Source organism: Arachis hypogaea, chromosome 5 (assembly GCF_003086295.3).
Source record: "Arachis hypogaea cultivar Tifrunner chromosome 5, arahy.Tifrunner.gnm2.J5K5, whole genome shotgun sequence".
Lineage (NCBI taxonomy): Eukaryota > Viridiplantae > Streptophyta > Magnoliopsida > Fabales > Fabaceae > Arachis > Arachis hypogaea.
This window is the reverse complement of record NC_092040.1, coordinates 8,713,294-8,857,472: the sequence shown is the minus strand read 5'-3', so window position 1 is coordinate 8,857,472 and position 144,179 is coordinate 8,713,294. Positions and strand designations below refer to the sequence as shown.

At 33.6% G+C, this 144,179-nt stretch overlaps 7 protein-coding genes and 1 long non-coding RNA gene across 11 annotated transcripts in view; 6 read left to right on the top strand and 2 right to left on the bottom strand.

The window, feature by feature from the left end:
* LOC112803228 (uncharacterized) overlaps nt 1-1,911 on the top strand; it is a 2,464-nt gene extending 553 nt beyond the window's left edge. The window contains exons 1-2 of the long non-coding RNA XR_011881763.1: nt 1-280; nt 1,250-1,911. The exon at nt 1-280 is cut by the window's left edge and continues 553 nt beyond it. This is a non-coding gene — a long non-coding RNA (uncharacterized lncRNA). The remainder of the gene's footprint in view (nt 281-1,249) is intronic.
* Nucleotides 1,912-11,352: 9,441 nt separating this feature from the next.
* Nucleotides 11,353-13,107, top strand: LOC112800604 (peroxidase 10). Its single transcript, XM_025842941.3, has 4 exons — nt 11,353-11,635; nt 11,781-11,972; nt 12,055-12,217; nt 12,343-13,107. Exons 1-4 carry the CDS (start codon nt 11,420-11,422, stop codon nt 12,750-12,752), a joined length of 981 nt encoding a protein of 326 aa, XP_025698726.1. The 5' UTR covers nt 11,353-11,419; the 3' UTR covers nt 12,753-13,107.
* A 25,483-nt stretch (nt 13,108-38,590) lies between these two features.
* Nucleotides 38,591-43,357, top strand: LOC112800603 (CDPK-related kinase 5). Of its 3 annotated transcripts, XM_025842940.3 has the most exons (12): nt 38,660-39,489; nt 39,648-39,952; nt 40,113-40,243; nt 40,423-40,464; nt 40,632-40,740; nt 41,053-41,131; nt 41,218-41,514; nt 41,594-41,706; nt 41,995-42,102; nt 42,182-42,244; nt 42,343-42,510; nt 42,806-43,357. In XM_025842940.3, exons 3-12 carry the CDS (start codon nt 40,113-40,115, stop codon nt 42,941-42,943), a joined length of 1,248 nt encoding a protein of 415 aa, XP_025698725.1. In that variant the 5' UTR covers nt 38,660-39,489; nt 39,648-39,952; the 3' UTR covers nt 42,944-43,357. The 3 variants fall into 3 exon arrangements, with proteins under 3 accessions (XP_025698723.1, XP_025698724.1, XP_025698725.1); XM_025842938.3 differs by lacking the exon at nt 39,648-39,952 and having other exon boundaries at nt 38,591-39,489; XM_025842939.3 differs by lacking the exons at nt 39,648-39,952; nt 41,218-41,514 and having other exon boundaries at nt 38,591-39,489.
* Nucleotides 43,358-45,689: 2,332 nt separating this feature from the next.
* Nucleotides 45,690-48,485, top strand: LOC112800602 (uncharacterized). Of its 2 annotated transcripts, none has more exons than XM_025842937.3 (8): nt 45,690-46,012; nt 46,124-46,241; nt 46,707-46,768; nt 46,872-46,923; nt 47,014-47,119; nt 47,447-47,545; nt 47,630-47,753; nt 47,843-48,485. In XM_025842937.3, the coding sequence occupies exons 1-8, from the start codon at nt 45,796-45,798 to the stop codon at nt 48,271-48,273; spliced, it is 1,209 nt and encodes a 402-aa protein (XP_025698722.1). In that variant the 5' UTR covers nt 45,690-45,795; the 3' UTR covers nt 48,274-48,485. The 2 variants fall into 2 exon arrangements, with proteins under 2 accessions (XP_025698722.1, XP_025698721.1); XM_025842936.3 differs by having other exon boundaries at nt 46,851-46,923.
* Nucleotides 48,486-60,613: 12,128 nt separating this feature from the next.
* LOC112800600 (uncharacterized) lies at nt 60,614-72,877 on the top strand. The gene is made up of 24 exons (XM_025842933.3): nt 60,614-61,086; nt 62,453-62,562; nt 63,157-63,322; nt 63,426-63,526; nt 63,673-63,745; nt 63,840-63,975; nt 64,177-64,337; nt 64,497-64,621; nt 64,701-64,800; nt 65,480-65,576; nt 65,999-66,050; nt 66,186-66,287; nt 66,381-66,527; nt 66,670-66,832; nt 66,912-67,142; nt 67,732-67,898; nt 68,180-68,308; nt 68,575-68,692; nt 68,814-69,009; nt 69,166-69,277; nt 69,349-69,503; nt 70,063-71,479; nt 71,629-71,823; nt 72,053-72,877. The coding sequence occupies exons 1-24, from the start codon at nt 60,954-60,956 to the stop codon at nt 72,521-72,523; spliced, it is 4,857 nt and encodes a 1,618-aa protein (XP_025698718.1). The 5' UTR covers nt 60,614-60,953; the 3' UTR covers nt 72,524-72,877.
* Nucleotides 72,878-73,182: 305 nt separating this feature from the next.
* LOC112800601 (uncharacterized) lies at nt 73,183-77,452 on the bottom strand. Its single transcript, XM_025842935.3, has 11 exons — nt 77,009-77,452; nt 76,752-76,891; nt 76,304-76,396; nt 76,117-76,233; nt 75,557-75,976; nt 75,169-75,467; nt 74,993-75,092; nt 74,840-74,899; nt 74,633-74,716; nt 74,410-74,526; nt 73,183-73,762 (listed from the first exon to the last, which is right to left on the bottom strand). Exons 2-11 carry the CDS (start codon nt 76,815-76,817, stop codon nt 73,472-73,474), a joined length of 1,647 nt encoding a protein of 548 aa, XP_025698720.1. The 5' UTR covers nt 76,818-76,891; nt 77,009-77,452; the 3' UTR covers nt 73,183-73,471.
* A 7,023-nt stretch (nt 77,453-84,475) lies between these two features.
* LOC112800599 (uncharacterized) lies at nt 84,476-90,514 on the bottom strand. Its single transcript, XM_025842932.3, has 3 exons — nt 89,972-90,514; nt 87,293-89,129; nt 84,476-86,551 (listed from the first exon to the last, which is right to left on the bottom strand). The coding sequence occupies exons 1-3, from the start codon at nt 89,983-89,985 to the stop codon at nt 84,554-84,556; spliced, it is 3,849 nt and encodes a 1,282-aa protein (XP_025698717.1). The 5' UTR covers nt 89,986-90,514; the 3' UTR covers nt 84,476-84,553.
* An 11,085-nt stretch (nt 90,515-101,599) lies between these two features.
* On the top strand, nt 101,600-103,689 carry LOC112803227 (uncharacterized). Its single transcript, XM_025846737.3, has 2 exons — nt 101,600-102,212; nt 102,293-103,689. The coding sequence occupies exons 1-2, from the start codon at nt 101,600-101,602 to the stop codon at nt 103,687-103,689; spliced, it is 2,010 nt and encodes a 669-aa protein (XP_025702522.3).
* The last annotated feature ends 40,490 nt before the right edge of the window (nt 103,690-144,179 follow it).

Here is a 144,179-nt window from a genome sequence, read left to right as displayed (position 1 = left end):
ACCCCTTTGCCACACGTCGCGCATGCAGGTGGCTCCTGGGTGGCCCGTGACCCCTTATCTGTATTTCACCCACCGGATACCCTTATCTCTTTCACTCTCCAACACTCTCTCTTTCACTCTCAACTTTCCCTTTCTACTTACTCTCAACCCCACTCTTTCACCATTGTTGGACCACCATAGCTCAGGGGAAAAATAAAATAAAAATGCCAAAAAAAAGAAAACCAAGGAAGTAAATCAACCGGAGCTTCATATTGTTAATTATCTTGGAGATCCAAATCATGTAAGTTTTTTTTTAATAATTTTATTTAATGATAATAATAGTGATAATTTTAGATTTTATTAACAGTATATATTGTAATGACACTAAATAGAAATTAGAAATTAAACATATATGTATGTATTTTATTATTAGGTGGTTAGAAATAGAAATAAAAATAAGAATAAACCTTGTATGTATGTATGTATGGAGATGAATGTTTGTTTGTTTGTACCGGTAATGAAGATGAAGCCCTGGGTAATGTATATTATTTAAAAAAAAGAAAAAAGAAATGTTTAAAAAAATAGTACATGAAAGAAAAAAAAAGTAAAATCTGTACATATTAAATTGGAATAGGGAGATATTGATATATTGTTGTTGTTATTATCAGTATTAGTAATCGAATTTAATTAATTATTACGATTAATAATGAAAATTTTATTAGTTATTTTATTTATGATCGTTAATTATTATGATTAATAATAAAATTAGTATATATACTGTTTGAATAATAATAATAATAAAAAATTAGTATGTTGTTTGGTTTATATAAATAATAATAATAATAATAATAATAATAATAATAATAATAAAAAATTAGTATGCTATTTTTTTATATGAATAATAATAATAATAACAATAATAATAATCATAATAATAGAGAAATTAGTATGTATGTTGTTTGAATAATAATAATAATAATAATAATAATAATAATAATAATAATAATAATAAGAAATTAGTATGCTGTTTTTTTATATGAATAATAATAATAAAAACAATAATAATAATAATAATTAATAATAATAATAATAATACTAATAATAATAAAAGATTAGTATGCTGTTTTTTTATATGAATAATAATAATGGACATGTTTAAATTGCTATTATGCTGGGAATTAGTTTTAATGGACATGTTAAGCATAATTGTGTTTTTGAATAATATAGTTATATTATATTTGTTCTTATACTGGAAAATGTGGTATTGTAGGCTTTAAGGATGTTGATGTACGATCATTTACACCCGCCGGATCCATATAACCAAATTGTTGAGGCACAGTTACGCGAGACTGGATTTTATTATGTATCCCAAATTGGAGTTATTAAAGGCCAGTCAGCAATGATTAATGCTCTGATTGAGAGATGGCGGCCCGAGACTCATACTTTTCATTTTTCGGTTGGTGAGTGTGTCGTGACCTTGGAGGATGTGGCGGTAATTCTCGGTCTGCCAACAAATGGTCTTCCGGTTACAGGTCCGACCATGAGTAGCTTTGAGGCATTGGAAGCCGAGTGCTTGCACCAATTTGGAATTGCACCCAGCAAAAATGAATGTAGAGAGAGCTTTATAAAATTAACGTGGTTTAGGGGTGTGAGAGATCGTATAGTGTTGAATGATGATGTGCACATGCAGATGTATGTAAAGTGTCACATAATGTTGTTATTTGGGAAAGTTCTGTTTGCAGATAAGTCGGGTGCAGGGGTGCACTGAAAATTTTTACCGTTGCTCCGCAACTTCGGTGGGATCATACAGTTTAGTTGGGGTCCGCCACAACAGGAGGGGCTACATACATCAAAAGTAATAAATGCTTCACTATGTACTCAGTAAGAAGTCCTTCATTACAACTCAATTAATAAACATACTTTACTAGGTAAGATCGTTATAGTCTTATTTTTCGCTATTCCATCTACGTAAACAACAATTAAATATCATTCACAACAAAGAACTATTAATTAATAAAAAAATCAAACGCTATGCTCACAAATGCCTGGTCACATATCACATACATTATTCATCTGACTTATCGATCTGCTACTTCAGAGATTCACGTAGCTACCTAGGTTTACGCACCTGGATTCATATATTGCGAAAACTCCGGTGCGTGCATAGCCCCCAAATCCAACGACCGCATGAAAGAAGGCTCTTGAAACGGATGCGGGTTTGCTAGTGCATTTGCAACTTCCGCCACATCTGCGTTCATGGCGCCAACAGCTGCTTCTTCGTCCTCACCTGGACCGACGATCTCATAGTTACTTTCAAATTCATCTTCGCTTTCACTATTATAATCTTCCAATTCAATGTTACGGTCCGCTTCAGATTGCTCAAACTCAATATATAACTCGATGCACGATATTCGGTGGCGATTTTCCATGTACATTGAAAACATTTCCTGCATACTCGCTTCGTCCATCACATACTTGGTCTGAAATTGAACAAACCCGCCAAACACAGGTAAAGGATACCTGTACAAAATACACGATATTCTCCTACATCTTTGCGTGTCTATCTTCTCACAAATCACACCTTTCAACTCCTCAAATGACAATGTGAACGGAATAACAACATCTAATGGATTTTCACACACAAATTGAACTCCCTCATATGTTTGTAATAAGATCTGTCCGTAATAATAAATCTTCAATACAACTCTATCATCCATAACACTATCTATTCTCAGCCTCACAGAAATTTTTTTTACAAAAATGAAAGAGAAGAATCAGAGAAGAGAAGAGAGGAGAAGAGGATGAACATTAGCGGACGAGGAAGAAATAGGGCTTCTGTGATACCACCATCCGCTTTTTGTGTTGACTAAGGGCAAATCGGAGGAACCGACCGCTGCACACCCAAATCGGTGGGTCCGATTGGTACACCCCGATTAAAATAAAATTAGACCACCCACAAATCGGTGGCACCGATTTCATACCCAACATTCTCCCCTTCCTCAAATCGGTCCCACCGATTTCATCTCTCACTCACACAAATCGGTGGTACCGATTTCTCCTACTTCAAATCGGTGCCACCGATTTCTTCCCCCAAAATTCCAAAAACGCAACGCCGTCATAACAGTGTAAATCACCCATAATCATCATATACCAGCATAACTCACACCCCAATATCATATCTAAAAAAATCTGCCATTTTATCAATCTAATTACAGAATTTTTTAAATAAATAAAATAAATATTTTATTTACAAATATAGATAATTTGTAGTGTTTTTATAAATTTACATTCTATTACTTATCTCATTTACACCATAAATGAGATAAGACACGACATGTATAACATGGTTATCTTATTTACAATATAAACGAAATATACACATTATTTTTTTTACACTATAAACAAAATAAATAATAAATGAGGACATTTACAATGTAAACGAGATAAGAAAAAAAAATATGCAAATATTCGTATTCTTTAGAAACATTTCACTTCTTCTTCTCTAGTTTTCTTCCAAAAATTAAGAGAAAATGTATAGTGAATATGTGGTTGCAAGTGTATATCCCAATTGTCATTTGAGAAACAGTGACACTGAGAAATCTCATTTTGTTGTGCATTTGAAGAGTAAGTTCTTTGTTCGAGTTAAAGAGTTTGATATTGAGGAGCGTTGGTGCTAGCGGGAGTAACGAGGTTGGAAGAGTTGGATATATATTGTTAGCACCAATGAAAAATGGAGTTTTTCAGTTTCGTCTATTTTGATTCTATGGCGATGAGTATGTGTGCCTCATGTTTGACCTCTATAAGAGAATTATAATGGAACAAGTGATGGAACTTTATACGGAAGTTAGTGATATTGGTGGTGGTGAATCTGACCACTCGAATTTTGGCAAGATGACCCACCTCTTGTACTACCATTGATATATTATGCTAGTCCAGTAGAAGATATGGACTTGGATGGTGAAGAGTCTGATGAGGAGTATGTTGCCGATAGTAACAATAGTTATTCTTCTGAAGATGATGAGGAGGGGGAGTAGTTTGTACCAGAGACTCCAGTCGACACATCAGTTTGGTATCTTCTGCCTGTCCCGCAACCAATTCTGGCCTTATCAGCTGTACTCAGTCACTATCATACATTGAATCTGGACGCGATGCACGAGAAAACTCCATTTTATCTATATATGTATGACATGTGTCCACGCATGTACAGTTATATTCAGGGTTAACCAAAATCCTGAGGATTATTGTCATCATTGGCTGACTACAGAAGCTTATAGAGCTATGTATATACAATCTCTTAACCCAATTTTAGGGTAGGATCTTTAGAAAAAATCTCAATACAACAGGCCTCTTACACCCAAAATCAAAAGAAAGCCAGGTCTATTAACTAAAAAGAGAAAGAAAGATGTTGATAAAGAGCCCTCTGATAATAAGAAAGCCAAAACTTTCACCAAATTAAAAAGATAGTAGAAAGAATTTATTTGCATTTATTGTAGCACTAAAAGGCACATCAAAAGGAGTTGCTCCCATAAGAAGGTAGATAATATTGGCAGTGCCCTTCCTGTTGATGTAGTAGTTGTTGTTGCATCCTAAAAAGTTGCCAATGCTGGAGTTACTCTTGCTACAACTAATGCTATCACAGCTGCCTTCAACCTTGTGAAGTTTATGCTAATTTTGTTGATACTCCTCCTGAAAATGTTGATAAAGCACAATCTTCAGAGATTGAACTCACTCAGCCTACATATTTTCAACCAGAAATTCAGAACCATGTAATATTAACCTTGTTATTTGCATTTTTACATGTCTTGATATGCATAAGATGATACTCAACAATTTCACACATACAATTTATTTTTAGAAGTTTTCATCATATTCATCTCCACCTCCATTTTCACAGCAGGTGACAAGGGCTCCACCTCCATAGCAGCTGACAAGGCTTGAGAAGTTGCCACCTAAGAGAAAAATAACACCAAAAATATACCCAATGCAAAGAGCAAATTCTGGAACAGCTGCACACTTAGTCGAGTTTATGAAATTCGTTTCCACTTCAGGCTATAATCCACCAATGAAGAAACAGTTTATAACTTAGGATGTTGCTTGGAACATGTGTTTTCAATTTTTTGCATAAAGCCTTTTTAAACTGTTATTTTGAGACTATGTTATTAGGTGCTATGTTTTAATTTGGAAAAACTTAGTTATTATCAATGATACTCTAGACATCACTTTTGATGTATTATAGCAGTTAATACTGCTGCTGCTTGAATATTATGATTAACTACTATGACTTTTAGTTAATATGTTTGAAGTTTGTTTCAGTTTAATTATTTTGGTATATTACAGTTAATCTATTGCAGCGATTAATATATATAACCAATGAGTTAACATATTTTGTAATCTGCATATTTTATTTTTTATTTTAGAAACACAACTTTCACAATAGACACGGTTCATCATTTCATTGTAAATAAATATATCTCACTTTACATGTTATCTCATACTTTAATCACCACTTTCACCCCAATAAACCATAACCTAAACATACAACCCCAAACAGAACAATAATGATAGACAAAATAATATTTCACATTTTTAAAGTTCTAATTTTAGCTTCAGCTGCACTAATCATCCATCTCAGATTGATCTTCCAATGCTCTTCGTTGATTTGAATTTCATTTTTTTCAGCCATGCCATCATCTTCACTTACGTCTGAAATATATAAAAAAAACTTGAAAAAATTGTGAGGAAAAATAATACAGAATTAAGAATGGACATTCAACCAACTCACATTATAATTAAGGCGATAAAATAATTTTTCTGGTTTTGCGTTTGTACTAGACCAACGAAGAATGGGTCGTATCCCACAACCACACCATCATGAAACTTTCTCTCCTCTACCATGATGTGTGTACCTCACCTAGCTGCCATGTGAACGAGATATAGTAGAGCTTTGGGAAGCTTCACTACTTCTCCAACATCCTTCCTAACTCACCAAAAACAGATTCAATTTGGGAGATTTGAGACATTTTCTAGATTTTAAAGTTCAAATCCAACATTCCTGAAAAATTAAATTGATGCCTATAAGAATTTCGTCACGTCATATAATGGTTAAAAGTGCCAGGTGTCAATTAAACGTGACACATCAGTGCTCCGATGCTGGATAATTATGAAATGGTCAATTTGAGCTCCGCATTAAAATTTGAAGGAAAAATTTAGATTGATTTAAATTTTGAGGACTAAATTGAGTTTGAGGTCAAATTTCAGTAGCTTTTTGAATATTAACAAATAACAATATCATTTTTACATAAAAGCATCTTCATGAAAGTAACTACTAATAAATTAATAAAAAAAACCAAAATATGACCTCATAATCATTTTACATATATTTGTATAAAAACTATATGAAAAAAAAATTTATATGATTAATTAGTGTGGACTCAACCATCTTTTGTATTTTCTTAAAATATAAAAGATTATAAATAATAAACAAGCGAATAAAAAAATTTATATAATTGATTAGTGTCGACTTAACCATCTTTTTACATACATTTTGAGGTTTTTTTAAACCTCATCCCAATCTTAGTTGAGATTTAAATTTGGTGTAATTTGATTAAGAAAATGTTATTATCATTTGGTTTAGATCTCAGCTATTTTTTTTTTTTTGTCAATAAATTAGACAATCTCTAATTTTAGATATTCCAATAAATTAAACAACCTCCAAAGCATATTCCACTCAATCCTCCAATGCTATCCGAAGACTTGTTTTTAATCCATGTGCATAAATGCAAAATAATAGAATATTGGTTCTGATTTCTTTTTTTAATCTTTTAACCCCTTCATTGTTGAGATCCAATTTAAGAGAAATCCTCTCTATAAACGCCACTCTCTTATGCAGTCCAAGTAGGAAAATCAGAGACATTATTTTAATAATTTTAGTGTTGTCGTTTTGGAAAAGGAAGGTAAAGGCAATTGGTCCAATCCAAATTTGCTTCTTTCAGTTTCAATTGTAAATGCATATTAATTCAATCTTAATTTCCTCTGCCTAGTTAATTGAAGTTGATCAGTAACGTGGTAGTTTCCCACAAAATATCATGGCGCTATTATCTCATGGTTTGGTAGGTTGTATTATCATGATTGTACACGCATATTCCACCACATGACACATTCACAGAACTTATTCTAAATTTCTAATGCTATGCGCACTGTCGGTATATTTTTATTCTTTCTTTTTTTAAAATTCCTGCATGCAACTTATCCTCAAAGTGCAACTGCAACTAGCAAGGAAATATTAAATAAATAAACGTTGAAAGTAAATCATAGTATACCTTATTTCCTCAAGTGTGTTACTTAATTTTATATGGGTAGATCATATGTATACTTGACTTTTTTTAAAATATAGATAATATTTTATTCAATTACTTTGTATTTTATAAAAAATCATGGTACATAATTATATAGAAATAAAAATAATATTCTTATATTAAAATTAACTACTAATATATTTATGATAAATATATATATAATTTAATTTATTTTCAATTTGTATTTATATTTTATTATATATTTTATAATAATAACAAACTTTAATAACTGATTTTAATGTATATATAATATGCTCGATATAAAAATATATAAAATTTCAAAACAATAACTATTTTGAAATAAAGAGCATGGAATTTGCCCAATAACACCATCCTGCCACTTACAGCAATTGTTAATGCAGTTCGTTCTTGCCTCCCATTAAAAATGGGAATTTGTCTAAGAAGGATATTAGAGCGTTATTAAAATTTATAGTTTTTAGTCATTAATAGCTAAAGATAATGGTAAAGAAAATAATACTGATAATGTTTAAATATTTTTTAGTGTAATAAAATATGAAAATTATTTAGATAAAAATATTTAAAACGTCTTTTTTTAAAGATAGTTTTTATTAATTAAAATTTAATACATATAATTAATTAAATTATGTTATTTTTGTCAAAATTACATTAGACAAATTAATTTGACCGAAAAATTAGTAAACCAAACTTTTAACTGATCTAAATTAATATTCTATTTTATAAAAAATGACTACAATAACTTTATTATAAAAAATGATTAAAATATTTCTATTATATATATTTTAATTTTAAAAATTTTAAATTCTAACCTTAAAATGATAAAAAAATGTTAGAATTTAGAATTTTCAAAATATATATATATATATATATATAATAAGAGTATTTTAATCATTTTTTGTAATAAAAATATTGTAGTTATTTTTATAAAAAATATTAATTTAGATAAATTTAAAATATAATTTATTAATTTTTTGGTCAAATTAATTTATCTAATTTAATTTTAATAAAAATAACATAATTTAATCAATTATATATATTGAATTATTTTAAGGGCAAAAACGGAAATAAGCCAATGGAACAAGAAAATTACGTGAATCAGCCAAACTAAAAATTGCTTCACGAATCAGTCAAAGGACATTTCTATATAATTCAAACTCTATAAACACATAATTCGAACCTAGTTGGTTCGAACTTAATGTATACCCCTTTGTTCCACTCCCCTAGTAATTCGAACCGAGTTGATTCGAATTACTCTCAAATTGCATCAAATAGTAATTCGAACCAGGCTGGTTTGAATTACTAAGTTTTCGGCTATATAAGGAGTTCGAATGACTCTCATTCGAACAACTTCTCCATCTCCATACCCCACCCAAATCCCAGAGAAAATGACCCAGATTCCATCCGACAAAGACACGAACAGAAAACTATGCAGATGGGAGACGATCCGGCAAGGCTATATCGGTTGGACGGAGTCGCTCATATAGTCGGGGTGATCAACGACGAGGTTAGTGGATAGAACACTTCTTTGCGATCAGTTTATCCGAGTTAGTGGTTTTGCATGTGGTTTTAGTGGCAGTTTATGTTAGTAGTTTATCGTAGTGGTATTGCAAGTGGTTTTTTTTAGAGGTTTTGTATGTGGTTTTAGTTAGCGGTTTATATTAGTGGTTTTATGTGCGGTTTATGATAGTGTATTTGCATGTGGTTTTTGATAATGGAATAGCAACCGGTTTATGTTAGCAGTTTAACCTAGTGATTTTGTTGACGGTTCAGTTTAGTAGTTTTTATTAGTGGTTTACTATATGCCTACGTAAGCGGTTTGTTATATTGGTTTCATATGTATATTGTGTTATTGGCTTCGATAAGTGGTTTCTGTTATTACTTAATTTTTTTATTGGTTTTCTATGTCGATCTACTAATGTGGTCCATGTAATGCCCAGCCACAGAGATGCATCAGGAGCATGTGGCGGCAACAGGGCATGCAACTCGATGAGCGGTATGTGTCGTACTTGCAGATGGCGGGGTTATACCATCTCGAGGCTAAACGATAGATGGTTTCGGATAGATGAGCCCCTTCTCAGTGCCTTCATGGAGCGGTGGCGTCTTGAGACGCACACTTTCCATATGCCCTTCGGAGAGTGCACGATCACGCTTCAGGATGTGGCGTACCAATTGGGGTTAGCAGTGGATGGCCGTTATGTCAGCAGTTGCCTTACGGATTTCCATATATATATATATATATATATATATATATATATATCGAGGGTGGACGTCCTGCTTGGGTGTGGTTCGAGGAGTTGCTTGGAGTGATTCCTCCTCCGAGCCAGGTTTAGAAGTTCGCAGTAAACTGTAGCTGATTCCAGGAGACATTTGGAGAGTGCCCCAAGGGAGCCGATGAGGACACCGTTCGACGTTATGCTCGTGCCTATATCATGATGTTGTTGGGCACTCAGCTGTTTGCCGACAAGTCCGGCAACCGCATTTACATCAGATGGCTGCCGTACGTAGCTAGGCTTGAGGAGATGGGTTCCTATAGTTGGGAGTCTACAGCATTGGCATGGTTGTACCGGTGCATGTGCCGAGTGGCGAACCGACATGTGGTGAAGTTAGCGGGCCCACTTCAGCTGCTTCAGTCCTGGATTTTCTGGCGCTTTCCTAGGTTTAGGCCTGCTGGGTATGATACGTGCAGCTGGCCTTTGGCATCGAGGTAATCTACTATTATATTTCAAGTTAAATTAGCTAATGTTGTAGTACGCTTATGTTGTTTTACAATTCTGTCATATTTTTAGTTAAAAATAACACGGATGTCCGATGCAGGTGGTCAGGTTACAACCCTTCTGTTAGTGAGAAGGCTCCTAGAGTGCAGATGTGGAGACTGCAGATAGACATGTTACAGCCCAGGGATGTGAGTATACTTTCGGTTACCTTTTTTTATATAACTAGACTTTAAGATTGTGTATACGTATTTTGCTTGACAATGTTGTTACTTTTGTGCAGTTTATCTGGATGCTGTATAGCTCTCCCGAGGTACTGCATGTTATTTGGATGTCGATCTTAATGAGCCTCCCTTCGTGCCTCCTCCTGACTATTTCGCTTTGGGTGGTACCCCAGCTTCGGCACATACTGCTGGGTCACATTCAGTTGCCGGGCCGTCTTCATTCCAACTGTTACATGTCCAGCCTCGGACGCCTGCACAGGGAGCCCCGCAGGACGAGGAGGATGAGATCGAAGATGAAGAGCCCCTTATCCAGAGAGGTCAGAGGACACGAGTACCACGTCGTTGTTTCACAGGGTCGCACCTATTTAGATGATTTGCGTGCCATGTTGTATGTTACCTATCTTCGTCTATGTATTTATCAGTTGATGTATGTCTGTGTTACTTATTGCTTTATCGTCTATCATTTACTTTAAAAACATCTTTACTTTGAGTTTTGATATTATTTAATTTCCGTATCACGTATTAATTTAAATGGTAGATTTATTTATTGCCGTGTCCATTCAACACATTTCGTTTAAAAATCTGATAACAAAACACTTCCATTACTTAGGATCCCATGCTTAGTAATTCGAACCAGCCTGGTTCGAATTACTATTTGATGCAATTTGAGAGTAATTCGAACCAACTCGGTTCGAATTACTAGGGGAGTGGAACAAAGAGGTAATTCGAACCAACTAGGTTCGAATTATAATACATTGAGTTTGAACCAACTAGGTTCGAATTATGTGTTTATGGAGTTCGAACCAAGCTAGTTCGAATTATATAGAAATGTACTTTCACTAATTCGTGAAGAAATTTTCAGTTTGGCTTATTCACGTAATTTTCTTACTCCATTGGCTTATTTACGTTTTTTGCCCTTATTTTAATTACTTAAAAACTTATTTGAGTGGGTACCATAAAATATTTGAGAAAGAGCAGCAAGTTTTGACTAAAACCAAAACGGGAATTGGATAGTGGCTCTGCCACTCTCTGTAAAAGTTAATTAGCATGCATCATGCATGTACCTTGTCTTCTATAAATTGTTATTCATGTCACTCACACATCTTCTAACATATAACTCAGTTGTTATTACTTGATTGCTTATCTTATAACACGTTTTTTTGCTTTCATTATGGAATGTACTAATAATAAGCACCCTTTTGTTTTCTTGTTCTCGCTAGTGTTCCTCACTCCTTTAGTGTGCTCTCAACTTTACTATAATTTCTACGACTCAACTTGCCCAAACCTCACCAGAATCGTTAGATACAACGTTTTGTCAGCTATGAACAATGACACAAGGATTGCAGCTTCTCTCCTGCGCCTTCATTTCCATGATTGTTTCGTCAACGTAAATAGGCTTTCAAATTGTGTTATTTGCTTGGTTTTGGTCTTGTTCTATATATAACCCACATAAAACACAATCAAACTATAAAAAAAGATATGTTATTTACTAATAAGGTTGAATCTACATATGTTCATTTCTTCCTATATAGGGATGTGATGGATCTGTGTTGCTTGATACAACCAGCACTTTTACTGGGGAGAAAAATGCTCTGCCTAACAAGAATTCAGTGAGAGGATTTGAGGTGATTGACACAATCAAATCAGCATTAGAGAAGGCATGTCCAGCCACTGTGTCATGTGCTGATATACTAACTCTAGCTGCAAGAGAAGCTGTTTTTCTTGTAAGACTCTCTAATCTTATTAATTAATTACTACTCTATAAGCTACACCCATATTAAACATTTTTCCTTCAAATTTGGTAAGAGTAAAGGGCCATTTTGGGTTGTCCCTCTTGGTCGTAGAGATGGCACCACAGCAAGTGAGAGCGAGGCAAACAATTTGCCATCACCCTTTGATCCTCTTGAAAATATTACAGCCAAGTTCGTTGCCAAAGGTCTTGAATTGAAGGATGTAGCAGTGCTCCTAGGTTTGCTCGCTTCTTCATTCTTAATACATTAAAAATGTTAATCAGCCACTATATATTTGTATGTATATCACAACATATGTTTTATACAAGTGATGATTTGAATATTATGTAATGCATGCATGCAGGTGCACACACCTTTGGGTTTGCACAATGCTTTACATTCAAGGCAAGGCTATTCAACTTTGGTGGAAGTGGTAAATCGGATCCAACACTAGATGGTTCACTACTACAGAATCTACAGAACCTATGTCCAAACCAAGCTAGCTCTGACACAAACTTGGCACCCTTGGATCCTGTGACAACCAACACATTCGACAACATATATTACAGAAACCTGCTCAACAATTCAGGGCTGCTTCTATCAGACCAGGCTCTAATGGGTGACAACACCACTGCTTCATTGGTCAACATGTATAGCAAGTGGCCTCTTCTCTTCTTCAGAGACTTTGCTGTTTCTATGGAGAAAATGGGCCGCATCAGTGTGCTCACTGGACAACAGGGCCAAGTAAGGACTAATTGTAGATTTGTCAACTAAACAAAAACGTAAGAAAACAAAAACACTCTAAGTTTGGATTTGAATTAGTAGTGTCTCATCATTTGTGTGTTTTTTTTTTTTAAAAAACAAACACTTTAATTTGAAAGTGAGGCTTTGGTTAAGTGGTAATAGATTAAACCTTTAACTGTGTGTGTGAGTGCATAATATACGTAAGTTTGTGAGGCCTAGAATTAAGAGTTATTGTCCAATATATTTGGCCAAAAAAAAAACTTTTATTTGCAAAAGAAGAAATTAAAAGAAAGATCATCTTTGTAGATTTGTATGAAAGTGGAACAATATTGTATCATCAAGTAATAATGGCAATATTGCATAAATAATGTTTTAAGCCCTTCAATTCTTGATATGATTTTAAAAATCTTTGTTATGTGCTTGACTATTGTAGAAGAAGGGAATGTCTTATTTAGTTGATGATGTAATAATATTGTATTATGTACTAGAATATATTAAGATTAATTATTATTTATTAGAATTATTTAATATATTTAAATATTTATTATAGGGTATTATATTTTTATTATAAATTTAATTTTAATGTATTAATAGTGTAAAGCGTTTTATACAACATAATTAGATGTACGTGTAAAATTACTCTACACTGACAATATATTCAAATTAAATTCTTTTATTATATCAATTCCCTTAATACTTATAAATATATTTACATATTGTATCATTCGCAATGAACATACATTATTAATTTTGACCCCAAACAAAATTATAAAAGGAAGAGAATTGCATTCACAAAGTCCTAATTACTTATAGCTATTTCTTATATATAGAATTTTCTTCGGGCCGAGAGGAATCATCAAACACACTCATGATTTCATATTTTTTATTTTGGGATAACTATTTTTTCGTTCCTAAGGTTTAGAGTAGAAATTAAATTCGTTCCCAACTTTTTTTTATTATTAAAATTATCTTCAACGTTACAAAATGTTATAAAATTATCCTTTTCTATTTTAATTTTATTTTTTTAACCAAATTACCCTTAACAATTAATAAAAATAATAAAAATAATATTAAAAAACAAAAACAAAAACACCCCACCCCTACACCCCAGTGTCCCAACCTCATTTCCGATCTCTCTTCCCTCTTCCTTTCCCATCTCCTTCTTCCTACTCTCTTCGAATTTCCCCTTCTTCCCCTTCCCCCACTCAAAAAATTCTTATTCTTCTCTTCTTCAGCAACAGCAACAGCCAAATTCAACAAACAACAAATTCACAATAGCAAATTCAGCAGTCTCACCATGCAACCAATTCACGTTGGAGAGTGAAGTTTCATATTATACTTTTGCTGTCAGAAAAATCATCAGAGAATCTGCAATTGAGAGCTTAATGTATGTATATATCTATGTTTAGGAAGTAAAATAAAATGTACCGTAAATCCCAGCTGATAGTGCAGAATGAAATTGAGGTGGTTAAATAATTAAAATCAGAAACATAAAAGAAGAGATGTGAAAAGAAGAAAAACTAACTAGTGGTTCCGACGAAAGCGAACAAGAAGTAGAAGTCGAAGAGGACGAGGTTAGGGGAAGTCTTGGATTTGATAATAAAGTAGAGAAAGGCTATGTATGGAAAGAGGGAGAATGCGAACAGTTGGGAAGCAATGTCCGTTTTCTACTCTTTTTTAATTTTTATTTAAGGGTAAAATCGTCCAAAAAATGTTGTTTTTGGACAAAAGAACGATTTTATAATGTTTTATAATGTTGAGAATAATTTTAATAACAAAAAAAGGTCAGGGACGAATTTAATTTTTATCCCAAATTTTAGGGACGAAAAAAGTACTTAATCATTTTATTTATTTATTTATGTATTCAAAATAGTGATGATGGTGATTAGTCATATGAAGGAATATTGAAACTTTGATGAATATTGACAAGGAATTTAATGTACACTTGGCTGTTTGCTTTATGTTTTACAAGTTTCAAATACAAATTTTGAGTTATAAATGTAGTGTAGGAATATTTGGTTTGTGTTTGTTTGTTATGCTGTTTCGTTGTGGAAGAGGCAGGGACGGTAATAATATAAGCATGCGCATCAATAATATATAGTGGGGGCTCTTTCTTATGATGCTATAATTCTGAGGTTGCTATCAATGCGTTAACCACCATGTCCACTTCTTCATTCCTCTCATCTCATCACTCTCTCTTTGACTTTGCTTCCATTACTACTAATAATAAACATTTCTTTCTCTTTGGTTTTCTTAGTAACATCATTACCACAAAAGCATCTTTTTACACCCATCATTATTGTTTTAGCAGGTCAACTAATACATGTCTTCTATTTCAAATTCAATTAACCATTAAATAATAATAACAATAATATATATATATATATATATATATATATATATATATATATATAATGATAAAAATGATATCTTTACATACGTATATATCATATCATATAAGTTGAACTTCACTTATGATATCATCCAGCTAGCCCTAAATATTGATTACTTCTAACCTCCCTTCATTATCATACCCAAAAAAAATGAGCTTATTCAAATGGTAAACCTAGCACAATATTTTAGTAACGTTCGCAATAACGTTATATGGAAAATGAGTTATTTGAGTTTACTTATTTTACATGATAAGGGAGGTTAAGTGATTTTAAAAAATTATTCTTATTGTATGAATGATGATAAATCATATACTTATTATTTGGAAGTAAAAGAGTAAATTCTAGTATTGGTTCTCGTATTTTATACATCTCAGCAAAGTCGTAGAAAAAGAAAATTCTTTGCATTAGATTAATTGTGTGAATTAATGTAATAGTTGAAATGGGAACTAAGTTAGTTGTTATAATTAATTTAAAAATGAATATATTTTAACTAAAAGTCCACGTAACTTTATTATCAATTCTATTTGGGAGCTAATTTCAGGTAATATTAATGTTAGCCATTAGGGAATTAATATTATAATAGTCGATTTCAGTTAATACTATATAATAAGTTACTAAAATCTAACTAATTTTTTGTTTTGTTGAGTTTGATTTTAGATTAGTTTTGGGATGATCTTATTTTTAAGAGTTTTCAAATTTTTTTTTAATATTAGTGTTGGTTGCAATATTGATCGTGCAATGTTGGTTTTCAGACTTCCTCTTATTTAAAATGGATCTCAACTAACAATTGGGTCAAACGAAATAACAAACTCATTCATTGAAGTTATATTTTTATATCTTTTTACGATTATTTTTCACGTATAAGTTTATATATACAAGTCATTTTACCCTAATTTACCTTAATTTATCTTAAGTATTATTTAATTTAACTAACTTTTCAATCAACGTGTGAATATATAATTGCCTTTTATGAAAGAATATTGTTTTTGTTTTTGAATTTTTTCAACATTTTTGATCTACATTTTCTTCTATCTCTGCATTCTCTATGTTTTTCTTTATTTATTCTCTACGTTTTTGAAATTAAGCTCTAAAATCAGTTTTGAACAGTTATCTCGTTGTTGAAAATAATGAATAATTCAAGTTCAGATTGTCAATTGAACCAAAACGAAGTTGATTATTGTTTTGAATCCAATCAAGTGGCTGAGATGTGGTTCGATTCTAGTTAAATGTTTTCTTTAGTAGTTTAAGATTCTGTAGGTGAATAATATTGTTTTTATTTGTGAAAATTGTTGTTCATCGTTGATGGTTTGAATTAAATGTAATGTAAAAGTTCTGCATTAAAGAAAATATTTTTTTGTATTTGTAGCAAATTTCGGTGTAACACGAAGATGTTTGAGTGTATTGTTTAAGAATTTTTTGTGTATGTATGCTGATAAGTTATCCACAATTCAAAACTCTTCTTCTCCCTCTTCTCATCTTCTGTTGCTTCTTCTTCTTCTTCTTTTTCATCATCATCATCTTCTTTTTTTTTCTTATTCATATTTTTTTCTTGTTTTATCTTCTCAAGTTTCTTCTTATTTTACTCTCTTAATAAGAACAAAAAAAATCAAACAAAGAAGAAGAAGAAACACATAATGGTACAAAATTATTTGGAAGAGGATGAACTTACATTCATTCAATTAAAAGAAAGAAAGAAATAATGAAAAAAAGAAGAAAAAAATGCAGCATTAGAAAAAATATTTTTCTGTATTTGCAGCAAATTTGGGTGTAACCTGAAGATATTTGAGTGTAATACAAAGATATTTGAGTATATTATTTAAGAATTTTTGGTGTACGTGTGCTGATAACTTCTACATAATTCAAAATACTTTTTCTTCCTCTCCTCGTCTTCTTCTTTTTCTTCTTCTTTTTCATCATTATCACCATCTTTTTTTTCTTTTTTTCTTATTCATCTTTTTCTTTTTGTTTTACTTTCTCATGTTTCTTCTTGTTTTACTCTTTTAACAAGAATAAAAATAAAAAAAATCAAACAAAAAAGAAGAAGAAACATATAATGCTGCAAAATTACTTGGAAGATGATGAACTTATATTCATTCAACTAAAAAAAAGAAAGAAATAAGAAAAAAAAGAAGAAGAAGAAAAAAATACAACATTAGAGGAAATATTTTTCTGTATTTGTAGCAAATTTGGGTGCAACACAAAAATATTTTAGTGTATTGTTTAAGAATTTTCAGTGTATGTCTGCTGATAAGTTCTGCATAATTCAAAATTCTTCCCCTTTCTCCTCCTCATCTTCTGCTGTTTCTTCTTCTTCATATTCTTATTTCATTTTCTCATAATTCTTTTCGAATTCAGCTTCGCAACTTCCTTCATTTTTTGCGACAATTTTCAGAGATTTTGATCGTTGTTTGAATTTTGAGCGTTGCAATTTTGATTGAGGGAAAATAACCATTTGTATTATTCAAGAGTTAGGGAAGCGCGTGTTACACGTAATCTAAACTGTTGGTTATTTTTGTTGAGTTTGGACCGACTTGTATAAATTTGTATACCAAAAAGACTTGTATGTATAGCAAATCTCATATTTTTATCTCTTTTATTCTTCTTTTTAACACCACGGTTTCACTTCTCACTGCTGATTCTAATCACTAGCTGATTGTTTGTCGTCGTAGACTATTTTAAGTTTTAAATTTTAAATAATAATTTTAAATTTTAAATTTAAATCTTATAAAAATAAGGATTTAAAATATAATTTTATAATAAAAATTTGATTAATGTTGATTAATTACAAATTAAATTCTTATATTCTTTTAGTAATATAAGGGAGGAAAATACATGTTTAGAGAAAAATAAAAAAAGAAAATGTAATATAACATTATTGGTCTCTCTTTTAACTAGGGCTGGAAGTGAGCCGAGTTGAGTCGAGCTATACCAAACTCAAGTTCAGGTCACGAAAATTGAGCTTGGCTCACAGCTCGACTCATTAACGATCAAGCCTATTTTTTAAACTCAAGTTCATCTCACCGAAAACTCACGAGCTAACTCAAATAATAGGAACATAATCTATAATTCCATATCAATAAATTATAACTTATATATTTTAAAAAATTAATTTTATATATTGTGTATCTATTAATTATAAATTTTATTTTTATATGTCCTACATTAAAATTATATATAAAAAATAAATATAAAATTTTAAATAATTTAAAATATTAATTCATATATATAATATTAAAAATATAAATTAAATAAATATAAAATATGTGTATTAAAAATTTAATATATATATATATATATATATTTATGAATTAATAAACAGAATTTATTCAAATTTAAATTTGATTTATTTAATTTATGAGTTTAATTTTAAATTTAAGTTCAACTCTTTATCTTACGAATTCAGTTTATTAAAATATTAACTAATCAAATTCAACCTAACTGATGAAGTAGGAACTAGCAGTAGCTTGACTGAGTTTAAAATCTACTCTCAACAAAATTAAAGAGGGTTGTATTATACAATATACACTACATTTAATATTCATTGGGAAACTTTTAAAGCATTGTATCCACTAGACATTAGTTGCTTATCCATGACAAAACCCATTTTCTTAATCAGGTTGATTTCCTATTGGTCATTGGTGATGTGATAGGGAAGGAAAGTAGTCGCTTTTGTGTGTCCAACACGATGAATTAATTAGTGACGGTTGAAACAGAATTTCTGTTAATCGGTAATACTTCATCTTCAATCGAACCCTTATTGAAAGTATCCTCAAAAATTAAAATTATACGAATAAACTATTAAAATAATATTAAAAAATTTGTATTACTGACAGAAACAAATTTAAAAAAATATTAATTATAAATAAATTTTTAAAATATGATAAAAAATTAAATATAAATATATATTTTTAAAAATTAAAATTTGATATAAATTTTTGTAGTTATTATTAAAAAATAAAATTTTTTCATCCTTCAAATTTAGTAACTTTTTTGTCTAATGAATTAAAAAAATATTTGTCACTGACTATATTTTTTTAAAAAAATTAAAAAAAAATTAGAAATCAAATTTTACTTCGAATATTTTTGTGCATCTTCTAAATATTTATTTAGATATTGTCAAAAAATTTAGATCTAATGAATAAATCGTTTACTAAATATAAGTTTTTTTATTACTTACAAAAATATCACATTTATTAGTTTTTTTATCGTGTTTTTAAATTATTCTGATACTATTTTATCGACAATATCTTTTAAAAATTTGTTCGTCGTGAATTGAATTTTTCGGATGCCAAATTAATACTTCACCCAAATTAAAGCAAACATAATAATAATCCAAATTAAAGAGGGCATATCAACGAATGTGGCAACTGGGCAAAAATGATTAAGTGCCTAACAACAAAGCAACATTAGCTGATAATAATAATCACACAAGTGATGATGATGCATGCTCCAATACGTGTGCTATGTGCTACTTTTCTACTTTATATGTTATAGACATGGAGATAAATTAAGGTATGAGTAATAATATTGAATGTTGAAATTTTGAAATTGCTTAGGAACATTTATTTACATGGGGAGCTGAATTATGTTGATGGCGTGGTAAGTGGGTAACAAGAAACATACACAATGAATAATCTGGGAATGAATCTCTTCGTATGAAGTTTCAATTTGAAACAAAGATGGGAAAACGAAAGCATATATTAATAATAATGAAAGGAAGATACATAGGGGACCATTTAGGACTTATCCATCATTTGTATATTAATTCTTTTTCCAATAAATATTGTCTGTTAATTTTATATATCGTGAAATTGTGAAAGCGGGTCGGATGGATTCTTCTGTTTGTCATTTATATAAAAATGGTGATTCATTTCAAAGAATCTCAGAACCAGACGCCAAGAAAGGTAGAAATGCTATTGAAGGTAAGTTACTTCATAAAAAAAGGAGCCACTCAAATAAAGATGTCTAAATTTTTTTTTAAAATGACTTTTAGTAATTAAAATTTAATACATATAATCGATTAAATTGTGTTAGTTTTGTTAAAACTAGACTAAAAAAATTTATTTAACCAAAAAATAGTGAATCAAATCTTGAACTGGTATAAATTAATATTATTTTTTATAGAAAATAACTATAATATCCTATTACAAAAAATGAATAAAATATTTCTATTATATATATATAGATATATTGAGAATCTTAAATTCTAGTATTTTATTATTCTGTTGTCATAGGATTAGGGTTTAAAATTTTCAAAATTAATATATATATATATATATATAAAATAAGAGTATTTTAATTATTTTCTATAACAAAGATATTGTAGTCATTTTTTATAAAAAATAATATTAATTTAGACTAGTTCAAAATTTAATTCATTTATTTTTATTCAAATCAATTTATCTAATTTAATTTTAATAAAAATAACACGATTTAATTAATTATATGTGTTAAATTTTAATTATTAAAAAATATTTTAAAAAAAAACGTTTTAACTGTCTTTATTTAAATAACTCCCTTGAAAAAAGCGTTTATGACGTTTTTTAAATATTAAAATTAGTGTTATTGATAGTTCGAGTTGGTACCAGTTGTTAGGGACGGATTAAATTGGAAGAGTGTGGGGACAAGTTCTGAATTTTAAAACATTTTTTATGCAGTACGTAGTAATAAGATTTATTTTTTTATTATATAATTAAATTTGACCTATTATATTATTGAATTATTTTGTTGGATTTAATTTTATAAATATATAATGTATTAAATTAAATAAAATTATTTTATTAAAATTGTTTCAAAAAAATATTAGAGAATTAATATTTTTTATTAATATTAATTAATATTGTTACGGCCCGGCCCAGAATCAGCTTTGGGTCGACCCGACCCAAGCAACACCCGACCCGGACATGCGCCCCCCAACCGACCCGGACACGCGTCCTGTACGGTTCACACACGGCTGCAGGACAGCGTCCTTGGGAATATGGGCCTGTCCCATAAGGGGCCCACTACTGACATATATATAAGGGGAAGATTGGCTCTTCCCCCGAGGTACGTCACATCTTTTCAACCCTTTATTCTGCTCGCCTGCACATTGCTGACTTGAGCGTCGGAGTGTCTTTGCAGGTGGCACTCCCCTCTTCATCATCTCTCCACACCAAGTGCCCGGCTACTCGTCTACCCGTAAGCAGTGCGACCCAGGCCAAGGCGTTCTCACCCCTACATCTGTCCACCCGATCTGTTCGGAACCCGATTAACGAACAAATATTTTGGATTTATATTAATAAAATATTAGAATTTAAGAATTAAAATTTAATATTTAAGATTTAGAATATTGGTCAAAAATAATAAATTTTATTAGTTTTAGTATTATTTTTATTTTAATATTAAATTAAAAATGACTAATAAAACTATTAATACTATATTAATTATTTAATAAAAAATAGAAAATCAAATTAATTAAGTAACTCTAATCTTAATTAGTCCAAAGGTTCAAATCCAACCTGCTGATGCTACTTTTTTTTCTACTATTTTACCTTTTGTATTTTTTTAATTTATTCAATTGTTCTGTTTATTTAGTAATTATATTATGGTGTATTTTTTATTGTTTGATTCATGATTATTTGAAATAAAATTTTATTAATATTTTTTTTTACAATTGGTTTGCTGTGTATTTGATATTCATATTGTACTTTTAGATCTTTATGGAATTATAAATTGTAGTTTTATAACAATATTATTTACGTTAATAATTTTGTAATAATAAAAAAATATATCAAAAGAATATCATCATTAAAAACTAATCATATTTTATAATAATAAAATAATTATAAAATTTATTGATATATTATATATATTTTGGTAATAAATTTTTTTAGAATTGTCACTACTGGTTGATACTATTATATTAATTTATTAATAGGCATAGTTATTATTATTCTTTTTTATATGAATTAAAAATAAATAATAATATCAAATTTGAAATTAGCCAATATTATATCATATTAACATAAAAAAGTTATGAATTTAATTCTTAATGTTAACAATCATATATGAGAGATTAATTACTATTAACACTATGATGTTTATCAGTATGCCTAGTTTACACAACTTGTGTTATCAAGATTCGAGTTTTTTCTTCTTTTTTTTGGTTAGGCATAAATGAAAGTAGTTTAAACCTAAAATTTTATATATAAACTAACTACTAAACTATTTGCCGTTGCTTTAGTTGCTACATTGAAAATAGACAGAGAAACATATTTGTTATAATAATTTTCAAAATTTAAAAAAGCATGTATATATATATTGAGACACACTCACGCCAACCTCTTTTAACTTTATTTCTTACTTGGTTATTTTTTTGTTTGGCTTCCACCAAACTAGTGTTTATCATCATGTGGCAAAGAGAAAGTTAGCAAACACTACATAATGTAAGGCGATAAATACAAATTGCTAACTTCCTTTTTACTTTTTAGAAGTGTTTGACATATAGCGTTTTATTTGTTTTATTTAATAAATAAAGATTATCGAAGAGGGAGGCGGTGAGAGCATTGATTTGCCTCAAAAGGGAAAGCCATATAGGGCCTCCGTCCTCGACCCCTCTTCATTAATGATCCTTTCCTTCCTCTATCATCAAAACCCTCATCCATACTCCAACTCCATAGGAAGGTTTTAATATGTATTTTGTAAGAATAATTAATTTTTGGTGTATAAATAGTCGAATTAGTTTTTAAAAAATTATTTGTTTTTAAATTAATTTTTGAAATATTTTTTAATTAAATTTATTTTTTAAAAATTTTAAATTAGTCATATTATTCATTCCGTCATTTTTATTGTTAATGATGTTAGAGTTTGTTGATATGGTACGTTAAATAACATTATAACATTTATCTAGTAGTCCTAATTGACTATTAATATGATCAATTTATAAAATTAAATAAAATTAACTCCAAATTGAGAGATTCCAATGTCTTAAGTTTTTTCTTCAATTATTTTATAAATTTATTATGTTAATAGCCAATTAAGACTATTATGTGTGTATTATGGTGTTACTTAATGTATTGCATTAGCAAATTTTGACATCATTAATAAAAAAATAATAGAAGAACTAATGTGATTAATTTAAAATATTTAAAAAATAAATTTAATTAAAAAAATTTAAAAATCAATTTAAAAAATGAGTGATATTTTAAGAATAAATTAGACCATTTATTCATAATATGTTTGATTATATATATATAAATTCTTTAAAAAAAATTTTTAATTTATTTGTAATTAATATTTGGATGTCAATGAATTTCAGATAGAGGTAAATAAGAAAAATATAAGAGATTAAAAAAAATTAGTACTGAAATTACTCGTAAAATAATATTTTAGTTGATCAATAAAAATAACACTCTTCTAGTTATTTTTTATTGGTTGATGGATATATTCTAAGTTTGATAAAGACTTGATGAATCTTTATCTGTAAATTTTATTTTTTTTGTATTTTTTTTAATCGTCTCTCTATAGTATATAAAAATTAAAAAATTATCTTCACTAGTTATTAAAAATCCTACTCTAAAGAATTACCTCTGTTTTGATTGTATTTATATAAATTGTATCTTATAGTAAGTCGAATTAGATGAATTCGATTTATATCTTGACATCAATATATTAGTAAATCGAATTTAATAACTTCGAATTAGGTTCTTATTACGCAATAAATCAAAACAAGTAGTGTTAGATTTAAATTTCTCTAGTAAATCGGATCAGTGTAATTCGATTTATCCCTATTTCAGCTAAATCAAATCAATGCATTTCGTTTACATGAAGATACAGTAAATGGAATTAGATAATTTCGATTTATATATATCATTATAAAAATGATACATACATATGAAGATATAGTAAATGGAATTATATAATTTCGATTTATATATATCATTATAAAAATGATACATGCATATAATATTTTAGTTTTAGAACGTTGATGTAAAGTTGATGTAAAATTAGATGCCATTTCATTTATTGATGTGAATTACCTATTTTATATAAATAAAACATTTTCTTAAACTATATTTAATAAGACACCTTTATTATTATGTCAACATGGTACTTGTATTATGAAGTAATCTTTCTATTTTTTTTGGGTCTACGAATTTTGTTAAGTTTTAGACTATTATAATTCAAAAATTGGAATTGTATAGCGTGAAACGAGTAAAAAAATTATTTTATAGAATTTTAATTTCTATTGTACGTGATGGTGTAAAGTATGACTTCTTTGTGATAGGCAGTAACAAAGATTTGCAAGTTTTGTTTCATTGTCTTCGTCAGCTTCTCGAGATTAGAACTTATGAACTATTGGCCAAGTTTGGAGATGTGATATGTAATTCAGAATGATCGAACCGAAATCCTCAATCTTTAGCAATGCCTGGAGCCTTTAGTTTAATGTCTGTTAATGCCTCTTTATCTATGCCTGTCATTGCACTTGAGGTAGTTTTTGTGGCATCTTCGTCCTTCGTAGCTGATCTAAACTACAATGGTGATGGATAAATAGGGGATAATTGATCTTTCGGTCAGCTTGCTATTGCAATGGCCGGTACTCCTGTTATGATTTTGGTTTCTAGGGATGGTGGAGAACCAAATGGTGTGGAAGATGTTCTGCGAGATGATGATGATGATGTGGAGCCCGCCATGATTGATGTGATAGCGATGATGATCTAGGGAGGGGTATTCTAGTGGGGTTGGTAGAGCATCGAGTTCGGAAACTCAGCAATACCTCATGCACTTTTGGACTTTACACTTGGAAGCCATGACACAACAGGAGTTACCAGATGTAGCATCTGGATTTAGGGCCAGAGATACACAAGATACAGGAAGTCTAGTTGAGTTTCAAATTGGTCAGCAGTTTCAAGATAAAGAGGAAGCCGTCTTAAGCGTGAAGACTTATAGCATCTGTCGTGGAGTTGAGTTTAGAGTGCTGGAATATGATCATGTCAAGTATCATGAAAAGTGCAAGGAGTTTGAAAACGGTTGCGCATGGTTGATTCGGATCACTCTTCGCTAGCGGAAAGATATTTGGGAGATAAGGAGGTATAATGGACCTCATACATGTCTGGTCACGTCCATATCTAGTGATCACTAGATCCTTGATTATCATGTTATTTATGCTTTCATACTGTCTATGATAAGAACTGATGCGGCCGTATCGATCAAGGTACTGCAGAATACGACAAAGACACATTTTGGATTTAAACTGACTTACTGGAGGATTTGGTTGACTAAGCAAAAGGCCGTTGCGCAGATATATGGGAATTGAAAAGAGTCATACAATGAGTTATCACGATGGGTATTAGGTATGCAGATGATGATGCCTGACAGTGTTAACGATGAGCCCTATGCAAGTTGGTGGGATAGTAGATAGTCCTCAACTTATTTCCACCGTGTATCGAGGCCTTTACGCATTGTAAGCTATTGATTAGTATTGACAGTGTATGCAAATATGAGGGTACATTGATGGTTGTGATTGCTCAAGATGGGAATTCTAACATCATTCCCATCATAGTTATTAGAACCGAATTGGTAATCAATCCAGTCGTATGACCGGGTCACCGGATTACTGGTTCAACCGATGGGTCACTGATAAACCACTATTTTATGATTTATCTTGTGCTCAATTGAGTGGTTTTTATCAACTCTTTACCCACTTATTCATATGATTTTCATGTTTTATATTTTCCTTCCTATTTCTATGCTATGATTGAAAACATGCTTCTTTGGCTTTTATTTCCTTTTATTTAATCTTCTCTTATTACCATTAGATACCTTGATATGTGTGTTAAGTGATTTCATGAATTACAGGGCAGGAATGACTTAGAGGATGGAAAGAAAGCATGTAAAAGTAGAAGGAATACAAGAAGTTGAAGGAACTGCAAAGCTGTCAGCCTGACCCTCTCGCACTAAAACGATCATAACTTGAGCTATAGAGGTCCAAATGATGCGGTTCCACTTGCGTTGGAAAGCTAACGTCCGGGACTTCGATTTGATATATAATTTGCCATAGTGGCCGTACAGATAGGCGACGCGAACGCGCACTCTACGCGGACGTGTCGCATCTGCGAACTTCAATCTGCGCGGATGCATGGACGACACCTCCGCGTCACTTTGCCGCGACCTGTACGGACCAGATTTCACAATTAATGACTTCTGGGCTGTTTTTGACCCAGTTTTCAGCCTAGAGAACACAGATTGGAGGCTATAAAGTGGGGAATGCATCCATTCATAATGATGCTTTCATATTCATAATTTTAGTTTTAGATGTAGTTTTTAGAGAGAGAGAGGCTCTCTCCTCTCTCTTAGGATTTAGAATTAGGATTTTTAGAAATTAGGGATTTATCTCATCTTCATATCAGGTTTAATATTCCTTTATTTTGACTTCTCTTCTACTTTGAGAAACTTTAATGCTTTTATTTGTATTTGATTTATGTTGCCCAATTGGCTTATGCATATTGTCCATGTTAGATTTTATTGCTTTGAATGTATGTTATTATGTTATTTGGGATCTTTCAGATCTAAGATTCATATTTAGCTTTTTTATATTATTGGCTTTAATTGATTAACTGTAAGCTCTTGAGTTATCAACTATTCATGATTGATTGTTATGTCGGCTAATTAACTGGAATTCCACTAACTCTAGTCTTTCCTTAGGATTTGGCTAGGACTTGGGAAATCTAACCAATTAGTTCACTTAACTTTCCCTTGCTTACGCAAAGGTTAACTAAGTGGGATTAATTTTCATTCTCATAGGAGTAACTGGGATAGGACTTCCGAATTTTCATATCTTGCCAAGAGTTTATTTTATAGTCAATTATTTATTTTATTTGTCATTTAATTTACTTGTTCCTCACTTTCAAAACCCCAATTTACAAAACCCATAACCAATAATAAGAACATACCTCCCTACAATTTCTTGAGAAGATGACCCGAGGTTTGAATACTCGGTTATCAATTTTAAAAGGGTTTGTTACTTGTGACAACCAAAACGTTTGTAAGAAAGGTTGATTGCTTGGGTTAGCAACTATACTTACAACGAGAGTTTACTATAACTTCTAAACCGTCAATCTTCAGTTCTTCAAAATGGCGCCGTTGCCGGGGAATTGCAAACGTGTGCCTTATTATTGGTTATTGTAAATATTTTTCAAAAAAATTATTTTTCTTTTACTTATTTATTTGTTCCTTCTCTTCCCTCTTATTTCTGATAGCTACTATGAATTCTCACCCCTCTCGCTTTGAGTTTGGTTCTAATTTTGTTGCAAGGAATGGAAGCTATAACAGGAGTATGCATCAAGTTCTAAGCAATCAAAGATGGATGGAGCCACAAGGATCTGATCACCTCTTTGGGCAACAACATCATCCTAGATATCATGGACAAAGACCATTCTACAATGCATACCCAACTAATAGATTTGGTGGACCGACTTGTAGCTACCAACAAGCCCCACCCTATGCTCAAAGACCATCCTTTCAACACAACCTCAACCCACCACACTCACAAGCTTCTTTTCACCATCCACCACCATATGATCCATATCCACCCCAACGCCAATCCAACTACTCCCAAGAACCACCACACCCCTATGCACCATGTTCATATCCATCAAGCCAAGAATCACAGGTTCGCCTCGAAGAATCAGTAAAACAATTTAATGCAACCCTTCATCAACTGAAGCAAGCAATTAATCAATTATCTTCCAGACGTTCAGACACTCAACAGACCCCCATGGCTTCATGTGGAGAATCTAATGAAGAATGTATTATGAAGAAGACACAAGAAACTCCAGTGAACAGCATAGAGCATAACTTCGCACTGGAACAAGTAGAGGACGCTGTCATTGTAGAAGAAAAAGAGTTGGTTGAAGATTTAGGAGATGCTGAACCTCCATGGGAACACAGAGTCATGGAAAACTCCGTCAAGGATGTTACAATTGACGCTAAAGAGGATGTTGCACAGCCTCCAATGCAGATATCTTATGAAGAACTGGACGGAATAACCCAAGACGCAAGTTTCCTTGATGATGATAATCACAAGTCGAGTTCTCTTAGCAATGAACTTGCATCCGCAAGTGAATTCTTTGAGACAGAAGAATCTTCCCCAAGTGAATACGAAGATGATGCAGAGATCGACTTTTCTCAACCTCCAATTTATGACTCCAGTGACGAGGAAGATATCAGTGACTTTGATCAAGACATGGTTGAAGTGGAAGAAATTTGCCAAGAAGTGGAGGAATTCACAGAAGACTACAAGGGAGTAGAGCATGCAGAGCCACTAGAAACACCTATCCCAAGGCCAGTACCACCCAACACAGACTTCAAGTGGGTAAAATCCTTGGCTTTTATCTTCACTTTTCCACTTGAATATGGTTTACTTGAAACAGATGGCCAGCTTAGAGCTCTTTGCGGCTTTAAGAGAAAAAGGGAATTTACTCGCACTCAGAGTTGGTATGCAAGATTCAATAAGGTTTCACACTTCAACTTGAGGTGCAAGGATTGGTGTCAAGCTCAATTGAAAGGATCTCGAAAGTTGTTTGGTCACTGCAGTGAGAATTTAGACTACTCACCACCCGCCTGGAAAAATGCAGATCAAGACAAAGATGGGTGTAAAAGTAGCATTTGGGATCCTGGAATCTATTCCGACATTCAACACTCCGGGAGCCTTGAAGCCTTCTTGAACTCACCTAAGGGCTTTACGTACCTTGTTTGGGACCCTGGAGGATGCTGGCATTCCAAACACTGGTGGAGATTCCTGGATCAGTACAAGCATAAGCCACCATGACAAGGAGCTCGCCAAGTGTCCAACTTAAGGACTTTAACTAAAAGTGCTAGGTGGGAGACAACCCACCATGGTATGATCGTTCTTTTTTCAGTTTAAATTTTAGTCTGTTTTTGAATTTTTATTGAACCTGGAATCATGCATAGCATTCATATTAAGCATTGCATTCTGCATATTGCATAAAAAAATATTCGCACGTGACGCGTCCGCGTCGCAGGTGCATTAGGGAGAAAAGAAAAGTGAACAGAGAGTCACGCGAAAGCGTGGCTGGAGGCGTGCCTTTAGCACAGATTGATCCACGCGACCGCGTTGATGACGCGTCCGCATCATGAGGGAAAAATGCCTCCCACGCGTCTGCGTCACCCACGCGAACGCGTGCCCTGAAATCGACGTAAAAAGGGTGTATGGCCGAAAGTTGAGCTACAATTGGGCTGGACTTGTGCTAGAAGCACAAACCCTGCCATGCGTATGCGTGCCCCACGCGTCCGCGCCGTTTTCAAATTTAGGCCATCCACGCGATTGCGTCAACCACGCGACCGCGTCACCCTAGATTTTTGGCAAAAATACATTTAAACAGAGAGTTGTGCGTACGCGAGGCTACTCTCGCACCACTAGCACAAATCGAGTCACGCGTTCGCGTGCCCTACGCGTCCGCGTCACTTAAATTCATCACACCCCACGCGATCGCGTGCACCACGCGTCGACGTCCCCTGCGCCGCACAGCCTATCCATCCCAGCGCCAACTATCTTATCTTTTCTTAATCTTTTTCTTTCCCTTTTCTTAATTCTTTCTTCTTCCTTCTTTCCTTTCTTCTATTATCTCTATTCTTCACCTTATTCATTCTTTTTCTTCTTCTCTCTTTACTCTCTTTTTTCTCTTCTTCTCCCTTCCTTTTCTATATTTGCTGTTTTACATAGGTGTTACTATCTTTTTACTCATCTATTGCATATCTCCTGCATTCTTTTAGGTGCTTCTTAACTTGTTTACTATTTAGTTGACATGTCATGTGCTTCTCTTATTTTCTCACTTGCATGTTGTAGCTACCATGTAATTGAGACCTTCATTATTTGGCATTAACCCACCCAGACTTTATTTATATTCTTATTTTTATTTCTGGGTTACTTTTTCTTCTTTTTCCTCTTCTTTCAGGCTGGCCACCAAGAGGGAAAAAGACGAGTTTCTAATTGGAACTGTGAACAAGTTTACCACACAATCTTTGGAGAAAAGCATCAGTTGGTGCAACCTGTCCACCTGCCCATCTCAGTATGCACCGAGGATGGTGCAATCTTTAAGTGTGGGGAGGTCGATACCGATCTCCACGGGTTAGTTATTCTCTTCTCAACACCAATATTCTATTTTCTTTGTTTGTTCATTGTTGCATTGCATAATAGATTGCATGTGTAGTTGATTGTTTGCATTTAAGTACTACTTGGTTGAAAAATAATAAGTTTCTTTTAAAGACCCTATTTTTGAAAAATTTCACTAATTTAAATTTAAAAAAATTAATTAAAATTTTCTATGTGTTAAATTTGTTTGAAGTTATATTTAGAACATGATTTTTGAGCCAAAGAACACACAACTTGTGAGGTTTGAGCTTATTTACATGGTTACATTATTTAACCATAAATATTTTATTCTTGTGTGTTTTCTTCTCTATAACTACAATCTTTGCTTTGTTCCATTCTATATGTCCATTATTTAGTGTATTTACATGCTTGCATATGATTAAGGCCATTGTTTGATTCTAGCTCACCACTCCCAAATTAGCCTACCTTTTACATCACCCTTGTTAGCCCCCTTGAGCCTTTTAATCCCCTTTTGTTTTATAACCACATTACTAGCCTTAAGTAGAAAAACAAAATAAAAAAAATCCTAAGTTGAATCCTTGGTTAGCTTAAGATAGATATTGTGTAAAATTTAAGTGTGGGGAATTTTATGGGAACATGGATGATAGAAAAAGTAAGAAATTAAATTGAATAAGTTATTTGAAAATTTGGGAAGCATGCTCATGTGAAATCAAAATAATTAATTTACTATGTGCATTGATAGAAAAAAAATTTATTAAGTAATTGAATAAGGGGATACAAAAAAAATAATAATAAAAATAATATATATATATATATATATATATATATATATATATATATATATTACCTCAAATGCAAAATAAAAAGAATCAATGCACATGGAACAAAACTCAAAAACAAGTTGATACATGAGCGTGTAATACAAAAGTGGAAAAATTTTGGGTAGCTAGGTAAAGCATTTTCCGTTTTTATAAAGTGTGTATGTTAGGTGAGATCTTAGACTAATCAAGGATTCACTTTATTAGCTCACTTAGCCTTATACATATATCCTCACCTTTACCTTAGCCCCATTACAACCTTGAAAAGACCTCATGATGTTTGCATTGGTACATTAAATATTTATTGATTGGTTAGATGAAGAACAAAGTTTAGAAAGTATGATTAGAGAAGAATAGAGTGATTACCCTATACACTAGAGAGACTAGAGTGAGACATACACTACTAGTACGGGTTCAATGCTTGATTCTATGTTCCCTGCTTTCATGAGCTATCTTCTTACAAATTTACTTGTTTTCACTGTATGATTTGAATTAGTGGAATTTGAATTAATGTTGTCTTGGAGAACTTATTTACTTTTAACCAAGTAGGTAGAAACATTTTGCATGTAGTTGCATTCACATAGACAGGTTGCATTGCATACTCTCTATCATTCCTCTTCACTCCTTTATAGTTTCTCTTGAGCTTAGCATGAGGACATGCTAATGTTTAAGTGAGGGGAGGTTGATAAACCACTATTTTATTGTTTATCTTGTGCTCAATTGAGTGATTTTTATCAACTCTTTACTCACTTATTCATATGATTTGCATGTTTTATATTTTCCTTCCTGATTCTGTGCTATGAACATGTTTCTTTGGCTTTTATTTCCTTTTATTTAATCCTCTCTTATTACCATTAGATGCCTTGATATGTGTGTTAAGTGATTTCAGGAATTACAGGGCAGGAATGGCTTAGAGGATGGAAGGAAGCATGCAAAAGTGGAAGGAATACAAGAAGTTGAAGGAACTGCAAAGCTGTCAACCTGACCCTCTCGCACTAAAACGATCATAACTTGAGCTACAGAGGTCCAAATGATGCAGTTCTACTTGCGTTGGAAAGTTAACGTCCGAGGCTTCGATTTGATATATAATTCGCCATAGTGGCCGTATAGATAGGCGACGCGAACGTGCGCTCCATTCGAACGCGTTGCATCTACGAACTTTAATCCACGCGGACGCGTGGACGACGCCTCCGCGTCACTTTGCCGCGACCTGTATGGCCCAGATTTCACAATCAATAACTTCTGGACTGTTTTTGACCCTGTTTTCGGCCCAAAGAACACAGATTGGAGGCTATAAAGTGGGAGAATGCATCCATTCATAATGATGCTTTCATAATTCATAATTTTAGTTTTAGATGTAGTTTTTAGAGAGAGAGGCTCTCTCCTCTCTCTTAGGATTTAGGATTAGGATTTTTAGAAATTAGGGATTTATCTCATCTTCATATCAGGTTCAATATTCCTTTATTTTGACTTCTCTTCTACTTTGAGATACTTTAATGCTTTTATTTGTATTTGATTTATGTTGTCCAATTGGCTTATGAATATTGTCCATGTTAGATTTTATTGCTTTGAATGTATGTTATTTGAGGTATTTCAGATCCAAGATTTATATTTAGCTTTTTTTATATTATTGGCTTTAATTGATTAACTGGAAGCTCTTGAGTTATCAACTATTCATGATTGATTGTTATGTCGGCTAATTAACTGTAATTCCACTAACTATAGTCTTTCCTTAGGATTTGGCTAGGACTTGGGAAATCTAACCAATTAGTTCACTTGACTTTCCCTTGCTTACGCAAAGGTTAACTAAGTGGGATTAATTTCCATTCTCATAGGAGTAACTGGGATAGGACTTCCGAATTTTCATATCTTGCCAAGAGTTTATTTTATAGTCAATTATTTATTTTATTTGTCATTTAATTTACTTGTTCTTCACTTTCAAAACCCCAATTTACAAAATCCATAACCAATAATAAGAACATACCTTCCTGTAATTCCTTGAGAAGACGACCCGATGTTTGAATACTCGGTTATCAATTTTAAAAAGGTTTGTTACTTGTGACAACCAAAACGTTTGTAAGAAAGGTTGATTGCTTGGTTTAGTAACTATACTTACAACGAGAGTTTACTATAACTTCTAAACCGTCAATCTTCAGTTCTTCAGTCACTGATTCACCCGGTTAACCCGACCATAATTAAAAAATATAAAATTATATAAGAAAATTAAAATAATATCTTAAAATTTAAAATGCAAGTCTTTTAGTGGTAAAATCAGGAGTTGCTGATGATGCTTGTTCTTGAGATGGTGACGTTTCTAATGGTGTTTGAGATGAAGATATTTTTTAAATTTTAGCAAAAGAAATAAAATATTTTCAGCAACAAGAAATTTGGCTAATGATTTTTTAAGCAACACAACAACAACCACAAAGTACTCAATTCAAACGTTATCCAGGAACAAAATTCAAGTATTCAACTCAAACATTATCTAACAACAAAAAAATTATCCACAACAAAAAAATTATCCAGCAAGTATTCAACTCAAAGTCTCAAACATTATCCAACAATAAAAAAATTATCCAGCAAGTATTCAACTCTGTTATTCAGTAACAAAATTCAACTCAAACATTATCCAGTAACAAAAAATTTATCTCAGGTTTAGCAACAACTCTAAAGAATCAAATACAACCGTAGTAACTACTAGATTCAACAACAATTCTAACTAAAATTTACTCAGATTCAACAACTCTAAAAAACTAAATACAACAGCAACATTAAACCATATTCAATATAATTCTAACTCAAATTTTCTCAAGTTCAACAACTCTAAAACCAAATACAACAGCAATATTAACCAGATTCAATAACAATTCTAAGTTTCTAACTCAAATTTCTTCAAGTTCAACAGCTCTAAAACCAAATACAACAACAACATTAACCAGACTCAATAATAATTCTAAGTTTCTAAGTCAAATTTTCTCCAACTCAACAACTCTAAAACCAAATACAACAGCAACATCAACCAGACTCAATAATAATTCTAAGTTTCTAACTCAAATTTTCTCCAGTTCAACAACTCTAAAACCAAATACAATAGCAACAATCCCCAGATTCAACAACAATTCTAGTAAAAGAACAGATTAAAAAACTTGAAGGGAGCTCACCTGATTGACAGATTCCGACACCGCAACTGGCGCGACACAAGATGACGACGACCACCACCCGAGGGAGCAGTTGCTGCTTGACTAGTTCTGTCTGCTTCTGCCACCACCGAACCGAACGTAGGGGCACAAGACTGCGACAACGACCGAGGTGAGAGACTGAGAGAGTGACGAAGTGAGGCCGTGAGAGACTGAGAGCAACAACTATCGAGGTGAGGGGAGAGACGAGGTGAGGGTGAGGCCGTGAATGAGGAACTACCAAGAGAGAAGAAAGACGAGGTTGGGGGTTAGGGGGTTCCACTCAGACCCTCAAAGTCTCAAATTTGGCATTTGGCATTAGGGTTTCATTGAAAGTTGAAAGGGAAAGAAAGGGGCGTCTGAAACGACGTCGTTTCATGTATTAGGGAAAAAAAACATGACCTGGACCGGGTTAAATTAACCGACCGGGTCATCAGGTTATGAAAACCCATCGGGTCGAATTGGGTTTAACTGGATCCGATGCATAACTGGTTCAACGAGTGGCTCGGTCCGGCTAGGTGACCGAATTTTTGGTCAAACCGGTCAGGTCTGATAACTATATTCCCATTGCTTTCACACTTGTAGAGGGTGAGAATACTGAATCGTAGTCATTTTTCTTATCTCACCTTCGGCAGTATGTGACGCTTCAACTGGGTATTCTAGTCATATCAGATAGGCACAACAGAATCAAGGATGCACTGGAGGGTCCTAATGGTGGATGGCTTCCGCCTAGTGCTTACTGAGTATATTGTATCCGACATGTGGCGTGGCGGTAAATTTTGCCTTGAGTTTTAAGGACAAGGATGCAAGGAGTTTTTTAGTGAACGCTACTTACGCCGAGACAGAGATCGAGTTTGACTATTAGTTTGACATTCTCTGATTCAAAGACCCTGCAATGTGTGACTGAACTAATAGAAACGAGTATGAGAAGTGGACTCAACACCGTGATGGAGGTCGGAGGTTCAGACATATAACAACTAACATCTTCGAGTGCGTAAACTCCATCCTAAAAGGCATAAGGAACCTTCCAATTTGTTCGTTGGTGAAGCCCACTTATGAGAGGTTGGCCAAACTATTTGTTCGTAAAGGAAGAAAGGTAGAGGCACAACTGAAAACTGGACAACAGTTTAGTCAGCATCTGATGAAGACAATAGAAGCTAATTTAAAGGGATCTAGGTGTTTCATGGTGACTATGTATGATAGGGATAATTCTGAGTTTACTATAACCGATACTACTCTTATTGGTAACTTCTCACTTGGCTCTTACAAAGTGTTCCTGAGGGATCAGACATGTGATTGCAGATATTTTCAAACATTTCATTATCCGTGTCGCCATGCTTTGGTATGCTGTGCATACTCACATTTGAGTTGGACAACCTATGTCCATGAGGTATATCACCTGAACACGGTGTTCACTGTCTACCAGATGAGATTTACCTCTCCGATCTCAGAAGATTTTTGGCCACCATATAATGGTCCCAGCCTAAATCAATATTCTAAACTGACACTTTTTAACAAAAATTTAATTCTAAGTAAACTTCTACTCACTAACTATTCCAACATTTATAACATCCAAATTAAGAAAAAAAATATCTAAACACTATTCTGACCAACATTTATATTCATTATTCCAAGTAACATTTGTAGTTTTAAAATTTTAACAAACTACTAAATCACTACTCTAACTAACATTTATAACTTAAAAATTCTAACTACATGTTATAATAAAAAACTCTAAGCAACTTAACATTTTTAACATTTATAATCTATCGTAAAAAAATATTTTGGTTATATTTTTCTAATACAAGAAAAAAGATATAACTTAACAATAACATTAGAGTACTGTTAGACATACAAGTCTTTTTGGCATACAAAATTACGTTGTTCTTCTTTGTATTCCACCTTCCTCCTCCTCTTCCTCTTCCTTCTTCTTCTGTTTCTTCTTTGCGTTTCTCCTCCTTTTTCTTTGCATGTTTCATCTTCATCGTTGTTTTTTCATTACTGTTGTTGTTGTTGCATTTTTTTCCCTCTTCCTCTTTCTATTGATTTTGCAACATTATGTATTTTTTTCTTCTTTGTTTGATTTTTTTCTCCTAAGAAGAATTATGAGAATATGAAATAAGAAGACGAAGAAGAAGTAGCAGAAGATGAGGAGGAGGAAGAAGAAAAGTTTTGAATTATGCAGAACTTATTAGCATACATACATCGAAAATTCTTAAACAATGCACTCGAATATCTTCGTGTTATACCCTAATATTTTCGTATTACACCCAAATTTGCTGCAAATACAGAAAAATATTTTCTCTAATACTGTATTTTTTTCTTCTTCTTTTCCTTATTTCTTTCTTTCTTTTAGTTGAATGAATGTAAGTTCATCCTCTTCCAAGTAATTTTGTAGCATTATGTGCTTCTTCTTCTTCTTTGTTTGATTTTTTTGTTTTTATTCTTGTTAAAATAGTAAAACAAAAGAAACTTGAGAAGGTAAAATAAAAAGAAAAAGATGAATAAAAAAAAGAAGAAGATGATGGTAAATGATGATGAAAAAAAAGAAGAAACAATAGCAGAACATGAGGAGGAGGAATAGGAAGAGTTTTGAATTATGCAGAACTTATCAGCACACATACACTGATAATTCTTAAACAATACACTCGAATATTTTTGTGTTACACCCAAATTTGCTGCAAATACATAAAAATATTTTTTTTAATGCTGCATTTTTTTGCTTCTTCTTTTTTTCTTATTTCTTTCTTTCTTTTAGTTGAATAAATGTAGGTTCATCATCTTCTACGTAATTTTGCAACATTATGTGTTTCTTCTTATTTTTTATTTGATTTTTTGTTTGTTTTTATTGTTGTTAAAGAGTAAAACAAGAAAAAATCTGAGAAGATAAAACAAGGAAAAAAATGAATAACAAAGAAGAAGAAGAAGAAGAAGAAGATGATGATGATGAAAAAGAAGAAGAAGAAGCAACAGAAGATGAGGAGGAGGAAGAAGAAGAGTTTTGAATTATGCAGAACTTATTAGTACACATACACCGAAAATTCTTAAACAATACACTCAAATATCTTCGTTTTACACCAAAATATCTTCGTGTTACACCTAAATTTGCTACAAATATAGAAAAATATTTTTTTTAATGTAGGACTTTTACATTACCTTCAATTCAAACCATCAACGATAAAATATTATTCACCTATAGAATCATAAACTAGTAACAAAAAAATTAACTAGAATTGAACCACACCTCAGCCACTTGATTGGATTCAAAACAATAATCAATTTTGTTTTGGTTCAATTGACAATCTGAACTTGAATTATTTATTATTTTCAACAACGAGATAATTTATGATGGAGGAGAAGGAAGAGAAGGAAGAATGAGAAGAAATTCCAATGAAAAAGAAGGAGAAAGAGGAGGAGGAGGAGGTGGTGGTGTTAGGAGTTGGTGGTGGTGTTAGTGATGACAATAACAAAAAGAGAAAAATAACGAAGAACATGCAGTAACGACAAAAAGAAAAATATGCGTGCATAAATATAAATTACTTATATAGACTTGTATAAAAAATTGACTTGTATGTGAAGAATAATTGATAATGCTATTAACTTTCGAGTCATTTATCTCGTTAATTATTCTTGTAATTAAATTTAAGAATAAGACAATATTAAACATTTTAAAAATTTTTAAAATTGAAATAGAATGTTAAAATGTTAAAAACTAAAATAGAATTTGAATCAAAAATTAAAAGTGAAAATAATATTTTATTGTATTTTATTTTATACAATTAAAATTAAAACTTAGTATCTAAAATTTAAAATTTATTATTTATAATATAAAATATTAACTAAAATATTAATTAAAAATAATAAAATTTACTGGTAATATAATATTATTTATTAACAAATACTAAACGATATATTTTTACGTTATATTAAAATTTAGTAATTTCAATTTTTTAGTTTTAATAATATTTATTGTAAATTAATAAATTACGCGTATACAAAGTGAAATTCAAATATTTAATATTTATTTAAACAAATAATTAAACTAATTATTCGAAAAATCCATGTTAGTTTTTGGTAGTTCCAACTTAGTTTGTCTATGTATAAAACTATAAAAGTGATCTCATTAGAACGTAATAAAAAAGAGCCCCAGCAGAAGCTTTCCACGTAGAGAGTCTACTGTGCGATTTGCATAGACAATTCATGTGGACCACTGATGGGCCGGGTCCACACTCCACAGTCCACGGTCCACACTCCACACATCTTCCCTTTTCTTTCAAGTTTCAACGATTAATCACAAAAAAAAATTATTAATTAATTAATTACAGTAAACGAATTAAAATCCAAAAGAAGATCAATTAATTTAGCTGTTAGCTTAAGTCAGAAAACGAAACTATCGCCAGTTTCCATTTACAATAAGAAGCTCAGTAAGTAGTACACTACACAACTACACACTTTCTCTTTCTCTCTTCTCACTCAACCCAGTCCCCACCATTCTTTAAACCACTCTCACCTTCGTTCATCAACCAACCTAACCAACCTTAAATTCTCACAAAACCAAAAACCCTACCACTACACTCTCAACCCTCAACCTCCTCTATGTCATGAGGTTACAATTACATGCACTCCTTTAACTTCTTCCACCACCATTCTTTAATCCCGTTACACACAATTTTGTTTTTTTTTTGAGTTGGGGAAATTCGAATGGGTCTCTGCAATTCGAAACCCTACTCGAATCCCACCCGTTCTTCTCGAAATTTCGATCCTCATGGCAATTCTTCAACAGCTAATAATAATGATGGTGCTGGAGCTCATTCCAGCTCCGTTAATGGCGGAAACCCTAGCGCTGACGCACCCAACGACGGCGTTAAGAGATCCCCGTTCTTCCCATTCTACACTCCGAGTCCGGCACATTACTGGTTCTCCAAGAAGTCGCCGGCGGCGAGATCTCCGGCGACCTCCGACTCCACGCCCAGGCGGTTCTTCAAACGGCCGTTCCCGCCGCCATCTCCTGCGAAACACATAAGGGCGGTGCTCGCCCGGCGGCACGGTTCGGTGAAGCCTAACGAGGCCACCATACCGGAAGGTAGCGAGGCCGATGAGGTGGTTGCGCTGGATAAGAATTTCGGGTTTTCGAAGCATTTTGGAAACAAATTTGAGGTTGGAAGTGAAGTTGGAAGAGGGCATTTTGGGTACACCTGTGCTGCCAAGTTCAAAAAAGGGGAACTGAAGGGGCAGCAGGTGGCAGTGAAAGTCATCCCCAAAGCTAAGGTTTGTGAATTATATTAGCATTCATTTGATGAGATTCTTAGCTGTTAATTTCTCAGTAATTGCAGTTAGCTTCGTCTTTTTGAATGGTTTCTTAGATTAGCTTGGTTATGTTGTTAATTTTCTTAAAAAGGGTGTCTTTTGATGGATATTTGATGAAGGAAATCAATGGATCCTCATGAGAAGATCAACTATCAGAATATACATATTTACACATGAGAAGATCCATGTCAATTCTCAGTGGATAATTCGTTGGGAATGTTAATCAGTGTAGTTGTAGAGTTAATGACATGTGTTATGCTTGCCAATGGTGGTGATCATGCATTTCTCCATTTCCGTTAACATATGAAGTTTCTATCCGCGACGACTGATGTATAAGTTTATCCTGTCTAAAATCTCTAAACGTGGCACAATGTTGAGGCGGACATTATGGGATGTTCAAATTATCCAACAGTAATGCTGTGATGTAAGGAAAAAAGTCTTACCACTGGATGGGTTCCCCGAATTAGGCTAGCCTTGGTGAAAATGAAGCAAAGTCACATGGTTCATGTGGCATATGCAACATATATGTTATCTTTTTTGAAATTTATGTAAAATGTATTTTAATTTGTACGTTTTAACTGTAGATGACTACTGCCATTGCAATTGAGGATGTCCGAAGAGAAGTAAAAATATTGAGAGCTCTAACTGGGCACAAGAATCTTGTACAGTTCTACGATGCATATGAAGACCATGATAATGTCTATATAGTAATGGAGTAAGCTTTGATTACATTGCTTATGTAATTTGAATGCTATATTTCATTATTTGTGATCATTTTGCTTATAGTGTCAAGACTGTCTGTCCTTTTCTTCTAGATGATTAAGCAGAAAAACACTTTAATTTTTCTTCATGAATAACGTTTTTCCCCCTCTTAATCTGTTCTGCATCCTGCAGATTGTGTGAAGGAGGGGAGCTGTTAGACAGAATCCTATCAAGGTATCTGTCTTTCTTTCTTTCTTCTTCTTCTTCCTCTACGTGTGTGTAAATTCTTGTGAGTTTCCAATATTTGGTTTCTGATGATGGAAATTTGGTATACACAGAACTGAGTTGAAGAGACAAAAAACTGTGTTTCATGGCTAATAGATATCTCTCTATGTACACAGGGGTGGAAAATACACTGAGGAAGATGCAAAGGCTGTCTTGAGACAAATATTAAATGTTGTTGCGTTTTGCCACCTGCAGGGTGTTGTGCATCGTGATCTTAAACCTGAGGTAAAATTATATTCACAATTTCGGCAGTTGTTTTTCTTCTCTTGCATCAGAATATTGAGCCTAGGCCATGTTGCCCAATATATCTTTCGCGTTGGGAAAAAATGTTTGTTTCCATTTTATGTTAAACAAGATGGGTAGGAGACAGCAAATTGTAGGCTCTAGTGAAGGATTTTCTCATTAATTGATGTACTCCTATACTCTTGCATGACATATTTCTAATATTGTTATGATTTTGGTTCATGTGGTATGTGGATGTTATTTTCTTATTCTTATCAAGCATTATATTCTAAGGATTGCTAATTTTTGGATCAGAACTTTTTGTTCACATCTAAGGATGACAACTCGGAGCTAAAGGCCATAGACTTTGGGTTGTCAGATTTTGTTAAACCAGGTATATTTTGATTTCATTCATGCATGTTGCATGCCATTTACTATCTTGGAGTTGCTTTATATTTTACTTTTTTCTGTGCCTTTCAGATGAAAGGCTTAATGATATTGTTGGTAGTGCGTATTATGTGGCTCCTGAAGTTCTACATAGAGCTTACAGTACTGAGGCTGATATCTGGAGTATTGGAGTCATTGCATATATTTTATTATGTGGCAGCCGTCCCTTTTGGGCTCGAACTGAATCTGGTATCTTTCGTGCTGTATTGAAAGCTGATCCAAGTTTTGATGAACCTCCTTGGCCGTCTCTGTCAGCTGAGGCAAGGAATTTTGTTAAGCGACTATTAAATAAAGATCCACGGAAAAGAATGACTGCAGCACAAGCATTGAGTGAGAATCTCAGTAAATCACTGGAGGTTCCCATGATTTATTATATTTCTATTTTGTTGCTTACTATTGTATGTCACAGGTCATCCATGGATTAAAAGCAACAAGGATGTAAAAGTACCCCTGGATATTCTAATATTCAAGCTCATGAAAGCATATATGCGTTCCTCATCTCTACGAAAAGCAGCTTTAAGGGTGTGTATATGTATATGATAAAAATTTGTATTCATTTAATGTTTATATTCTTTTCGAATGAGTTGATTATCTTATCATGAAAATGCTCTTTGGAAGTATGAGCTAAAGACATGACAAGAAGTTTTATTTATGCATTTTCTTTCCAATATTGAAGGTGACTGAAGCATTGCACTTTTAGGTGCTTCTTTTCTTTGTTATGTAATGCTCTTTTTGCTTTCAACTGATCACACTATACATTAAGCTTCTCAATAACTAAGCAGAATATTATTGTGATGGGCACCAACACAGGCACTGTCCAAGACGTTAACTGTAGACGAGCTATTTTATTTAAAGGAGCAGTTTACTCTTTTGGAGCCAAACAAAAATGGAACCATTAGCCTGGAGAACATCAAAGCAGTTAGTGTTGTTTCAAATTCTTTTTATATACTTGGTTAAGATGATGGTGTTTGCCATCTCACAAATTTGACATGGTCAGGCCTTGGTGAAAAATGCAACAGATGCTATGAAGGAGTCACGCATTCCTGACTTCCTTGGATCAGTGAGTTTTATGATTTAACTGTAGAAATGCTTCCGTAAATTATTCAAATAGAATATGTACCAACAGTGCTTACTGATTAAAATGAATTTGGGTCGCAGCTTAATGCATTGCAATATAGGAGGATGGATTTTGATGAGTTTTGTGCAGCTACACTTAGTGTTCATCAACTTGAAGCACTTGACCGGTGGGAGCAACATGCACGGTGTGCCTATGAACTTTTTGAAAAGGATGGAAACAGGGCTATAGTCATTGAAGAGCTAGCTTCGGTATGTTTAATTTGACCACGATCATAGCTTATGCATACATGTCTTCATACAAACAATATGAACATGATGATTTTACATGTGACAATATTTACTGTGTCCGAAATATGCACTGTGACTTCGTTTTTTTCCCCCCTCCGATCATGATGTCATTCATGACTCAATGTCCATTTTTAAGTTTCCTCCTGAGTAGACATTGCACGAAACCAGTTGAAGTTGAAGTTTATGGGCTAACTATGACCTCGTTTTATAGTCATGTAAATGCATTTCTGATCATTGATTTTAAATATATTATCAGGAGCTTGGCCTTGGCCCATCTGTCCCTGTTCATGCTGTTCTTCATGATTGGATTCGGCACACTGATGGCAAGTTAAGCTTCCTTGGATTTGTGAAATTGCTGCATGGCCCATCTCGAAGTCTTGTAAAAGCTCAGTAGAAACATCGAAACACCTGAATCTCCACGGAATATCGAACGCTGCTGTCAACTAAAGTGATTAATCTGGCTAATTAAATACTAATTGATATCACGTTCATACCCCTATCAAGGGATTGCGTGTTACATTATGGCTCAGCATATATCATTAGTGTCTGGGGTTATCCAACCCTTGTACCCCCCCCCCCCTTTTCTCTCTTTCTTCTTTCCTCTTCTTCTCTCTTTATTTAATTAACACTAGGAGCAGGGTTGAAGGTGCTCCTATAGCATTTGTATTCCCCACTGTAAAGGTGTAGTGTGTTAAGTTGCAGGTGAGAAATATTACTGATTGTTATTAGAATGTCACAATATATTGTTGTACGTTGTAACAAGGACTAAGATTCACAATGAAGTGTATAAGCTACACTTGCTAGGTAACATTTTGCGTCGGCAGTTGGAGTTTTGTTATGCATTCAAATATTTTTATTAACTCCAAACTAAGGTAGTCCAAATCCAACAAAAATCATTCACGACGGTCATACATGCGCATGAAATCACACATCTTCCTTACGTTAAAAATAACATTAAAATTTTTGAATGTGACAGAAAATTTTTAGTTTTGATACAAGAAATTTTTTATTTTATATCAATTTCTCAAAATTCTGGATTTGAAGCTAAAGTTTATTTTTGCTTATTCTTCTTTATTATAATTTCTTCGTGTAGAATTTTTGTGTTTTTATGTATATAGTTATGTATTTTTTTTCAAAAATTTGTGTTTATTTTATTGTAAAAAAAAACATAAAATAAAAAAAGATTGCATAGTTCTTTCTTTTTTTGTTATACTCTTATTAGAGGATAAACAATAAATATTATGTGTGAGAAATAAAAAGAACTATGAAAACAAGAAGGGAGAGGAGGAGGAATTGTTTGAGAAAAAGCATAAAACGACATAGAAATTTTTTAACTGTGACATATAAAATAGAATGTTGCATTTTTTTTGCTTCTCCTTCTTACTTTTCGTCTTTCTTCTTTTTGTTGTGTGTAGAATTTGTGTTTTTATTTATAGAATTCTGCGTTTTTTCTTTAATTTTCTATGTTTATTGTCAAAAAAGTTAAACTAAAAAGATAAAATAAATAGTATAATTTCTTTTTTATTTGTTTGATTTTTTTGTTTTAATTTTTTAATTTTGACACTGAAATTTTTTAACTGTGACATATAAAATAGAATGTTGCATTTTTTTTGCTTCTCCTTCTTACTTTTCGTCTTTCTTCTTTTTGTTGTGTGTAGAATTTGTGTTTTTATTTATAGAATTCTGCGTTTTTTCTTTAATTTTCTATGTTTATTGTCAAAAAAGTTAAACTAAAAAGATAAAATAAATAGTATAATTTCTTTTTTATTTGTTTGATTTTTTTGTTTTAATTCTTCTTAAAAGATTGTTAACTGTGACATAAGAGATACTTAACTCTGACATCGAAATTTTAAACATGATGCAAGATAGAATGTTTTATTTTCTTTTTTTTTCTTATTCTTCTTCTTCTTTCTTTATTCTTCATGTAAAATTTATGTCTTTTTATTTATAAAGTTATGCATTTTTTTAAAAGTCTTTGTATTTATTGTCAAAAAGAATATATAAAAAATGCATAATTCCTTCTTTTTAACTTTTTTTTTCTTTGTTTGATTTGTTTCATTTTTTTACTTTATTTAAGTACTAAAACCAAACGACATCACTTAACCCTATGTCTAGCATGATAAATCAGAATTAGCTCAGCATTCTGTTCGTTAACTCAGCACCGAAAAAGGTCTAGGAACTAATATAGTGTCTGGAGTTGAATTTCATGGACTAATATAGTAAATTTTGAATCTAAAAATTTATAAGAATAAAAATCCTGAATCTCAGAGATCACCGTAGGAATTTATTTATGTCGCTCGGTTGTGATACTTCACTACATACTCTTGTATAAAACCATAAACCCATAATGGTGAGACTTAGGTCCCTGAAGGCTGAAGATTTAGACTTTAGACTAATTAGTCCGTAAAAAAAAAAAAGTACCAATTTGGTCAACCACGATAGCAAATGGTGGGCACATTCTATCAATTCATCGACTAAAACCTAACAGTTATGCTTATATGTACCGTTAATTATTCTGACGTGTTTATCTATGAAAGATAATCATGTAGATAACAACTTTTGGAGCGAAATTTCACTTGTTTTGATAAGATTTGTGATAAATAGAGAGCAGTTGATAAAAGATATATGAAAACTCAAAAGATAATAAATATTTCACTGTCCAAAACTACATCATTTTCTGCTCATGTGACAGTAACGAAACATACACCACTGTAAATAATAAAATACATGGACAATTCTATTTTGTTTCGTACTATTCATTGACAAAAGGACATACATGTCCACTATTTGTTATTTTAGAAGACTTAATTGGTACTTTTTTTTCAAAGACTAATTAATCCAAAATCTTTTTTCGGTAATCTAATTGTCACTTTACTCTATTTAAATTAATTTATGTAAAAATAACTCACATTGCCTATGGATGACAACATGGATGGAATAAAATAAAAATAAAAAGTCTCATTCGCATTTTTTTTTCCTGGGCTTGGTCTCATTTATTCTTAAAGCACCTAATAAATTCGAACAGAGAGGCCTTTTATTTGGTAAGGGGCCGAAGCCCAAAGAGAGAGTAAGCAAGGCACTAAAGGAGCCCAAGAAAAAAAAGTCAAAGCTCAGTTCTATAGTCAGCTATTTTTCAATATTTTTGAAAAATTCTCTTGACCAAAAAAAAAAAATTTTTGAAAAGTTCTGACCAAAAATACATTTTTCAAAAGTAATTTATACGCGGGCGTGCGAGCGTGTGATGACATGGATGCTGGTAGAGGAAAGCGCGCAGTGATTGTGATCTCTTCCGAAGAAGAAGAAGAAGATGATGATGATGAATATGAGGAAGACGCGGGCGACGGGGACGACGATTACACCGATCGCGATGACTCGTCCGAATCCGATGACACTGGCAATGGTCACAACGATGACGGCGACGATGATGAGTCCCTCTCCAACAAAGTCGTCGCCCTCCTTCGAGGTTTTGGGTTTTTAGGGTTTTCAGTTTTATTTATCTATTCATTAATCAACTTAAATGCTACACTATATAGTAAATAGTGTGTTAACTGATATCAGTTTTTCGATTTGGCAGAAGGAAATGACATAGAATCGTTGAAATTGAGAGAATGCAAAGCCTATTTGCGGAAACACGGCCTCAGGATATCTGGGACTAGAGCTGTTTGTGTTGCGAGGATACAGGAGCATTGGGGGTAACTCCTTTCTCCATTTCTTGCAACCCATTGTGTTGAATTTAATTATTTAAAGCAATTATGAGTAAATAAGCTTCGTGTTAGGGAATGGTTTCTTTAATTTATCAAGGTTTGAATGTGATATTAGGTTTAGGAGTTCAGGGTGGGTGGTGGAATGAGTTTTATGTGTGAGACATATAGCTGTAACAATTGGAAAATGTCTGTCGATTAAGGACATGTTAGACAGTGTATGAAGCAATTTGAGGGGAAAGGAAATTTTATATGAAATGGCAAAGCTATTGATGATTTTGTAGGTATCATCATTCCCTGTTTTTAAGTGGTTTCAAGTTACATTTGAGGGGCAAGAGTAATTTTAGTAAATATATTTCTTATAATTAATTATTTATAAGAATTAAGAATATACACCCTGAAGATTTTAGTGCAAATGAATTGTTCTCTTGGCAAGTGACGGTTTTGATATCTCAGGTTAAAAGATGGAAACGGATACAATCTCTACCCGAGATCATCCTTTATCATTAATTGCACTGGTATATTGTTCTTAGTGGCTCCCCCCCCCCCCCCCCCTTTTTTTTTTCTCTGACTTAATCTTAAAACTACCCAAATAAACAGTAATCTTCTCGATGTCTTTAGGTGATGTCTGCAAGGGAGATGTCGTTTTGTTCAGACAGAAGGTTTATGAGAAGTATTCTGTTTCTCTCATCATTTTCTATCTATGCCTGTTTTCCTTCCAACCGAAATATTCTTTCTCAAGCTGACTAACATATTTTCCCAGGTTTGATAAAAAGACTCGGAATGGAAGAGTTATAGGAAGCAGAACTGTTGCTGGGAGAGTTGTTAAGGAAAGCTACGGTGCAGCTAAACAACAACACACCTTTACTGTAAGACTCTAGCTTTACTGTCAATTAGATCATTGCGGGGGGAAGAAAGACAAAGTCGCCTGCAGTATATCTCTGGTCTTTTACAATGGATGGGAATTACTTCGTGATATGTATTCTATTGCAAAGATTTGTGTGTTCTATGTATCACAAGATTATTATGTAATAATATACTTGGTTTCATACCTACATATCATGATATAAATGTCTCCCCCAGATTTTGTGGATTAGTATAAAGAAGAACTCTTTTCACTTCAACAACTTCTACTTGTCTATGGTGGTGAGTTGGTGATTCATTGCTAAATCAAATTCTGCTTCTAATACTTTCAGGTTGAGGTGCTTTGGAGTAGTGGGTATAGGAAATTACCTCCACTTTTTCCTTTGCTTATAAAGGGCCGAAATCTCTATAAACTGAAAACATATAGACAGGTGAAAGGCAGCTTTGGATTTCTATTTTCCTTGCAATAATTAGGATGTTAATATTTCTTACTTTTATTGTTCTTCACCCTTCAGAGATGGAAAAATGAAGCCGATAGAGTTAAAGTGCTTTCTGAGAAGCACAGACGAGGTGAAGCTGCAAGGTCTGTGAGGGCAATGAGGCAAAAGAAGAAACACGGTTATGCAAATGTATCTAAAGGTACTTTTGGCGGAGGGGTTTGTTGTTCACTGTCTTCCTGTTTTTGACTTTATTGGTTATCAAATGATGACACTCGTAATAATTTTTAGGTATAAAGCGGCAGCATGAAACCCAGAATACAAAACCATCAAAAAAGAGAAGATCATCTGAACAAGACAAGCTTAGGGATGTTGGTGGCCATAGAAGAGCTCAAGAGGCTGCTTCATCAACTCATACAACACGAATGGAGAATGCAACTTCGAGGTTTACAAGGGGATGGCATACGTCTGCTGAATTTGAGAATTATCAAGTTCCAGTTCATCCATTTTATGCTGATTATCAACACCACTCATATCCATCCCAGAACAACTCTCAATACAGGAATAGGAATGGTCCAAGTGAATTCTTTTATAACGAGAGGGACCATATTCCATATATAACTGGATACCCATTTTTCAGGCCTCATGTAGGTCAATTCGCATCTAGATCACAGGTGCCTAACAATAGTCGTCTTGCTCGCACAAACCCTAGATATCTTTGAATTTAGAAAATGTTGGCAGGTGATCATCACAATTATCTCCAAGAACCATGTATCTCTGGAGAACATAAGAGTTGCAGGCAAAATCTTTCATTTTTTGGCTTTAAATATATAGGGAAATGTGGCATGTTACCTGCTGTACACACGACACAACAGGTGGTGGATATAAGAACTCATTACTTGGTTCCATAATCGAAACTAAAAAATTAGATCAAGTTTTGGCCTCCATTGGATAATAAGGCAAGACATAGATACACACAAATGGTATGAAAAAAAATGAAATAAAATCTCAACGTCATTATCACTGTCAATCCGTCGTAAGAAGTTAATTTATCTCCTCTCATATGAATGAAGTGTTCGTAAACTAAAGTGTGAGATGTTCCACATACCACAAAAATATCCAGTAAGAACCGAAGGACTAACCTGTCACGAAGGATTTGTAGTTGGTCAATGTATTATTGCATCTTTAAAGCAGAATTTAAATTCTTGACACTTGCTTAAGTAGGTTAGTAGACCAATCTAATTTGGTTAATTTTCTTTCTGTACTTGATATTTACTTGATTTTTATTATATGAGTAGTGCTAGGAAGCCAATGGTCTAAACGTACAATGTGTACAATGGGCTAAATCTTTGGTTTATGAATAAAACGAACATCACCTATACTATCCAGAATAACCATTTGGATACCAGGGATAATAAACATCTCATGTTATAAAAAGTTAATTTTGGGTTCACCAAAATTCAAACTCTTGACCTTCCAGATCTGGAACTCTAATACCATGTCCTGAAACCACTCATCCCAAAAGCATAACCTGATAGGATAATGTAACACTAATAATCATATCTCTAATACTATCTAAACCTTCATTGTACACATTGTACGCTTAGGTCATTGGCTCCCTATACTTTCTCTTATTATATTTTCACTTGACAGATTTTGGTATTATTATTTTTTAGGTTCCTAATGTAGATTTTTTTTTTATATTGGGCCACTAGGAGTGAATTTCCAAAGACCGACCAAAATTGTGTATTATAAATTGTTCTAGGTCTTTATAAAATATAAGTAATATTTTGTTTTTATGCAATTATAATAATTTTTTTACATCAGTATAAAATACCAACATAATTATTGTTCATATCCTGACCGAACACTAAAACCCAAGTTCAAATAAATCAAGAAGACCCAATCTAAAGATTGGCTTTTGCTACCAATCGATCCCTTTTTGAAGAGGTCGACTGAATACAGACTCCACTCCAAAGAAGTCGGGATCGAAAGATAGCTGGTAGATAACGCTTATTAAAATAAGTAACTGCTCCTAGAATCTCTCAACCCACTTCCAGGTAGGAGTGGCAAAGCGGGCCCGCCCCGCCTCGCCTAGGCCCGCCTCATAAACCGGGCGGACCGGCCCGCCCCGCCAACAAAAATGGATTCAAAATGCTAGCCCGTCTCGCTTTATGGCGGATTGGCGGGCTAGCGCACTTGACTCTTTTTTTTTTTTAAAATAAAATTAATTAAAATTAACAAAAAAATAATAATTAAAAAATAAAATACAAATAAAAAATAGTCAAATTATAATATAATTTTTTTACTATTTTTTTAATTTTTAACTTCAATAAAATTGTTCAAAATAATATTTGTCAATAAAATCTTCTTTATTTTAAAAAATAAGTCACATAATTTGAGCATATATACGAAATTGTAAAATAAAATAAATAAAGTTAATAACTAAAAGAAGAATAAAAACAAAAAATGAAAAAAAGTGTTTAAAATTCTATAATTATTAATTTTATAATAGTAACCACTCTTTTATTTAATAAAAATAAAAAAATAAAAAGTTTCGGCCCGGCGGACCGGCCTGCCCCGCCCCGCTAAAATCCGCCAATTCGGCGGTGCGGGTTTGGCGGATTTTTTTAATTTGGCGGGATCCAAATTCTAGCCCAACCCGCCTTTTTTAGCGGGTTTAGCGGATCGGCTCGGGGGGCTCGACCCGTTTTGCCACCCCTACTTCCAGGAGCCATATCTCAACTACCCTAAGATAAAGGGACGGTTATCCACCTTAAAAGGTGGAACTACTCCAACCGTGGTTATTGGTTCACCACTATAAATACACTGACATCCCTTAGGTATCTCTAAGTTCCAATATTCTTTAAACCTGCTAAACTCTTTGCTGACTTAGGCATCGGAGTGTCTTTGCAGGTACCACCACCCATTCCTCCATACGCACAAGTCGGGCGGCAGCTCCAGGACGCTAACCAAGTCGTAGGCCGCTCCATCTTGACGCTTGGGCCATCCTTATAAGTCCAGCCCATTAATCTCCGGCTACCCATCGTAATATTGACGCCGTTGCCGGGGACCCGAGAGATCGATCAGTGATGGCGGACGACTTGAACGAGGATGGAAACACAGCGTCTAATTCTGAGCAAGAGAATCAGAACGTTGGTAACGACGACAAAGCTATAGCCACTCACCAAGGATGACTAACTAGCACAGAGATGGCACCTCAGGGGTGAAGGACTCGAAGGGAAATTCATCCGAAGGACGCGACCAGGAAAGGAGGGATAACCCCATGCAACTGACTTCATGGGATTGTTCCACGGCCACCAAGGGCGCCTGGAGCAGTTGGAACAAGAGCTAGAATGACAACGAGAGGCAGAGAGAAATTTGAGGAACGAGATTGAGCGATGAAAGGAGCTTGAGGAAAAGCTCCTAAGACTAGAGTCCGCTCTCAAAGGTCGAAACTCTCGTAGTGACCGAGAAGACTCTCCCTTGGGAGGAGAAGATCCGTTCAGTGAGGACATAATGAGGGCAAAAGTTCCAAGGAGCTTCAAAAGCCTTGATATGGACCTCTACGATGGAACTACTGACCCAAAGCATCACTTAAGCAATTTTAAAAGTTGGATGTATCTAGCCGACGCTTCTGATGCTACTCGCTGTAAGGCTTTCCCAACAACCCTGACGAAAGCAGCGATGAAATGGTTCGATAGTCTCCCCCCAAGGTCGGTCACCAGCTTCGACGACCTCTTGCAGAAGTTCCTTATGCGATTCTCCATCCAGAAGGACAAAGTAAAGCACGCACCGAGTCTCTTGGGAGTAAAACAGGAGGTCGGAGAACCTTTGAGGGACTACATGGAAAGGTTCAACAAAGCGTGTTTGAAAATTCAAGACCTGCCCATGGAGGCAGTGATTTTGGGCCTAGTAAATGGATTCCGAGAAGGTCCCTTCTCCAAGTCCATCTCAAAAAAGCATCTAACCTCTCTGAGTGATGTACAAGAGAGAGCTGAGAAGTACATTAACATGAAGGAAAATGCCAGACTGCGAGAACCGAACTGGCAACTTGGGCACTCTCACTCATCAAAAGAGAAAGAGAGAGAACCCAGGAAGAAAGAGGAAGTCGGACCTGAAAGGCCCAGGAGATATCACTCCTATACTCCTCTACGTGTTTCCCTAGTTGATGTCTACAGGAAAATTTGTCATACTGAAAGACTACCTCCCCTTAGTCCCATCAAAAATAAAAGGGGGGAAGTTGTAGCGACGACTATGAGTACCATAAACTATATGGTTACTCAACAAATGATTGTTACGACCTAAAGAATGTGATAGAAAAGCTGGTCAGAGAAGGTAGGCTTGACAGATATGTCATGGAAAGGTCGGACCACCATGACAAGAGAAAGAGAGATGATGATGAACGAAGAGACCCACCACCACAGACCCCGAAAAGACACATACACATGATTTTATGAGGGTTTGCGGGAGGTGGTCTCACAAAATCATCTCACAAAAGGCATCTGAAGGAAGTCTACCAAGTTGGGGGCGAAGTCCCCGACCTCTCTACTATTTCTTTCACTAAAGAAGATGGGCAAGGCATAGTTTCCAGACATGATAATCCGGTGGTAATAACCATGATCCTTGTCAATGCCCATCTACATAGAACCCTGGTGGATCAGGAGAGCTCGGCCGATATGGGCTGGGGGATACACCAATGAAGCCACTAGGATTCATACCCCTACGTAGAACTTTTGGAAAAGAGAAAAAGTCTAAAACTCTGAGCATCGACTTCATAGTCGTCGATGTGGGTTCAGCCTACAATGCTCTAATAAGCAGAACAATCCTAAATCGGCTCAGAGCAGTGGTGTCTACCCTCCACCTTTTCATGAAATTCACAACACCAGAGAGAATTGCAACCATTAGGGGAGATCAGAAGCTGGCAAGAAAATGCTACAATGAAAGCCTGAACCTGAGAGGAAAGGGCAAGGAGGTGCACACAATTGAACTTAGAGGAGTCAGAGCAAAAGAAGAGTTGCGACCACAACCCAGGGGAAAAATCGAAGAGGTACAGGTCAGAGAAGAGGAAGGAAAAAATACCAACATAGGAGCCAACCTGAAAGAAGATTTGAAGTAGAAGCTTATAAGGCTCCTGCAAGAGAATTCCGACCTCTTTGCCTGGAAAGCCTCCGACATGCTAGGGATAGATTTCGAACTCATGTCGCATAAACTGTCAGTATATCCCGGGTCACGACTTGTTCAGCAAAGAAGACAGAAGCTCGGACCCAAACGGGCCAAAGTGGTGGAAGAACAAGTACAAGCCCTCATAGAAGTCGGCTTTATCAAAGAGGTCAGATATCCGGTGTTGCTAGCAAATGTGGTGCTGGTCAAAAAGCAAAATGGCAAGTGGAGGATGTGTGTCGATTACACTGACCTGAACAAGGCGTGTCCCAAAGACCTATATCCACTTCCAAACATTGATACCCTAGTAGACTCCAGCTCGGGGTATCAATACTTGTCGTTCATGGACGCATACTCGGGATATAATCAAATTCCGATGTATAAGCCAGATCAAGAAAAGACATCTTTCATCACCCCAAGGGCAAACTATTGCTATGTGGTCATACCTTTTTGGTTAAAAAATGCAGGAGTCACATATCAAAGGCTGCTGAATAAGGTGTTTGCACCTCATCTTCGGAGTCTAATGGAAGTCTTTGTAAACGACATGCTAGTGAAAACCAAGGATGATGCCAACCTCTTGGCTGATCTTTCGCAAGTCTTTAACACCATTAGAATGCATGGGATGAGGTTGAATCCCGCAAAGTGCACCTTCGCGGTGGAGGCAGGAAAATTTTTTGGATTTATGCTAACACAAAGGGGAATTGATGCCAACCCCAACAAGTGCAAAGCAATCCTAGAAATGAAAAACCCGACTTGCCTAAGAGAGGTCCAATAGTTAAATGGCCGACTTGCAGCTCTCTCCAGGTTTTTGGTAGTATCGGCGTTAAGATCCCTACCACTCTTTTCTCTACTAAGAAAATGATGCCAGCTCGAATGGACTCCTAAGTGCGAAGAAGCATTCCATGAATTTAAAAGGTTTTTAAGGTAACCTCCCATTCTGACTCAACCTAAAGTTGGGGAAGAACTCGTCCTGTATTTGTCTGTAGCCGACAAAGCTATAGCATCAGCTCTAATACGGGAAGACGAGGTCGGACAGCATCCTGTATACTTCATCAACAAAGTTCTACAAGGCCCTGAATTGAGGTACCAAAAACTTGAGAAGTTTGCATATGCCTTAATCATAGCCTCTCGAAGGTTACGGCCTTATTTTCAAGCACACACAATTAGAGTTCGAACGAACCAGCCCATGAAGCAAATCCTTCAGAAAACGGATATTGCGGGTAGAATGGTTCAATGGGCCATAGAACTATCCGAGTTCGACCTTAAGTACAAAACTCGGACAGCAATTAAAGCCCCATGCCTCACCGACTTTGTGGTAGAATATGTAGGAGATCAAGAGGAAGCCTCCACTGCATGGGAGTTATACGTGGATGGATCCTCCAACAAAGTCGGAAGTGGTGTAGGCATAATATTAGTCAACCAAGAAAGAGCTCAAGTAGAAGTCTCCCTCAAATTTGAATTTCTAGCTTCTAACAATCAGACAGAATATGAAGCCTTGATTGCAGGGTTAAAACTGGCTAAAGAAGTCGGTGCAACCAAATTAGTCGTGTTCAGGGACTCTCAGGTGGCGACCTCCCAGATAAATGGAGAATATCAGGCTAAAGACCCCCAATATGAAGAGGTACTTAGACAAAACCTCGGAGTCTCTTAGGTATTTTGCAGAGACCGAGGTCAGACACATAACTCGGGATCTCAACATCAGAGCAGACGTCCTCTCCAAACTAGCAAGTACCAAGCCAGGAGGGAATAATAGAAGCTTGATCCAAGAAACTCTCCAAGAACCCTCAGTTATAAAAATAGAGGGCAGACAAGACGTCCTTGAAGTATCTGAATCGGACCTTGGATGGATGAACCCACTAATCGAATACATGAGATTCGACATCCTACCCAAACGGGAAAAAGAGGCCAAGAAAATCCGAAGGGAAGCACATAACTACACCTTGGTGAAAAATATCATCTATACTATTGAAGTGCATCCCGACCTCAAGGACAACGGAAGTACTGGAGGAGGTCCACAATGGTATCTGTGGAAATCATCTCGAAGTAAGGTCTTTGGCTAGGAAAGTCATACGAGCTGGGATCTACTGGTCGACCTTACAGAAAGATGCCACCGAGTTCGTAAAGAAGTGTCAACCATGCCAAATGCATGCAAACTTCCACGTCGCTCCCCCCGAGGAGCTCATTAGCATAACTTCTCCATGCCTTTTTGCAAAATGGGGATTAGACCTATTGAGACCCTTTCCCTAAGCGCCTGAACAAGTAAAGTACCTAATAGTGGGAGTAGACTACTTGATGAAGTGGATAGAACCATTAGCCACCATTACAACCCAGAGAAGTCAGAAATTCCTCTACAAGAACATTATCACAAGGTATGGAGTTTTTCACTCCATTACTATTGATAATGGCACTCAATTCACCGACTCTACCTTTAGAAACCTCGTAACCAGTATGAAGATCAAGCATCAGTTCACCTTGGTAGAGCACCCACAAGCAAATGGGAAAGCTGAGGTAGCTAACAAGGTTATACTGGCCGGGTTGAAGAAAAGGTTACAACATGCAAAGGGAGCTTGGGCCGAAGAACTTCCTCAAGTATTATGGGCATATAGGACCACACCTCAATCTACCACAGGAGAAACACCCTTCTGACTTGCTTATGGCATAGAAGCCATGATATATACCAGTAGAAATCAATGGGCAAAGTCCAAGGGTGAACTTCTACGACGAGGTTGGCAACATACAGGGACACAAAGAAGAGCTCGAGCTACTCGCTGAAGTCCGAGAGCAAGCCCAGATAAGGAAAGCAGCGTTGAAGCAAAGGATGATGAACAGATACAACAAGAAAGTCCTTTCGTTAGCTTTAGAAAGGGGATTCCCCCGGCCCGGGATCTACTAGGAATCGCCTTGAGGCCTGGAGCAAGGCTTTTTTCAAATAAGCCTTCCAACTTAGGCCTGAAGCTTCACTCCGGACGACTTGGTCTTAAATCAGAAATGACATTGGAGTTACCAAGTCTGGGGATGGAAAGCTCGCTGCTAATTGGAAAGGGCCATACAAGATAAGCGAAGTCTTAGGAAATGGATACTACAAGGTAACTGACTTGAGCAGTACCGAGCTACCTAGGTCGTGGCATGCTTGTAATATGAAAAAGTACTATAGTTAAAAGCAAACTCCACTTCCTGGTGTACTCTTTTTCCTGACTTTATGGTTTTTTCCCAAAAAGAAGGATTTTCCTGAAGGGGGTTTTAACGAGGCATCAAAGTGGAGACTAAGGGGCAATAATTTTTAATCCCTTAGTAGCAAAAGAGTACCTTCATCAATAAATAAAGATCTTTTTCTACATCTCTTTGTAAATTCCATTAGTTAATATCATTTTTCTACAAAACGCACGAACTTAAGCTTGACAAAGCGTAAAATACCCATGACCAACCTAAGTGATTGTCAGGATGAAACGACGAGGTACAAGTCGGCGTAAAGAGATTATAAAAGCAGATCATGATAACTCAAAAATGTTACGACCAACAAGTCGAAAAACCGAGAAGAACTGAAATGCATCGCGAAAATAACCTAAGTTATGAACAATTCAAATAAAAAAATTTGAATTTATGAGGAATACGAAAAGGAGATAAAAAAATCCATCAAAAATCAAAGGTAGAAGCTTTTTCGAGTCCAAATAACTTAGACAAAACACAGCCTACCAAGATAAAAGGTTTTTTTTTTCCAAAAAGATCAAAGGGGTTTTTCTGTAAAAAACCTAACAGAAGAAAAGTTGCAGAAAGCATGCACACGCCAAATATATTTTAAAGTCCTTATCCAAAAAAAAAGGGCAAAAAGTTATGTGCATTTTTTGTTAACGGCCTAAAGAGGCCAGAAGACTCAAGAAACACCACCACAAGCAACAAAAATAATAAATTTGTTCAAAAAGGGGCCCACAAGCCGGGCCCCAAATAGCTCAAAGTCAATTAGTTAGAGGAAGGATTGGCATCACTAGTAGGAAGAGAGGTCGGATCCGGAGCAGAGGAGGACGGAGCAGTCTCTTCGGCAGCAGGGGTCGGAGCATCTAAAGACGTTGGCTGAGATCCCTCTTGTTGATCCTCATGAGGAGGAGATACTATAAGTCTTTGACCTCGGGTCTTCAGCTAAGAATCCGTCTCAGGTCGGGGAAGAGAAACAATAACCCCATTCACAACAATCTTATCAGGTTCAAGAGGGGAAAGATCCAGGTCAGGAGCAATAGCTCCGACTTGCTCTTTGAAAATTCTCCAGGCTTCCTCTGAACTCTCTGCCACGGAGTCCTCCAAATCCTGATAAGCCTCCCGACATTTTTCCAACTCCCATTGAAGATCAATATTTTCAATAAAGATGCTGACATAATTCTGCTCCGCCTTCTCCTTCAGGCCCTCTGCCATGGCATACTGGGCCATCAACTTCTTCTCCCTCTCCTGAAGTCGGGTCCGCTCCTCCTTCAGCCCTGCAACCTCCTCTTGAAGCCTCTTCTCTTCCTCTTGATAAAGGAAAACCCTCCCCTCCAACTCTTCAACCTTTTGGGTAGAACCCAAAGAGCAAAGGGGAGTCTTGTTCAAAATATCAAGAAGTTTTGTACATACCCAAACCATAATGTTAAGATGGTTTCAAACGAAAACATCGTCCATACTAATTTGAGTATGGGAAAATATGTGATCCTGAACGAATTTGGGACCATCAAAAGTGGAATTCCCAAAAGAAGAGGCAGACCCTGAGGTCTTGCGCTTTTTCTTCTCGAGTTCAGAGGGAAGTCGAACTGGGGGGATGGGAGGAGGAAGAAGAGAAGTAGAAGAGGAGGTTACCAAGATCGGATGAGAAGAGGTCCCAGAATCATGAAGGAGAAGAAGAGGAGCCCCAACAGCCCTTGCAGCGTCAGCACGGGCTCGGGCTTTCTTCTTAGCCTCTTGAACCTTCTGGTTAGCAGCGCTAGAGCCTTTCTTCACCATCTCTAAAAAGAAGAAAACATAAAATTAGTCTACAAGTCAGAAGACTACAAGTCGGAAGTTACCAAAATCAACAAAAAGAAAAAACGAAAGCTACCTAATTGGGTCCGCACGAAATTCGGAGATCCCAAAAGAAATTTCTTAGTGTCTAAGTTGGGGGCCCTTTTCCAGACATCTCGAAAAAACCCTACGATAGCCTTCTCTACCTTATCCAAATCTTTCAGGCCATATTTCTCTACTGGAGAGGCCTCTAGCCAATAAAGAGAAAATCGGGGGTTGGAGTTCTCATGAAGGAAAAAGGGATGGTAACCCTCTACAGTTTGGACTTTGAAAAAGAAATTCTTGAAATCATGAAAAGAATCGTCAAAGACAGAAAAAACTTTCCGACCTTGAATGGATCGGAAGGAAAACCACGGTTGCTTGTTATTCTGCCCACTAAAGGGCTTGGTCATATGAAACATGTAGAAAAAGATCTTTAAAGAGGTCGGAAAATCTAGCTCTCGACTGACAAGTTGATAAATTTTCATGAAACCCCAAGATTTGGGGTGAAACCGGGTGGGAGCAACTCGAAAATGATACAGCACACTTAGCTCAAAATCGGAGAAAGGTAAAAGAACCCCTAGGCGGGTGAAAAAGCAGTTGTACATAAAGAAAAAATGGGGATCAGAATCGGAAATCCTCCCAAAACAAACTCGGTATTCAGAACCCGGGGCCACCAATTCGTATTTTGGCTTGTCAGCCTCATCACTACAAATTCTATGGTGGGCACGAAGGACGGTAAGGTATTCAGTGTCTACTATGGGAGTTTCCTCTAAAACAGTATCTTCTACCCATTGCGAAAGGGGTTCAAGGGAAGACATATTTCCAATAAAAAGAAGTAGGTGAAAAAGCGACAAAGACCTACAAAAAAATGAAAAGGGATCAATACAGAGCCTCTAAAAAGATGAAACAGCCTATCTCAAACCAGAGAACAGAATCGCTAAGACCAACATACTAGCTAAAAGAAACTAAGAATCACAAACAACATGCAAACCTCCTCTACATACACAGAGCAAAATATCGACGTAAAGGATAGAAGAGAAGGAAGAAAAAGACTAACCTTTGTTGGTAAAAGCCAAGAGGAGCAGGGACAACAGCAACGCAGCAAGGAAGGCTAAAAAGCTCTTTTTTAGAAAAAGTAAGGATTACAGGTAAGAAGTTTTAGAAGACGAAAAGAAGATAGAGAAAAGAGAGGAAAAAATATTTATAAACACGCCAGGAGCATAAGGGTAAATCGAGGCAATCATTAAAGAAATGCACCGTTACCAATGTAACTGCCCCCACGTGTAAATACGAAGCCCCTAACGGACGCGACGTTTGATTAGACACGACTGTTGAGAAATTCAAAATCACATCGGTTCCCACATTGCATCGGCTACAAAAGAGAAGAGATTGGACTCGAATAGGGGCACTGTTCATACCCTAGCCCAACACTAAGGCTCAGGTCCAAATAAAACAAGAAGGCCCAATCCAAAGATTGGCCTTTGCTACCAACCAACCTCCTTTTGAAGAGGTCGGACCGAATACAGACTCCACTCCAAAGAAGTCAGGATCGAAGGATAGCTGGCAGATAACGCTTATTCAAATAAGTAACTTCCCCTAGAATCTCTCAACCCACTTTTAGGAGCCATATCTCAACTACCCTAAGATAAAGGGACGGTTATGCACCTTAAAAGATGGAACTACTCCAACGGTGGTTATTGGTTCACCACTATAAATACAGTGACATCCCTCAGGTATCTCTAAGTTCTAATATTCTCTAAACCTGCTAAACCCTTTGTTAACTTAGGCATCAGAGTGTCTTTACAGGTACCACCCCTATTCTTCCATACGTACAAGTCGGGCGGCAGCTTCAGGACGCTAACCAAGTCGTAGGCCACTCCATCTTTACACTTGGACCATCCTTACAAGTCTAGTCCATTAATCTCCGATTACCCATCATAACAATTATCATAACAGTATAAAATATTAAAATGATTAAACATTTTTGTATTTCATACAAAAATTCTTAATATAAGTAAAAAATTTATCCTCCCAATGTAATATCATAAATTAAAGAGAAGGTCAGCGTATGTTATTGCAAATTTAGTAGAATCATGCGCCTTTCTTTTCTTTCTTCCTTTTTCAGGTTTAGAGTGGAACTGTGTATCATACACATTTTCACTTCAAATTTAAAATTTTTTACAAGATACGAGAATAGGATATATATATATAAAATATAATTAATTTTATAATTATTTTTGAGTTTTTAATTAGATAAATATTTAAAATATTTTTTATTTTAATAATTAATAATATATATTATTTTTAAATTTATTTATATTTTTAAGAATAAAGTTCGACATACTGACATATAATGATATTTAGATGTGTTCAAGCGTGTCTAAAATTTTTTTTTATTTTTTATTAAGACACAGTTGGACACAAAAGACACGCTTGTCGGATAAATGTCTATGAGTGTGGTGTCTAAAATGTGTCCGACACGTGAAAGCGACAAAAAAAAGTGTCTGTACTTCCTAAGTGTTGTCTAATATGAATAATCTCAATATTAAAGAAACTTATTTAAGGGTTTGCTGCTTCATGCATAAGATAAGATTTGAATATTTGACACTTATTTAAATAATTAGTAAACTAACTATTAGACTAATTCAAATTAGTTACTCATGTAATTATTCTATTCTTAGTTAATTGAAACTGAATTTTTTTTTTTTTTTGGTCAAGTTACACCCTACTATAGGCACACTCTTAACTATTAAACCCAGTATACTCTCAAATTTTTTTGTCATAGCAAACTAAGATTTAATAAGTAAGCACTCTGGGAAAATTGGGCCAAAGGCGATACATTTTGTGAGGCCTGTGCTGACTGCTGGATCCAAATTTCAGCCCATAGGCATACAGGATCATATCAGCCCACTACTAGGGGCCAGTGTTGGACTGTTGGCGATGGTCATTCCTGCATCATTTCCTCTTCGTTCTTCCCATTTTTCAACCTTCTCCCCCGGTTTGAATTTGGAGTGGTTTTTGCTTCTGCTCTGCGATCTGCAATTCCTCGTTATTCCAATTCCATTTCAGTTACAGTAAAGATCGTTGTTCCGATTCCAAGCTCACGTAGCATCTGTACTGAACTTCGAGCAAGATCTGAATCCTCTTGATCCCGTTCCCTTATGGGAATCCGCAATTTAACGATGGAGTTGTATTAGATGTTCTGAGCTTGGCTTCCAAGAACCGAACCGGATCCATGGAGTGGACAACGTTGCAGCATCTGGATCTGCGCCATGTAGGGCGTGGCGTCAGGCCTCTGCAGCCTCATGCTGCCACCTTCCATCCTTACCAGGCGCTCGTCGCCGTCGCCATTGGAACCTACATCGTCGGTCAGTAACTACGCACCATCGCTCCCGCTCTCTCTTGTATTTTGCTTTTTTTTTTTTTAATTATGGAACCTTAGATAATTTTGTAATCGGATAAGTTCTATGTTGTTGGATCGTTGCTTGTTGAGCTGTGATTGAAGATGAAATTCGGTTCTTATTATGATTGTGGATCAGAAGTTACGAGGATGTGCGTGGCATAAGCTACTTATGCTCCTGAATTGATCTGTGTTCAAGCTATAGTGTAGTTGATTTTGTGCTTCAGCCTTGAACCGAACTGTACTTCCTAGCTTATAAATTTAAGTAAACCAAAACTAAGCCATGGTTCTTAGTTTTGATTGGTTCTTATTAGCTGATGAGTTGGTATGGCTTCGCCTATTCTTATCTGAAGCATTATCAATCATTCTTCTTGAAGCTTGTTTGGAGCTGGGGCAACTGATTATGATTACTTTAGAAATTTTTGCTTGAATTATATCCATAGTGGTGGATGATAATTCTACTCATCACTCTATTTAGAATACTAGGTCCTCACCTTGAGTTTTTGTGCCATGTAATTCTATTTATATCCCTTGACTCAGTTCCCCCAAAAGCATGATTCAAGCCTGCATGTCTCCAACTTGTCAATTTGGAGTCAACTATCAATCTTACTTCTGAAATCTAAGACTTAACATGGATTTTTATTCTCGTGATTTTTTTCATGGTTTAATGTTTTAATATAACCTCTCTCTTTTTTCCCAGTCCTATTTCAGATGTTGTTTTTCATTCTGTTAGGAGTATTTTCTTGTATGATATGAGATAGCAGCATCATTTGATCCATGTATGATCCTACTTAGTGGAAAAGGTTTTGTTGTTTTTTTTTTTTTTGTCATTTCATGCTGTTTTGGAGCATTTAATCCTTCCATTACATTAATCTCTCCCCAAGAATAAAGAAACAAATACATATGAAGCAATGCAACATATGCACAAGTTTAAGATTACGTTTGCTGTTTTAGATTTAGTGCTTCAGTTATGAATAAGCTGTGTCCAATTTGACTTCTCAAGCTAGCCTTTAAAGTCATTGTTCAGTGTTGAATTAAAAAACCTATCCAGAATTAGGCGGATGTGCCAGTAATTCGTAACTACTATGACAGAAGTGCTAGATTTATATTGCTAGATTTATTCATAAAGCTTTTGTGTTTGAAGGTGTGTACCAATAAAAACAATCTTTTATTATTGCATGGCATATGAGCCATCGATTTTTCCCAAGTTAATTCTTGTGAGTTGATTGTGTGGAGTAGTCTTACCTTTCTTGTGTGCTGTTTCCTTCCCCTGCTATTTTACATTCTTTTGGCGATTTTTCCCTTACTTATTTGTATGCTTTCCATATATGCAGAATTTGATGCATTAACAGGAAGCAAGATTTCTGCTCTTGACATTGGCGCACCTGTTGTCCGTATGTCTTATAGTCCTACAAGTGGGCACACTGTGATTGCAATCCTCCAGGTTGAGCCTAGTAAACTTTGCTTGGTTGCTTATGTGGATAAAGATAGGTGTAAACTGTAGGTTTCAAACTAGGTGGATGAATGGAGGAGTGCTTCAACCGTTATTTGTGATAAAAGATAAAAAGCACCTCCCAAGCTTCAGGAAAAAATTTACCACACAATTTTGTGGCAGCGACCATGTGGGACGAAGTGTTGGATGATATAAAGACTACAAAATAAATTTTAATCTTGCAGATATCAGGATATTGTATTGGACTAGTGAATATACTAAACAAGTTAGGATTAAGAATACATGCATTAAACAGAGTTTGGATACTGCTTTTTGTGTAAAAATGGTTGTCTCATCTTAGGTTATATGGAAAAGGCTTGTACATGTCCTATTAAAACAGATTATGCACAGGGTGGTTCAATAGCTAAAAGGTAGAACAAGACCGAGAAAAACGGGAAAGCTATATGGTTCACAGTGTCGTACTCTTTTATATGTTTGAGAGCAATTCTTTCTGAATATAGTGTCTCTGAATCCTGTTCTGTACTCTTTTGTATGTTGTGACTGTGAAGTTTCTTATACTTACAACTGTTGGGTTTTTATCTGTAGGATTGTACACTACGAACTTGTGATTTTGACCTAGAGCAAACATTTGTATTGCATTCACCAGAGAAAAAGACAGACCAAATTTCTTCTGATACAGAAGTCCATATGGCTTTAACCCCACTACAACCTGTTGTGTTTTTTGGCTTTCATAAACGAATGAGTGTGACAGGTTAGATGTCTGGTTTCTATCTCTGGAGATAGATATGTTGTTGTCAATAATTTGATACTTATGTAACAATTTTGTTGCTTTGTCTGTTTTTGCATAAATGAAGTTGTTGGAACTGTTGAAGGTGGCAAAGCACCCACAAAAATAAAGACAGATTTGAAGAAGCCTATTGTGAATATTGCCTGTCATCCTCGCCTCCCTGTTCTGGTAATATGTTTAATTATATATAGTTCTATTTTTCTGGAGGTTCATCTTATTTATATTTCTGCTGCAAGAAAGATATAGTTATGGGTCTTTCTTCTAGTGCTACTTCAAACATTTCCTTCTTGACTTAATTGCTTTTTTTGTTTTAGTATGTTGCTTATGCAGAAGGTCTGATTCGAGCATATAATATTCACACCTATGCCGTTCATTACACTCTACAACGTGAGATAATTTACCATGCTTCCTGTTCCTGCTGATGTGGTTTATATTTCTCTCATCATAACTTGAGTTTTATTACTTATTGTTTTCTCTCCAGTTGATAATACTATAAAGCTCAATGGAGCTGGTGCATTTGCATTTCATCCAACTCTCGAATGGATTTTTGTTGGTGATCGACGTGGTACACTTCTGGCATGGGATGTATCAACTGAGAGACCTAGTTTGATTGGAATGTGAGTGGCTGTAATTTACCTATGATTGATGTTTTCTCATTCTGTAATTGAGCAACCTAGGGTAATAGTTATGCTCTCTTTTGCATTTGTTTTTCATTTTTTTTTCCAGCCAGTTGTTGGCAATGTTTAACATGAGGCTTGTAGTTCCTGTTGCTCTTGTTCTTGACTTTGGATCTGTGCATTTTATTGTTGCTATTTCAGAACACAAGTTAGCTCACAGCCGATAACATCAGTTGCTTGGCTAGCCTTGTTGCGTTTACTTGTAACAGTAACGAGGGATGGGAATTTGCAAGTTTGGAAAACACGGGTTATAGTTAATCCTAACAGACCTCCTGTGCAGGCAAATTTTTTTGAGACTGCCGGTAGCTATCTTAACTCTTACTGACTGTACTCTGTATTTCCTCTGTTTTTGAAAGCTTGTGTTGCCTATATTAATTGTATTCGAAGTTTTCTGTTGCTTCACTATTCTGTTTTTCATTTCAGTAAATTTGGTTTCTAACAGATACTACTTTCTGATGCAGCAATTGAATCACTGGATATTCCTCGCATTCTTTCACAACAGGGTGGAGAAGCAGTGTATCCCTTACCACGGATTAAAACTTTAGAATTTCATCCAAAATCTAATTTAGCAGCACTAGTGTTTGCAGTTACGTGTGACCTTACACTTTTTATCTTTTGCTTGCAAGTAAATATAGTAAATATAAATTTGGTGTTCATTTTATCAGAACGTACCAAGTGGAGATCCTTCTAAAAGTAAGGCCACATCCAGTAGAGAAGGGAGAAAGCAACTTTTTGCAGTTTTGCAAAGTGCACGGGGATCGTCAGGTAATTGTTTTTATTTAGCTGGAATCACAGTTAATGTCCTTAGTATTTCAGAATGTTTGCTATTTGAATTTTGAAGAAATAAAAACTTCTACAATTTGTGTTTGGTATGTTTTCGACTATACTTCCACTTGTCATTATGATGCTTCATAATATTCACTGAGCTTTCATGTTTATTTTTTTTGTGGCATGTGATTTATCCCCCCCCCCCCCTTTTCTTCTTACCTTTCATAATATTCTATTTAATTTCCTTTTAGTGCACAATTTTATGTAATGTCTTCACAACAACAACAAATCATTAGCCCATTAGTTGAGGTTGACTATATGGATCAAACAATGCTATTGTGTCCAGTCACGGATCATGTCTGTACTTATTCTGATTCCTCCTAACTAGATGCTCGTTTGACCTTCTCTCAACATGTCCAAACCACCTAAGGCTGTGCAATTTCTTCAATTGCAAGGCTTAATTTAGTCATTTAAATTTCTATCATATATGTTTGTATCTATGTGTATATATACTCATTTGTGATGCACATATTTGTACTTATTTTATGAAGTTATTGTTGCATGCTGTGTGTTCTCTTTTGCTTCTATTAGAACCATGCATGTCATGTTTATTGAATATTTGCCTTTTCTCCGTCTATTCCTTTCCACATATGTTAATAGTAGAATTGCTATGCAGCATCTGTGTTAAAGGAAAAATTGGCAGCCTTGGGATCCTCTGGAGTTTTAGCTGATCATCAGCTTCAAGCTCAACTACAAGAACATCATCTGAAAGGGTGAGTTGGCATTTGAAATTAGGTAGATGAAAATAAGCCACCTGAACTATATAGAAAAATGGGGCTTGAATTCATTCGGTTAATTATATGATTTCACTCGAATGCCCCCAATGTTTTTGCTTTGATTTATGGTCATGAAGGTTGATTGGGTATATACTGAATAGCATATATCTGAAATTGTACTTGGTATCTGTTCCTGCTTGTTAGATTTTGTTGTGACAATTTGGTAATATTAGTATGTCACTATGCATATCATGCTGCTTCCAATGGGATTGAGTCCTAACTAACTAGTTCGAGTTTTGAAACCATTACAAATACTTTTGCAACTCAATATTGATTATTTTCTCCTGCCATTATATAGTACATGAAGCATGTGACATGTAATTATCTTATGCCGTCATTGACAATCTCACTCCTTCCAGCCATGGTCATCTTACGATATCAGACATTGCAAGGAAAGCTTTTCTTTACAGTGTATGTTACTTTCATATTTTTTTGTCTTTCTTATAAGCCTTAAGTCAGAAGGATTCAATTGCTTACCTGAATTCTGATCATGAAATTTGGTGGATGCTGTTGTATATGTTCCCTTACTCCACCTTGTCCTTGTAGCATTTCATGGAAGGCCATGCAAAAAGTACTCCAATATCTCGCTTGCCCTTGATCACTGTTTTAGATACCAAGCATCACCTGAAGGACATTCCAGTTGTCCAGGTATGATCCCTTTGGCGATCTGATTCTGGTACTTGATTGCTTTTCCTTACTTCTTTTGGGTTCATTCTACTGATACAATTTATGCACTGCCAGCCATTTCATTTGGAGCTAAATTTCTTTAGCAAAGCAAACCGAGTTCTTCATTATCCTGTCAGGGCTTTCTTTGTGGATGGACCAAATCTTGTGGCACATAATCTCTCATCTGGATCTGAGAGTATCTACAGGAAGCTCTATAATTCGGTAAGTGGAGAGTATAGTATATTTAACATGTATCTTGTCCCTGTAAGTTGTATAGATTTGTGTAGATACTATCATTCCTGTGTGTGTTGTAAGTGAGAAGGAATCCTGTATTCAACCTTCTAATGCTTATCCCCTTGTATAGATTCCTGGGAACGTGGAGTATTATGCAAAATACTTGGTTTACAGTAAAAAGCAACGCCTGTTTCTTATAGTTTACGAATTTAGTGGTGCTACAAATGAAGTTGTGCTGTACTGGGAAAATACTGTGGCAGAGACAGCAAATAGTAAAAGCAGCACAGTGAAAGGTACTTCCACATGTGGGATGTATTTCTTTTCTATTGCTGGTCATGCTTTATGTGACATAATAATTTGATTGTCTTGTAGGTCGAGATGCAGCATTTATTGGTCCCAATGAAAACCAATTTGCCATTCTCGATGATGACAAGACAGGGTTGGCATTGTATCTTCTACCAGGAGGGGCCTCGCAGGATCCTAAGGAAATTGAAAAAGCTTTCCAGGAAGACCAACCTGCAGAAACTAATGTTGGCTCAATTCGTGGTCCTACGCCATTTCTGTTTGAGACTGAAGTTGATCGGATCTTTTCTACTCCATTAGGTACTTGAGTACACTGTTTGTATGCATGGGATCTATTGACAATGATATTAATAAACATTTTACACAAATGAATTACCATTTAGGATATGAATTTTCACAAACTCCTTAATTGGACTAAAATTTCACAAAATCCATTATTTTAATAATTCCTTTTAAACTATTTGATTTTATCTGCTACAAGATCACCTTTTTGTCCCCCATTTGGGGCTCAACAAAAGGTCCGATTAAGGGTGTTCTCTTAGCTGAAACCTAAATGGATATTGGTGTGTCACATGTTCTTGTTTGTTAGGTCTTGAACGTTTACTGTCTGTCTCATCCTCTTCTGTTCATTCTTATCTTAATCAAATTTCTTTTTCTATAAAAGTAAATGTATTTAGTGTTAAAATAATTATATTTTGTCCTAATAATATTTAATCATATTTTGGCAGTTGAATTTATTAAATTATTATCTAGACAAAAATCATTAACCATAACTGTGTCTTAATATGGGGTCAATAGATCCCTTTATACCCATAAACACATTCATTATGCGCTTAGCAGTAGTTTATTGTTAGTTATAAAATACTGAAAATTGTCCTTTTGGTTGTAGATTCAACTTTAATGTTTGCTACTCATGGGAACCAGATTGGATTAGTAAAGCTCATACAAGGATACCGCCTTTCAACTTCAAATTCAACTTCTGATGGTCACTATATATCAACCAAGGGTGAGGGCAAAAAGTCAATCAAATTGAGAAGACATGAGATTGTACTGCAGGTACTGTTCAAAACCATGCTTATTTAATTAGGAACTACAAACTTAGAGCGTGCTCTGTTGTTATAACAGTGAAAACCTTTTTGTAATTTGCATAAAAAAAAATAAAGTTCTTTTGTATCACTCACAATGAGAATGCAACTTTTTAATCCTTGCCTTCCTTCATAAAAGTCCTCAGTTCTAGTATTATTTGTTTTCGAAAATACATATAAAAAAAAGTGTTATTAAAGGGCCCTGATTATGGTTCTGATTGGTAACAGATCATTTTTGTTCAAATTTGACAGGTGCACTGGCAAGAGACTCTTAGGGGACATGTTGCAGGAATTTTAACAACACATAGAGTTCTTATAGTTTCAGCAGCTCTCGATATACTTGCAGGCACTTCTACAAATTTTGACAAGGGACTTCCTTCAATATCCTTATAATTTGTTTCTTACTTTCTTTTATAAAGTTTAAAACTAACCATTTATTCACATTTAAATTAGCCCAGATAACATGAATGAGAAAGTGGAAAATAAACTGTACTCACTTGCACTCAAAGCCAGGAATTCTGTTGAAGATAATTTTCACTGTGTTCTTTATTTATACCTTTCCACTTTCTTCCTACTTGGCTGAGCAGACCTTAAATTGTACTTGTCATGTGGATTACCTTGCTTTTAAAGCCTTAACTGTTGCCCACTTTAGATCACTCTTATGGGTTGGACCTGCCCTTCTTTTTTCTACTGCCACTGCTATCAGTATACTTGGTTGGGATGGGAAAGCTAGGACTATCCTCTCAATTAGTATGCCTTATGCAGGTAACTGTTACTGCATGCTGGGATGTCATTGTAGCTTAGCCATCTGCTTTGGATGTTTTATTCTGTCAAAATATTGTAGGGTATTGTACTAATGATTTTTTTTTCTTTTGATTTCTCACAGTCTTGGTTGGTGCATTGAATGATCGATTGTTGCTTGCTAGCCCCACAGAAATAAATCCCAGACAGAAGAAGGGGGTTGAGATTAAAAGCTGTCTTGTTGGTCTTCTTGAGCCTCTTCTCATCGGATTTGCTACAATGCAGCAAACTTTTGAGCAGAAACTTGACTTGTCAGAAATACTATACCAAATAACGTCAAGGTTTCCTTCTCTACCACATATGTATTAGGACATCCTTAGGAAAAATCTAGCTTCTTTCTATATCTCATAAAGTTTTAGACATAAAGTTGTGTTTTTACATTTCTTTATCATGAAAGTTGGTAATGGCTAATACTGTAAATTATTATATGTATGAAGGTTTGACAGCCTGCGCATAACACCAAGGTCTCTCGACATCCTTTCCAGAGGTTCTCCAGTTTGTGGAGATTTGGCAGTGTCATTATCCCAATCAGGTCCACAGTTCACCCAGGTAATGATGAAATTCTTCTGTCCTGCCATTTTAGTTATGGCCTATCTAATCTTGTTGAGGTGCGACCTTAGGTGATGCGAGGTGTCTATGCTGTGAAAGCTCTAAAGTTTTCCACTGCTTTATCTGTTTTGAAAGATGAATTTCTGCGTTCGAGAGATTATCCACGATGTCCTCCTACATCGCATTTATTTCATCGGTTCAGGCAGTTGGGTTACGCATGTATCAGGTAGGTTGACTAGCAAATTTTATTGTACATATGATAGTCTCTTTATACCTCTTCAAACTAATAACCACTGAAAGTATGCTCCATTAGCTATTACTTTTCTTTCAATATTGCTTGTGTTTGGTTCTACTTCATTGTCCCAGTCAATAGTTAATTGCTGATGCATAAAAGTATATATTGCATCTCCTCAATAATTATATTTTCATAATTGTTTTTTATTCTTGTGTGAATTAATATAGCAAGAGTGTGAATGAACTAGAGCTGCCTAACATATAGGTTGATTAACTCATTATCATGTTACTACGAGCCAAAAGCCAATGATAGATAGATTTTAACAAATTTTATCATTATTTAATTATGCTAGACCTCATATAACCAATATGATAATTTAAAATAAAGGATTCATATGTCAAGAACTACTTATTCAAGCTGGAGCCCACAAACAATAAGACATTAACCCTAATATTCTAGCAGTGCCCATACTATTGATGGTACTTTAATTACATGGTAGTGTGATATAGAAATTTTTGCCCACACTTTTGTAATTTGAGATCTCTTGCAGGTTTGGTCAGTTTGATAGAGCAAAAGAAACCTTTGAAGTCATAGCTGATTACGAAAGTATGCTTGATCTGTTTATATGCCACCTGAATCCAAGTGCCATGAGGCGCCTTGCTCAGAAGTTGGAAGAAGAAGATCTTGATTCAGAATTGAGGCGATATTGTGAGAGGATTTTACGAGTTCGATCTACTGGATGGACACAAGGCATATTTGCTAACTTCGCCGCAGAAAGTATGGTTCCTAAAGGACCTGAATGGGGTGGTGGAAACTGGGAAATTAAAACCCCTACTACTGCAAAGGATATACCTCAGTGGGAGCTTGCTGCTGAGGTAACACCATATATGAAGACTGATGATGGTACAATTCCATCTATTATTGTAGATCATATTGGAGTGTATTTAGGCTCAATTAAAGGAAGAGGAAACATTGTAGAGGTAAGGGAAGATAGCTTGGTTAAATCCTTCATCCCAGCAGGTAATGATGTTAAAGCAAATGGTCTTGCATCCTCCATTGAATCCATGACTAACCAATTGAAGGGGGTTGAAAATTCCAAAGGTGATTCATTAATGGGTCTGGAAACCCTTAATAAACAGATTGCCAGTTCCTCTGCTGAACAGGCTAAAGCAGAAGAAGAATTTAAGAAATCCATGTATGGAGCTGCTGCTGATGGTAGCAGCAGTGACGAAGAAGGAGCATCAAAAACCAGAAAAATACGTGTTAGAATCCGAGACAAACCCATTTCCTCATCTACAGTGGATGTCAATAAGCTTAAAGAAGCCACTAGTAAATTTAAACTTGGTGACGGGTTAGCTCCGTCAAGGAGCAGGGCATCATTAAGTGGTGGGAGCCAGGAGTTTGGCCAGATTTCCTCCCTACAAGCTCCTGCCGGCATGGTTGCACCAGCCGGAACGGCTGCTTCTGTTTCAGCTGCTGGTGACCTGTTTGGTACCGATGCATTGACTCGGCCAGAACCAATTTCACAGCCAACTACGGGGGCCGTAGGTGGAGGACTTAAGGCAGGACCTATTCCAGAGGACTTCTTTCAGAATACCAGGGATTCCCTGCAGGTTGCTGCAACATTGGCTCCTGTTGGGACATATCTCTCCAAATTTATCCAAGGGAATGACAGCAGCAGGACTCCTAGCCAGGTTAATGCTTCTGGAGCTGATTTCAGCCGTCAAGGTGCTGTTCCCCCTCAAGCTGGTCAACAACCTGTTGTTCCAATTGAATCTATAGGACTTCCGGATGGTGGTGTCCCACCACAACCCTCAACTCAGGCTGCAGTTATGCCCCAATTGCAGCCACAGACATCAATTTCCACCCAACCTCTTGATCTTAGTGTACTTGGAGTACCAAATTCTGCTGATTCAGGAAAGCCTTCTCAAGCTAGTTCTCCACCTTCTACTGTACGACCTGGACAGGTATAAATATATACATGATAGCCATCCATATAGATGTTGAATGACCAACACTTTTAACTAGAGTAAAAACCATTTTAGTTCCAGTTTCCTATTTTTCAGCAAGTACGGTTTTCCATTATTTGTTTCCAATCTCATGACTCCCGTGTCAGGTTCCCCGAGGGGCTGCTGCTTCAGTATGCTTCAAGACTGGACTGGCTCACCTTGAGCTAAATCATCTCTCGGATGCGTTGTCTTGCTTTGATGAGGCTTTTCTTGCACTGGCTAAGGAACAATCCCGTGGAAGTGATATAAAAGCTCAGGCAACAATCTGTGCTCAATACAAGATAGCTGTCACTCTTCTTCAGGTACTGTCATCATGCCTCAAATCATAGAAACATAGATAGAATGAATGCATTTTGACCAAAATAACAAATTAGATAAATGAACTGTTTCCATAAGACATCATTACCATCGTGGTAGTTTTCCTTGACGTTGATGCTTGTTGTTTAATTAAGAAAGCAATGGGAGCAGTTTACCTCCTACCTTAACAATCATTTATTTGTCCACTTCAAATAGCTTTCTTCATGAATGCAGGAAATTGGACGTCTGCAAAGGGTCCATGGTCCTAGTGCAATCAGTGCAAAAGATGAGATGGCAAGACTTTCCCGCCATCTGGGCTCATTACCTCTTCTGGCTAAGCACAGAATAAATTGCATTCGAACTGCCATCAAACGAAACATGGAGGTGCAGAATTATGCATATTCCAAGCAAATGCTCGAACTGCTGTTCTCTAAAGCACCTCCAAGCAAACAGGATGAATTTAGGAGCCTGATCGACTTGTGTGTTCAGAGGGGCTTGACCAACAAGTCCATTGATCCATTGGAAGACCCTTCGCAATTCTGTTCTGCTACTCTAAGCAGGTTGTCGACCATTGGATATGATGTATGTGATTTATGTGGAGCCAAATTTTCAGCCGTGACTGCCCCTGGATGCATCATCTGTGGAATGGGAAGCATCAAAAGATCGGATGCAACTGCAGGACCAGTTCCTTCGCCATTTGGTTAACTAAGACGTGTGATTATAATTCTGTAAACATGTATCACTAGTAAAGCTGAAAGCTGTTGTAAAGAGAAGCAAAACTGGTTGGAAAAAGCTCGTAATCTGGGAAAACCACAGTTCTTCCATTTTGTATACTTCTTTAGTTGTGTGATTAGTTGTGGTTTCGGCTCCTGCCGCCTTTTCTTTTGGTTTAAACTTTTTTTTTCCCTTTCAATTTTGCGAATCATGATGTGTGATTGATTACGCATTTTCTGTAATTATGGAGAGTTGTCTCCAGTAATTCTAACATTCATTCTTCCTTGAGATAGAAAGTGTTATTGAGCGCGATTTTATCAGTAATATATTCATTCGGGTAAACAAGACATCATCTTTCATTCTTTTGTGCAGAATTTAATTCTTCTTTTAATGAAGTGTCGCTTAAAGAACAACTCTTTTTAGCGATATCGTTGAAAAGGGTCTTGGATTGACGGTGCGTGGTTGACCGTTCCCATCTGTGGTTGCCTTCGTCTATCGGTCTGTATGTAAAATGTTGCACTATTTACATTTATTCAAGTGAATCAGTGAGTTAACTATTAAATTGGTACGTCTATTTTGCTTTTAGACTCCTTAAAACGCATAATGAAATACCACAGCTCTTAAAAATGTAAACGGGATGAGAACGGTAGTTGAAAAGCAAACAGAAGGTGGCACTTGCCTACCTACACAAATGTTTTATTAGATTAATAACTAGAGTGATGCAAGCTCATACACCCTTAACGTTTAACCACACTTACGCTTATTACTCGAACTGCCTATAAAAGCATTACAACTAATCCCAACTGCAACATCCTAAAGGCCAAAAACCCTTTACTAAATAAATAAAAAATAAAAAGGTTACATGCTTTTGAATCTGTACTTTCTATGTGAACTATCCAATGTACAAAAATCCAGAAATGTTGGAAGAGTGAACAAGTGTTAATGGTGTAAAAGCAACCTGAAACGGAAGTCATAGGGCATGACTTGCACCGAATGTGTTCCCCTTCCGCCAAGGCATTCAATTGCTTCCTTTCTGAGTTCAAAGGGTAGTTGGAGGCACACCCAATCCACCAATGACGTCATGTCCTTTGCAAAGTCAAGTAAATACCAGTCCAGTAACTTTGGTATCATTAGCTTCTTTGTCTTGGTAATCCCAACTGACGCCTGCAAATAATCCCTCTTTGCTGCTTCTAACTCATTTTCTATCTCTGATGCTGTGTACACCCTCACCTTCACATCAAAATAACATACATTTTGTTCAATCAATTCACCCAGCCAAGCAAATATATTCAAAAGGAAAAGTGTTTGCCCCACACGTGACATCTTTGGTCTGAAGGTCATATCTTGTCAGACTAGTTGATCACATGCTAAGAGTAAGTCAGCCGGCCATTGCTTTAAAAGGAAATAAAAGATTTTTTCTTTTAACAATCCTAGTGTGAACTTTTTTTTTTTGTTGATATTGGAGTAGCAACGGTATTTTTTCAAAATGTGGGTTGATTGATGGGATGTTATTCTCAAATGTGGAATCGTTTAATTAGATAAACAAAAATCGGACCGGACCGAGGGATTTCTGTTAAAAAAAAATTAAAAAATTTGAAATATAGAAATCGGACCCTTCGATTTGTATATCTTTCACGCTTTTAAAAAATACCAAAAATTAAAATATTAAGATATATCACTACTTTTATTTCCATGTACAAAAAAAAAGAGCCATTATCGTATATAAAATATATATTAAAATATAAAATACATATTGAAAATAAATTAATCAATACATATTTTGTGTGTCTATGACGTGTTTTTACAACATGATCCAATAATGAAAGAAGATGCATAAAGTCATAACAGGATTGTGTTGTAAGCTGAGAGAAACATACCGCAGGGGAAGACCAGCTTCCACAGGAAAGTGCAAAGGTAACTAATGGCTCAGACCATTCCAACCCAAATATGCTTCGTGCTTGCATCTCATCATTCCTTGCAGCTTTTGGGCACGTCTGTCGCATTTACCAAATATCAGAATTCAAGTCATCATGCATTGTAATCTACAAAAGCATCACCAACAACATAGCATAGGAAAAAGAAACCAAAAACTATACTTACAAATTTGAGGTGATAAGGTAGTCTCAAGATGAAGTGCTCTATTGTGATTGCATTGAACAATTGGCCCCCAACTATTATTCTTGCCTAACATAATAACCATTTTATAATCTTAGTTAATTTCATCAAACCAATGCTTTAGTCTAATATGCTATAGAATACTGTTGGAAAAGTAAATGTAGGGAATATTTGATAGATCACTGTCTGTACCTTCTGCATTAGTGCTACAACCATTTCAGGGCTTTCAGGAATGCCATGCTCTAAATATGCCTACACAACATTCAAGCCAAAAAACATTATGCTGATTATCTTCAACATGTTACATAGGCTAAGATATTAATGATATCAAATTATATATCTTACATTCAGCATGCAGGAATTATATGTGTTTATCCAGAATGCAAGCTTCTCTTGATGAGTAAGACCCTTCAATTTCACAGAAGCAAGCTTCCCAAGTAGAAACCTGAACAAGTTTATTAGATTAGAAGAACATAACAACCAAGAAGAGCTAGTAAGTAGTAACCCTTTATATAAATTACTTTAATCTGTGGATCAGAAACACTGCATTTGTTGTTCGGTTGAGATCAACATTGGAGGCTTTAATCTCACACAGATTATTGTATGCACCAACATCTCTTCTTGTTTTGGAATCTGAACAGATACCATAAGGATCATTCAACTGTTCCTTTTCCCTGCCAATTCTCAAAAATATGCTACACAAACACTTGACGAGATCCTCTGAAACTCTGTTGGGTGTGCTATCAACTTCCGGTGCCTTATCGTCCGACCAACTTGAGGAACTCTGTGCTCTTTCTTGATCTACTAATCTCCACTCTAACTAAACACCCGGAAATCATTGAACAATCATCTCTCATAATACTCATTCAGTTATCCAGATAACAATTGAACAAAAATACTATTTAGTACCTGCAACTTTAAGTGATCCACACATTTCTCAGATGATTGCTGTTTCATTGGAGATTTCCTTACTGGAGTAATCACTTTAGCAGCCTTCTTTTCTGGAGATTGCTTGTTCTTCACAAGGCTATGAAACAACTTATTCTCCTTTCCTCTTCCCTCCTCCGAGACGGATGATAACGAATCTTGTTTCATATGAAATGGTTTTCCATTGGGACTAGCTGATGAATTAAGCTCACATTGGGACAAAGATTTTGACCTTTGATGTTTGGAATTGTTATCAATTTCGTCACTGGAATTTTCAGGATTCCTCTTAGAGGAACTGTAAACAGCTTCCTGATATAAACCTTGTCTGAAACTCACAACTTGTTCTTCTAATCGAACCACCTCCTCTTCTAATACTGCTACCTCAGCCACAAGCTCCAATGTCTATAAACAAAAGGACAAAACATTACTTGTAATTCATTTTCAATGCAACACTACAAACAATCTATGTATGTAAGAAACCATATTACATTGCTCAAATTTGTGTTCTAGTAAGGAAAAGATGAAGGAATGAATGGACTAACATATGGAGGGAGATAAGGAGGAAGGCGTGGAAGAGATCCCAAAGGTCTTGTGAAAGCTCTTTCTAATGCTCTATGCACATTCTCTTCATGTCTCAGCTTTCTCTTCAACTTATCAACCTGTCAAGTTTGAAAACATTAATTTACTGAATGTACTCAAAATTTATTTCACTAATAAATTATCACATACATCTTGTATCAAAGCCATTTTCCTTTCTCGATTCGATCGACGCCCATTTTTCTGTGCAGGCATTGCTTTGCTCCCTCTACTTTCCATCTTGTCCTGCTTTGCACATTCAGAGATAGAATCTTTGAAAAGCAGCAAAAAGAAAGAACTAGCCAGAGCCTCTGATATGTTTCTTATGACAAGTAAAAGAACCAAGCTTCCACTTTCCAGATTCGGATAATATTCAAAAGAGGAAGAGAAATTCTATCTGCCTACTACAGTTAAAGTAGTTTAAGCATTGAAATCAAAACTCTTTTGGGAGCTTTTAAGCTATGTAACCGTAAGAACAATGTTTTCTTGTAGTAACCTACAACCTCATATGACAATTTTCTTCTTAAGATCTTGCAGTAAGAGAACAACGAAAAGTAGAAGAAAAAGAATGTAGAGGAAGAATGTAATGAATGAAATGTACTTTGCGACCATCATTGAAAGAAGCTTTCATTGCCTGAAGAGTGGTGCGTGCTCTGTTGTTATTCATCTGCTATACGAATGCCACTTTTTCAGAAACCGAGAAAAAAAAAGAAAACAATGCAATCCTTATAGGCTATGGCACTGCAAAAAAAAAAAGGCCAAAAACATGTGAGAAAAAGAACGGGTTTTGTGTGTGTGAGTGATAAAAAGTAAAACTTGCAACTCAATAAACAATAATAGAAAGCAGCAGATACAAACCGAGAGACCCTTTTGGAGACAGAGTTACAGAGAAGCAAACTCAGAAAGATTCATTTTCATACAATTCATAAAGCGGGAAACTTGGAAGAAGGAGAAACAGACACAGCAATAACAAGTGCCAGCTTCTTCTGAGAGTATAATGAGCTTGGTTTATAGTATTTATATATATATATACACATATATATATATGAAATTTTAGATTCGTGTGAAATCTAATATTATAGGTACTTGTGGATCCACCACTAATAATATAGATTCTGTTCACCAAAAAATGCTTCTACAGGATAAGGGAGTGGACTGACATGGAAAATTCTTAAGCCTTATTTATATTTATTAAATATATTCTCTTTTTCGTCTTGCTGCTATTTTGCAAGGCTTATTATCTTTGTTTGATATAGAAGTTTTTCATATGAAATTATTAGTTTGCTACCCATATTTTAGAATGGACTCAAAGTGGAAGAAATAAAAGTTGTATTAGAAAGGAAACAAAAGATAAAGGGTGCACTTTGCATCATAGTGTGAAAGTGAGTGCCATAAACTGCTTATTCTCTTTGTGTCTGTTGCTAATATTGCTAATCGTTTTTCATTTTCTATGATCTAATGTTATTCACTATGATTTTAGAGTAGGCCAAGTGAAAAGTTATTAAAGATTAATGAGATTGAAAATGTATTCCATCAGGCACTGATAAAAGGAGAGAAAAATAAAAGCTAAAGAGATAAACATGAAACTTTTCCAATTGAAAACTTTGTGCAAACTTGCCTATTACAACTTTTGAATCATTGAGCATTATTGATCCTTTGAAAGAGAAATGAAGGGGAAGGATTTTTAGGTTTTTTACTCAACTTTATTTAAAGCAGAGGATATCTCACTATTTAATGAGTTCTAAATTCTAATCATTATGTTAACGACTAGTATTTAGCATAATTTGATTCATATAAGCAACTAAAATGAAGCAAAAATCAATAAGAAATCCCGCATGTTGCACATGTCAATTATATTAGTTATAAACTATATTAATAATTACTAATTCAAGCAGTCTAAGAAGTTTGCCATTGTAATACTTAATCATTTTCAAGTTTTTAATATTAAATATTTGTTAAAGAATAAATAAAATTCCAATAATAATAATAAGGGGAATGAGTGGAGGCATGTGATCACAACTAAAAAGCTTAATAGTGAAAGGTAGTGTCCTCAAGTAGCAGACAGACTCAAGAATAGTTTATTCACATAATAATCCATATTTATGGATCATAAAGCGGACCATTAATGAAGTTGATACATGTTTTCCATTTCCAAATTGATTCTATCTAAGATCTGATTCTATAGCTTATTCAAAGAGCATTAACTAGATGGTGGAAACTCAGGTGCAGTCGACTTCACGTAAAGTTGATAGTTGAGAGCTGTTAGGTGAAAATTTAGTCAAATCAGTTAAATTATCTAACGACTTTCAGTTATCAACTTCACATTAAGTCGACTACACTTGAGTTTTCACCTAACTAAATACATATTTAATTCTTAATTGTGAGCCAAACAGTGTGCAACTTTTTTCCCAACGTGATAAAGAATTTACTAACCAGTGTTATTCATTATGAATAGACTTTTATTAAAGACAATAATTAAGATATCTAGTTAACTATTAATTATTACTTTGATAAGAAAAAAAGAGATGCAATAACGTTGAACTATTTTAATAATAATTAGCTAGAAGTGAATCGAAGGAATTTATAAAACTAAATACAAATAATTGGAGACATAAGATTAAGATGCAAGCAAGTGTGGACTTGATTCTGCCAAGTTCAGAGATGGTACAATATTTTTATATTTTAATTAATTAGATTAGTACGTTAGATTCTGAACTACTATTAATACGACGGATTAACAATAATTGTCAAAGGATATCCCTGAAAATGTGTTCCATTTCAGTGTCTTTGCTTCTAAAAACGACACAAATTGGAAAGGACAGAAGAAAGAAGGGAAAGAGACCAATGTCATAGACTTGTTCCAATAATGGCAGTGAAAGAAAACAAACAACACACACCTTCACTCTCCATAGAACACACCCTATATATATTTAATCAATTAATTAAGAAATGAAAAGTTAAAAGTGCAAGTAAATAAGGTGGGGGCTTGATGCAGAGACATTCCCAATGCATTAGAGACAAATAATTATTTTGAGTTAAATGACAACTCTAATAATTACCATGCATGCGTGATTCATACGCCTTCATTCTCACTCTCATATATATATATATACTCCCTTTTTAATATAGTATTTTTAGTAAAGTGATAAATATTTTATATATGTTATAAAATTATTCATCTTAAAAATTTAATATAAATGATTATATTTATAAGAATTATTTTTGGATTTATTTTATCTTTGTATAGGCTTTTTTTTATTTATCTTATGTTATTTTTTCACTTTTGAAATTTGGATATAAAATTCTGATATCATATTATAAAATCACTAATTTTAAAAGTTAAAAAAAAATAACATAAATAATTATATCTATTACATGATAAATTAGTCCTTAAAAAAATACTAATAAAATCAAAAGACACTAACTTTAAATTAATCTCTATAATTATAATAAAAAATTTTAATTTTATTAGTATTTTTTTATTTAAAAATTAATTTATCTAAAATATAAATCTTCAATAATTTATTTATCACTTTATTATAGTATTTTATTTTGGAACTTTTTTAATATACTAAAATAAAAGTGATAGTACTATTAATATTAATTAATAGTAATAAGAATACATAATACCCAAGTCCCCAGGCTGTGTTTGTATATGTGTGAGTGTCATAATTATACCTACCCACACATGTTACTCTCTCTACATACTACTCGCTCATCATGCCACTTCCATATACATATACATCATTGTTTTTTCTTACTCATTTTCTCAATGTCATCCACTAATTAATACATGCACCATGTGTACAACTCGCTCGCATTTTTATTTTATTCTTTTCAAGCTTATCTTTTATTTAATTAAACATAGGAAAAACGGATGAATGATGAGGTTTAATTTTTAGTAATTGGAACAAATTAACATGACCCGGTAGTCTTTTATATATTTATATTTATTATAATATTTATTATAATGTAAATATATTTTTATAGGTTGATAAAATTTCTAGGTTCAGGCATACAATATTAGCGATATTATTGGTTCGATTTTGACAAAAAATTAATCGAATTAATCTATTCAGTTTTTACGAAATACCAATCAATTAGTTTGCTATCTGTACAACAACCGAACCGAATCAAAAGTAGTTTGATTCGGTTAGTTTTTTTATTTTTAAATCTTAACTAATAAAAAATTAATCTCAATAAAATAAAGTTCAAAACAATTAATAAACTGAAATAACATTACATTACATTCAAATTCAACACAATTTCAACTCATTCCAACAACTAAACATAAAATATTGCATTACTAAGCCACATCTTCGGTTCAGTTTGGTTTGGTTTAATTTTTGCTGAACCAACCAAAAACCAAACTGAACCAACCGGTTTAATTAAAAAAACAAAAAAAACCAATTTTTTCGATTTTCTATTCGGTTGTTAGAAATTTCGATTCGGTTTTGCAGTAAATTTCAGTTCGGTTCGATAACTTACACCCTTATAGAATATATAATATTATAAGGCATGTACATATATCGTGGTCTATCTAGAATATTTGAAGTTAAATATGAATGTGATGGTAGAGAGAGAGTAGAAGGGTATGCTTGGCTGTATATGTGTGTAGGGATTAACTATATTTCCTTTATTAGTATTAAGGACATTACCATTGGGTACCCATCTTCTTCTTCACTATCTAATTAACCTTTGAAAGTGAAATGTCTATCATTTCGTATTTCTTTACCCTTTTGTCGAGTACCCTTTGAAAAGCTTTTCAATTTATAGTTTTTTATTTTGGTTACATGAGTTTGTAAATTATACTTGTCATATTAATATTGTGTGTAAGATTAAGATTATGGACAATGAACTTTTGACGTTTTATAGATTATCTCTACCTTTGTCACATTAACATTTTGGTCAAATTTTCATTTTGTAAATTCTTCTAAGTTCTAATGTTACATCAACTATCATCAATTTTTTTAATTGCTTTTAGATTACCATTCAAATAATAGATATGAAATATAATTACTTGTATTGATACAAGAATATATAATTAGAGGTTTGTTCCAAAATATTTTTTTATTTGTTTTACATTTATAGAATATAAAAATTAAATACTAAACTATAAGAAATCCAGCAGATAGCGACGGACATTTAACAACGGTTTCTAGAAATCACTGCTAAATAGAATCTGGCAGAAGTTAGCGCGACGAATTTCGAAGAAACTACTAAAAGCGTAATATTTTACCGCAGTTTTGCTTTAACCGCCGCAAAATGACGACGGGACAAATATGTTTGATGAGCTTTTTGCAACGATTTTCTCTCAACCGCTACAATATAATTTTAACTTGAAATTTTTTATTTAAACATTGCCTTGTTACAGTATAGTTACAATGATTATACAACTTTAACAAAATAAGTAAAAATAGTGCTAAGACTAAAATCTTTTTTTAATAATATTTTTTACTTTTTGTTTTCAAATTAAAAGTTGTTTTTGAATATTAAAAAATGTTAGTCACGATAATGATAGATAATGTTTTATGTATTTATTGTATCGGTAAAAATAAATGTAATTTCTTATTGTTATATGTTTCTGGTTTCTAGAAAGAATATGCGAGAAATGCAGCTTTTGAATTGGTACGTAATGTGTAAGAAGAGAAAGATTGTCCAATGCAGAAGGAGGGTACAAAATAAAGTGGGGCACGCCAGCACCATAGAATTTTGTAGTAATAGCCTAATAGGTCATAGTTGTGATCGTAATCCATGGAAGTGAGTAGTGAAGCCATAAGCATAAAAGTAGAACCACGACATCTTTATTTTGTTGCCATCCATCAAAAGTGAAATGACACAGCTATTTGCACATGACACACACCTCTTTCATCCACTCATTTCTTTCACCCTACTTATCAAAATATCTCTCACAATTCACAAATATATATATATATATATATATATATATATATATATATATATATATATATATATATATATATATATATAGTTTGATTTAGTTACCTACCTAACTAAATGTAATTCAAAACAAAGAGCAAAGTAAGTTTCTTCTCTTCATAAAATATTTTTTTATTTTAATTCTTATAAATTTTTATTTTGGTTTTGGTTGAGTTAAATTTACAATGTCTTTATTTTAGCTTTGCTATTCCATTAAGTGTGATATGAAAAAAATAATAGAAATGTTTGAAAAACAATAAAAATTAGTCTAAAATTGCTTTATTTTTCATTCATTAATTATTTTTGAAATAAATACATAATATTAAATATAATAAGTATGTGATTTTAGAAGTTATATACATAAAATTATAAATGTTAAGTTAAATAAGATAATTTAATATTATTGTCTCTATAGTATTACTAAAAATTAATACTTAACGGAATAGACTAATGAGATGACAAAAATAAAAATATTTTAAATTTTATTTGACTAAAAGAAAAAATTTATAGAAATCAAAACAAGAAACAAAATTATTTAAGTTTCCTTTTACTCTTTAAAATGTCTTTATGTAAAAAGATCATAATTAAAAAGTTAGATAATTTGACATGGTATTTATTTTAATAAAAATATCTATGTAAAAATGATATTATGAATTATTAGATAATTAAACATGTTTGATTGAACTATACAATTTATAATATTATTTTCATATGAAGATATTTTCATAGAAGTATCTACCATTTAATATATTTGACAGCTTGATGTTAAAGCAAAAAGTGAAATTTTGGTAAAGAGTAAAAATTATTTTTTAATAAAAAATTCACCAATAAGAACTTATCATGTGCAATACATATATTCATTCCAATAAAACCTTTACTCCTCACTAATTTTATTTTTCAAAAAAAAATTCTCCTTAATATAACAAATATTCATATTATATTTATTACCCTTATATAAAGACATATTTGTATAAGAACTTGTAGAATCAAGTGATCGCTTTCTTTGCATAGTTGTGTTACCGAAATTGTTGGTTTCATGTCTTTTGCTTTGATTGGGTGATGGGCTAAGATCTTGGCCGACCCACTTGTAAATTTTGAGTTTTGAGTGACATCATTGATCTTTTCACATCTGGAACACAATAATGGTATCTGAAAAGCCCAAAATCATTCTTCATGTCACACGAACGATTCCGCTTTTTTTGTGGTACTGGCCCAGCCCAATTACTTTTTCTTTTCACTCAATTCTACTTTCCACTTATGTTGATGTTGAAATTAGTCCAGAAGATCCAATGAACATCAAGCTGTAAAGTATAACTTTTAAGTCTTGTTAACCAATAAATTTATATAAGCTTTTGTGAGAGGAAAAAATGACATGATATGATGATATTATAGGTTAATGGTCAAATTAGACCAATTTTTGAAATATTAGATAAATTATGGGTGATCTTTTAAGTTTTAAGAACTATTTTGATATAATGTCTTTGTGTGTAATAATATGTCAACAATAAAAACAAAAAAAATGTTTTTTTTTTCTTTGTGGCATATGATGGTAAAGCCAAGGAATCTGTTAGGACATATCACTTTAAAGGATCGTTTGTAGTACATAGTGACAGCAAGAGCAAGAGTCGTAATCTGTACGTGGTAGAATGATAAGATAATATTATGGACCACTTCTTTCCTAGTGATTCAATTACTGGTTACTGCAATGACCAATTGAATAGACCATAGATCTTGTGGTAACTCTACTACTACCTCATATTGTTTGGTACAACAGCAATCTTGTACAACTTTGCATCCTCATACCAATTTTTTTTTTAATTTAGTTTAAGGTGTGTATTAATAGTCAAAGTACTCAATAGTTAATAGTTGATGTGATTGGTTATGGCTCATAAAAGTTTCATTTTTCTTTGCTTTTCTCTTTTTGATTTTAAGTGTAATTATTTGGATATTGGCTTATAGTGTTATACATGTTTGTTTAGCATTGGCTTCCACTATGGCTTGCATGCCAAATATGCTATGGTGGATAACATATCACCAGGGAGATTAAGTAAAGGACAATAATATTTTTAACATGGAGCTGAACAGCAACTTCAGTCCAAAACATGCAGAAGCTGTTGGGAGGTTTCAGCTTTCATGTTTTTTGAGAGTCAATCCTGCCAAATCTCAATCAGAAAATCTACTTGGATTTTCACCATTCATTGACAGGGTATGCCGGTAAAGATCTATACTTGACATGTTCAAGTAGATTCTCCATATGGTCCATTTCCAAGTTTTATTCTCTGGAATTATAGGATTGCAGATACTGATTTTGTTAACATATTCACAAAATTGAGTGCCTTTTACACTGAGATGACAATGGATGTGCATGTGGGAGGCTATGAGAGATATATCAAATCCTTTATTTCTATTCATTTTTTCAACATAGACTAGGCAAGAAAGTGTGAAATAAAGGTTTTCAACTTTCTAGCCTTCTTGAGAATTTGTCATGAGGGTTTGAGGGCCCCTTACAAAGAAGCTGTCAAAATTATTTTCTGCAGGACTGGACTTCATGGAAGTAACATTTTTTGGACCTAACAAGTGAAATCCAGAAAAATGATCACCCCAAATATCATATCTATACTCATCTGCAAGCCCTTCTTCCTCTTGCGCTTGAACATCTTTTTGGTTGTGACGTTTGGATCCAGGAGCCCGAGACTGCAATGTAACAGCAGAATTTGACACCAAGGAGGACGGAGGCGACCCACCAACAACAGTAGTGGCATCACAAGTTGTCTGAACATGCATGCTAGTAGCAGCACAACTTGATGCTGAAGGTGGCGCATGAGGAGAAGACCTACTACTGCTGCAGTGTTTGAGGGGAGCCTCGGGCTTAGAAGATGGGGAAGAAGCTTGATTGTTTTCAGAATGTTGGGCAGCCACCTGTGTCATTGAACTACTAAGAGCCTCAACGGGTTGCACCAAGTTAGAAGACAATAGCCAGTTACATTTAGGTGCAGCAGAGGGGACTGGGGATAAGGGAGATGAGGGTGTAGAGTTCCCACTCTGACTACTTGAAACTTCAGACAGTGCTTGTAATTTGGCACCATGAGACTTCCTCTTCTTTCTTCGACCCTTTTCTTTACCAGTGTTAACCATGAGATATGCCAGTTGAGGTGCCTTGTTTGTGTCAGAGCCCTGGACTGTTGTGGATGACCATTTACCTTCATCTTGAGTTTCCAACAAACGACTAGTCTTCTTATTGTTTTCAGATGTCTGCATCAAGTTTTGCGACATTCCCAGCTCAGACGGATTGCCTTGATCATAAGAATATCCACCACATGAAGCTTCCACGAGATGGTTCATCTTCCCAGACATGGATAACTTACTCTTTCTCTGGTTATGATGAAGCAAAGATGTTCCCATAGCACTTTTTATGGTTGTCTGGACTAAGTTATCATCACCCTTGCAGAAGTCATCCAAGGAGTCCAATATAGCGGTTTGGGGAAATAGGAAACAAAATATCAGTAAAAGTAAGGACGCAACAAGAAGAATTCCGAGGTATTTTTTCACTCGCATCCAAAACATGGATTTCTTGCAGTTACTAAGCATATCATGAGAGATAGTTGCCTTAACGGGTATCAGAAAAATACCAGTAGCCAAGGCAAGTTCAAGATCTCGATGCACCATATCTGCAGAAAAATCAGTTTGGTATGATATCAAAAGTTTAGTTGACTCCCCAGGTTCAAGAGCAAACCCCTTACAAGAAGGAATATGAAAACCATCCAACCCACATTCTCTGCCAGAAACCCTGATTCTTATCACCTCCAATGGCAAGTCTCCTGTGTTCTTTGCATATAACTCTTTCACTAAAGGCTTTGAACAGACAGAAGCCATCTCTTTCATGTTAAGTAAATTATAAGGAAGTGATAAATTGAGTGGCTTGAGCATTTTAACATTGAAGTCTATGCTTTGGACATGGTCAGATCTCTCTAGCAAGGCTAGAGAATGCAAACCTCCAAATCCCCTTAAAGATATCCACTCAACACCTGAAAGATTGTTTCTTATCAATGCAGAACCACTCCAAGCACAGCGATTGGATGGATAAAAAATTATTGGCCCCAAAGATGCCCGGTCATATGGCTGCACATAAGCCTCTGTCAATGCACTCCCTGGTACTGAGAATCCATGCTTTGTTGGAGTAGCAGCACCTTTACCTAGAGCCAAATTACCAGATGAAGAGGGGTGAAATAAATCATCCAGAACCCTGCACTCATCAATGCTTTCCCCAGAGTTCAAGACAAGCTGCATCAAAACTGGATGTTTGCTAGGATTCTTAACATTTATCCACCTAGAGACATAACTTCCAACCTGAATCATCGGAAATAGCACCTCATGTTCTTCAAGCACAGACATGCTACCAGTGGTTCCTTGAGACTTCCAGTTTCCAAGAACAAGTTCATCAACAGCTGCTGTTTCCACAACCTTCGCATAAAAGTAGCAGCAAAATTAGGTTTTCATTATTTGAGGAAATATGTATAAATATTAAGGAGAACAAGCAACTTTAGTTCCAATTGCATATAAAATAAATTCCTCCAAAGTGCATATGATGATCATACTCGAATATGCAATAATTTGTGGAAAGACAACTAACAAATGAAGCAATGATTATGATGAAAGTTTCCATTTGTTTTTAACTCGTTTAAACAGGATTCCTCTAACAGATGTAATATAATGCTTTCAAAGTGATTTGTTCTTTTATCCTTCTGGTACAAGGCAGCAGAAGTAGCAAGGGAACTAAAATAACAAGACAAAAGAGAGGAGAGAGAACAGAGGAGAGGGGAGGGATATGGGACAAGTAGACTAGAAGTATAATTCAAACAATGGTAAAAGCACAATGCAGAGCTGCATCAAAACAGGCCTCTGTACTAACTGCTAAGCTGGAGCTGACTGTCATTATCATGTTCAGTATTTTAAATTTTAAGGTTTAATAACAATATCACAGAGGAAGAAGTATATATACCATATATATCCTATGCATAAGAAATACTTCCAAGGAACTTGCATATATCATTATCAGTTGATACAGCACATTACGTATTAAAAATTAAAAAGAATCCATCAGAATCAGCAGTCTAAATTTGAAGCTTTTTTTTATTTTTCCAAGAAAAGCATCAACCTTTGTTGTCAAATAACATATGGGCAGTGATGGCTGTGGCTACTTACCCCATCTTGTGGCAATTGCATGCTTCTGCCCACATAATATGCCTTCGCATTATCAGATTTGATAAGTTTAGAGTTGTCCTCTACTCCAACATATGACAGCCTTTGATGTTCAAAACAATGATATAGTATGTCCTCGCATGGAACCTCAATCAGGGGACTGGTTGAGTCATTTGTAAGAATAAGCAATTTGCAGTTCTCTTGCAAGTTGGAGAATTTAGGAGGCAAGACATTTAAATCTAAGCTCACCTGACTACAGTAAATAATACCAACTTGAGTAACAGTCCCAGGGAAGAGCAGTAAGCCTTCCATGTAATTGACGTGGAAAAGTTTCTCGTCAACAACTTCTAGGACTTTGATAAACCTTAAAGCATATGGGGCATAATTTTTTAGAGATATAGTGATGACATTATCACCACTATCACAAGTAGCTAGAACCTCAAGTGTAGCTGAAACAAATATACCTACAGTGTCAGAGGCAGCATTACTGTCCACTTCAGCTTCAATAGGAACTATAATAGTATCAGACTTGACTTGTGATGATCTCAGTAAATGCAAACAAAATGCACCCAAGATTTTCCCCTCAAACCCACTGGTAACATCCATTTCCATTAGTGTTGCAGAGCTATGCGGACCGATTTCCCAATTCCTATGGGGCCTGATTGCAACCATTGGTGAACCAATTTGGCTATTCTTCACACCCAGTCGATCCTTAATAGTTGGGAACAAAAGAGTATCAAAAGCCTCAAAATCATGTACATTACACATTGCTTCAGTTTCAACAGAACTATGCCCCAAAGAAACTGATATCCAAGCAGTTATCTCCTCCACATAAAGGGTTTCATCAAAGGGATTGAACAATGACAAATTCTTGCTGAACCCTCCACCAGGAGAAGTTTCCAGATCAGATAAGGGCTGAATGCCAAAGGGAGATTCAGTAGCATATCCTTTAGCTTCTACTATGAATCCACCAGAACTTGTCTGCAAAATCAGGTGAGCTAATGACAAACCTAGACATCTAGGGAAGAAAACAAAACAAATCAATGCTGATTCACCGGGTCTTAGTGAAACCTCACTGAAGTTGCAAGGGTAGAACTGTAGGTCAGTGCTGAATGGCTCATAGATGTGTAGTATGCTATCATTGCATGTATTAGCCAGTGTTAGGAAAGCTTCTGATGAAGAATATATATAATTTTGACCCCAGTCTAGCACAGTGGGTCCAATTCTTACATTAGGTGAGACAGAACCCTCAAAGGAACTTGATTTGGACATTTCAGAGTACTTTGACAAAAAATGTGTTGTCTTCTGCCTACATAAAGAGCCTCCACAAGAAGAAACATCGCTTCTGCCAGTTCTATGACCATCCTGGGCTTTAAGAGATGGTATTTCATTAACTCCCTCTCTGGAGTTCATAGAACAAGAAATAAACTTTCCATTAAATAACCTAAACACACCATAGTCAGATGACCAGCTACTGTTACTTGCCTGCCTGCTATCATGAGCCACCTCTATACAAAATGGACTATCATACGCACTACCAGATCCTCCTAAAGAAGTCTCTTTTATACTTCCCTCTTTATGAGAGGACCCCAATAACATTGAAGGAGAGCAGAATGAGCGGGAGTTTGGACACACATTTCGAAAACTGTTATCTAAACTAGAGTCACTACAAATGGTGTCTGAAGTATCCACTTTGCAACTTTTTGTTAAAGAAGCATAAGCATCAGAAGCTGGTGGATTTTGCATCCCATTGCTAGAGTGTCCATGTGTGTCAGGGTAAAAGAAGGTACATGCCAGAACCACATAACAAGTGAGCGTTGTGACCAGCTGCAACAATCCCCTAATGGAAACACAAACAAATGTAAGTCTTTTCTTCTTCTTTTTGCCACTTCTAACATAGGCTAATATGCAAAACACTTAAAACACAAAATGCCTCCACCAACCCAAAAAAAGAAAATGAAAGATATGTAAAAGCAGACAACATTTTTTTTTCTTCTGATAATTTCCTTTGGTTTTGTTTCAGTTAGCAGACAATAACAGTTACAATCATCTTCCCAAAGAAATGAAAATTACAACCAAATGCAATTACAGCTCACAGTAGCATAGCACTTATAAAGGAACAACTATTCTATTCTCTGCATGAGCTTCGTGTATCAAGCGTTAGATTAGTAGCAGGCAGCATATAATGCCAAAAACTAATAAATTAAATATATCAAACACAAATATAAACATAGGGAATAAAGAAGTACAGAAAAGGCATGAAGCAATAAATTAGAATTCAGGGTTGCATGCTACAAGTAGAAAATACAAGCAACCCTATCAGGACCGTTGAGTTAAGAGGATACAAAATTTACCATACTGGAACCAACCAATCATCTATATTTAAACATAAGATCAGCATCAGTTGGCGAAAAATAAAAAGCGCCGAAAGAGGGGTATCAATTGCTTAAAACAGAGCACTCTAGGTACCAGAAAGCACCAACTCAACTATTAAAGTAAGAAAAACCATCAGTGAATAGGTGGCACCAAAAATAGAATAAGGCAATAAGTAGACAAATAAACGAGAAGAGAAAAACAGAATCATGAGGTTCCAAAACGGGGAAAGTTTGGAAATTTATTGAAAATAGAAAGCAATGAGTGAGAAAGTAGGAGAAGAGATAGAGATAGAGATAGAGATAGTACCTGTGGGGGAACATGGAGAGTGTTGGAAGAAGATGAGTGAAATGAAGGAGATGATTAGGGTTTGGGAGTTGATGATGATGAAGGAGGAGGAGAGAGAATAGAAGACATAGAAGTGAATAGGAACAGTGCGCTTAGAAAGAAAGCAAGAAAGAAAGAAAGAAGAGGGAAGAAGAGAAAATGAAAGTGTGAGCTCTGAAAGGCAATTAAAAAATCATGAACACCCTCAAACCCCAGACACAACTCTCAATTTTGCAGACACCATAGTAGACTGTAAATTAAAAAACAAACCCCGAGGTTAAATTTCTTTTTTCTCTTTTCCTTTTTTGTTGACAAAGAAAAACAAAAGATGTTTATATAAAATATCATTTTTCATGGAAAACATAGAGAGTATATTTGATATTGTTGTTGAAAACTAAAAATTATTATTTTTCAATACAAATTTTCTCTTTTGTATCCTTAACAACGTGTTCGGCTGCTCGTTGGATGGGTGGTCGGTTGTATGGCTAGGTGTGAGTAACGGTGTGATGTTAAAAATTTGGATTTGGGTGTGAATTTAGCGAAGAGTGCGGTTATTATTGTCGATAAGTTGGCAGGTGCGGTCATTTGTTAAAATATTTTAATGTTAAAATAAATGTCTGTATAATGAGATAGTTAATTAGCGTAAAAAAATGACGTACTTAAAAGAGAAATAGGCATCTCCTCTCTTTATCTGTACTTATCGGATCTTTTCGTTTAGACCCGTATCTAGAAGTATCCATCAGCTGTCTTGACTTTCACTAAGAGATGGCATCACTTAAAATGCGTTGGTTAGCTCGGATGAATTGAAAATTTGTCGACTTTAAAAGTAAATCGAGTGGACTTCCAATATTTATTAGACTGGACCATAAAACAATGTAATTAATACAATTATATTAATTATATATAAAATTTTAATTATTAAATCACTCTTTCATATAAAATATACAAAATTTTGTTGAGGTATTGGAATGGAGATTGAGAGATTGAAACTCAGTATCATGTTTATTGGTCTAGAAATTGGTACTAAAATTTCAGTCTTTATCTCTAAAAGTTTAATATTTCAATACTTCCAAAAAGTGAAGACACAGGAGACTAAAATTTTTAGGATAGAGACTAAAACTTTAATAATATTTTATACCTAAAATATCCTCATTTCAATTAATTAATTCCAACTTTACTTTTTGTGCAAATTAAATTAGAATTTTATTCTTATTTTATTGGACTTTGTTAAGTAAATAATGATTTTTGTGAGCAATGTGACTTCACATATTTCTAGCGATTCACATGGCATTATCAAATGATACAAGTCTTGGATAAGAATCTATAATGCACTAGAACGACCTTGTTGACGATCCTTTACTCCGACAGCATCTAGGGTTTCTCGAACAATGTGATATCTCACACCGGGTAAATCCTTAACCTTTCTCCCTCTTACTAAGACTACAGAATATTCTTGTAAATTATGGCCAATACTGGGTATATAAGCAGTGATTTCAAATTCAGAGGTTAAGCGTACTCTGGCAACTTTACGTAAGGCAGAGTTTTGTTTTTTGGGAGTGATAGTGGAAAAGTTGACTTTTAGATGTGTCGATATCAACGATGACTCATTATTTTGATGAAAAATTTCTTCGGAGAGAAGAAGATTATGTAAACACTTAGACTCTAAAATTGACTCAATAAATTAAAAACAAACTACACCCTAAATTATCCACCTAAATCTTAATATTAGAATAATCATCCGTATATCTAGTAAATTGAACATTCAATATATCTATTATTCACATTGTTTAATATTTTTATTGTATACCTATACTTTTTCTATTTAATTTTTTGTCTTTTATTTTACACTAAATATAATACCGAGACTTATTTCCGTCTCTATTTCTCCATTTATATTTCTCTTCTAAATACTACTAAATGAATAAACATTTTTATAATCAAGTCCATAATCAAATTTTATTATTCTCTGATAAATATCATAATATAGATCAATTCTCATTTTATTTAGAGCGATAATCCATACACACATTTATCTGAATTTTGTTATGCTGGTGAGTCATTGAATTAAGTTGGTTAAATTTAATTACTAAAAAACTTAGCCATTTATGTCATTCAAAAATATATATTATAATAAAAATATATATTAAAAATAAATTAAAATATATATATATAATTGTTATTACTATTTTATACGTGTACACATAACATTTTTTGTTATTAACATAATCACTTAATTTTATTTTCTTCAAATTTGATTAATTATCTAATTTTAAATATTCAGAGATTATGAAAATGAAGATTATCAAAAAGGATTTTAAAGACGTTTGCTAATAATATGTTAAATAATTTTATTAATAAATTAATATTTTTTTATCAATAATCAGCCAATAAAGAACTTTAAAAAAATGTTGGCTGAAACAGATTTTTTACATTAGTAGCTTACTAATGTTATGATTTAAAAAAATATATATACTTCTAACATTTAATTTTATTTAATGTTGTCTTTAATATTTTTTATTTATATCATAATTATCTTTTGACTTTAACTCTATCTAAAATACAACAACAACAAAGTCTTGTCTCACTAGGTGGGATCACTTACACGGATCAAACGATACTATTGAACTCTATTATATATCATATCTACAGAGAGACTACTTACAAGTAGATTTCGTTTATCTCATCCACCCTCCTGACCGAGTACTTTGTCGGTCTTTTTTCCACATGTCCAAATTACTTGAGATGCAATTCTATTATCTTTTTTACAATAAGTGCTACTCCAACTCTCTCTCTTATATATTCATTCCTTATTTTATCCAATCGTATATGACCACTCATCTATCTCAACATCTTCATCTCTGTCACACTTAACTTATGCTCATACTCTCCTTTAGCCGCCCAACACTTTGTACCATAAAGCATAGCCGGTCTTATAGCCGGTCTTATGAGTACTTTTAAAACTAATTTAAAAATGTATGGACTTAAGGATGATTTCTAATGTAATCCTATACCAATAGAAAATTTTTCTATCACACCACCTTGAGTCTTCACACTAGTTGTAGTCACATCATACATGTCTTTAATTGCATGAATATATGTGATCTTTACTCTCTTTTTTTCTAAAACTTTCCATAAGGCCTCTCTTGGCACCCTATCGTACGCTTTTTCCAAATCAATAAACATCATATGTAGATCCTTTTTATTACTACAATACCTCTCCATCATCCTTGTTATCCCCCAGTATAAAACTAAATTGATTCTCTGTTAACTCCATATAAAAAATATTAAGGATAAAATTTATAATGTATAGAGATAGTTTTAAAACAAATAAAAAATATTAAAAACAAAATTAAATGAATCAAGAACATCACAAATAAAATTAAATGAAATTAAATTTTACAAATATCTAGAACAAATCACAAATATTTAAGACAAAAACATACTTCATCCTTAAAATAATTATAAATTATACCTTGTACTTACTTTTGTTAAATTATAAAATATTTCCTTTTTAATTATATTTCATTTAAACCTCCATCTTCTACTCTCCTTCATCAACTAATCGGAAATATTTTATTTGACCCGAATTTGATTTAGTATTGTATTTTATCTGACTTATTTTAAAAATTTGAGTCTAATTCTAAATTAACCTGAAATAAAATGGGTTAAACTTGATCGAGTCAATTCGAAACATAACTTAAATCCGAATTCGACAAAATATACTTTAATTCCGCATCAAATTTTAAGTCGGATAAAAAAATATTGTATACTCCTGAAACCCAACCTGAATATTGCACATTCTTGCTTCCGTTCCGTGTATCCCCTCTTGTTCCTTTTTTCCACTTACATAATTTTCCAAACTCCCATGAAGGCAAAGAGAGACAATTTTTTAGTTGATGGAAGCTCAACAAACCACAACAGGTTCTTAACCTATGAGGGAATCTCCCTACATTTTTTTAACATTTTTTTAAATTTATTTTTTTATTTTTTCACTGTTTGGAATTACAATCAACAACTTTTTCAAGAGCAGTCTCAATTAATTGTTATCTCACTAGCTTCATATCCAGTATATTCTTGCAACAAAGATTTCTTTGATCTCCAAATTTATTCTCCGGATGCATTTTGGTCTCGACTAATTGAAATAAGGTCAAAAATAAAATAATGAAAAAAATGGGATGAATTACAATTTCTTTTAATAGAGCATGGGATATTTCCTAAATATTTAGGATCAGCTTTGATAGGTTTATAAACAATTTTTTTATTTTTATTTTATAAAAAGTTGTAACATTAATATTTAGTATAATTTTTAAAATTAACTTATGACCTTTTAAACAGTTATTTAAAATATTTATAGAAAAGTTAAAAAAATATTTTTTTATAATAAAAATTTTTATCACTCATTTTTTAAAATAAATATTTTTGTGACTAAAAAACTATACAAAATAACTAAATAATAAATTATTTATAATATAAATTCTTATATTTTAAAGTTATCTCTTAAAAAAAACTTAATTAAATTATTTATCTAAATTTACCCTTAATAGAACATTACAAGTAATCTCTTCTAAAAAAGATTACCGAAACCTTGCCTTAAAATATCTTAAATTTGGTGAAATATACAATTCCAAAGTGAAATTAATCACAAGCAATATGAAGCAAGAAGGTTTCAAATGAAATCTATAACAAAAGTTAGAAATATTTTTAGGGATGTACAAAATTTAATATTTAAAATTTTGATATGATCCGCACTAAAAATTTAATATCACATTTTTTTAGGTTTAAATCAAATATTAGCTATATCTGATTAAAATAATAAATAATATATCTAAAAATTAAAAATTTTAGAAATAAAAAATAAAACAAAATATTTTTTCTCTTTTTTACACCTATTTACTTCTAAAATACTATCAAACAATATGTTCTTAAATAATAAAAATAATACAACTAAATTATATATAAATAATAATATATAGAAATATCAACAATAATTAACTCAAAAACAACAATAATAATTTTAGAAAATTGATAATAATAATAATAAACAATCAGCCAATAAAATAGTTAATGGCTTTAATAATAAATCAGACAATTAATAACAATCAATTAAATAACTCAAAAAATAATTAAACAAAAAAAATATAATTCATGCATATTAAATAACTGATTTTGAAATTTGAAGATAAAATATTAAATGATAAAATACAAACATAATTTATGTATATTATCTATAGTAAGTCAGATTTTAGCAATACGATGGATTGGAATTCCCACAAGACGACCTTTACAATAGTTGAAACACTATAAGAAAAATGCTTAATACCTAATTTACCATAGATTTGGCTATAAATTTATAACCCTAAAATATTATTATTAGAATTGATGTTCCGACGTTAACGTCGACGGTAATATTTAGAGGAAAAAAATTACGGCGCTCTCATTACCGTCGGATTGACCGGCGGATAAATCTAACGGTAACATTATTTAGTGAAATGTTGCATTTTGGACATACGCAAAGCGTTACCGTCGAATTTTTTCGACGGTAATCATACCCTAAATGAAAGCGCGAACCGTCATCTCCCCCATTTCGAATCTCTCTCTCTCTCTCTCTCTCTCTCTCTCTCTCTCTCTCTCTCTCTCTCTCTCAAACACACACACACACATCACCGCCTCCACCTCCGTTCTCTGCCTCCTCTCGCCGCCGCCGCTCCATCGTTCTCGGCGAGCCAGAACCTCTAATCCGTTGCGGACTGCATACAACGCTCCATGTTTATTTGGAGAAGCAAAACCTCCACCGCGAGCCATGCCTCCATCATCGCGACGTCCGTCGCTCGCTCTATCATTCAATTAATTTTTTAACACCATTTTAATCAACACCGTATAATTTTAATTATACATGGGTTGCTTTTTTGCTCAAATTTTGCTGATATTTTAATAATTTATTCTCATTTTTCTTACATATGCTTTTAGTAGAAGTTGGTTTAGTTGTGAATTGTAATTGATTGTCTTAATAAATTTATTTTGTTGAAAAAACATTATTAACTAATAGACTGTTAAAAATAATTAAATGTCTATTTGTTTTACAATGTGCTCTTTTTTTGGTTAAATGTGCTTAAGTTCATACTCACCGTTACAATTTGCTTTTTTCTATAAATATGTATATAAATTTTAGACATGCTTCGACTTATTTTTTCTATTTGATTTGTTCTGTTTTGAACTCTTTTATCTTTTTCACTTCTGATCTATTACAATTTAAAATGCTAATATAGTGAGGACATGCTCTTATTATTTAATTCATAAGTATTGTATGCTATCTCATTCCAACTCATATTCTTTTATTCACTTTATACCAATCTATATGTCAAAGATATACCTTATTGGGTTTATAGAAATGGTTGCATTTAGGTTGCGTTTGTTTTCGAGAACATGATAGGACAAGACACTGAGATCAGGACATGATAAGACACTGATAGACAGAGACACAAAATTTTGTGTTCTTGTATTCTGTTTGGTGATAAACTAAAACAAATTATGAAAATCTAATTTATTCTCATTTTTTTTCATTCAAAAAATTTGAGATGAAAAATATAATTATGAAAAATTAACAAAAATAATGAAAGAAAAAATAAAAAATAAGTTATGTCCCTTGCTAGTGTCTTCGTGTCCTTCCTGTCAGGATGGACACAAAATACACTAATTCAGTGTCTCTAGACACATTGTTTCTGTTCATGTCTCCTCTGCCAAACACAATTTTGTGTCTCTGTGTCCCTGTCTTAGTGTCCTATCTCTATAAACAAACGCAGCCTTATTTACCAGTTATTTTTTTAGTTTTCAAACAAGTATACCAAATCTGGTCGTCAATTCTATTGTGTTTTTTGTGTTTTTGCACGCGAAGTATTCAATGATATGATTTTTCGTATTGGTATTATTATAATTTATTGTTCATTTGCTGTTCTGAATTTCTATTAATTAGTATGTTATTTACAAACATGATGACTGGTAGAAATGTTTCGAATCAAGCTGCTAGTCGTGGTCGTAGCTGTGGTCGGGGTAGAGGAGGGTTTTTTCCGGTATTCCCGGAACTACTAGATCCTCTCCCTCTACTCTGACCACTTTGATGACGTCACAGATTGCGGATTTAGCGGACCAACCGTTCATAATGGTCCATGACCCTAACTACGTGCCTCCATCTTCGGCGACGACACCGCCTTCTACCGTTCAATAGCCCGCTGCCATGGCAACACCACCTCCAACAACGGAAGCCGCGGCCTTAGAGTCTTCTCATGGAAGTGAGGCAACTGATGCCCCTCCACCACCTCCCATCGTACGGTTGACCATTTGGCCTGATGGCGGCATGAGGTAAGTATCACTTTGAGTCTTATATATTTTCTAATTATTGTTATTGCTAAAAAGTGCCTGAAAATTGATTCCACTTTAGTGGGTTTAGGTTTATTTGATTGTCTGTTTACTGATTATGGTTATTACTAAAAGTTTCTGGAAATTAATAATTCCTTTTTAGTGAATTTAGGTTTATTTGGTTGTCTAATTATGATTATTGCTGAAAGTTTCTGAAAATTAATTCCTATTTAGTGGATTTAGGTTTATTTGGTTGCCTGATTATGGAATTCCTATTTACTAATTATGGATATTGTTGAAAGTTCTTTAAAATTGTTTTCTATTTAGTGAATTTAGGTTTATTTGGTTGCTAATTATTGGAGGTGTGACCAGACCCAGATGCACGTCCCTGGCATCGACTCTACTGCTGGTAGCACTGCTGCTAGTGACACATGGACATCATTGCCTTCTGCACAGCCGACTCAGGGCCACAAGACTGACAATGACGAGGACTACCTGGACCTTTAGTTATTTCTGTTTTGTTTTTATTGTTTCATTGTATTTATTTGATATATTTGACTTTTAATTTATTTGAATATTGTATTATTTATTTTAAATAATAGGTTTTCAATATTTATGAATTGAACATTAATTGTGTAAAAAATAAATTAAAATTGACCATTTATTTTATTTTTTAAAATTAATATTACCGTCAGATTTACCGTAAGAATAATCTGACGATAATAGTACTCGAAATAACATTTTTTGGTGTCAATAATACCGTTGAAAAAATTTACCGATAATCAATTGGTTTTTTGAACTGGTAATTCCTGTTGGACGAAAAATTCTGATAATAAACATTTATCAACAGAATTTATACTGTCTAATTATATCCAACGGTAATTAACTTATCATTGGATTTTTTTATTTTTTCGATAATAAACAGTATTCAACATTTTTTTTTGTAACGAAATTAACCATCGAAGAAAGTCAAGAAAAACATAAATCAAGTTCAGTTTTCTACTTCCAGTACTACACTTTGATAAAAAAAAAAGAAAAAAGTTAAGCATTCAGTTTTCAGTAGAGACAACCAATCATCTCAAACTCTCAACTACAAAACATATACAGGTGCAGTAGTATCCAAAACTACATAACGAATGACCCAAGGCTTCACTATAAATTTTTTTAAGTTTTAATTTTGTTATAAAATCTCAAGAATTTTGTTCAATAGCAATTCACCACAATGTTCCAGCTTCTTTCAAATTATAATAAGCTAATTCCATTGATAACACCCAACATAATTTTTCAAGAAGTTAAACAAAGAAATCATTAAAATAAATAAGATGACAATACCGAAAGAAATGAAATTTAATCACTTATCTGTACTCTCTAAAAAAGTCGAGTTTTTCACTACCGATCTAAAAAAAAATTAAAATAAATAAAATAAAAATTCAATACCTCGTACCTGACGGTATAAATTGATAATGGCTCCAAGTTGTTTTGGCAATATGATAAAGCTCAGGATTCATGCAATCAAGGATATTTTTTTTTCTCTGTCTATCCATTACATAATCAAAAACTCAACACAGGAATATAAACAAATAAAAGGAAAAAAAATCAAAACCAACAACAAAATCCAAATTGATTCAATCCAAATAATCATCGTCTTCATCATCACTGTTATTATTATAATCCTCTTGATCACACCCACAATAACAAAACTAAAGAAAAGAAAAATCACATTTTAGATCAATTTTGGTAAAATTTCATTACCTCGAAGCCTACACCATCTCGAAACAACAAACAAAAATCATAATAATAAACACAAAATCATCAAAATTATTCAAAGTTAAAATTATAAACAAAATTTCAAACACATAAATATTAAAACAGAATTAAAAAATCTAATAAATCAAAATAGAATTAAAAAATCTAACTCTAAACTAATAAATAAACTAAATCTAAAAAAAAAAAAAAGAGGAGGACAACATACCGGAGAGAACAAGAAGACAGCTCCGGCAATGTTGGCAAAACAAACAACAAAATAGTGGTGGCGGTGACCAACCGACGGGATTACATTGTTCTATTTTTTTAAATAAATTAAAAAAATAATAGGAAGAAGGAGAAAAACAACATACCTAAAGGGAGGAAGGAGGCAACTCCGGCATAGAAAGCAGCGACGACAATGGTGCAGCAGTGGCAAGAGCGACCAACGCGACGCAAATAGTCCATCACACAGTCTTTGAACGTTGTTGGTGATGATCGACGCTGATGGAGGGACTGTCGGAGGTGGCTTGTGAGAGAGAAAGAGTGGGGGAGGGGGGAAGGTTAGAGCGAGGGAAAATAGTTCAAAAATGAGGAGGAGAGGGTTCGCAGTTTGAATTTAGGACAAGATTACTGTTTAATTTACTGGTGGATAAATTCGACGATAATGCTTTGCGAATAACCAAAACGCAGCGTTGCACTAATTCGGATAAATCTGCCGGTAAATCCGACGGTAATGATCACACCATTTTTTTCTCCAATTATTATCGGCGAATTTACCGTCGAAAAATCGAATCTAACGGTAATCTTTTATCCGACGAATTTATTGTTAAATTTACTGGTAAATTCGCTGCTAACGTCCAATACTAAATCCGATAGTATTCAGCATTTTTCTTGTAATGTAATCTGAATATAATAAATTAATATATTTATATATTAAATATATATTTTTTTAAATAAATCTTTTTTTATTATATTAAACGATTAACTGCTAAAAGATAGACCGATTTGATTGATTAATAAATTGTTTGACCGATTTTTAAAATATTTTATCGATTCATAACTAACCAATTTTTACTTGTGTCAATCCTTTAAATGGCTTACATTTAACTATTATTGATAGTACAATATAAATGGATGATAAATTGATATCGGTTGTAAATATAATTTTCTAACGGATGAAATTTATCAACTTTTACCTCGTAAATTCTTACTTTACAAAAAAATCTATTTATATGTTTTCAAAGTTGTTGGAAAAAAGGTATTTTTGAGTTCTACTAGTTGAATAATAATAAATTTGCAATGTTGATTATAAATCTGTTGTAAACACATTATTAAATCTTTTTCTCAAAATAATTGTTATTACCGTTAAGTTATTATTGAGTATAAGAATTGTCTCATATGAACATATCTATGCTCAATAAACTTTGATTAACACTAAATTCTATAAATAATGTTGTTTACTTATTAAATGTACAATAACCGCAATTTAATTTCTCGTTGAGCAAGTGGAAACTGAGTCAATACTTATATTTATTTATTAGAGTCAAGATTTTAATTTAACAGGAAATGATCAAAGCCATGCACGGAAAGGAGCCGTGAGAGGGACGTTGGTTGTTGACTTGTAAATTTAATTAATATTTACTAATTGTATTACACAAGATGGTAGGAAGTGATGTCACGGGCCTCTCATTTTCATGGCTTAACATAATTTATAGTTTTAGTACCACCACACGAACCTACCTACCAGCAGAAAATCAAAAACAAAAAATATATTCACTCCAATATCGTCATGTTCCGAAGAATTATACATTTGATGTACCAAGTTGCTTTTGTTTAACTAACTAAACTTTAATTTATTATTAACTTTTTCTTGTTCACCGGAAAAGAAATTAGATTATTACATGCTAAGTAAATTAAAGGTTGTTCTAAAATATAAATTATCTTAATTTATTATTTCTTTTGTTCAACAGACTCTACATATAATCCACTCATGCATAATGTGAAAATAATGCTTATCTATTGGTGGCTCATTAATTTAAATATGGAAAATATTTTGGTGTATTGGGTGAAAATAGAGTAACTATGTGTATTACATACAAATGGACGTGTCAGATAAAGGATCCAACACGCAGCTCCACAACACGTGGGGGGCGTGGAAGCTAGGTGGCATGCTGTGGTTGAGTCACGTATGCAGCACGCAGGGGGCGTGCTTAGTCAGCACGCAAGGGGCGTGCTGACGTGGCAGAACGTGGTTGGGCAGGAGTAGCATCACGCGGGAGGCGTGCTGACGTGTCGAAGAGTGATTGGTCCACGTATGCACCACGTGGGGGGCGTGTTGATTCAGTACGCAGGAGCGTTCTAACACGTGTCAAAGCGTGATTGGTTGAGGCAGGCAGCACGTGGGGGCGTGTTAAGTGCAGCGGTCTATATAAGGTAGAGCTTGAAAGTGTTTTCCATACTGAGTGAGTTCTGAGTGTGTTGTGAGGATTCTTTGAGGCTGTTGTTGGTGTAATGGAGGGCACCGCAAATTTGGTGGTGTATCCTGACGGTGAGATAATACGTAATACTCATGAGGGAGTGAGGTTTGTGTCCCAGAATCCGTTTTCGTTTGTGGTTCCATGCATGATGACGTTAATGGAGCTGCAGAACGGCTTATGTCAAAGCATGGAGAATGGTACGTTAATGAGAGTGAGCAGAATTCTGTATCGGAATCCGGTTGTGGTTTTTGGTGGTCTAATACAGTTTGACACCATTCCGATCACGGATGAAGCGAGTATGCAGAATATGTTTCAAATTCACCGGCAGACTTATACGAGACACCCACAGATTAAGTTGTACATTAAGTTTAAAGCTGTAGAGGCAGTAGCGGTCCAAAATGATATAGATGTAAATGATGATATAGCTGCAGTGTACGAAGGAATGAATAGTGACAGCGAAGAGAACTTCGAAGCCACTTATGAAACCGGCGACGAAGATGAGGATGGTGATGTGGGAGTTGAGGCAGCAGCAGAGAATGTAGTGGTGCATCCGTCGAGTAGTCAACCGATGGGCGTTCCACCTTTTATGCGTGAGTTGGATCTCGACGCCATGCATGCCCCCGAGTTTCCGGAATATGCTAACATAGGTACGTGTTGACTAAATAAGAAGTTTTTGTTAGTTTATACCTTGGACTGTGCAATAAACGATGATTTCGGCTTTCTATAGGAATTGCTGATCCTGAGGACGGAGAGTTCCGAATTGGAATGGAATACAGTTCTAGAAAGTCGGTCGTCGCAGCAATTAGAAGTTTCACTATATCTAGAGGAGTTGACTATGATGTGTATGAGTCTGAGCCACATACGTTCTATACAAAATGCAAGATGTACGGGCGTGGATGTGACTGGCTTATCCGAGCCAGCTTGATACGGAAAAAAGGTTGTTGGGAGATATGCAGATACAACGGTAGGCACACGTGCATGATCGGAATGATTTCACAAGATCATTCCAAGTTGGACTCGGATACAGTTGCTGAGGCTATAAGGCCATTAGTCGAGACGGACCCGTCCATGAAGGTGAAATCTATAATTGTGGAAGTCCATTCAAGGTTCAACTATACCATCAGTTACCGAAAGGCTTGGTTGGCAAAGCAGACGTCCGTTGCCAAAGTTTTCGGCGATTGGGAGGAATCTTACCAAGCATTGCCATGGTGGCTCTCGGTCATGGTGGAGAAGATTCCTGGTTCAGTTGTCCAAATAGAAACACGACTACTGTACAATGGAAATGAGGAGGCACAAGGTGTAAAAATACTTCATCGTGTATTTTGGAGTTTCAATCCATGCATTAGGGCTTTCAGGCATTGCAAGCCCCTGGTTCAGGTTGACGGCACACACCTATACGGAAAATACAAAGGTACACTTCTAGTCGCTGTTGCACAGGATGGGAACCAGAACATTGTGCCTATCGCCTTTGCCTTGGTGGAAGGTGAGACAGTTGATGCGTGGCACTTCTTTCTCAGAAATCTGCGAACGTATGTTGTTAGAAAAGACGGTGTGGGTATGATCTCAGACCGACATGAGTCAATACGGGCAGCAGTTAATCGTTCCGGTGGAGACTGGCAACCTCCAAGAGCATGGTGGATGTTTTGTATAAGACACATCGGCAGTAACTTCTTAAGGGCATTCAAAGTCCCTCACTTGCAGAAGCTTGTTGTCAACATAGGGTATTCAAGAACGGTGGAGGAGTACAATATTAACTATAAGAGGTTGGAAGAGCGAGGCGAAGCATATGCTAGGTGGTGCGATGCCATCGGACTCAGACATTGGGTATTGGCATTCGATGAGGGACATCAATGGGGACATATGACAACGAACCTTGTCGAGTGCATTAACTCAGTGTTGAAGGGTGCCCGTAATCTACCTATGTTGGCGCTGGTCCGAGTGACATATTATAGGTTAAATGAACTCTTTACGCGGAAGAGTGCCGAGACTCATGAACGCAAGCGTGCTGGATTTACGTACTCTGCATTTGCGCAACAGCGGATAGAAGCAAGTATGCAACAGGATGGGAATATAGTGTGCACCGCTTTGATAGACGAAATGAGGTGTTTGAGGTGCGCAAAATGACTACTGAAAAGGTGTTAGTTGTTGATCTTGCACGACGGACGTGTGTCTGTGAGCACTTTCAGGTTGAATGAATACCATGTCGCCATGTTATTGCTTGCTGTGCTAACCAGCGTCTCGATTGGCAGTTGTATGTGCATGATGTGTACAAGATGACGGAAGTTCGTAAAGTATATAGATTTGAGTTCACACCGTTAGGAGATCCCGAGACATGGCCTGCTTATGAGGGACCCACATTGGTGGCTAATCCCGCGCTGAGGCGAACATCTAAAGGCAGGCCCAAACTGACCCGATACTTGAATGAAATGGACTCACATGACATGCGTGGTCCTCGGATATGCCATCTCTGTGGTGCTCAGGGTCATAGTCGGAGTAGGTGTCCGCAGCGTGCTGGACCGAGTGGTGCTGGTTCATAGTTTAATATGTTCATGTTTGTACTTTTTAATTTTTATTTCGTCAGTTGATGCTTTTGAAATCAGACCTGTTTGTATTTTTCAAATGAAGTCAATCCATTGATATTTTAATGTCTGCTTAATATTGTCATTAACTGATTTCCTTAAGTTAATATACAAAATACAAGAACTACGGGTTACATAAGTTAACAAACCAAATATTAAACACGAATTACATTAACTTAACTCTGAAAATAAAATTTAGATAACATAAACCGAAGCTCACTTCTTTCCAGCTAAGTACTTCAATCCCTTGCCCAAAATGCCCAAACTGAACCGCGATGGAGTATACCTATCAGGTGAATTTCGCTCCGTCCGTAGGTCATATGGGTGACCTCAAACCGAGTCATCCACCCCCGGATCTCCCGAACCACCTGCTTCTGTAGGAGCAGCCGACCCACATGCATCTGTCGGAGTGGCAGACCCGCCTACCTCTGCTGGAGCAGATGATCTGGGGTTGAACGTGTCAACAACTCTGTATGCCCGCTGACGCTGCATAAAACCACTATCACATGACGCACTCCCTGACGTGTGGTCAGAAGTACGTCCCAGCAAACCATGAGCCATATCTACTGATGCCCTATGTAGATCAGCTGACACTGACAGTGAAGGAATACCACTAAAATCTAACCAGCCACCCAAACCAGCCTCTCCGCCGTTGGAGAACTCAAACCAATCTGTACCGGAAGGAATGGTAAGTATGGGATCATGATGCTGGCCAGACTGACCGTGGTCACTGTGCTGAGAATGTTGAGAGTAGTGGCTGCCCTAAGAGTGATGGCTACCATGACTGTAGGCCGGTGGCTGTGGTATATAATAAGAAATCGGCTCAAACACTGCATGCTGTGGGGTAGGTGGCTGTGGATGATGAGGAACATACCCCGTCAATCTCAACAGATGTCCGTAGGAGCGTACATACCAATCCCGATACTCCACCGTCGGGAGAAAATCCCAGGTCGGAAGGGGGTGCCGATCCCGTAATCGACTGTGTCGCCTGTTGGCCCACTCCTCTATCCATGGCCCATGCATAACTGTCCAGTCATGAAGCTGCACTCCGCGTAGAACGATGCAATGCTGATCAAGTGAAATATCCCTTGCAACCCGCGGAGGAGGTTGTGCATATCCAAACTGACCTCCAACTATAAGTATGGATCTGCTTGAAATCGCGAAGCAATGGTAGATATTTCGCATGGGCATATGCGGTCGACTTGTCCGTGAATAGGGTCGACCCTAACAAACAGAACATATGACATCTGACGTATCTCCTGATGGACTCCTCAGTGTCCAACGGTTCTGCGTCTCTGATACGTCGAACCCAACCCAGCTTTATATAGGACTTCGCATTATGACTGACTGATGGCTCACGACCGAATATCGCTATGCCCTGACTTTGAACGAACTCGCTACTACTGTCTGTCCATCCACTGCCAGCCTCTCCATCAATGGGTAGGCCAAATATATGAGCGACATCCTTTAATGTCACTGTAACCTCACCGATCGGCAATACAAAGGTGTGAGTTTCAGGCCTCTACCTTTCAACCAGAGTAGCTAATATGGGGTGAAATCTTCTTATGACTCTAATTCTAGAGACGTGGTAGAAACCCGTGGCATGTAAGTAGTTCTCCACCATCGAATTTCACGTCTGTGGCGGATTCAGTTTACGCACCAACAAAATCAACAAAGATATATGTTACTTTAATTAAATAATAATCCTTATAAATATTATAATAAACATTCACATATTTATGCGATAACAATATTTAATAATATTTATCTTTTACGTATTATTTAATAATCTTTATTTATAATTTTATTTATTTTTTTAATTTCTTAATAACAATATAATATAATATACTATTTTATACATTTTATATATTTAAGTTATTATAATATTTACTTACTCATATATATACGCAACATATATTTTTACAAAGTCAAAATACTTTTTTTTATTCTTCAACATATTCATAATAACAAAAATTATAACAAATTATACATATTATTATTATTATTATTAACGTTTACTTTATAAAAACTATTGTTATATTCTTAAACTCTTTATAAAATATACAAAATAATATTCTCATTACAAAATATACATGCATAAAAAAATAAAAATATATAAAAAATAAAATAAACTTTATTCTAAATACAACAAAAAAAAATTTATCCACTTACATAAATAGGATGATTCAAATAGTTGATAATATGTTCTCCAGGCACCAAATAATTACGTAACATTTTTTTTAATCCTTTAAACTAATATTATTTTTCTTTCACCGTATAAATTTAACTCACCACTATTCACTACTATTCATTATACTCTCACTACACTCTCCTCACTAATATTACCTACAGACTAACCCACTTCATTCTTTCCTTCTCCTCACTATGCTTCAGCTCAAAGACCATGAATGAAGAAGGAGAGAGTCCAACGCATGCATATATATATCAAGGAGCATCACTGGCGCTGGTTCCCGGGATGGGGGCTGTCCCCTGCATGCAGGTAGGCCTGCAACACGCCCCCTGCGTGGTGCAGACATCGGGACTCGGCGCAGCTTCACAGACCTCCATGTACCACGCCCCCCGCGTGGTGAGTCACCACGCTCCTGGCGTGCTGCCACCTTGCTCTCCAGCTCACTCACCACGCCTCCGGCGTGCTTCAATCTTGCTCTCCAGCTCACTCACCACGCCCCTAACGTGCTGCCACCTGGCTCTTCCTCTCAGCCACCACGCCCAGGCGTGCTGCTATCTGGCTATCCGCTCAGCCTCCACGCCTTCGGCGTGTTGAACGTGACCTCCACCCATCCGCAATTATCCTCTTTGGTCAATATTCGGCCAATACACCAACACTGCCTCCATAAAGAAAATAATTTCCGTTTATTGGTCTTGTCTGAGTTTTTTTTTCCTAGATGGGATCCTATTTTTGTAATGAATGAAAAGGTATATATGTATAAAAAATAAATTGAGGTATGGCATTGTAATATTTACATATAGATAAAGAATTTGGATTTTTTATTTAAATAAATTAAAAAATATTTTATTTACTAAAATAAATAATTTTAAAATTATTACGGAAATACATCACCTAATTTTATTTTATTTCATTGACAGTGACGAGATAATTATGAATTTATCTCGTATCAGTGAGTTAAAATCATCTATCTCCTTTATTATTTTGAAACGGTTCATCTTTTCTATGATTTCAAATCGTCTATCTTCTCTATTATTTTTAAAAGGTTCCATTTTTAAAAATTTAGTCCAATTTAAATTATTAATATTTTTATTATTTTAAAAATTATATTTATATTTACAAATACACATATCTCGTTTACAGTATAAACGAAATAATTATAGATGTATCTCATTTATACTGTGACGAGATATGTGTATTTTTTTAAATTTTATATATCTTATTTACACGGTAAACAAGATACATTCATAATTAATTATGTCATTTACACTGTAAACGAAACAAGACTATGTGACGTATTTCTGTAATAATTTTTAAAATTATTTATTTTAGTAAATAAAACATTTTTTAAATTTATTTAAATAAAAAATCCTAAAGAATTTAGCTAACAAATTTTAAGAAATTTTTTATTAATTTTATAGTGTATATTAATATTTTTGTTTACTGTATATATCTATCAGTTATTATTTTTCCCTTTTTTTTACTTTATTTTTTTAAAATAAATGGATGAAATTACTTTTTAGAATACAAAAAATTTATTTGATAGAGTAGAAAAGAATGCCACCGAAATTTAAAGGTACATGTTTATTCTTTTAAAGTGAAACGTTTGTACAAATATCAACTAAATTTATCTCATCTTAAAATTTACTTAACAGGGCATGATAAAATTAAAATGGTGAAAACTCAGGTAAGTCGATTTCATGTGAAGTTGATATTTGAGAATTGTTAGATAAAAATTTAATCAAATTAATGAAATTATCTAACAGCTCTTAGATATCAACTTCACGTGAAATCGACTACATATGAATTTCTACAAATTAAAATTCAACTCAGTATGAATTGAACGTGGTTTGTGGTGTTCAATTTTCATTCATTCATACAAGTACGCTGCCTGCGCACGCCAAACTATCTCGGGTCAAACCGTTACTATTAATTAATTAAGCATTTAAAGAATGAAATGACTGCAAGTTAAGTTAATATCAATTTAGCGTATCAACAATTAATCAACTACAAATCTAAAAAAATTAGTGAATTAGCCATTAAACTAATTTAAATTATTAAAAAAAAACTAAATACTATAAATTGCAAATCAATCCGGCAAATAAAAGACGTTGCTTCAAAATGAAGTTGAGAATTAAATGGCAAATTAATATATTATTGACTCCAAACAAATTGGCGGCGGCTGCCACCATCTAATTCCAACCTTCCATGATATTCAACCTTGCCTTCTCCATAGATCAATATCAAATTATCAATGTATGTGTTCAATTTGACTCTCTCCTCCACACTAGCCATTGGATTTTTGCAACAAAAGGACCACCTGCTTAAAACATTGCAACCATGTGGCAGGTCATGTGGGCTCCTAAAATACGTTAATGGAGAGGGACAAATGGGTGTGACCACCTCCATCTCCTATTATGGGAAGGAAATTTCGTAACACTAAAAATATAATTATTTATATATTTTTTTATTAATTTAAAATTTTAAAATAAGTGATATATATCATAGCATAACATTAAAATTTTTATAATAAAAAATATAAAATTCGATCTTTATTATTTCTTTAAAAAAAAGAAAATAACATTTTTAGGAAAAACTACCAAAAGTACTCATGAAATTTACGAACACTGACAAAAGTACTCATAAACTAAGGAAATTAACGCTGTATCCATGAAAGATGGGTTCCATATGACAAAAGTATCCAAATCCTAATTTTTTAATAAAATTCCTAAACTACCCCACCCTAATTCCATTCTACCGTCACTCCCTCTCTTCTCTTATTCTCCTTTCCTCACTTATCCCTAAAAAACCCTCACAGAGTCACAGAAACTCTTCTCCTACCTCCTCATTACCGTCCGCCACCCACCTACTCCATTACCGCCCATCTCTTTTCCTCTCACTGCTTATCCCTCACACTATTAAGGTGACTACAACACCTTCATCGCACACCTATGACCCAACCTGAGGAGAATGCTGTCGTGGCGCGTCTGTTGTAGTCGAGGAGAACGTCGTCATGGTGTATCTGACCCAGCTGAGGAGAACACCGTCGTCGCACACCTGAGAAGAGCGAGGGGGTCGTGGTACTCTTGCATGCAGAAAGCAGGTTCGGTAAAGAGAAATCAGAGAAGAAAGGGAGGCGGCACTGTGGATGGAGGTTCTGCCATTGACGATGTTACAGTCGGCCGGCGAAGAAAAAGGTATTTCTTTTTTTAAATATTTTATTTTATTTTTCTTCTTTTCAGAAATTGATTTGGTTACTACTAAAATGATACTGTTCTTTTTTTTTTAAATCTGTTTCTATTTTTTATGAAGGCTGATATTGATTTATAGAAGATCCAGTTGATGACTACTTCTATTTCTGATTTTTGGTGAAATAAATTTCAAATTTGATGAATCGATTTGTTATTTTTTATGGTTGATGGATTTTTCTATTTCTAGTTTTGCTAAAGTGAATTGAAATTGGATGAATGGATTTGAAAATTTTTATGTTTTGAGTATTTTTTGGTGTTTGATTAATTTGGTTTGGGTATGGATTATAAACTTATGAGTGAATCGGTTGAGGTCCGATCTTCTACCACCACCACCACTACCATTAATTTTGGTTTGGTTTGTTGTAAGAGTAGTTTTGGACTCCATGGCAAGAGTTGGTGCAAATTGAATTATGAAAGGTTGAAAAAGTGAGTTGAGGTTGAGTGTAGGGTAGTTTAGGAATTTTATTAAAAAATCAACAAAAAATTATGATTTGGATACTTTTATCATACGGAACCCATCTTTTATAGGTACAACGTTAATTTCCTTAGTTTATAGATACTTTTGTCAGCGTTTGTAAATTTCATGGTACTTTTAATAGTTTTTCCTAAAAATAAATATGCTACATATATAACGATTTCATAACTTATACAAATATATCATAGAAAATGTTACTTATCATTAAAAATAGAAAGAGTGATAAGACGATATTTTTTTGTATATACACCTTTTTTTTATACATTATATTATTATTTTATTAATAAATATATTTTAAGTTACATGAATAAATAAAGGATATATCAATTTTATTTAATTATATTTTTTAAATAGTTACATTTCAGTCTTATATTTATTCTATATAAATCGTTACAAAATGTAAAATTTTATATGAAAATTGGCTTTAATTATAAATCACTACAGAATATAAAAATTTATGTAAAAATTAATTGTCATCATAAACTCCTATAAAATATAAAAATTTATATAAAAATGGACTACTATCATAAATTACTGCTAAAGAATGTAGTAATTTAAATATTTTTGTTTTTTTTTTCTCTATCTACTATAGATGTTGGGTACAGATTTGATGAGTAAATCACGTTTGTAGCACTAAAACACCAAAAAATTATTTGGCTGATTGGTGAGCGTTTTTAATGAGGAACTCTTAGATTTTGTATTTTTTTAATTTAATAATAAATATTTTTCTGAATCTAACTTGATGTGATTAGCTACTTAACGTTTTATGCAGCTTTTGTGCTAATGAGATAACTTTATAAATATTAATTTTTTGATGGTTATTGTTATTAGATCTAAAATATTTTTTTTTGGTATTATATCAAAAAAATAAAAGATTAAATGTTTAAATTAATTTAAAATTGATGAAAAATTTTGTAGGCAAAGTATATTTTATATATATTATTTTGCACAAGCGGCAGAGATCGCTGAATATCAGAAAAGAAAAGAGGGCATCAGGTCAGAGTAGGGGAAGAATAATAGTAAAATTGATATAGTGTGTAATATTGTTGGGCAGGATTGGATAGCTTTTTTGTCTCTATTTTTGTCACCAACGTGCACTACCCCTCCTCACCAGCATAGTCCTTCACCTCTGATGATGGTGTCTCTAAAGTCTGCGGCCGCGTTAGCTCTAACTCTATCTTAACAGACTAAGTTACTTCGAAAGTAGCAATAAGCTCTGCTAACACTGGAAAGATGAACAGAGGCCCCTCTGGTTTTAGCGCATCAATTCTCTCCCCCTATCCATTCAATCATCTGGAGTATTGAATTTTTCAAACCACCTCACCCGTTTCCTTTTTAAGCTCAATTTCTCATTTATGTGTTGAATTGTCTCCGTTAAATTTTGAAAAAGATAATATTAAATATGTATGTATGTATGTGTATAATGTACCTTTCTCCTTACATTATTTAAAAAAAATTATTAGGCATATATGAGTATGATTCATTGCTCGTAGCATCCTTTCTTCTGTGAAAAAACTCTTTATGACAACATTAAGATCATCTTTAATTATCTCTCTGAAGTGTTGGTAAAATCTATCAGTGAATCCGTCACCACCTGGGACTGAGAATGCATTGACAGAAAATATTGCTTTTTTATTTATTCCATTGTGACTCTTCTAGTAAGTCTTCGATTTGTTTCTTTATCCATCTTAGCCTCCAAGTCCTCTAGTTCGATCGTGGCTGGTCTGGAGTTTGAAGATGTGAACAAATTTTGGAAGTACTCAATAGCAATCTAAGTTATACGCTCGGTGTCTGATCTGAAATTTCCATCACTATCTTGCAGCCTATAAATTTTATTTTTTTCAGTTCTGGGTTTGAGTCTTGGCATAAAAAAATTTGGTATTTTAGTCACTCCATTTCAACCGTTGAATTCTAAATTTTTCACTCCAATATCTCTCCTCTTTTAAATAGGCCTCAGATAACTCCTCTTCTAATTGAAGAATTTTTCTTTTGTCCGCTCTTATACCTTTGAGTTTCTCTTGTTCTACTTGAATTCTCAATTCTAAAATTTTCTTTTGAGAGTTGCTAGAACTGGATTTTCGACATTCCACTAGTTCATGTCTATATCTCTTCAACTTTGAAAAGAATTTGAATATTGGAGAGCCTTCAAATTGTGAATGTCATGCTTCTTCCACGATATGTCGAATCTCCTCACTATCACACCACCTTTCTTGGAATCAAAACCTTCTCTTAGTTTTATTGCCATTAATAATAGAGGACAGTGGTTAGATCTAGAGTCTTCTAGGTGAAGAATTGATGCTCTCGAGTAATTTGATCAAAATTGGAAAGAAGAGAGGCATCTGTCTATCCTTTCTAGAATGAGATTCTCCTCATATTGTCGATTTCTCCAAGTAAACTTCCTTCCTTTATATCCCAAATCCACTAACTCCTATCATTAATAAAATTGTTAAAAGCCTCAATTGATGCAATTGATTTCGTGCATCCTCCTTCCTTTTCATGATAAGTGGATATGCCATTAAAATTTTTTATCACGAGAAAGTAAGGGCTTGCTGACCTCTTAATATCCAGGATTCTTTGATACTGATCTAAGCAAATGCTCTCATCACAGTGTAAATGAACTACCATTACTTTCCATCATTTTTGATTGGCAATGTCTAACCAATCAAAATAGATGAAAAATTCATCATTGAACCGCCACAGAAATTTCTCTATCTTCCTTTCAAGCCAGTGCCAAGCCCCCAGAAACTCATCTTTGATTGATAATAAAACAAAATTTTATGGTTTATTTTGTATTGAATTTGGTAAATTTTATCAATTTTTTTTACATTTATTCACTAAAATAGCATGGTTTTGCAATTCTCCCTAATTTGTGCTTAAGGATGAAAACATATTTTTTAGGCCTTAAAATTGCTAAATTTAACTCACTTTAATTCCATTCGATGCCTTGATATATTTGTTGAGTTATTTCAGGTTTATAAGGCAAGGATTGGATTGAAGAAGTGAAGAAAAAGCATGCAAAGTGGAGAATTCATGAAGAAATAAAGGAATTGCTAAGCTGTCAATCCTGACCTCTTCATATTAAATCGATAATAACTTGAGTTACAGATGTCTAAATGAGGCGGTTCCAATTGCGTTGGAAAGCTAATATTTGGAGCTTCAAAATCTCATGCATTTAGGCACCCACGCGTACGCGTGACAGGATCAGCGTGCTTCACTAAAGACAATACGTGACCAGCAATTTTTGAAGCATTTTGGGCCCAATCCAACCCGTTTCTGATGCTATTGAACCAAGGATTGAAGGGGGAACGAATCAAGTAGTCATAATTTGGAGCAAGTAGTCATAATTTAGTTTTAGCCATGTTTTAGGTTAGTTTTCTAGAGAGATAAGCTCTCTCTTCTCTCTAGTATTAGGGTAGATTAGATTAAATTCCTCTTAGGTTTAGATTTTATTTGTTACTTTGATTTAGTTTTCTTGCAATTTCTTATTCTTACATCTTTGTTCTTTTAGTTTCATTTGCTATTTTCTTTATTTTGTCACTTTCATGTTTATGAACTCTTGTTAGATCTTGATTTGCATTTAATGCAATTTGATATTTTATGTTTTTTGATGCTTGTTTGAGTTGTTATTATTATTTTCTTGCAATTGATAGTTTAGATTTTGTTATTATTGTAATTTTACCATGCTTTCCTTTTATATCTTCCAAGTGTTTGATAAAATGCTTGGTTGGATTTTAGAGTAGATTTTTATACTCTTGTCTTGTGATTGAGGACTTTGGTCCCTTGATATCATTGATGTCCAGTTTCATTGGTGTTTTAGGATTGTTAATTGATTTTAGGATCAATAATGTCCACTTGACTTAACCCTCCGATGTTAGAGAAAAACTAAGTGGAATTAACTCTTTGTAATTACCATGTTGTGGTCAATGATACAAGATAGAAAACCTTGACTCTTAATCCTTACTATGAGTGTCTTTTAGCATTTATAGTTCCTTAGTTGTTTGTTTTAATTTCTTATTCATCATCTCAAAAATCCCAAAAGAAATCCCATAACCAATAATATTCACACTTCCCTACAATTTCTTGAGAGACGACCCGAGGTTTAAATACTCTCGGTTTTTATTAGGTTTGACTTAAGTGACAAACAAATTAAACTTTGATTGAGGGTTATTTGTTGGTTTAGAACTATACTTCAACGGAATTATTTTGTGAAAATTTCTAACCAACAATTTCTCTCTATTAAGTTTTTGGCGCCGTTGCTGGGGAACTTGCAAATGTGCGCTTGTTATTGGTTATTGTATATATATATTGATATTGTGAATAGCTTGATTTTTGGTTTGTTTGTTAGTTCTTACTAGTTTTAGGAGTTGTTTTCTTTGTTTCTTACTAGCTTTAATTTTTATTCTCTTTTTTTACTGTGAATTCTCACCACTTTAGCTATGAGTTTGGTTCTAACTATGTTGTAGGAAGTGAGAATTTCAATGAGGATATGCATTAAGGATGGAACAATCAAAGGTGAGAGGAGCCTCAAACTTATGGACAACCTTCATGGCAACAACCTCCTCCAATGTACTATGAGTAAGAACCATTCCATCATGCATACCAATCTAATGGTTATGGTGGACCTCCTTGTGGTTATCAACCACAACCACCACATGCTTATGAACCCCCTCCTCAACATAGCCCTCAACCACCATACTCACAAGCCTCATACCACCAAACACCTTCATATGATCCTAACCCATATCTATCATACCAACAACCTTATGACCCATATGAACCATACATAGAACCACCTCAATTCCAACACAGTTACTCCCAAAAATCACCTCCATATACAACATCTTCATACCCTTATCAAGATGAACCACCTTCCTATTATGAACCTTTTCTCTTACATAGTGAACCCTCTTATTCACCACAAACACCAATGGATAACCCTCTCATTTCATATCTCAAAGAGCTAAGGGAATGTTGCACCATTGTTCAAGAGCGACTTGAAGCTCTAAGGAGGCAAGATAAAATCATGGCTACCTCAACTAAGGTAGTAAGAAACTTGGCCTCACAATGCTTAGATACTCAAAGCACTCCCATGGTCACATGTGGAGAATCAAATGAAGAGTGGAGTATGAAAGAGAGATTAGAAACTCTGGTAAAGAATGAGTAATGGAACTTTGTATTGGAACAATTGGAGGAAACCGTAATTGTTGAAGAGGAATAAGTGGTTGAAGACTTAGGAGATATTGAAAGTCCATGGGAACCAAAAGTTGTAGAGCCCTCTAAAGTTGAAGAGGTTGATCAAGAGATGGATTCAATCATTGATGAGTTTCTATCTATATTAACTAATTACCTCAATGATTTTGTTGAATCCTCTCCCGTTGGACATGAAATAGAAGTCAAAGAAGAAGGTGTACAACCTCCAATACCCTTGGTAAATGATGAAGAAGAAATTGGATTGAAAGAAAGCTACCAAGAGGTGGAGGTAAATCAAGGAGAGCACAAAGGAGTGGAGCTTGAAAGATCATTAGAAACACCTCTCCTCAAGCCATCACCATCTATTCTTTCACTCAAGTGGGTAAATCTCTTACCCTAAGCTTTACTTTTCCCCTTTAATATGGTTTGCTTGAGACGGATGGTCAACCTGGAGCTCTTTATAGCCTTAAGAGCAAAAGAAAGATGGTTAGTAGTTGGAAACACCATTCTAGGTTCATTATGGTTTGCATGTTTAAGGTCTAAATACAAATATTGGTGTAGAGCTAGATTGCATGGGTCTAGAAAATTGTTTAGATGCTTGAGTGAGAATTTGAATTGCTTGCCACCCAATTGAAATTTTGATGATCAATTAGAAGATGGGTGCAAAAATAAGGTTTGGAATCTCGGTGGATATTGGATATGCAAGCATTGGTAGGAATTCAAGGATGAATACAAGCACAAGCCACATTGATAAGGACCTCATCCATTGTCCAACTTAACAACAATAAATAAAAGTGGTAGGTGGGAGACACCCCACCATGATAAACTCTTTTCATTTTTCTCTTTTGTATATATTGATAAATGAGTTTTATTTCATGTTTAGTTTGGTTGGTTGAATTTATTTCATAGTTTAGTATGTTTAATAAGGTTTGGTGGTGTTTATATGACTGTTTGGGTGTTTGGAATGCTTTGTTTGGTGCTAGAACTTGAAAAATTTTGAAAAACAAAGCACCCTGTCATGCGTACACGTGACCCCAAGATTTTGAGCGTGCCAGGATCGTGCATGGACTATTCCATTGCACGGTTCAAACAGAGAGTTGTGCGCATAGTGTGTGGAAATTGTGCATCTAGCACAATTTCTTCCCACGCGTACGCATGACCCACGCTTACGCATCACCCCCTATTTTCCCTATCATGCATACGCCTGCTAGACGCGCACGCGTCGCACCTCATTCTCCCAACCCATGCTTACGCGTGACCCACGCGTACGCATGGGTACCCCTGTTCACACACACTTCTTTTCTTTTCTTATTTATATTTCTTTTCTTCTTCTCTTTTCTCTTCTTTTCTTTCTTTCTTCCAACCATCATCTACAGCCACCATTTACCATCCACCATAATTTTCTTTGGTTGGTTAGTTAGTTAGTTTGTTGGTTAGCTAGTTAGTTAGTTAGTTTAATTTTCTATTTTAGGTGATAAGTGTTGAATTATTGTTTTGATTTGTAATTTTGTTGTTATTGCTACTGATTACTGATAGGATGCTATTTTAGCATCATTGTTATTAATATTCATTGAGTCATTGTTGGATTTCTTTATTAAAGACACAATTTGTTACTTGGTATTCAATTATTCATGCTTAATTTTGTGCCTACCAAGTACTTATGACATTGCCTTCAAAACTTTCTAAATCTTTTGAATTTCATGATTTGATCACCATGTGATTTGAATTTTTTACCTTGACTAGGCAATTTCTTGATGTTGGATGTTGTACATTTATCTTAATACATTGTGTTTCTTGATCATATGCATCCATAGGTTATGCTTATGCCTTAATGACATATTGACCCTTAATTGTTTAACTATGTGCTCTACACATACTTGAAACTAGTTATTTTGGCATAATTCTTCAATTGTGAAATCGGATTGTAAGCTCACTCATGTCAATTAGGTGATGAAAATAAACATCAATGTGTGTCATTATTTGATGTGTGAGCTCTATATTTCATTTGATTCATTGAATTCTCTTGCACATCAACCAACGTCCATTCATCATCCATTTCACATTTGCCTAATTCTTGCTTGAATGCTTTCATGCTCTTTACTACTTGTTTGTTTATTTTAACCTACAAGTTGTCTTCAAAATATTTCAAGCACACTAGAATGAGTGAAGTGCATACTTCTTTTGTGTAATTATAACATAGCTTTCTATGCTAGTATGTGTTCTAAACCGCATGCAACTTAGAACTCACACACTATTTTTTCTTAATGTCACACACTTAGTCACTCACTTTATTTTAGTGATTCTTACCTCCTTCCAACAATATATGCTTCCTTATTTTTGCATTTACTTGTCTTATTATCCTGCATTTTATCTTTCAGGATAATTCACCATAAGCAAAAATGGAAGCAGAAGAAAGAACATGCAGCAACCGATTAACTCACCAGCTGAAGGTGGCAATCCGAAAAGTCGTCGTACCCCATTACTCATCTTTGAATGCATTGAGGACGGTGCAAACTTTTAAGTGTGGGGAGGTCGTCTGACCGATCGGCAATTTTTGGGTGACAAATTCCAATCCTAATACTTTCACATTTCATTTATTTTTCTTCTATTACTAGGTCTTTTAGAATTTTTAGTTGCATTTTTTTAGTTTTCATATATATAATAAGTTTAGTCAAAATAACGAAATTATCCAAGAAAACTCTTTTTTTTATAGGGCATTGATATCCTAATTGATTTGAGTTGAAATATTTTTCATGAAAATTGCTTGAATTATATATTGTGGAACATGATTTTTGTGCTAAGAACACATAAGCATGTGAGTTTTGAGCCTAATTGTGTGGTTACATCATATTAACCATTATTTTTATTCTTGTGTGTATTATTCTCTTTCTATGATTGTAATCTTTGATTTGTTTGATTCTTTATATCCATTATTTTGTGTATGAATGCATCTATATGATTGAAACCTTTATTTCATTAGAATCACTTATCCAAATGGCTTTACCCTTTTATCCACCTTTTGTTAACCAATTTTGAGCCTATTTTAATCCCTTTTATTCTTAATTTTAGCACATCACTACCCCTAAGTAAAAAACAATAAATGTCCTTAATTTGGATCTTTGATTAGCTTAGACTAGTGAGAGTGTGTATCATTTAAGTGTGGAGAAATTTGGAGACATTAGTAGAGATAAAAGTACATTTTATATTTTTATTGAAGATCTTGAAAATTGGGTACATACTCATGCATTAATTGTTTAAACCATATACATTGATACTGTTGTATATATTTTATTTGGAAAAAAAAGTAAAAGAAAAATAAAAGAAAAAAAGAAAAAAAGTAATAAAAAGGGGACAAAATGTCCCAAAGAAAAGTCATAATAACAATGCATATGTGTTGTGATTAAAAAGAGAATGCATGAGTGTGTAAAAAAATGAATAATGGGTAGTTAGGTTTGTATTTGAATTGTATAGGTTGTTATATATGTTAGGGGAGAGTTTAAGTTAATCAAAGATTCAAATTTCAAACTCATTTGACCATATACATCCTTACCCTTACCCTAACCCCATTACAACCTTTGAAAAGTCCTCATGATATTTGTATGCATGCATTGAATAGTTGTTGATTGTTAGAAGAAGAACAAATCTTAGAAAGCATGATTAGATGAGAATTGAGTGAATCAACCCTATACACTTGAGTGACTAGAGCGTATACACATCCGGTGAGGGGTCCGATTGGTCAATTCAATGTTTCCACCGATTATTATTTCTTATCTTGCAAGTTTATAATTCTTTTCAATAAGTCAATTCAATTGTGGATTTGATTGGATTGTGATTGCTTTAGTCCTCATGTTCATATATGTATTCTTGGAATTTGATTTATATTGACCAAGTAATTGCATGCATTTAGATAGATTGCATTTAGATAGTTCACATTAAATAAATATTCATACTCGCTTTCTTGTTTTTCTTGAGTTTAGCATGAGGACATGCTATTATTTAAGTGTAGAGAGGTTGATAAATCACAATTTTATGGTTTATTTTGTATTGAATTTGGTAGATTTTATCAACTTTTTCCACATTTATTCACTAAAATAGTATGATTTTGTAACTCTTCCTAATTTGTGCTTAAGAGTGAAAATATGCTTTTTAGGCTCTAAAATTACTAAATTTAATTTACTTTAATTTCATTCGATACCTTGATATGTTTGTTAAGTGATTTTAGGTTTATAAGGTAAGGATTGAAATGAAGAATAGGAGAAAAAGCATATAAAGTGGATAATTCATGAAAAAATGAAGTGCTAAACGATCAATCCTGACCTCTTTGTTCTAAATCGATCATAACTTGAGTTACAAAGGTCTAAATGAGGCGGTTTCAGTTGCGTTGAAAAGCTAACATCCAGATCTTCAAAATAATATACAATTTGTCATAATTGACACGCACTTAGACGACGCGTATGCATGCCCCACGCATACGCATGACAGGATCAGCGTGCTTCACTAAAGGCAATACGTGACCAGTGATTTCTGAAACATTTTGGCCCAATCCAACCCATTTCTGATGCTATTGAACCAGAGATTGAAGGGGGAATGAAATAAGTAGTCATAATTTAGTTTTAGCCATGTTTTAGGTTAGTTTTTTAGAGAGAAAATCTCTCTTTTCTCTCTAGAATTAGGGTAGATTAGATTAAATTCCTCTTAGGATTAGATTTTAATTGTTGCTTTGATTTAGTTTCCTTACAATTTCTTGTTCTTACATTTTTATTCTTTTAGTTTTATTTGTTATTTTTTTTATTTTGTCACTTTCATGTTTATGAACTCTTGTTGGATCTTGATTTTTATTTAATGCAATTTGATTTTTTATGTTTCTTTGATACTTGTTTGAGTTGTTATTATTGTTTTTTTTTTTGCAATTGGTAGTTTAGATTTTATTATTAGAATAATTCTCCACATACAAGCGTTTTTTTATATAAGTCTTTACAAGTCATTTATATTAATGCGCTTCAAACCGTTATTGCACGTTTTCACTGCACCTTCTTCTTCTTCTTCTTCTTCTTCTTCTTCTTCTTCTTCTTCTTTTCTTTCGTTTCTTGCCTTCTCTTTTTCCTTCTTCATTTACGTGCTTTTCTCTCTGTTTTCTTTCTTCGTTATTTTCGATTTCTATTTTTTTTGACATCAAACTCTGAAATCGTTTTTGAAGAAGAAGAAGCAACAGAAGATGAGGAGGAGAAAGAGAAAGAGATCTGAATTATGCATAAGGTGTACTTCAACGAATTTTGGGTGTATTTCTGTAATCGTTTGGGTGTATTTCTGTAATCGTTTGGGTGTATTTCTGAAGTTCTATTATCTTCAAATTTGGCAACAAACTCGTTTTCATAGAGGAAGAAGAAGAAGAGTCGTTCATAATGCATGGTGAGTAGCGCGCTTTGGAAATAGGAAGTGGTTGAATAACGTGCGTTTATTTACTCTTGAATGTGGGAGTGTAATGCGTGTGTTTTGTTGGACTTGTGCCAACTTATAAGACTTGTAAGCAAAAAAGACTTGTATGTGTAGCAACCCTTTTATTATTATTGCAATTTTACTATGCTTTCCTTTTATGCCTTCCAAGTATTTGATAAAATGCTTGGTTGAATTTTGGAGTAGATTTTTATACTCTTGGATTGTGATTGAGGACTTTGGTCCCTTGATACCATTAATGTCCAGTTTCATTAGTGATTTAGGATTGTTAATTGGTTTTAGGATCAATTATATCCACTTGACTTAACCCTCTAATGTTAGAGGAAAACTAAGTGGAATTAACTCTTTGTAATTACCATGTTGTGGTCAATGATATAATATAAAAAACCTTGACTCTTAATCCTTGTTATGAGTGTCTTTTAGTATTTATAATTCCTTAGTTGTTAGTTTTAATTTCTTGTTCATCATCTCAAAAACCCCAAAAGAAACCCCATAACCAATAATATGCACACTTCCCTGCAATCATTGAGAGACGACTCGATGTTTAAATACTCTCAGCTTTTATTAGGTTTGACTTAAGTGACAAACAAATTAAAATTTGATTGAGGGTTATTTGTTGGTTTGGAACTATACTTCAACGGAATTATTTTGTGAAAATTCCTAACCGACGATTTTCCTCTATCAGTTGACATAGTAAACCTGTTGATATCCAACTTTATTGCATTGGCTAGTTACATTCAAGGTAATGTTTTTTGTTTCGCATAAAAATATTACCTCGGTGGAATGAGATCTATATATCCCTTGTATGTTGTGAACTATTAGGAAAATTTTCATACCCCAACAGTTTCACATCATCATCTTCATGGATCTTTGGGTGCCAATTGTGGGGTGGCACCATCTCCCTCTTCACCAATGCTACCTTTGTCCTCTTCTGAGCATATCTTCTTTTTTTTCTAGCAGTTATTTTCTCCTTAAGGCCCTCTTTCGCTTCCGGTCACCTTCAAGAATTTTTTTCGGGCTAGTTATTTCAAGTGCTACCCCTTCTCCCATACGTAGTTACACTTTTATCCTCTTTGCTTCTGAACACAAATCATTCTCCTTCTTTCTCCATTCCCGAGTCCCCGCTTTCTTTCTGGTAGTTTTTTAAATGCTATTTTTCTATTGTTGGCTGCAGCACTAGGATTAGTTGGAGTTTTAGTAGGTGTTAATTTTGCAGTGTTCAGGTCTTACTGATGACATCTTCTCCTTCGTTTTCCTTTCGATTTTGCCGTGATTGCATTGACAAACTAGCCAAACTCCTGATAAGGTTCACTGGAATAGGCTTTGTAACCTTGTTTTGTCTACTCTTCTCATTTATCAGCACCTTAAAGTTAAAATTGTCTTCTGTGAGATTCTCTCTTCTACCTAATTGGTTTGATTTCAGCCATTCGCCCCGTCTTTCTTCTTTAATCTCTCCTTCTAAAGAATCATCAAGTTGGAAACTGCACATCCTTGCCTCGTGTCCCATATAACCACAATAGTTGCAAAAGTTTCCCATCCATTCATACTTCAAACCAACTTCCAACATCTTTTATTCGGGCCGGCAGGGATCTTTTAATCAGTTTTGTAATATTTAAACTGACTTGTGCCTTAACTATGCTATGTTCTTTGCCTCAAACTTGGAAGATATCCACATCTAGAACATTCCCAAAAGAGCATAAAAGTTTCCATCCCAAGTCCTTCATTTTGTGATGCTCCAGCAGTCCCTAAAATTGAATCCACATAAAAACGTGGGCGAAATCTAGATCTCCAATATGTTCGTCCTCCTTAAGTTTAAAATATAATTCTTGAAAAGTCACGGTACTCCCCGTTCGATCCTTATGACATTTTTTTGTCTTGAAAGAAGAATTGGAATCCATTCCCACCATGATCAATTACCTTGAATGCCTCTAGTTGTCACCAAATAACTTGCATTACTGATTCTAGTGTTTCTACTAAAAACTGCTTGTCTGTCCAAAGTCTTCCCATAAGCTTCTGGAACATCTTTCCACCCCTATTTGAATATCTTTCTCCTCTACAATTATGATTGAATCTTTATCATCCTGATTTGTGCGTTGACCAAAATGACTGAATCAGAAAAAGCAGCATTTACTGCTATGATTATGATCTATATGACACACTTGATAATTGAGTACGTCAAAATTGTGAAATCATAATTACTTCCAAAAAATCCTAGTAGAACATAGTAAAATCCTATGGGGCACAATTTAATTTACAAATATATAATGATGCGCAATAAACTTTTTTTTATTCTACTATAATTAATCTACTATTCTAAAAAATTATTAATTTTCCATTCCATCTTGTTATAATTAAAAAAGGTAATCTAAAAATACTAATTTTTTTTATAACATCTTACTATAATTAATACTCTAAATAATTAATAATTTTTTACGATATATTACTATAATTAATAAAATTAATCTAGCATAATTATTAATTTCTCATTAATAAAATTACTCAAAACATACTAAAATACATATGTACATAAACTAATATAAATAATATTTAAATATAGGAAAAACTACCAAAAATATCTATGAAGTTTACAAACGCTGACAAAAATACCCATAAACTAAGGAAATTAATGATGTACTCATGAAAGATGGGTTATGTATGACAAAAGTATCCAAACCCTAAATTTTTGTTAATTTTTTAATAAAATTTCCAAACTACCCCACCATCAACCTCAACTCACTTTTTCAATCTTCTATAACTTAACATGCACCTTTAAAACCCTTGCCATGGAGTCCAAAACTACTCCTACAACAGACGAAATGAATCTTTATGGTGTGAGTTTTGGATAGTAACGCAACAGAGAATTGCACGCCGAGATTAACAAAAGAATCAATCAATACCGATGAAGAATCAAAGAAAAAATCATAAAGGAACAATTTTTAATCGTTTCAGTTGTTTTCTCCTTTTTTTTTTTAATTTGAGAACTTTCTTTGTGTGAAGACATGTGGTGAAAAAAATGGGAAAGAATTCACCATGCTAAATTTATTTGCTAGGAACCGGTCGAAGTCCTCTGCTACCATTACCACCATTGATTTCGGTCTGGTTTATTATATAAGTAGTTTTGGACTCTATGACAAAGGTTTTAAAGGTGCATGTTAGGTTATGCAAGGTTAGAAAAGTGAGTTGAGATTGAGAGTGAGGGTAGTTTGAGAATTTTATTAAAAGATGAACAAAAAATTAAGATTTGGATACTTTTGTCATACGAAACCCATCTTCCATAAATATATCGTTAATTTTCTTAGTTTATGAGTACTTTTGTCGGCGTTCGTAAACTTCATGATACTTTTAGTAGTTTTTCGTTAAATATATAAAACACGTCTACTAGATTATATACATGTACATAAATCAATATGAAATAAAAATTCGGTCTTAGGATAATCAAATATTCATTAGAAATATTCTAAAATTTGTGCCAATATATATTTTAATATGATATGTACATACTCTAATGCCAGAAAAATCTAGCCTTGAGAATTTTGTGTATTTAGATTAAAAAAGTTAAAATTTTATAAATAGTTGATAAAAAATTTTATGTTAATTGATTTAGATTTTTTTTACTAAATTGATAAAAAAATAAAAAATAGAATAATAAAATACAAAAATAGAATAATAAAATACAAAAATACATCTAATTTATTTGAGTATATTTTGATTAAATTTTTGTTACAATGTTATAATAATAACATTACAATATTTATTTAATAAAAATTTAATAAATTATATAAATGGTAGCATTTCACTGATTTTTTTTTAAAATATACCGTATCACTTTACTAAAAATGATATTCAATACAAATTTTAATTTTAAATTATTTCAGTTATTATAGAAGTAAAAAATAATACTTAAAATTAAATCTATTAAAGTTGCCCAATAATTTATTTATGAAAAGATATAATTGTGGTTGTGTGAATGGTAATGTGTTTTAAAATTAAAAAAATTAAATTTTAATTTAATTTATACACTTTAAAATTTTTATTTTGTTAATATCATAAAAAAATATTTTATCTCGCCATTTTTCGATCAGAATATTTTAATTTAATTTATAACTTCAAAATTTTTATTATTCTCTTATTTGTTTTATATATTCAAATATGTGATTTGTTATATATATATTCGAATATATGTTGTATATATTAGAATAATGTGTGTTGTCACTCACATAAAGACGTTTAAAACATTTTTTTTTAAATTTTAATAATTAAATTTTAACTTATATAATCGATCAAATTGTGTTATTTTTGTCAAAATTAGACCAAACAAACCAATTTGATCGAAAAATCGAAAAATCAAATCTTGAATCAATCTAAATTAATATTCTTTTTTATAGAAAATAACTATAATACTCTTATTATAAAAACGGATTAAAATATTCTTATTATATATATTAATTTTAAAAATCTTAAATTCTAATTCTATAATGGCATAGAGAAAAGAGAAAGGTTAGATTTTAGAGTTTTAAAATATATAGTAAAAATATTTTAAGTCATTTTTTATAATAGGAGTATTACAGTAATTTTTATAAAAAATATTAATTTAAATCGATTTAAAATTTGGTTAATCAATTTTTTGGTCAAACCGATTTATTTTATCTAATTTTAACAAAAATAATACAATTTAATCGATTATATAAATCGAATATTAATTACTAAAAAAATATCTTTAAAAAAATATTTTAAACGTTTTTATGTGAGCGGCTCCTGAATTTAAAAAATGGAACACAATCCATTCATAACGTTGCAATGGGAATTCCAATTCTATTCTTCACGATTTTAAAGTGGGTTCGGGTTTTGAAGAATCCAATAAAATTCGCTGGAGTATCATTGAGAATGATGGGTAAGGATTATTGTCGCTGTGAGAATATATTAGAATTAATTTGTTTTTGTTTTTGGATTTGTGTTTCTAATATTTAAATTATCATATTTGTATCTTTAATGTTTGTAAAAATGATTTAATGTTATCCTATTATTAATTACACATCATGAACACTTTAATTTGAGTTTTAAAAATTTCTTCTTGAAGTTAGAATACAAATATTTGGGATAGAATCGATGATCTACTCCAAAAAATAGCTCATCAAAAGTTGAAACTAATTCCTACAACATTTACATAATTCACTTTTCTAGAAACATAATTAAATCTAAACACAAATAGTGGATATAATATTAAAATCGAACACATCCAAGTGAGACATAATTGAGAATGAATACATCCAAGTGAGAATAATTGAAAAATATAATCTGATTTGTTAGTATAATTGATAGTAGGATAACATTGAATTACTTTTATAAACGTTAGGGTTACAAATAGGACGATTTAAACGTTAGGGACACAAATATGACTTACCCCAAATGTTGGGGACAAAAACGATAGTTTACTCTAGAATTAATTAGTATCGATTAGAATTATTTAGATATGTTAAATAATATTAATTGATTTAATTGATGTTGATTATATTTATCTGTTTTATTAATTTATGTATTTTTTTATTAAGTTGTTTCAAATAAGTTTTAAATTTAAATTGTCACTTGAATTTGAAGAGAGATATTAGAGTATAATTAGCATCAATTAGATCAATTAGTATTATTTAACATATCTAAATAATTCTAATTAATACTAATTGATTCTAATATATTCTAACAGTCACTACACCAGAGGCTCTCATGGCATAGATCAATTCCACAATTTCTACCTTTGAGTATACATGCATCACTGCAACCCTCAACGGGTCCATGAGCTTCACTGCGGTTCTCGTTAGAGTCGAAGGAGGGAGGATATTGAAAAAGACGGTGCTGAAGTCACCAGGACTGAGAGGAGAAGAAGTTGGTGGTGCGACGAAGGAGTTAATAGGAAAGACGTTGGAAAAGTTTGTTGTCGTCGCCGGCGGTGAAGATAATAAAAGGAGTAGTGCACTTGCGACGGTAGAGAAAAAGAACGAGGAAGTAGAGAGAGGTGGTGGTGATGAGAGGGAGGGAGAAGGATACGGTGGAGACGGTGGTAGTGGTGGTGGTGGTGATGGTGGTGAGGGAGATTTAGTATTAATTTTTAGAAGTCCAACATGAGAAGCGACAGTGAGAGGAACTGACAAGAGTTTGAGAAGCTGACAGTTAATAATGAAAATAAAGGTTGTAATTAAATTGAATAAAATAAAAAGAAAAAGATAAAGAAAATTATGAAAAAATTTCTATCGTAAAAATTATAACAAAAAGATCCCATTAAAATAAAATATTAAGAAAAGGATAGATATGTATTTGACTTTTTAATCCATAGATATTTAAGTTTTTGAGAATTTAAAAATACATTTAAATTTTTGATATTTTAAAAATGTGGACATATCAATCTCTCATGTAGTCATGTTCACTTTGATTTGTTAAATCTAATGAAAAAATTAAATGTGATACCCGTTATACTGATCTGGTTGATACGGGTGCTCACGTAAGAGAGTTTTTAAAATAGGACAAATTAGACCCAGAGATCGATATATCCAAATTTTGAAGAGAAAAAATCAGGAATGAATTTATCAATTTTCCTAAAATATTTTGTTTTAGTCAATCTAACTTACCAATAAGCAAAATCACTTTTGGGCATTTTACCGATACAAATAGATGCGGCTCACTAAATTTGTGCCTCACTATATTAAAGAATGAATCCTCTCTATTTTTTTTTAATAATTAAGGGAGTAAAGTGTAATTTTTTATTATTAATTTTATAAATAGATTAAAAAAATGAAAAAATGTATAATAAAAAATTAAAAATCATATTTTACTCTCTCAATTTTTTTTAACAATTGAGAGGATAATGATATAGGTGGCTTTCACCAAAGGCTTACAACTGAAAACTCTTTCTTGTTGTAGTGTAGATATCCTGTTCTTTTTTTTTTTTTTTCCCTCGAACTGAAGAACTCTTCATTGTTAATAGGCTCAAATTGCCCAAACCAAAGCCACAAAAGGTACGATAATTGAGTGATTGCAATTCATTGGTTAACCCCTTGGACTTTTCTGACTTTATTTTGCTACCTGGGGACAATATGGGTTAAGGCCTAATACTCACGGGTTTTAAAAACTTTTTCACACATGCAATGGGCCGAATAAATAAACCGATGCATATCATGCATCATTTTATCATTTCTCTCAGGAAACTCTGCATATTACTTTCGTTTTCAAAAGATATTTCGTATAGAATAAAGTATATGTTGCGTTAAGAATTGAATATTAACTTGTTATGATAATATAATTGATATTTTATATTTTAACTTATTTTTTATGAGCAATGTAAAAATTTATTAAAAAGCAATCAAGGAACACAATAAAACAATTTATAATTCGTACAATACAACTCATGATTAACAATTATATGTAAAAATTCGATTGTCCTTTATTTGAAAAGTTATTGCACATTGCAATCAAGATAAATAAAAAAGATATTTATATTCAATTAATGACTATCTCCTTGACGGGTGCAATGACTAATACAACAAAATAAAAAAAATAATTCTTCAATTGAAGAAGAGATCGATCAAACTGCTATATATGAAGAAATCAACCATGAAAGAAGCAATAATTCGAAATACAAACACAGCTTTTGCTAATGTAGTTTTATTCCTTGATATTATATGGTTCAATTTTTTTTATTATTTAAAATTAAGTTCATCACATTGAGAGATACACAAAATAAAAAAAGTTAATCCACACAAAAATTATTTATAGTTTTGTTTAAGTGATTGTGTTCGAAAGCATATTGAGTTTAGAGTGTAATTGGTTTCACTTATCTAAGTTAGATTAGCATCTAAAAGTTATTAAGTTTGAATTATTTTAGGTGAATTATAAGAATATTAATGGTAATCAGTAATTAAAAAAATGGGAGATTAAATCTTAACTCTTTTTTGTTGAGTATTTTTTTTGTCTTTTTAGATAATTTCAGGAGACATTTTTATTTTTATTTTTCATAACTAGTTAAGAGACTTTTTCTGTTTGTCTTGTAATCAGTTAGGAGATGTTTTTTAATTTTATCTTCTATGTAACAAAAACAGAAATGGAGTTGAAGAGAGAGAGAGAGAAAGAGAATCACACCCAAAAATATCATAGTTCAGCTACTAGGTGCAATGCAACCTACATCCAATCTCCATCACAACAGTGAAAGAATTTCACTATAATTTGATTACATACACCAATTCTTCCCTAGGAACTACCCATTCCTATCTGAGATAAGTCTAGATTCTATCCCCAAAACTGAACTTGACTTGGACAACTGTCAAACTTTCAATTGCTAAGTGCTAACCTAACTTACAAGGAAATCCCCACAAGATTATGAAACATAACATAGATGTACAAAAGAACTCTTAGACATCTATGGCTTTTTCTTTAATTTTGCTCTCTCTGTCTTTTTCTTCTCACTAGCTTTTTCTTGCAAACCTCACTCTATTTATCTTTTTCACCATGAGACTCAGACAAATAAAATTAAAGAAAAGAAAACTAAATGAAACACATTGAAGGAGAAGAACTTCTGTTAGTTTAGGGTAGCTATGAGAACTCTATGCTTACTCTCCTTGTTTCAACCCTTGGCCGTTCACTCTTATTATAGAAGGGAAAATTTCCAAAGTTGAAACCAGTTCAACCAAGCCATCTTCTTCTTCTTCAATATAAAGGCCAGTTTGGACGGAGAGAAGAGAGAGGGAAAATCGAAAGCAAATCAACATGCATGTACCTCTCTCTCATCTCTTCCTATTAAACTTCATCAATCTGAGCCTTCCATCTTGACTTTGTCTCCAAAAAAGAATTCTGACTCTTGATGAACTCTTGATCCTTGACGACTCCATCTGTTCCATTTTTGCTTCTTCCTCCACGTAGCTACAATAGCTACCTTCTGTCTTGGATGAACAAAAGTGGAAACGAGTTTCACCACAGAGATCTTCGTCTCTGACCGAGATCGATTGCTTCTACTTTTGGCATGAAGATCTTGAAACTTCTTCTTCACATCTTGCCTTTAGTGGAAAAAATCTTAAACACGCCATGCTTTAAATCTTCTTTTCTCAAAGACCATTTTTACCCTTGTCTTTTTCCTTCTTCATAGTTTTTTTGCTTTTCTGATAACTTCTTCTTTCTTTCTTTTTGTATGACATGAATGTATGCAAAGAGAGAGAGGATAGAGAAGAGAGAAAAAGCTTTGGATGCAATGAACGAAATTAAAACAAATTAAATCTCACTTTCATTTCCCTATATACAGTAACGTGTGGAGCAGTAAATGCTATCAAATCACTTTTAATTTATTTATTTTTGTTACTAAGGCAAGTAATTAAATCAATTGAATTTTGAATTCTATTCCACAAGGGGAGTAAGTAACCGAACCAAACATGTTTCAATTCCTTTCTTTCTTCTTCAATTTCGGACCAACAAATTGTTGGATCAAAAGAAATTTGTTTTTGGGCTTCACATTAGTCTTTTGGCCCAATAAATATTTGTTTATGCAAAAAATAATTCAATCATTTTGTTTGAAATTATTTTTACATCAAAATTAAATATTTTCTCATCAAATTAGACTTATGTGACTTTTGACCCAATAAATAAAAATATATACACTCAACAAAATTATTAAACAACTAATTAAAATAAAAAATTAAATTAATAACTTTATAATTAATATTTTTAATAATATTTTAAATTTTTCAAATCCAACAAGTATAAATCTTTTAAAATTTATATTTGTAATTTTTTTATTATAGTAAAAATGCTATCATTATTTATAATAGAGACCGAATGTAGTCATAATATTATATTTCGTAATCAAACAAAGACATATGACAATGTCATATATTTTCTATTTCGAGGCAAAACAAAAAGTAAACTAATCTCCTATTTTGCGGGTTTTATACAATCATTTTTTTAATTTTTGAAAGTAAGTTTTTTATTCGAATTTTTTTTTCAATTCACTTAAAAATTTTAATTTTAGTATATTTTTATTCTTAATTATTTTTAAAAATTTGAAATAAAAAATATAATTTGCCCTAACTAATATACTTATATACATATTGAAGTTCAGTTCACAATTTTATTGTCCTGTGATGTTTTAACGTATTTATTATTACTAGTGTATTAATAGGTACTAATATGATTATTGATTTATTCTTTTATTTGTTAAATGTGCATAAAAATAATAAAGATTGAATTAGTTAAGATGAAAATAATTTATAATTCAACTAATTAAAAAGTCTGGAATTCAAATCTGAAAAATAGATTTTTCTATAAACTATATAATAAAAAATATTTTAAAAAAAATTAATATACCAACCCTTCAGGAACTAATTTGATTAAAAAAATTATTCGAAAACAAAAATGAAAATTATGTGATCTTTTAGGGACGAATTTAAGTATTAACTCATGGTATATAGATTATGCGACGACGGTTAATAAGTTAAAATAATGAGATGCAAAGTGAACATACATTTGTATGGAAATGCCAATTGTGTACGTACTCCCCTTTGATTCAAAATAACTAGGGTTTTATTTTTTGTTGGTATATTAAAAATAATTTGTATTTAACTATATTAATTTCTAATATATAATAGTCAATCTTTTGACTCACTATTATATATGGATCACAAATTATAAACAGTTCATCGACCTGCCATTAATTTAATTCAATATTATTATTATTATTATTATTATTATTATTATTATTATTATTGGTGTCTAGTCATGTTATTAGTAGTATCACCATCAGCATCTTCGAATATCCCCTTCCTAATTCTTTTTTCAGTAAAAATGAGACAAAGGAGAAAGGAAAAAGTTAAAAAGTATATCTTCCTAACTAATATAAAACAATAAAGCCGTCAATACCATCAACATATTCTGAGTGCTACAAGAATCTTGTAAAGTGATCAGTAATATTCAAATTTAATTTGTATCGAGATATTGATATTGCTAGTTAAGTATAGTACGACGAATAAAAGTAAAAAATAATATTAAAAAAATAGTTCAAGTATAGTCTCCTTTATGGCCGTACATAGCGCATGCTGCTGCAAGTTGCAAATAAAATTGTAATTATTTTTCTCTTCTTCGGTAAACTAAAAAATTAATAGTTTTTATAAGTTGAAGTCACGAGTGTGTCGTTAATAAGCTACATACAAGTTACAACCAAACCTAGCTAATAACATAAACAAAAATACTGTTTCGGCCACTAAAATCAGTCACTAATATATTTATATATAAATACATATATAATTTAATTTATTTTTAATATGTATTTATATTCTATCATGTATTTTATACTTGTAGCTGATTTTAATATACATGGAGCATAATCCTAATAGAAAATATTTTCTATTTGAAGAAACCTATAAAAGTGAAAACAGCTAGCCAAGCACTTTGGAGAGCCGTCTTTTGATCATTCACATGTGAGGTTGGATTTTACAGGTGTTAGGTTTATGCTTAAACTATATCAGTAACCGCCATTAGAGAGGGAAAATTTATTTAAGGGCATCTACCCCAACTTGTACTACATTTTGTGGCCTCTCATGTCTCATCCTCAAAATGTGTAACTGCTTCATTCTTCAATTAGTGGATTCATCACTGGCACTAATTTGCCTCTCATCATGTTCATCGGACATAATTTATTTCTCCTCAACCTAACTTGATTTCGTTCATTAATTTATTTCCATCTAAGAAAATAGACTCTCTGCAACGATTTACTATAATTTATATGCAAATGATAAAGCTAAGATTTATAGTTTTCTAAAAGAATGCGTAGAGAAAATTAATTTTAATTAATTAATATTTAGTAATTTTTTATTATAATTTTTTAAAATTTAGGATTTGACATTATCAAGATTTAGAGTTTAAAATTTAAAATTAAAATTTATAATAATTTAAAATTTAAAAAAATTAACATTTTAATTAAATTCTTTGTCAAAACAAAAGTACGATTTATGTATAAATATATGTATTATTTAATTTATTTTTAATATGTATTTTATATTTTAACATATTTTGTAATATATTTTATGAGATAATATTCAATTTAGTCCTTCAATTGATACGTAAACCTCAATTTAGTTCTTAAAATTTCATTCGCATCTATTTAATCTTTAAACTTTGTAAATATGATTCATTTTAGTCTCTAGGCTAATTTTTTACGCACAAACATTAATGGAACGTTGACGTAGGCAGTCCAATGCTACGTTGGACTCTATAAAATATGATATTTTTTGTTTTGGCACTCTAATAGTCCAAAAAAACATCATAAATGGTATTTATTCAAATTTTTTATTCTAAAACAAGTAATCCGACATATTTTTGAACTATTTAAGCGCCAAAATGATAACAACGTGGTTTTATAAGTTTCAGTATGATATTTGGTTATCTATGTCAATATTTTATTAACGTTTTTTGTGCCAAAAATTGTCTAAGGAACTAATGTGAATCACGTTTACAAAGTTTGAAGATTAAAAAAAAAGCAATTGAAACTTTAGGAATTAAATTGAAATTCGTGTATAAATTTAGGGACCAAATTGAATATTAACTCTATATTTTATACTAGTGGCCGATTTTGATTTACACTTAACGTGATTATTACTAGAATTGTATTGGCTATTGCTTTTAGAATCCATAGCAAAAACACAATAAATATTATTTTTGATGTATATGGTTGATATTTGTCTCCTATATATGTCATGCATTCTTTCTAAGTCAAATAATGTTAGTTTTATTTGAACAGAATCATAAAATTAATATGATGAATTTATTGATTAATATTTTGATTTTATGATAACGTTGTTTCATTTTTGTACGCTAATCTACCATTATAAAAAAATCTGATATTTTTTTTTCACTTTTATTAATAGTTATATCTTTTAACTTGTTACTAGCAATCACTTTGGTCGAATATCCATTCCTTACTCGTGTATGCTGCTTTTGTATTTACTTTATTTCTCCCTTTTGTTTCTTACCTAATTAATGAGCTGCTATAATAGATTTAAGAGTAGAAAAAGAAAAAAGGATAGACAAGAGGGAATTGATGTGAATCCGTCACTAAAATTCAACAATAATTCCCACACACAACACGAGAATTAGAGGATGTGCCACTTGCATTGAGACATATAATGATAGTTATGAGGAGATTGAAATTAAAGGTCCATTGCCATCACGAAGGATTCGATCTTTTTAATTTGATCCCTTCATTTTGATAACGCAAATAAACTTTATTTGTGGTAAAGGAAAGTGATTGTTGCATATGATCACACATTTTGGAATATCAAGGGACCTTTGTTCTTGATGGTTCGGTGTAAAATAGTTTTACATGTACATTTAATAATGTAATATCTTATCAATAAAAATAATTACCTTCATATTATAAAAAAATATTTTATATTATCAGTACATCAAAATTAAATTCTTATTATAACAGCATTATTAGATGAATATTTTTTTTTGTTCTTTGTGTTTGATATTAGTGTTCAAGAAATATTTTTTACAACTTTGAGATATAGAAATCTTAGTTCCTTGATTATTTAAAGTCAAATCACTTAATTATAATATAAGGTGGTTATTTATGTAAAGATGATTAAAAATATCTTTACGTGGAAAAATAAGTTCAACGATTAACATCTTTTATGTTATATTTTAACTTAAAAATCGTCGCTTTAACTTTAAAAAGCAATTAAGTTATAATATGAAGTGAATTAAAATCAAATCAGCTTAATTAGATTGATTGAAATAAATTACTCTTTAAAATAAATTTATTCTTTGGCAGACTCCAATAATCATGTGAGTTTCTCCCTTGCAATAATACAATGTTATAGATATGTGAAAAGAATAACTAAAACAAAAAAAGTGAGAATATGTTCGAAGTGAATCTTTTGTTGATGGCTAAAACAAAAAAGTGACTTATTATGAAACATCAACTTTAACCCCACCCCGGAAAACAGAAAAAAGGAACAATTTTATTTGTTATAAGAAATCGCTATATAGTTGCTAGTAATAGTTGGTAACAAAAGGAATTGATAGATATTCCAATGTGAGGTGTTGGTGTATATGAAGGAAAGCTCATATAATACGCATTACTTGAATTTGGAGAAGTATGATCCATGATTCAGAAGGAACCATGCCACCCATTTACACTAAAACCGGAGAGACTCATACAAACAATTGTTGACCTTGATAGTTTATATTTATCTACTATACTATTATTACTACTCGCTTCCTTCTATGTTCCTAAAATTTTTCAATTTATATATGCTCTTGTTCTTTTCAGTTAGGACATTGATGTGCAACTTTTTTTTAAAATATATTTTATTATATTTAATTTATAAAAGTATTTTTACTTTGTTATTTTTAAGATTTAAACTTAAAGATATTTTAGTTAAGTCATAATTAAGTAATTTGTCACCTCATTTATTTTTATTATTTTTATGCATATTAATAAATAAAAAATAAATAAATAGACACTAATACACCAAAATATATATATATATATATATATATATATATATATATATATATATATATATATATATATATATAATATGGATATAAAAGAAATCTAATATACAACCTTTTTAAAAAATATTTTTTATTATATATAATTCATGCAAAATACTTTATAATATTAAAATCTGAACTAATAACCTTTTAATTTAACTATAAAATATTTTTCACCTTAACTAATTAAGATTGTATTAATACATTAATGAATATAAGAACAAACAATTTAATTTATAGAAGACATATTTATTTGTGTCATTAAATCGTTCTTTTTAAAAATTTAAATTAATAATAAAAGTATATAATTGGTAGATAAAATATCTTAAAAATTAATAATTATTGTTATTGTTGTAGTTGTTGAAGGAGAAGTCAATGTTTATTATACTATCTTACATAGTTTGAGTTAATATTTAACTTAATTTTTGAAATTTGATGTTAGACTCAAAATAACTCCTAAAAATTTATAGTAATAACTTGCGTTAGTTTTTAAACTGATCTCTGTTAATGTTATGCTAATTTTGTTCGTTAATTTATCATAATTTAAATTATTATTTTTTATGTGACTGAGATTTATTAGAGTGCCTAAAAATTTAATTAGTTCTCAACATATTCATGAAGACAATAATAATAAGTTCAATTGTAAATTTTGGAACTTTGAAAGCATCGGTCAAACTTTAAGAAGCTTTAATATATCTTAATAACATAAAATTTGGATGAAAAATTTAAATTATAGCAAATTAACGTACTAAATTAACCCTCTGTTAATAAAGATCAACTCAGGAATTAATGCAATTTAGATAATAATTTTAAAAGTCAATTTAAGTTAATTGAAATTTTAAAGATTAATTTGAATCCAACCTCATATTCCAAAGACGAAATTAAATATTAACTCATTTTAATTTTTCACCGTCGATCTTAGATGACATAAACTTAAACAGGTGATAATTAGGACGTTTGTTATTGGATGAAGCAAAGAAATGAACATTGAAACTAAATCAACCGAGAGATATACATACAACTTATAATTTGATGTAGCAACGTAACAAAAACATAACAGAATTAAAAAGAGAAACAAACTAACTACCCACACATACAGGCTAATCTAACCGTTCTTGCTCACTCTCATCAACAACAACTAGTTAGTTAGTTAGTTAGTGATGGAGTGGCCGACACCTGGACTATGACCCGGGGAAGTGGGCCTAAAAGTATCCACTTCATATCCTTCCCTTCTTTTGCTTTCATGCCGGTGGTGGCGACGAGCATCATTGCCTCTTGCGCTTCCATGATCACCACCAGCTAATTCTGAATTAGTGAAACGAGACTTGAAAACCCTCGCTTCAACGCACACATGTTGGTGCCGCAATAGCAAAAGCAAGATTATTACAAGACATGAGGCAAGGTGGAAGGTACTAGTAGTGTTTGCCATATGTATTATGAGTGTGAAGAGGGAAGATAGATGGCTAGCCCTAACATGTGCCTTATTATTTATATATAGTAAAGAAAAGTGGTGATTTAAATATATGAAGTAGGTTTTGGAATTTGGAGCATGGCATGTGATGTCTTTCACTCCTCATCGTTGGGAAAAGATTCCTATCAACTATAGCGGATGGATGGATGGAGTGTATTAACTGTTTAAAGATAACCTCTCAAGTAATATGAAAGTGTTGGTATCTTTCTTTGCTTTGTCTCCTTGTTTTGTTCTTCTTGTCTCTCTACCTGTATCGCCATATCATAGGTCCATTTTATAAACTCCTTAATTACCATGCAAGTATCAAATATTCTCTTCTTAACTATTTATTATTAGCATAACAAAGTTAAAGAAATATTAACTTAAGAAATATAGTTCTATTTTTCCACCAACTTTCTATTTATTTAGAATAAACTTAATTTTTTCAAACTTGACTCGCATGTGATTGCACTTTCCGCCGTTAGTTCATCCCATTTTCATCTCCATAGTGTATGTATATTAAGTATGAGTTGTATTAAGTCAAAATAATATTAGTACTCTCGATTACTCAGATTTATTATTAAATAGGATAGGATAATTATTTATATACGGTGTCTTTATACACTTTCCATATTTTCATCTATAATAATGAGCAGCATGTGAGTTGAGAAATGTTATGTATGTCGCAACTCGCAAGCTATTTTTGTTTAATTAAATAATTAATGTGACTATAGTATATATTATATTATTAATATTGTGAGTGTAATCAAGGCTGGTATGCAGAGCTAGTAGTCATAGGTTTCAGAAATGACTTTTTCTCTTCACACAACTGAAGGGGCTCTTCATTCCCACAGTGTTGTGTCCCCATGCATGCACCATCCCACTACCGTTTGACTACTTCTCAAGAACCCTTTAATTTCATGCGCGTGTGTATATATGTTTTTTATTTTTTTAATTAAGCCTTTAATGTGGATTATTCACCGTATATGCTTTCCTAGTTTAATATATTAATCACTTGATGAGCAAACTATGTCGTAAGTTCTGCACTACACACTCCTCTGTCGTCCGGTCGTCCCTGATCCGATCCTTGCTGGAAAGCTAATTAAAAAGCTCGTTAGTAACAAAAAAAAATTCAAATTTTAAACAGATATTTGTCCACTAAAATTAATTATTATATATTTATATATAAATATATATAATTTTATTTATATTAATAATTAATTTTAATGTATATCTAATATAGTTAAACTTAAATAGAGTAACTTTAAAGAAACAAATCAAACTAGAAAGTAGAAAGTCATATAAAAATTAAGCAAAATTTTCTTTTTCGAATATTCTTTTGCACTCGACCGTAAGTAAATAAGTGACAGAATAATAGAACAGAATAACAGAAGTTTGTTAGAGTCACTTAACAATTAGTTAGCAACTAATTAGTGGTAGCAGGTGCAGCAAGTCACGTGTCTCAACATATGTATATAAACTCTTATCAGCTGTAACTGCTACACAATAATCACATTCTCATTCCCTTATTCATTCATCTAAGCTTCATCTCTCTCTCACACAACACTCTGAATTACCGATACCATTAAATGGTATCAGAGCTCTAGGGTTTAATGGCAGGAACGTCTCAAGCCATGGCTATTCCACCACCAGTAAGTGGAAGCATTGCAATAAATCAACCAGTAGCAGTGGTGCACAATTTTTCAATTCCGATTTCAATCAAGTTAGATGAGGAAAACTATTTTCCTTGGAAGGATCAAGCTAAAGCCTCCATCGAAGCTCATGAGCTTGTGGATTTCATCAATGGAGTGAATATTCCAACACAATTTCGATCAGAAGAAGATAAAAGAAATGGCATAGTAACTGCAGAATTCAAGATCTGGAAGAGGCAAGATTCTTTCTTGAAAACCTGGCTCCTAGCCTCAATGACTCCGTCATTTGCAGCAAGAATGGTAGGATGTACAACCTCTCATCAGATCTGGCAGAGACTTCAGGGCTTTTTCGCTGCACAAATGAAAGCCAATGTCAGGCAATTGAGAGCAAAGCTCAGCAACACAAAGAAAGAAGGTACAATGGCAAATTACTTGTTAGAAATAAAGAAAACTGTGGATGCATTAGTGTCAGTAGGAGCTCAAATTGATGAATCAGCACATGTTGAAGCCATTCTTGAAGGCCTCTCTGAAGAATATAGCTCCTTTATCACATCAATCAACACTAGAGACACGCCTCTTCAAATTGGAGCGTTAGAAGCAATGCTGATGGCACAAGAAAAATGGTTAGAGAAATTCAAGAAAGCAGAACCAATGATGGCAAATGTTGCACAGTTTCGTCCGTCTCAACAGCGCAGATACAATTCTGAATCTATCTATGGTGATAGAGAAGGATATAGGAATTTTTCAAGCAATAGAGGCAGTTTCTTGCAAAGAGGACGAGGAAATGGCAGAATGAACTCTGGTCGAGCAAATCCGTGACGAGGAAGAGGAAACTATGGCAGCTATGGAAGAAATTATGATAGAATAGTCTGTCAAGTGTGCGACAAGGCAGGTCACAGTGCTCGTGATTGCTGGTATAGATACAATAATCAGAACAGTAGTGGAGGTGGAAGCACTCAGTCAACTGGCAGAACTAGTGCTAATATTGCTACGAGCAACATTCCTCTAGCTCAAGCAACAATTTATGATCTAAATTGGTACCCGGATTCTGGTGCAACACACCACATGACTCCTGACAAAAGCAACTTCTCTGAATTTACATGCTACAATGGCAATGAGCAAGTAATTGTGGGTGATGGTAATGCCTTACAAATATCTAATATTGGAAGTTCCGTCTTAAAACCATTTTCTTCAAAGCACATTTTTACGCTAAACAAATTGCTACACGTTCCTGAACTCACGAAGAATCTTTTAAGTGTTCATCAATTCGTTTGTGATAATAATGTATGGCTTGAATTTCATCCTAACAAGTGTTTGGTGAAATGTCAGGATTCCAAGGAGACGCTCCTCCAAGGAACTGTTAAGCAGGGTCTATATAGTTTTGGCCAAGCTAAAGCACAAAGCCTAAGCCCAGCTGCACTCACTGCCCATGTGCAGAAATTATCCAACTTCAAGCTGTGGCACAGGAGATTAGGTCACCCTTTTTCTCAAATTCTGTCCAAGATTCTTAATAATTGTAAAATACCCTATCAAATTCCCTCATCACTTTGTAGCTCTTGCTGTATGGGAAAATCCCAATAGCTTCCTTTCCCCACTTCTTCCTCAACTTTTTCTGCACCTTTAGAATTGTTGTACACAGACATTTGGGGTCCCTCCCCTGTCCCTTCAATAAATGGCTCACGTTATTACATTCATTTTATTGATGCCTTTTCCAAATTTACATGGATTTATATTCTTCAAAGTAGATCACAAATTTATTCTGTCTTCCTTGCTTTTAAGAAAATGGTGGAACTCCAATTAGGTACTAGGATAAAAGCATTACAATCTGATAATGCAAAAGAATTTTTGTGTTTATCTAACTACTTGAGGTCTGAAGGAATTGTGCATAGGTTCTCTTGTCCACACGTTCACCAACAGAATGGTGTAGCAGAAAGAAAGCACAAGCACATCACAACCATGGGGCTCACATTGTTGGCAGAAGCAGCAGTGCCTGTTCAGTATTGGCCTGATGCCTTTATGACTGCTGCAACCTTAATAAACCTACTACCTACACCAGTGTTAAATTTTCAATCTCCAAGCTGCAAATTGTTTGGCAAAGCTCCCTCTCTTCAAATGGTGAAAATATTTGGCTGCTTATGCTTCCCTAACACTTGTCCTTACAACAAACACAAGCTGCAATTCAGGTCTGAGCCATGTGTCTATCTTGGCCCAGCAATTCACCACAAGGGGTTCAAATGCCTCAAAACAGATGGCAAGATTCTTATCACAAGAAATGTCACATTTCAAGAAGATCATTTTCCCTTCAATGACCCAACTCTTGGCTTTACTCCTCGTTCATTACCTTTTCCAGAATCACCCTTATCATCCACCCTCCCAACTATCCCTCTCATTCATTCCACCTTGCCTAGTTCAGTTCCTCCTCACCAATCTATTAACTCAGATCCCCAATCTACCGATTTGGCCTATCAAGTCAGCAATTCACATGCCAACACCACTAATTCCATCAACCCTTCAAGACCTGCAGCTGTCTCCACACTCTCTGCACCATCTAACACTCATTCCATGACTACCCGTGCCAAAAATGGCATCACCAAACCAAAACTCTTCAATTCTGAACTACACTCCTTCCCTTTACCCAAAACAGCCAAAGAAGCCATGACAATACCACATTGGCAACAAGCAATGGAAGACGAATATGCAGCATTGATGAAGAACAGTACCTGGCAGCTCACTGCTCTGCCTCCGAACAGGCGTGCAATTGGTAGCAAATGGGTGTTTCGTGTTAAACAGAATCCAGATGGATCCATCAACAAATTTAAAGCCCGACTTGTTGCTCAGGGCTTCAATCAAAGGCCAGGCATAGACTTCAAGGAGACCTTTAGCCTTGTTGTCAAGCCAGTCACTATTCGGGTTATTCTCACTCTAGCATTGCAAAATCACTGGCCCCTAACTCAACTTGATGTGAATAATGCATTCTTGAATGGAAGCCTGCAAGAAGAAGTATATATGAGACAGCCGCAAGGCTTTGAAATTGGTGGCTCGGAGGTTGTGTGCAAACTAACTAGGTCGCTTTATGGTCTAAAGCAGGCACCCAGATCCTGGTTTAATACTCTAAGGGCAGCACTATACACTCTGGGATTCTCCTCTACCAAATCAGATGTCTCCCTGTCCTTCAAACACACCAGTGAAGCCATAGTATTCCTCCTTGTGTATGTGGACGATATTATCGTCACTGGAACTTCAAAAGAGGCCATTGCCAAATTAGTGCAACAACTTCACTCCAAGTTCTCACTTCGAGATATGGGAGAATTAAAGTATTTTTTGGGCATTGAAGTCACTCGAACATCTTGTGGGGGCCTACTACTGTCCTAGACGAAGTACATTAATGATTTGCTAAAGAAGGCTAACATGGGAGACTCTAAGGCTGCTGCTACCCCTATGACTTCTAACTTGAAGTTGACATCCACAGATGGTGTGCCATTTGAGCATGTGAGTCTGTACAGATCTGTTGTTGGAAACCTCCAATACCTCACTGTCACCAGGCCTGAAATTGCATTCTGCGTCAACAAAGTCTGCCAATTTATGCAAACTCCGCTGGACAAGCATTGGAAGGCGGTAAAGCGTATCCTCAGGTATCTGCAAGGCACAAGGACCATGGGGCTTCATCTGCGCAAACCTACTGAGTTGATCCTTACAGGATATACTGACTCTGATTGGGTCTCAGACATTGAGGATCGCAAATCCACTGCTGGCTATTGTGTCATGTTTGGGCCGAACCCTATTTCTTGGTGCTCAAAGAAGCAGGCTGCAGTATCTTGTTCCAGCACAGAGACTGAGTACCGGCTCTGGATTCGAAATCTACTTGGTGAAATTCACATTCTTGTACCTACCCCCAAAGTGTATTGTGACAATGCAGGTGCTGTGTTAATGTCCGCAAATTCTGTGCTTCATTCTCGCTCAAAGCATTTTGAGATTGATCTCCATTTGGTGCGAGATCATGTAGCCAAAGGGCGAGTCCAGATTCATCATATCCCTGGAGATGCTCAAATTGCCGATGTCATGACTAAGGCAGTCAGCTCCTCACGGTTTGCAACCTTTCGATCCAAACTCAAGATTGAGCAACCTCAATCGTTGAGTTTGAGGGGGGATGACAGGATAATAGAACAGAATAACAGAAGTTTGTTAGAGTCACTTAGCAATTAGTTAGCAACTAATTAGTGGTAGCAGGTGCAGCAAATCACGTGTCTCAACATATGTATATAAACTCTTATCAGCTGTAACTGCTACACAATAATCACATTCTCATTCCCTTATTCATTCATCTAAGCTTCATCTCTCTCTCACACAACACTCTGAGTTACTGATACCATTACAATAAGTATATATATTAAAAAAAGTAGAAATTCAGGTATGTGAAGTTGATAACTGAGAGCTGTTAGATGATTTGACTGATTTGACTAAATTTTTATCTAACGTCTCTCAATTATCAGTTTCACGTACATAAAATCGATTGCACATGACTTTTTACTTTAAAAAAAATACAACAAAAGTGGTTCTCCAAGTGACGACTTGCTTGCATTACTAAATTAAAAGTGCTTTTGAATAAAATATCAGTTTGACTTCAGATTTTTGGAGTGGACTGTGCAATGATAGGAGTCAGTATTTTTTTTGAAAAATATAAAAAATTATTTAGTAATAATTTAAATATAAAATAACAAAAAATTTTAGTGATCGGCAATTTTGATCCAACTTGGTCATTAATCAGCCAGCAAATATTATTTCTTTTCAAATGTCTTTAAGCATATTATGAAATTTTATTCTTATTGTTCATTCCTTTTCAAATACTGGTTGTTTGTCGGTCCAAAATCTAAAAAATGCTGACCTCTCACATCACTGATAAAATAATTATATTATTGGTCTAATATTATATATAAATCATAATAGAACCATAATACTTAAAATAAAGTGTAAATAATTAAATAAATATAAAAAATTTTAAGTGGTTAACCATTTTTTATTTTTACTAACAACAATTAATAAATACTAAATAAAACACGTTTTAACTTTTTTCTTTTACTAGCATTATCATAAAAATGTATTCATTCATGTTTCTCCTTAGATAAGACTTATTAAAACCAGTACTCATATATAGAAAACAAAATACGAAATGCACCGCATAATTAAATTAAAAATCAGAAAAGAATAAACCATGCATACTAGCTAGCTAGTAAATAAAGTTGTATGTTAATAACTTGAATCCATTAATGCAGTACTTATTAGATGTGATTTATTAGGGTTTGCTCTATACTTTGCATTTTGAAGTTATTTTTGTGATTCATTATCACTTTGTTATATTCTCGTTCTTTTAATTCATAATAATATACCCTAATAAATCACAGAATATATACATACACAGAGAGATAGAAAAAAAAAAAGAAGCTTATTATTAGAAATAAAGTGCAGTGATACAACGTCTAATCATGAAATTAAAGGAAATAGCATTAAGGATAGATGAGAAGATGGATTGAATAATGATGATATTAGTAATTAATATTAGTTGTTAATGGAGTGGCCAACACCAGGGCTATGGCCAGGAGCAGTGGGTCGAAAAGCTTCAACATATCCATGTAGATTACTGCTATTGCTCTTCTCCGAAACTGCATCAGGTGGTGCAGATGATTTCCTCACAGTCCTTCCTTCGCTGAATAGAACAACATCATGAGACAAAATCAGCACTACGTATACAAAGAGTAAGCAAGTGCCAGTACTCAAATAATGTGCCATTATGAATGAATGAAGAGAAGATTGATGCTTCAATGCATGGCCACCACCACTACCTCCATATGCTA

Bases quoted from the DNA above. Each gene is read 5' to 3' on its own strand.
- LOC112800601 (XM_025842935.3), bottom strand. From the start codon at position 76,817: ATGAATAACAACAGAGCACGCACCACTCTTCAGGCAATGAAAGCTTCT. The intron at 75,468-75,556 runs GTACTAAATAGT...CCGGGTGTTTAG, and splicing joins TGGATCACTTAAAGTTGCAG to TTAGAGTGGAGATTAGTAGA. The intron at 75,093-75,168 runs GTAATTTATATA...AAACTTGTTCAG, and splicing joins TTTCTGATCCACAGATTAAA to GTTTCTACTTGGGAAGCTTG.
- LOC112800600 (XM_025842933.3), top strand. From the start codon at position 60,954: ATGGAGTGGACAACGTTGCAGCATCTGGATCTGCGCCATGTAGGGCGT. The intron at 63,323-63,425 runs GTTAGATGTCTG...GCATAAATGAAG, and splicing joins TAAACGAATGAGTGTGACAG to TTGTTGGAACTGTTGAAGGT. The intron at 63,976-64,176 runs GTGAGTGGCTGT...TTGCTATTTCAG, and splicing joins AGACCTAGTTTGATTGGAAT to AACACAAGTTAGCTCACAGC.
- LOC112800602 (XM_025842936.3), top strand. From the start codon at position 45,796: ATGGATGCTGGTAGAGGAAAGCGCGCAGTGATTGTGATCTCTTCCGAA. The intron at 46,924-47,013 runs GTATTCTGTTTC...ATATTTTCCCAG, and splicing joins AGACAGAAGGTTTATGAGAA to GTTTGATAAAAAGACTCGGA. The intron at 47,120-47,446 runs GTAAGACTCTAG...TAATACTTTCAG, and splicing joins AACAACAACACACCTTTACT to GTTGAGGTGCTTTGGAGTAG.
- LOC112800604 (XM_025842941.3), top strand. From the start codon at position 11,420: ATGGAATGTACTAATAATAAGCACCCTTTTGTTTTCTTGTTCTCGCTA. The intron at 11,973-12,054 runs GTAAGACTCTCT...AAATTTGGTAAG, and splicing joins CAAGAGAAGCTGTTTTTCTT to AGTAAAGGGCCATTTTGGGT. The intron at 12,218-12,342 runs GTTTGCTCGCTT...GCATGCATGCAG, and splicing joins GGATGTAGCAGTGCTCCTAG to GTGCACACACCTTTGGGTTT.
- LOC112803227 (XM_025846737.3), top strand. From the start codon at position 101,600: ATGGAGGGCACCGCAAATTTGGTGGTGTATCCTGACGGTGAGATAATA. The intron at 102,213-102,292 runs GTACGTGTTGAC...GGCTTTCTATAG, and splicing joins TCCGGAATATGCTAACATAG to GAATTGCTGATCCTGAGGAC.
- LOC112800603 (XM_025842938.3), top strand. From the start codon at position 38,923: ATGGGTCTCTGCAATTCGAAACCCTACTCGAATCCCACCCGTTCTTCT. The intron at 40,465-40,631 runs GTATCTGTCTTT...CTATGTACACAG, and splicing joins TTAGACAGAATCCTATCAAG to GGGTGGAAAATACACTGAGG. The intron at 42,245-42,342 runs GTGAGTTTTATG...TTTGGGTCGCAG, and splicing joins TTCCTGACTTCCTTGGATCA to CTTAATGCATTGCAATATAG.
- LOC112800599 (XM_025842932.3), bottom strand. The intron at 86,552-87,292 runs GTAAGTAGCCAC...TTTTATGCGAAG, and splicing joins TGCAATTGCCACAAGATGGG to GTTGTGGAAACAGCAGCTGT.